The sequence below is a fragment of the Dunckerocampus dactyliophorus genome, chromosome 18, assembly GCF_027744805.1.
Source record: "Dunckerocampus dactyliophorus isolate RoL2022-P2 chromosome 18, RoL_Ddac_1.1, whole genome shotgun sequence".
Lineage (NCBI taxonomy): Eukaryota > Metazoa > Chordata > Actinopteri > Syngnathiformes > Syngnathidae > Dunckerocampus > Dunckerocampus dactyliophorus.
In genome coordinates, this window is record NC_072836.1 from 15,558,127 (window position 1) to 15,678,188 (window position 120,062).

Sequence of the window (120,062 nt, forward strand, 5' to 3'; positions counted from 1 at the left end):
TTTTGTTCTCGGCACTGGCTGCTTATCTTACAGTTGTTTCAAACTTTCACTTTTTATATCACAAGGGAATGCGAACCAAGGGAATTCGAGCCATTATGCTCGAAAAAGACACATACAAAATAAGTAAAGAGGACATTTTTAAGCTTAGCACAGATGTGAAAATGAAGGTATCTGTGGTACTGGGTAAGTGTAAATGACACTTGTTCAGTCAGTTTTTATCTTAACAGTTTGAACTGGAAAGCCAGGCCTTGCTTGTGTCATTCGTCTCATCATTCATGACATACGCTGGTCTCGGACTGTTGCTTATTTTGCTCCATTTCCGGGATTGTGGTTTGAATTGTCTTCTGGTTACGTGAACATGTGTTTGTTGACTTTGACCAACTATAATAGCAACACAGACACTCAGGACGACAGGTGGGCGGATTCATCCTAATATGGATCCACAGCAGCATGATGAGATCAATATTTTTCAGTTCTCTTCTGTTTATTTTGACAGATATCTGCATGTTTTTGGTGTGTTGTTCAAATACGTTGTATGTATTTTCATTTTGTTCACAGGCTCAGGGAACCTGTTACACTGCTATTCTTACTATTCCGTGAGCATTTATGACACTTAACTCAACGCAACTCATTCATCCACTCATTTGAAGTCTGTTGCTTTTAAAAAAAAAAAAAATACATAACTAAATTAAAAACAAGCAATTTTTCTTGTGGATCAAAAAAGTCTGTCTCAGCCTAAAAGCTGTGTGTTCTCTCTAAGGAAGTCAACGAAAAGCCCGCTTGTAAATTCTTGTGGGACATGTTTTTCAGTTGAGACAACATTCTGTCTGCAGGTTTATCTTACTTCCTTCCCCCCCCCCAGGTCAAGGTCAACTGTTCCATAAGGCCCTCGGTTAGAATGTCAAGAATTTGAGCTTGAACTTGTTGAACCTGTGGACTCACTTGAGGTTGTTTTCCCATCGAGTTAACGGACTGAGGAGAGTCCCCGCTGACCTGTTATTTCTTGAATTGATGCATTGGGGGGGAAAACTAGATAAAAATGCACAGAAAAGTGGGACTTTCTATGTTATCTTATAGTACTAACCTCTTTTGCAAATCATAACTGATTAAAACTATGTCCCCAAATGGTGTTAGATATTGACGCGGATTAGCGAATGACATTTGAAAGGGAGTATTTCGACATCCTTTTCTAAAGAAGCCTGATGCAAGCCACTTTCATAAGTAGACGTGTTACATTCATTTCGTAAGGCAGCCAGTGCTATGATGTCATTTTCTTCCTGTTGTGTAAACCAAACAGTCACTATGATCATCTAGAAGTCTTTATTTGTGAGAAGCCGTTCAACAGTTGGATTGGTTAAACACGCAAATAATACATCTGAGCTGAGAAGTTGGCGTTTCAGTAAAGACGGCCAATTTGCATTTTTGTTTTATACTATTTTGGTTTTCCCTGAGCCTGATCAGCCTTTAGATTAAAAATGAAACATAGAGATTTACCCTCATATAACAATTCTCCAAATACATACATACAAGTATGTGATATTATCAGTGATACCTGTAAGATTAAACAAAAAACAGACAATTAGTCATCTACTAATTAGTCATCTTAGTATTTTCCTTTTATTTGTGGGAAAACCACAAATTGCTTGGTTCTAATCTCCATAATTTACCCGTTAATTGGTATAAAAGCCATCTCATTTGCCCAACATCGGTACAGCTTGAGTGGCACGGAAAGTCATCAGAACCTCAACCTGCCTGAGAAGTTTGCACATAAATAAACATGCAGCAACTCTTGTGCACATAACAGGTCATCTCGATAAGCTTACAACAGCTGAACACGACAAAACCTCTCGAAGTGGCCTTACTTGGTCTTATGCACAAAAGTATTGAAGCTGAATTGGGGGTTCAGGCAAGTAAATAAATATTTTGTCATTTCCTGTTGCCACTAGGTGGCGCTGTGACTAAGCCATCATTTACGTCTATTATGATGAAGATCTGACCTTGTGCGGCCGAGTTATTAACATTTTTGTGACGAATCGTCAGACTGACCATACAGTTTTGCCACCAACCCCTCCAGTTCCCACATCCTATGACGTTGGCTACAACTCTTTGCAGTTTGCTGTCGTCCATCTGTCTGGAATCTGTGGTTTTCATTTGGCCTCATTTGGTCAAAGTCCCGAGCACATCCCGTTTGTCAAAATACAACCCCTGATTTTGGCTTAAAATGGCCGGTCCAAACCAAAACCTGACTTTTGTTTGTTTGCGAACATGTATTCCTGGGACTTTTTTTGTGCGTCCTGTCATGACAGATGTCTCCACCAAATTTGGTGACAATCGGTAAAACTGGTAGTAGGGGCTAATTTTTACACAATTTCTCAGGGGCGCTACTGAATGGTTTTCGGGGGGGGGGGGGGGGGGGGGGGGGGGGGGTTCATGTTCTGGACCCCTGAAATATAACATTTTTCACCAGGTCAGTTGTGCTTCCAAACTTTGGTGAGGTTTCATGCATGCTAAAGCCTGTAAAAATGCAAGAAAATAATAAATAGGGCTGGGCATCGTTGGAATTAGAACAAATCCGGTTCTGATTGATTGATTTTGATTCAGGTTCCTAACGATTCCGATACTTTTTAGAGGCAGGGTGATAAAACTTTCCACAGTTTAAATGAGGGCGCTAACCGGAGTTCTTTTTAGATAAAATGTCTGAACTTCTGAATGTCTGAAACGTCAACTTTACTATGACTTTCTTACAGGCTATTTTCAACCAGTATATACTGTAAATATCAAACCATTCAACTTGAATAGAAATGTTTCTCTTTACAGGATTACACTTCCACAAAAGATGTTTACTTTTGAAAAGTAGAATACTTTGCTGCCTCCGTGTTGGTTTAAGGTACGTTTTTATGGAACCCTTTTTTTGTGAACACAAGTAAACAGGATATAGCCAAAACTGCTCTTATTTTGAAAGCCGGAAGTGTGTTGTGTGAGTTGAGAAGGTCCCTTGACTGTTGGTAACAGAGACTTCGTGTACAAATGAATCAACTTTCCGTAGCCCTCATCATTTATTGACACCCAACTTCCACATCAACTGGCATCCTGAAACCCTACGTTACATTGGCATGAGACAGACGTCATTTATTCTTTGACTTCCCTGGTTCTGACTGCTCAGAGGAAGTCTGACGTTGCGTATCAAAGACGAGGTATTGTATTATTTCTACACCATGAATGTGTGAGCATTAATCATGTTGATCGTGCCCTCCTTTGCGTGATATCATTGTGTTACAAATGTTGCACTCAGCCGACCGCTCTTTTTTAAGAAGTTAATCCAAACTTTTTAGCCACTTCTTATTCTCTGATACCCGCCGCTTCTTCCTCGTTGGTGTTCAAGGCTATTTTTTTCCGGTCGGCCAGCATCTCTCGGAATTGAAATAAAATATTTTGAACGATCCCAGGAGAATCGGAATGCTAGTCTCGGTTCCCATCGATGCTCGAGACTCGATGCCCAACCCTAATAATAAACATAGCAGATCTGATAGGGCCTTTGTACCACTCGCTGCTCAGACCCTAGTAACCACTCTGACTCTGAACAAACATTGTGTGTTACTTACTTTACTATTATTTACCCCATTCATCCATTTTCTTCTGCTTATCCAGGTCCGGTTTGCTGTCGCAGTAGGGACGTCCAGGCTTAGTCTCTGGGCACCTCTTCCAATTTCCAACCACAGAACATCAAGGTGTTCCCAGGCCAGCTGTGAGACATGATCACGGCTGCCTGTGACTATTTTTTACTGTTATTACCTACTATACTATTATTGTGTGAAATTGTAAGTCCATGTAAAGTATAGGTTCTATCTTACGATTGCAGTGAAGAGCAAAACACACAATCATTTTCCTAATTGACTGCAGTCTCCTGTGTCCTTTCGTGGAAGTATATTTGACAGAATGATCTTTAACTCTTGCCCAAAAAGCACATGATGAATTATTTCCAAGGCTGTCATTATTTAACAGCTCTACAGTACGTCTCTCATCTCCCATGTCTCCATAAGATGCAACTGCGGCGTCAGACAGAATGCTTTCTGTGAGCCGTTTTACAAGCGGAAAATTCCCGTATAACTGACTTATTTGGAGGAGCTCCTGCACAGTGACTGTAAAGCCATCGGCCTCGGTCTCTATCAAGAAAGCAACGTGGCCAAACAGTGAGGGGGGGAAAAGGCTAAAAGTGTATCTCACTATAAACTTAAAGCATGTTTGCTCGGGCGGTTTACATATGTGATATGATACTGTCTGCGGAGTTCACTGTCTCCTGAGAGCATACAAAGCAGATCACTGTAAAACAGGTTAGTTGAGGCCGTACCTCTGATTGCACTCGGGAACTAATAAAAAAGTTTTTGGTGCCTTAGATTCATTTCATTCATTCATTTCTTCTACTGTTTTGGATAATGTACTTATCAATAAATGTACCTCTCAACATGTCCCAGTGTGTGTTTCCGTGTAGCAGCACCGTGTCTAGTGTTGGATGACATGATTGCAGGCGAACTAACTTCATTATTAAGTAAAATCTAATGGATTCCAATACAATACATTGTTGCTTCACAACAGTAATAACGCTCAGAGTCATAAATTCCAGCGGTGTACAACCGCACTGAGAGGTGCTTCTACTTGTAATTGCTCGATTACCTTATCATTCGTGCTTTGCAGTGTGGGTGTCGGTTGCACAATAACAGACAGGCCAGACAAGAACAATTCCTTGCAATTGAGACATCATCATAGAATAGAGCTTCATTGGAAGGGCAATCAAGTGCGTTTTATGATCATAAAAGCGTTTTGTTGAAATGCTACAACAGTGGTTCTCAACCTTTTTTCAAGTACCCCCTAATCAGAGAAAAACACTTATGGTGGAAGCGAGATGAAAGACACAGTCCTTGTGCTGGTCTTTAGTGTTGTTGTTCCTTATTTCTTGTTTTGGGCTTTTATTTTATTTTCAGTGTTTGGCAATTTCCTTTCTTTAGCCTATCTTCCTGGTTCTTTGGACCGCTTTGCTATCTGAGAAGTAGTCAATGATCACACAATTTCCAAGGTTTTCAAATTGTATTCAAAAATAAGAGCAATATATTTGCTTACTTGTGCACAACCTCAAGTTAATTCATGCTTGCAAATAGCGACTTATTGTATAGTCTCTCCCCAGGCTTGTACTTGTAATTGAGTGCTTTTAAATTGATGTTGTTCTTGTTTTAGTTTAAAATAATACCTAAGATATGATCAAATAGATCGCTATAATGTACGCTTTGCTGCTATTTACATCCATTCTCATCTTCAGTCACAGTAAGATACGGTGGATGCGTGATGATTCTTTCGCCGGCAGCCCAGGCTCTCACGTTGCTTAAGAGACGGACTGTCAACCGGTTGCTAGTCTTGCGATACCGGGTGCATGTCTCCACAATCGATTAATCTAATGGTTTTATGGCCAACTCTTATCGATTCAGCAGGCTTATACCGGTGCAACCATCGCATCGGTTTATCGTTCACAACCCTCGTGTCAAGTGTGTATCTCGTATCTTGTTTATGCGAGTTTCCCTCTTTCTTATTTTGCACTTTGTGTTTTTGTGTGTGGCTTTGCTCTGTGTGAGCTTTATTAAAGAGGCTTTTTCTGAACGTCACATCAGTTTCTGTATCGCGGGGTCCCGCCCATAACAGATTGTGACACATATCTTTGCAAGGGGGTAAACTTGGGATGAAATACATATTTAAAAAAAAACAACCATCAAGTACGCCCTGTTGTGTGTTCAAGTACCTCTGCTTGTGAACCACTGGTGTATACTATGTGAGATGTGTGGTATAACTGCTGGATTATTTACGTATCATGATGATGACTCATGTCCTGTGACCCGACAATGACGACATGCGGTATAGAAAATTGGTATTTATTGAAAGTATAACATTTAGTTTGTTGTATTTTTATTAAAGTGGGGCAGTGAAAACATAGTTAGGAACTTATTTTAATGTATATCCCGGTGCATCTCAATAAATCGGAGAAGTTATTTGATTTCAGGAGTTAAATTCAGATCACTTAAGTGCTCAGGATGCTTTTGCACCGTTTTGCCTGTTTTTCAGGTGCGTAGATGCTGAACTCAACTATAATAATCATTCAAATTAAAGAAATTAAGAAATACGTTCATCCATAGAATAGAAGAGTTTCACTTCTTGAATTGAACTGCTGGAATAAATTCACTTTTCAAAAGATATTCTAATGATTAAGGTGCACCTGTACAGTATATTGTGTCATGTTTTGTGAGTATTAGGTTAAGTTGTAATAAAAATAGATTCATGTCTGCACACACACACTATATATATATATATATATAGGATATTCTATACATAAAATTAAAGTTGAAACATTATGAAGGAGGATTAGAGCCTAGTTTTCTAAAAAAAAATAGAAAAAGTAAAATAAGATATCCCACATTGAACTATTTTGAACAGCGTAGCATATCTTGACCTGAGTGGTGTTTTGTGTGTTCAATAAACAATAATAGATTTTTTCTCTGTCTGTGTGGTAAAGTTTAGCCTCCTCTGCTTTAGAGGTTATACAGTACAGCTTCTGTATTGTAGTGGCGTAACGTTGCTTCACCATTATGACTTTCCCAAGAGGGGGCGGGGCCACATGAGGTCCGATGACGACGGCAGTGTGACGCGTTTGTCCATCCTTTGCACTGGGCGGGGGACTGAATGGGAGGACGGTGGGGTTACTTTTAGGAGGCCGTCCCGGTGCTTCACTTGTGCACACAAACGGGGGCCCAGCTAGTTCAAGCGAGGATAGAGACCGTCCCGAACTGAACTCCGCGTTACAAATAAGAGGCGTGCTTTTCCAAATGGAGCAGAGTGGAGAACAGCACCGGTGATAATATTAAGTAAAACAACAGACAGCATCTGCAGACTCACTGGACCGGCACCGGAATTTCACCATTCACTGCAGGTAGGACTATTTTTGTTTGCATTTAGCTCATCCATATAGTAGATTTCTATGATGCCTATTTTATTATTATTTATAAATGTATTTTCTTACTGTTATTTTTACTCTAAAATACAAATCGGAAATTATATGGGTTGGTACAAATGTCCTGACATTAAATAAAATAGTAAATTCCCATCAGCGTGTTCCTGTCAGAAGTGGGTCGCTCCTGATGAGGCTGACCGGAATTTAAAAGCAGGGATAAAATATTGAGAATACTCTTCTTGGGTTAGACAAAATAAAAATGTAGGTCAAAATGCAGCCCCGATTTGCAATAAGATAGAACATGAAAAGTGTTACGCCATCGCACCAGCTTAGTGCTTGGCCCATATTGGACGCATAATATGGTACAAGTCGTTCCAGTTTGACTGCAGAAGTGTAATAGGGTTGCATAATATTGTGTTGTAATGACGCTTGCGTAACCATTAAATCCTTCATCTCCCGCCATTGTGTCTTTTTCGCCAGTAGGTGGCACTCTTGCTGCACTTCAACACAGCCAGAGATTGTAGCGGTCTGTCAGCACCACTCCGTGGTCATTCTCAACCTCTGACTGCGAGCACCTCAATGTTTGACGAGGAGTCCAAGGAGATGAGGGTACAGCATGATGGAGTTGTGCTCCACACGCTGGAGTCCCCCGCTGGAGGAGGAGGAGCAGCGCCTGTGTCCTTCCCAGATGAAACCATGTCCGTCTTGACCTCCAGCAGCCTGTTGGCGCGCTCCCTGCTGGGCCACACCGCCGCCATCAAACGCAAGGAAAGCCCATCGTCCAGCATCAGACGTAAGCGCGAATTCATCCCGCTTGACAAGAAGGATGAAGGCTACTGGGATAAGAGGAGGAAGAACAACGAGGCAGCGAAGCGGTCTCGTGAAAAGCGACGCGTGAACGATATGGTTCTGGAGAGCCGCGTGCTGGCGCTGCTGGAGGAAAACGCTCGTCTCCGGGCCGAGCTTTTGGCTCTGAAGTTCCGGTTTGGTTTAGTGAAAGACCCATCCAATGCCTCCATCCTGCCCCTGTCTGCCGCTCCTCAACACGCCGCTCCAAGTGTGACCCCTCACTATTATCTCCTCAACTCCTCATCCTCGCACACCAACAACCTGGCAGGTCAGTCGAGTGGGCGGAGCTCCAGGGATGCTGGCAACCTTTCAGAAGACTCAGGTTTCTCCACTCCAGGTGGTTCCAGCGTGGGCAGCCCCATCTTCTTTGAAGACAGGCTGAGCGACCATGGCAAATCATCACCTCTCAGAGCGGAGGAGATGACCTTTGACATGTACCCTTCTGATGTCCACCACACTGCAGCCAAGGTGGACCAGGCTGAGGCGATGAAGAACCTCCCTCATAAGCTGCGTTTCAAGACGCCCGGCAATAGCGAGGGGGGTGATGCTGCCGGGGATCCCAGCAGCACCAGACGCAGCCCTGCGCCCCCCGCAGCAGAGGGTCAGCGCGAGACCGTGAACGGTCAAGGACTGAGCGGGGGCGACACTGGAGACGGGCACTCGACTCCCTGGCTCCCCCTGCAGGGCGATGAAGGCAGGAGGGGGAGACAGTCTCCGCAGACCACAGAGGTCAAGTATCAGCATGAAAACAACTACCTGAAGTCTCAGCTCAACTGTCTGAGCAAAGAAGTGGCTCAGCTAAAGAAACTTTTCACAGAGCAGCTCATGGCCAACGCCAACTGAGAGCACTCGTACACAATAAAAAGGACTGAAACCTCCAACAATGTGATGATTTGATTCAAATACTGTATTTTTTTTTGTAATAAATGTCTATAAATAACCTACTGTTTAGGTTTAACGCCTAATCTCTCAGGCATGGAGCTTCCTACTTGTGTACAATAATTTATGTATTTCGATGCACTGTGACGATAAGTACGAATTGCACACGCGACACACGCTTGCAACATTTTGCGTGTTTGCAGTTCTGACTAGAGACTGATTTCACAAGTCAGAATATAACCAGAGAAGGTAGCATGCACGCAGAATCAAATGTAGAGGCAGAATAAAGTCAACTTTTTTCAAAACTCCAGACTCCTAATCTTTGTTTCCTCTCAGTTTCCTTCAATCGGACGCATACTTAAGTGTTCATTTCTTGCTAGTAGTCTTCTTTAGAGCACTGTAACTGTTGTTTTTCACATATCTGGTCATGTTCATATATTTTTATTTTGGGAAAAATAAACTCATTTCGACGATGACCATCACGACTCAGACTTCAAAGACGGTTTGTGGCGTCAGTGTGGTTTGTGTTTGGCCTCGTGACAAGAAAGCCTTGGGTTTGATCGTGTGGATCTTGCACGTTCGCGCTGTGCTTCCGTGCATATCTCCAAACACAGATATAATCCAAAACCGAAAACACACAAACAACATGACACAAATGGGAGGGGAAAATACTGCAAATTAAAAATGCTGCAGTCATAAACACTAAGAAACACACACACAACCCCCTAAAACAACTGCAGGAGAGAAATACTGCAAGTTCGCAAATAAAACAGAATAAGGGAGGCTACGAGGGTCACTAGGCCTGAGAGATATCCGTATTTGTGATGAAAATGGCCTGGTTTTCAATGGCCATTAATTTGACCGGAATTACGGCACTCTGTAATCCATGAGAGGCTGCTGTGTTTTAAAAAAATTATTATTGTTGGCAAAAAGCCAAAGAAAAAGCAATACATATTCCTCCTCTGACACATACTGAGTACCTCCACCCAAAACCATGGAATTAGGCCCTAACTGGCCTAACTGGTTGACACATTGGCTGCTTTGACCGGTCGAAACTCCAACGAAGACGTTGGAAAAGTTAAAAAAAAACGGTGGTTACAATCATGGCAAAAATCCCGACCAAAGTCCAACGCTGGCAGTTCAGACGGTACCACTATTTCAGAGACTGCCACAGTTTAATGTTGATATCTGTTTGCAGTTCTTCAGCAATCTGTTGGTCAGGCTCATCACGCATGCAGCACCCAATCGTACTGGCCAGCAGGGGGCAGCAAAGACAATCTCATTGCCAGGCTGCTGTCTTTTCATTCTGTGAGCGTGTTGTATCCATCATCCAAATCATCATGTCAGAGCTGAGCCCCGAGGGGTGGGTTTAGTAACATTTTTCATTGCACCCTCATGGGCTTCATCAATTAATGCGTAATTTGACAAGCCTTTATCAAGACCAGTTATCTGGCTCACTTTCTTTTCCTTTTCTAAGTCTGCAGGATACTTTCTTGTTACAGTATACTGTATCCATTTGGAAATGAGTTATGTAACATCCACATATTGCAGGGGTGGCCCGCTGCTGTTTTTTTATCGGCCAGCGGCACATTCTAAAAATACAATTTAACAAGAACAATTTAACAACAACAATTAAGTAAAAATGAAAAAAAATCTGCAGTAATTTAACAAGAATAAAGTCAAAATATTGAGCAAAATGTTGCAATCTAACGAGAAAAAAAAGTCATTTTGCAAGAATAATGTCATAATATTTTGAGAAAAAGGAGCATAAAGTTGAAATAAATATATATTTTTTTAAATAGTCATACAATGATTATGAGAAACAAACAACACAACGCAGGAAGTTGTAATTTTTGAGACATGAGGTTCTAATGTTATGAAAATAAAGTTACAATATTATGGGAATAGGGCCACATTTATCATTTAAAATGCGTTTAATAGGTGTGAGGAATCTTGAAGCGAGAAGGAAAGGATGCTGGAGCTGAATCTTAAGGGCTCTCAAGGTTGTAAACAGGTTTTCGATGCTCTCACTTCAAAAATATTCCATTTATAATAAGGGATAAATAAGGGATCCTACTTTGGAAATTCACTTATCACGGCTGGGAACCAATTACTGCAATAAACGAGGGACTGTATTTGCTGATTTTTGCCATTCGCTCATGGTCCTGGAAGGTTAGAAACCTTTTAGTGTACAATCTCTCCAGCTCCTCTAAAATAGACCTAACAACATCCAAGCATCAGTGAAAAATCGGCTGGAGCAAGTTAGTTGGCATGGTGATACGTTAAATTCAACATCTGTGCACATCTATTTTTGTGTGTTTGCTGGTGTTTATCCACGTGAGCGAAGGTCAGCTGAACGACGCACAGATGCACACCAATTGGTGGTCCTTTTCGAATGAATGCAAGGAAGGAATGCATCATATGTCATCTACTTATGCATTAAAAAAAATCATGCTTTTCATCCCCATTTATGAGAGTAAAAATAAAAAGTATACATAGTGTGCACATTAAAAAATGGTATGCATTTAAAAAAAAATTGAGTGCAAGCATGCAAGCAGATGGTGCAGGTGTGCAGCAGGATGGAGGAAGGTGTGCGGTTTAATGAATCCACTGCAACATGCTACTGCTCACATCTACGGAACCCCTGCAACCCTCTCTTTCCCCCAATCTGTTGCCCCCACCACCACCCTTTTTCCAGTGAAAGGATAAAGCCTGTTGCTAGGCAGTCAGTGCGACAGTTGCCATGGGAACGCGTGCAGACAGGGCAGGGTGGGGGGTGGGGGGTGCTTTGGTAGGGATAAGGATGGGGTGCAAAAAGAGAGAGAACGATGCAGAGACAGAGAGACAATGTGTGTTTTCATGGGGGAGGGGGAATCCATGTTCACGGCCAATGCCTTGGCTCCTTCGGTGCTATTTGTCTCCTCCATCCATGGAGGGGAAACAAAGAGTGGAGCCTAAAATGCTGCTTTTTTCCCCCCGTAACTTCACAATTTGAAGATACGCATTTTGAGGCATATTGAGCAGTAATGTCTGCAGCAGCAAGCGGGGAAAGAGGCGTAGACTCCCTGTCACAATCACAACTACACATTTATCTCCCTTGCAAATTGCTGACGTCCTCGATCAGCAAATGCTGAGATGCCCAAAGCTAGAATGTACCATTAATCTCATCATTAACTATTCATAGAGGGTACATACTGCCATGTAAACACTCCAGTCCAAACCACAAAACCTGGTCAGTTTGGTCTCATCCCAACACACTAAACTGATCCCTCCTGCAATGTCGTCATGTTTGATAACTCGTCAACCATATTGAATACCCTTAAAGTAGAATTCCTCATTTACACATAGTGGTTGCTCCAAAGGTGTGAGATTAACAGAATAGTTTAACACTCGTTCTCTTTGGGTGAGGGGTTTCCACACTTCAAGCCTGCCAGCATGTTGCACGTTCCTGCTTGTAACAAGTGCTTCGATAGCAGCCAGGGTTTTTCCACACAATGTGGAGGAAGATGAACACAAAGGCAAGAAGAGAATGTGTCATTTCACGATTCTGCAGTGAATATGGGTCCACTTGGTTCGCAGGCAAACGTATGGTTCCAATATGTCTTCAGCAGTCTTCCTTCTGCGCTCAGTGTCCTCATTTGCATGCCTTAACTTGCGCTTGACAGCATGCACAGTATATTACTAATGAAGGATGCAAGCTTTGTGTCCTACTGCACTGTGCAACACTGTAGAAATGACCGCTGATTATATATCGATGGACTATTGATTAGAGAGTAGTGTGCCACTGCAAAATACAGCCATAATATTATAATATTGGTCACTTAATACCTTTCTGGCAGTGTTTGACATCTATAGTGGATTCATAACAGTTCATTCTGTTCATTCACTGAGACGCCCAGAAAAATGTCTATTTTTGACACACGGCTCGCCTCGCCCCCAAACCAAAAACTAAACCTCCAGCTAGCTTGCAACTGACGTTCTCCTCCAATTTCGGATCAACATTTGCAATAAAAGTGACTTATTAGATTAGATTCATCTCTAGAACCCTCCTCACAATCAACATTTTAAGACCAGTTGAAAAGGTTTGAACATTTTGCACTTTTGGATCTTAAGGAGGTTCTCATGAGAAAATGTGGAACCTGGTGAGTGTATCATGATCTGCGGTGCGTTTTTTCTTCAATGGAACAATGGAGGTTCAGGTTGTGCAGGGCCGTCAAATGGCAGGTGGCTATGTGGAGATGTTGCAGGGGGCATCCCTCATGTCATGACCGGGACAACTCTGCAGTATGCCCGTCTGAGAAAGGACTTCTTCCGAGGAATAACCTCACTCTTTTGGACCATCCTACGTGTTCCCCGGATCGAAATCCAATTGAGAACATTTCAGAATGGATGTCAAAGGGACGTTTACAAAAATGGGAATAAGTTCCAGACAGCGGATGCCGTTCGTGAAGCCATCTTCACCACCTGGAGCATCCTTCCACTAGCCTCCTGGAAACACTGGCATCAAGCATACCCAAATTAATGTTAATAAAATAACATTTTATTTCTACTGTATTTTATTTTTTTAGCAACCGTCTAAAACCATTGCTCAGCTTATGAACAGCGAATGTCAGTTTAATGGTTGTTTGCGGTAAATTGCTTCCTCTAATTTGTAGACATTTAAGTTGAGCTCATGAAAAATGGGAGCATTCCGGCTGGACCGGAGCAGGAGGGGACAGAGAAGAAGAGAACAGAGACAAGGAAAACAGCAGCAACAACAATTTCGACAACAAGAACAGAACAACAGAAACATGCAGGACTACATCAGCAAATGTCTGTGATGACTAAAAAGACCCTGACGGAAAGGACAAAATAATATCAACAACTGCAATGACAATACTGCATTGAAACAGTCACGCATAATAGTAGTGTGATAGTAAACAGAATGACAATAACTGTAATGCACATCATTGTGAAAACTATGATCATATTGCTGACATCACCGTCGCTGGAATAAAACCAACAACACAATAACACAATAACACCCTGGTTAACTCAGTGAGTAATGTGGGGAAGTACACACAGTATGTACTGTGAGTGTGCATATGTACGTGTGTACAGGTAGCTCTGTATGTGTGCAAGCCTTCATATATATAAAGGTGCAAGAATGTGTGGAGCAAAAAAAAAGTGTTGTGTTCATATTTTTGTCGAGTGTGGTTTCACTTTTGCGCCTCACAGCAACTATGGTATTTATAAATTCTTACCGGCCTACGGTGAATGAGATGTGTCTTCGATATTGTGTAAAAAAATCTGCGTATTTATGAGGCCGGTCACGGTTGAGGGAGTGTACACTGTGTGTTGACTCTTGGATTATTTTGAGTATTTCTATTTCTTCTTATTATGGAATGTGTAGTTATAATGAAGAAGGAGCGGTCGCATTAAAGTCATTCTATGACGTGCGTGCATGTAATCCTGTTGTTCCCTGGCCCACTGTGGATTATTTCCAGCCTTATTTTTTAGTCATTCTGATTATTTATTTTGTCTTATGTTTATTTATTTTTTATCAGACGAATGTAGTCAAGGGTGAGCATGTACGATTTCACTTTTGGACTATTTCGAGTCTTTCTGTTTCTTTTATGAACTGTGTCGGTTATTAAAACGGAGCGGTCACATCACTGTCACGCTACGATGATGATAATCGTGTCGTTCCCCGGCCCACCGTGGATTATTTCCAACCTCAGTCGTTTGGATTGTGCCTGGCAGCGGCCGTCATTATTTGAGCGATCACATTTATCACATGACAAGTCTCACCCGGCCTGGATAGGAAAGGATTGACATGTTGATAGCTCTTTTTTTCTGTTTATCACGCAGACTAGTGTCTTTTTGGTGGAGCGAGTGCACTGTGGGATTAGATTTTGGATTATTTGGAGTCTTTCTATTTCTTATAACAAATGTGCAAGTTACCATCAAGAAGAAGCACAGTCATTCTTGCCAAAGGAGGGGAATTGTGCAGAACCTGAGCATGGATCAGTGCGCTCACACTAGCCAAAAGTGCTGGACTTCAGTGTGTGAAGGGGGCCCAAGCACGCTACCATTAGCCTAGTGTGGGTACACCCTAAAGTTTGATGATTTTTATACAGATTGTAGTCATCGAAGAGGGGCTGAAGTGGGGGTCAAATGGCCAACATGCTGCGTCTTCATTGCTGCACTCAGTTAGTTCATGCTCCCTGTTAACGATTGCTGGAGTTGCACGAGGTCAATGGAGGAAGTGCAATGAGGGATGTTGACACACATTGCTCCCATTATGCTACTTTCTTACACTTGCACACTTTTTATACACTTGTTTTCCGGTTCAGAGGCGGGTTTGATGTCCCTAGCCGTACTATGGCTATCATAAGCGCTCAACTGACAGCATGTGACCAAGCCCCTTCCATCCGTCGCTCCACCCCTTCACTCCGTTCTCCCGCAACAGGATTCGAAGGCTCTGAAAGAGGGGAGGGGGCAGAGCTTGGAGAGAAACAAAAAACGTGACTAGGCACCCAAAGCGTCCTGTTATGCAACAACTGACCTACTAACATACATTTAGAGACTGAGAGAGAAGAGGAAATAGAGAGAGGGAGGAATTGGCGCAAACATGACACGAGGAGCGCACTAAAAACAAGATCCACTGTGTGTTCGCACTCCTTCTGTATACGCGCACTCATCGAGGCGAGCTGGAGTTTTGCAAAGTGGTCGACGGTGTGTGCGTGTGCGTGTGTGTGCCCGTGTGTTTATGAGTGAATGTGAGGGTAGAAGACACCACACGGATTGATGCCCACTGTGGATTCTATAAACTACACAACCAGGTGAGTGCGTAGTCATTTTTTTTAAATTCCCACATTAATATCTTACACAAGAAATCATCAGAAAAATATTCTACTGTAAGTGTTATTTTGCCTTTAATAAAAAAAAAAAAAACATAATCTCGTCACCATTGGATGCTTTTTGAAGTGGAGCAGTTTCATCATTTCCCTTCTTCTGAGGCATGTGCTGTTTTATTTTTGGATCCTCTTTATCTTACATACTTATATATGTGGTGGTGGGCATTATTTTTACAATAACCGTACGTGCACAACAATAATACAAAAAAGTGATATTAATCATTTTAATTTTAGAATATTATATTATTATAATAATAGCCACTGTCTGTGCATAATAATAATAACAAATATTTTTAAAATCCTGTTATGATTAGGATAATTATAATATTTTTAAATCAAATCTTCAAATTGTTGTTATACATATTAATATTTAAAAATGAAGATGTTTTATGGTGCAGAGTGTTTGAGCAGCGACCTATTTGGGCGTGTTGTGGGTTAGTAGGCTATAGTCCACGCAGACAAGTGGAGCAGTCCCGTGTCGGCTCCGTGGACACACTTCTCCGTGTCACGTGTAGCTGCTCTTTGTAAAGGTTAACGCGGCTGTGCGGTCCTCCGGCTGCGTTAACCCTTCCGTCGCCGCCTGAGAAGCGTGCCAATAAGACATGACCGAGCCGCGACTGCGTCCTTTGCGCATTTGGATACTCATATTTTTCTATTTTAAGACGATGGTGACGCTTATAGAATGGTCACGTTCACCCGCTGTGGATGTCGCAAGGTGAGGTGCGGAGCATCTGGAAGAAATGTGGGTCATACGGGGGTCAGTGTAATAGCTGATCGCATTGAGATATGTTGGTGTTTTTGATGGAATTTGGTGACACGATTTGCATGCATGCGCAGCTGCCTTGAATGACTGGGGGTTCCATTCAATTATGCATGAATGCGATTTGTCAGAGAGTACAACAAAGAAGCCACGCGGGGTGAAATATTCACACATCACCTACCACGAAGGATGGAGAAAGGCAAAATTCAATATTCAAATTGCATATCGCAAAATGATTATTTCCAATGACACTGAACTGGCATGGGTTACCCCACGTGCCCTTGCAGCTTTTCAGTAATGGCATGCTGAAGTCATCCTCCAGTGTTATTTTCATCATTCACACTTCTATTCGCTGTGAAAGGCGGCTTCATGAGCACTGCGACGTGAGCTTGTACTTTTAAATTCACCCCCCAAAAACTTGAATTCGTCAATATATTCAAATATGTATTTAAAAAGGGCTGGCTTATTATGCAATCGGCGGAAACCGACAGTCTGTATTGTCTGCGGAGACGTTGCTGCCAGTTGGTTGGCGCACGCACTGCTGGTCTCCATGCCAGCTATAAATGTAGGTCACATTGCTACTGTGGGAGGGGGGTGAGGTGAGCCACATCAGAACCACACCAAAATAAAATCCTCACCAACTATAACTGTACAGGCAGCAGCGGTGCAGAAATGGATATAAAAAGCCTCATAGTACTCTCATGTTAAAGGTCAAAACTAGAAGTGAATAAAAGTAAATAAAACACAATGAGTAGCATCAGTAGGGAACGGCAGCTCAGAAGGTGCAAGGCACGTTGTCAGGATGGCTTTATGACTTCTCTGGGTTGTGAGATGATAAAAGATGTGCCTTGTTGTTGTGCTGTGGTTGTTGCAGCAAGCACAGGCGAATGACAGCCTTTAGTAGGCCAAGGGAGCACATGTGACTGGCGAAACACATGGACTGAGTCACTCAGCTTTTTTCCCTTTTCCAGAGAGAGGGGCGATATGGCTGAGTGTTCTTGGAACAAGGATCCAGTTTCGATAGGACTCCACCTTGCTGGCATGCTTTCAGCTTTTTTTTAACCCCCACCCCCTTACCTCCATGCTTTAGTTCTTTTTTGTTTTTTTTGGAGTGGATCAAGTCTGCACCCAGATTTGGAATTCACACAGACCCCACCCAATGCCAGCCACCCCCAACCTCGCACCACGTGCCATGTATTCACCCCCACCCCTATTACCCCCCCGCCCCTTGTTTCATCATTCCCCTTCTTTTGAGGCATGTGCCTTTTATTTTAAGCCTGCTCCTATTTCCTGAAATGCTGTACAGGAACACGTGCAGCGCTTGAACTCAATCCACTGTTTCCAATGCGCATTACCACATTTAAACGCTTGCGGTTTTGGGGCCCCGTGGTTGTGTAAACGAGTGCAACTTGGATTCTTTTACTGTGCTATCATTCCACAAGTGCCATAGAGACCCGGCCATGACACGTGAGGAGTATGATGAATTGGAAAGAGTAATCTAGGTCATGGAAATCTATGCCGATCCGGTTTGCTTGCTTGAGCTTACTTTATTTGTATATTTGAGCCATAAATGTCGGCTACTCATGCAAATGAAATATGGCTGCTTTTAATTTGCTTGCTCACGTGAGTCACAAAAGAGGGTGGGAGAGAGAAAAACAAAGAACGAGCACGTGCGTCCATTCTGAGACAATAAAATGAGCTCATCCAAGGAGGGGTAAACAAAATACACAATCAGCGACGTCAGCCGCTGGCCTTTTATTGCAGAATATACACAAATGATCCGCTCTTGATCATACCACGCCAGGTAGATTTGGAGGAGGGGGGTATGTAATGTGATTGCCCGCCGCCTTTACTTCTGCTGTTTTGTTGCTTTGGGTGATACATTATTTCTGTTGATGCAATACCAACATTTTCACAATCGCCGGTATCCCCCTATCTAGATACAATCTCACCCTTTGTTGCAACCCTCACTCTTTGATTCACTTCTTTGTCTGCGCTCACTTGCTCCCTCGTCTGTGTTACCGCTCTAATTCAGCACCCTCCCTCTATCCCTCGCTTAAAAAAAAAAAAAAATTCTATCACTTTTGGCTTTTTCCGATCTCTGGCGTGTTTTGCAGGGCTTCACCTCGCTGCAGTTCTGCTGACCTAGATTCCAGCTAACCGTACAGTGGAGGGACATAGACTTGTATTTACAGAGTCAGTCGGCCGGTCCCCAGTTTCTGGGTCAGTGGGGCACGCCGCGAAATGTTCCCTTTCCATTCTGTGTCACTCCTGCCACATGTCGAAGGCTCACGAGGATCAAATCTTTAGGCTACGCAAAAGACAGAAAAATTCCATTCCTAACCAGGAAGAAATGGGAGTGGATTCAGCAGTTCTCACCAGGGTTTAGCTGGCTATTATAGACACTTTAGGCCACGGGTGTCCAACATCCTGCCTGGGGTCCATTTGCAGCTCATTTTTATTGACCCGTACTAAATATTGATTGTAGAAAAAAAAGGCACAATGTAAAGCAAAAAAGCTGAAATGTTGATACTAATTAATAATAACACAAAGTGTTGTCTTTTTTTTAGCCTTTTTACAAAATGAAAAAAATAAAATAAAAACATCAAAGTGGCCCCAGGCATCCTTGAATTTGTCAGTAAAAAGTTTGGAAACCCCTGATTTAGACCAAATAATGATATTTTAAATAATAAGAAATATGTGTGAAATAATTCTGATGTTGCATCATGGCATCGGGTCACTCGACGGAACAGTTGAAATACTTAGCGAAATAATGAGATTACTTATGCAGACAGTGTCATACTAATGCAGTGTAACCCGGAATACCAGATGTGGACTGACATGCGTAACAGCTGGGCAAATAGATGTGCGCAACCTAACACAAATACATAATGGTACACTTGTCTGTTGTGCAGCTCACACCACAACTTAATGATATTTATTTGTTTACAACATGTTCTTTTATTTATGATGGTCATTATTATATTTATTTGTATTTATGTATTTGTATTGTACTTTGTATTCGGAGTGTTGTGGTTTACCTCCGATGCACACATGATTTTTACGAGACTGACCGCCCCTGTGTTGTAGTCAGTGTTATCAAGCTGCGTTAGTCTTGCGTCTGCCCCTCCTCCTTTCCTTTCAGAGGCCCTTGACCTATATTTATCAATGCCCAACCTCCCAGCACAACACACACACACACACATGTACACCTCTGCCTCTTTATCCTTGACCCTACACCGGCTGCTTGCCTTTGTCTGCCTTATCTCCTCACTCTGCATCATTGATTTGGCATTGAGTTGTTTTGGCAAAGAATGCTGCCACATTCCTCTGTGGCTGAACGCATTTGGGGGGCGGGGGTAGCAGTATTTCAGCACTGATTACACATGGGGATTCTCTGGAAGGCTGGAAGTCTCCAATTGACTCACCCTTTGACCCACGTACACCTTCAATTTGAGTCTCAGCATGTTGCAGTCGCTGCGGCTTACGCTTTTAAATTCTCGCCCTTGTCTCAGGTTCTCAGGTTGCGTCTTACAAAAGCTCACAGTGACAAGATAGAGCACGACCATCAACCGAGCAATGAACCATGTGACCGTGTTACATCACAAAAGTCAACATGCCGGCTAAGAGTCAAGGGTCACAGGCTGCAGACAGAGCAGATCAATAGCAGGGCGTAGAGGTCAGACAGTGTGGTCAGACGACTTGTCACCGGTTGCTATGGGACGCAGACAGACATTCTGAAGCACAAGCGGCTTCAGTCACTATACAAACTGAACAGAATAACAGGAGGAAGGACGTTACATGACATGATTTCACCTTTTTTATGCAAAGCAGTTCACCAAGATGATCATATCTTATTTCCTGCTTTTCTATCTCTTACAGCTTTTAATCTTGACATCAGCAGCGGAAAGAACAGAGGGAGAGCGAGCGAGCAAACATTCCCCAAGAGACTGACACGCTGAGGTAGACAGGCCGACCTACATGCTGCAGTTTGCATGCAGATCTGGGACACCTCCGTACCAGCTTAGCTTAGTATGCCACGTTTCTGCCAACTAGACAATTAGAAGTAGAAAAGTACTTAAAAACCGTAATTAGCTTCATCCACTCCACTTGTCATTAAAACACATTCTCTTCTGTTTAATTCCAGAGTCATTGACTGCAATACGTGAATCGACGCTGAGCCCAAAGCTACAAGTGAATAAATGAGGGTTGCAAATGCTGAGCTCCAACTCTTCTTGATCTTCGTGGCTAACTTGGACACCGGAGTTCCCGACTAGCAATAAACAGACGGCTCAAGACCCCGAAGAACACCTGAAAAGTGTTCTTCACCCTAATCTCTGACTTGTTGTTTTGTCCAGTCAACATTTCAAACTGGCTACCACAAGAAAAGAATGGAAAATCTAACGTCAGCCCTCAAAAACTCAGGAAGTAACATAAACTGCCTTGAGACCTTCAGCGGTTATGAAGAGTCTCTGCCCCCTCTCCAAGGGACTCCGACTCGCCTGGGCCGCATCATCAAGCCCAAACCCAATGCAACCTGCAGGCGAAAGCGGGAGTTCATTTCGGATGAGAAGAAAGACGCTTCCTATTGGGAGAAACGGCGAAAGAACAACGAGGCAGCCAAGCGCTCCCGTGAGAAGAGGCGTCTCAATGACATGGTTTTGGAGAACCGTGTCATTGCACTGAACGATGAGAATGTCAGGCTCAAGACAGAGCTGCTCCAGTTGAAGCTACGCTTTGGCCTTATAAGCACTGCCTCTTACATTGAAAAGAGCCAGCAGATCGGGGCAACAGGCAATAGCACAGGAAACGGAGGGTCCTCCTCTTCATCATCGTCCTCCACTCAGTACTACTCCAGCGGGTATTCCAGCAGCTCTCAGGTGATGATGAACTCTGACTCCTCTGAAACCGAGCAGTCCGGGCGCAGCGACGGCCACAGGCAGTTGGTGAAGTACTCCCCACGTGGTTCCCTGTCTGACATGTCTGACGGCTCCTCCAGAGACAGCCCAGAGCCAGTTCCCTTTGAGATCAAGCAAGAAGGCGACAGGCTGGAGATGGATATTACCAATGGCACCACTACTCAGATCATGTTTAACATCCATCGCGGTCTGGCTTCGGTACCCACTCATCACCACCTCCAACAGCATTCTCAGGAGATGGAGGCTGCTTACCACAGCCAGCAACAGCAGCACCATCTTCACCATCAGCAGCAACATCAGGAGCCTGTTCCCTCTATCACGAACCAGCCTGCTCCTCAACCACCTGCTGCACAGAGGAGTGTCATTCTCTATGGCTCAAGCAGTGCCTCCTACGCCGTGGACAGCTTGACAAGGTCCCAGGATACTGATGTGCAAAAGCAGAGCAGCAGTAGCAGCCAGGCGTGTGTCAGCCAACAACCCCACTCCTTTGCCGAGAGCTCCACAGAGACTCTCACAGAGGTGACAAAACAGCTGGAGAGGAAAACATTAGACTCCCCTCCATATGAGCTCGCAGGCAGCCATAATGAGGCTGGAGAGAGACAAGTATACAAAGTTTGTCAGCAGACTCTGCGGGAGCATCAAGAGACCGTTTTGTCCGCGGAGGTTATCCACAGACAAGTGGAGGAAGTCAGCCATCCCCACCTCTATCACCACCAGCCTCATCCTTCATACCTCAGTGCCCAAGACGAGGAGCCACCTGTTCTTGCCTATGAGGGCGAGCTTCCTAATGAGGCTTACTACCAAGGCCAATCAAGTTCCTCTGGTAAAGACACCTCATCTAGTGATGGGGATCCAAGGAGCTCTGACAAAGAGGCCTCTACTGATGATGAGGAGTCCCCCTCCTCGTCCTGCTCAGATCTCGGCAACTACCCCAACCGACATCTCAGCAGCACCCACCAGCCGGGCTCCCCTCAACCATCATCCCAGAGCTGCTCTCAGGCCCACGGCCGGGACCCCCAGGGAGAGGTGAAGGGCACAGCATTACCCCACAAACTCAGACTCAAACACCGGGCCATGAGCTCCGGAAGCACTGGAGGCCATTGCTCCGGCCAAGAGTCCCCAACAACCCCTCCCTCTGCCACCCCACCACCCCTCCCTCAGCATCCTTATTTATCCCTGTCGCCACAGCAGAACATTAAGGGCCTGAGCCCAGGAGTGGCCTCGATACTGGCAGCATCAGAGGGGGAGGGCAAGAGGAGAGAGAACGGAAAAAAGGAGACAGGTGGACGACGGAACAAGAGGCGAGATTAGGTGATATGGAATTCGGTGACGGCTGCGTATTCTCCAGTGCTCTTTAAAGTAAAGACAATTGCTCCTCTGTCACTGTCCTGCCGTAATGCCTTTGCCCTGTGATCCACCTCTTGTTGGCGGGACACAAAGCTGAGCTTTTCTACACCCTGAACCTCAACGTCACCAAAAAGGCTGAACTTCTTGTCCTGTAGGACTGTATCATACCTGTAAATATTGTACAGATTTGTCATTTCTTACATCCTCCCCATACTTACAAAAGCACTTTTGTTTATGTGATGAGAGGAGGAATGGAACTACCTACTTTTCTACTTACGCCATTAATGCCACACCATAAAGCGTCAGAGTCAAAGCACATTTTGACCAAAAAGAATGTAGAAAATCAGTGTCACGCTTTATCCGTACTTTAAATTTGTTGCATATCTGGCTGGAGACAAGAACGCATGGCTGAACATGCCTTAATTCAAATCAAACGCAAGCATACTCTTGCAACGTTCCCTCAACCAAAGAAGCTCTAACACCACCAATACTACAAATTTCCAGTTCCATACCTCTTCCCAGACCCTACCTCTATGACCCCCTTATTTCACAAAAGATTTGCATCACCTTTATTTTTTAAGCACTTGCTTTGTATATTAATGTGAGATATGAATATATGTATCTATTCTAAATATATATTTTACAAGGAAATTTGAATACAAATGCAACAAGGATTTTTGAAATGACCATCCTTTAAGGAATCTGAATGAAATTACAGTGGAACCTCAGTTTTCGTCGTGATTCTGTTCCAAAAGGAAAACCCGAAACCTACGAAAAACGAATACATTTTTCCCAGAAGTATTGTAAATCCATCCGGACACCCAAAAATATGAACGCAACACACATTTTACACAGAATAATTTCTGAAAAAAATGTATTTTATGTGTCTTTGTCAAACCTGTGTTAAAGGTATTTTCGTTTACATCACAATCCTATCGTACAGTCATTTTTCTCGCCTTCTTTACCAAAGTTCTGGCACTTGCAACTTTTTTTGTAGCTGTATTTTTTTGTTTTTTTTAAAAAGCGCTGCTTCTTCGAACACTCAGAAATACACAGTGCGCTTGAACGGATCATCAGCGAACAGCACACTGTAGTAGGTGTGAGAAAGGCAATAGATATGAGTTGTTCATTGTTCTGTGTGTGTTCTATGAACAAATAAACCACCCCCGCACACGTAATGAAGATGATTGAAGGATTCCCTGGAATCTGTCTATAGTGTCCCAAATCTGAAGGAACCACTACCCATTCTTCTCCAACATGTGGATGTTTGGCGGTACAAAAACACATATTTTGTTCGAAAACCAAATCCTACGAAAACACGGGTTTCTGAAAACCGAGGTTCCACTGTACTGTACAGCCACATTGTCTGCTGTTGCTACAGGACCCACTCAAATCAAAACGCCTCTCTTGATTGTTACGCTTTTGCATTAATCCTTTGTTAATGCCCTGTTTACACAGAAGTGGCTGTCCAGTTCGGAGAGCCCACAGCACTGAATGGAGAACATTTTGTTTCCTGGGGCGAGTGCCTCATTAATGAAAATGTTTGGATTTTTTTAACCTTTAAACCAGCCTTTAAAAATGTGGTGGAAGTCACCAGCTGCAGGTTATAATAAGCCTTTAGTTTATTTGAGCTTTATCGACCATATCTGTTGTCACCATTCACTGGCCCGATGTATTTATTTCCCTCTTCTCCACTTGCCCATCACTGTATAAAAAAGCCCACAGGAACATAGACAGAATGTGTACATACCTACTAAGATCTGCAGCTTGGAGTTTGAACTGTGATGTAGGCATTCGACGCTTGGGGCTAAATGTAGTATAAGCTGCTAGGCTGTCATGTAAAAATGTACAATTACTACACACTTATTGACAAGTTGTAGTGATCATTGCGATTCACTTTGGATAGCAGATAAGATTGCCCCAATTGCCTCCGTTATCCGGTTCTCACTGCAGTGCTGCTGCACAGTGATGTGTAGCCCGCACTGGATCCAAGTGAAACAGAAGTATATGTACCATGTTTGGCTTTTTGGCACTTGTGTATAAATGTAAAGTCCCCTTACCCTCGAACAACACTGTAATGTTTATTTCATTGTTTTTATATCCTCTTTTTCGTCAAGGTGTTGTTCAGTTTCCCGCTATACTGTGTCTTTTTTCCTATTGACCGTGATGACATGTATTTGCCTCATAGCGCCCCCGACGCCCGCTCCCTCCCTCTTTTCAGTGTGTATTAATCAGTAACGTTTGTGGTTTTGCTGATGGTTTTATGAAAAAGACAAGTGGACGAAAAATAATCAACAGGCACAGGTAATGTGGTGTTTGAGATGGGTATCGAGGTTGGTCCGGCTGGTCATTGCCATCGCTTCCTTTTGACATGAACATGTATGTAATGACGCTAATGTGGATGATGGGAGCATTTCAAGACCGAAAAAGAAATAAAAAGAATGTTGACCCAATTGAAAAGTCTTAAATTATTTGATTGCGTGAAATAAGTATTTGATCCCCTGCCCCTACCAACCTGGAAGAATTCTGACCCCCACAGACAGGCTACGTGCCAGCGCAGCACAGAAAGGAGTCCTGCTCCTAGAGCAAGAAGATGGGTGAGAACGGGACTCCCTCAAATCTTCCTTGCCTCAGCGAGAACACTAAAGATGGGTCGTGGATGTTTCTGATAGCCATGTGCGGCCCGCAGCACATTTTGAAAAAATAAAATGAAAATATTAAGAAAAAAAATTGTTTAGTAACAAGGAAAATACTGTAATTTTATGAGAATAAACTCATAATATAAAATAAAGTCAAAACATTAAGCGAAAAAAATTGTTTTGTAACAAGGAAAATACTGTAATTTTATGAGAATAAACTCTTAATATAAAATAAAGTCAAAATATTAAGAGAAAAAATGTTTTGTAACAAGGAAAATATTGTAATTTTATGACAATAAACTCTTAATATAAAATAAAGTCAAAACATTAAGCGAAAAAAATTGTTTTGTAACAAGGAAAATACTGTCATTTTATGAGAATAAACTCTTAATTTAAAATAAAGTCAAAAATATTAAGAGAAAAAAAATTGTTTAGTAACAAGGAAAATATTGTAATTTTATGAGAATAAACTCTTAATTTAAAATAAAGTCAAAAATATTAAGAGAAAAAAATGTTTAGTAACAAGGAAAATACTGCAATTTTATGAGAATAAACTCTTAATATAAAATAAAGTCAAAACATTAAGACAAAAATTAATTGTTTTGTAACACGGAAAATACTGTAATTTTATGACAATAAACTCTTAATATAAAATAAAGTCAAAATAATAAGAGAAACAAAAATGTTTAGTAACAAGGAAAATACTGTAATTTTATGAGAATAAACTCTTAATATAAAATAAAGTCAAAATATTAAGAGAAAAAAATGTTTTGTAACACGGAAAATACTGTAATTTTATGACAATAAACTCTTAATATAAAATAAAGTCAAAACATTAAGCGAAAAAAAATGTTTTGTAACAAGGAAAATACTGTCATTTTATGAGAATAAACTCTTTATTTAAAATAAAGTCAAAAATATTAAGAAAAAAAAATGTTTTGTAACAAGGAAAATACTGCAATTTTATGACAATAAACTCTTAATTTAAAATAAAGTCAAAAATATTAAGAGAAAAATTAATTGTTTTGTAACAAGGAAAATACTGTAATTTTATGACAATAAACTCTTAATATCATGTGGGAAAATGATGTCATTTTAGTAGTTTAAAAGTTGAAATATGAAGGAAAAAAAACGGTATTTTTTTCAAAACAAAAGTTTTATTTTGTTGTATTAGATTGGGGGAAAAGTTGTAATACTATGGGAATATTACGAGAAGAAAATTTATGAAGCTCATTTCAGAAGAGAGTTTAAATATTTGGAATGAAAAAAACAACAGCAAAAATGGGAAAAACAGATCAAAGACCAAAGTTCATACTAATAATACACTTTTTCCCCTTTATCACAAAGCTGAGATGCAGTTTTTTCTCAAACTACTGTATATATCACCTCTTAGCATAGCTACCTGTGTTGGTTTCCAAAACATCACTGCGACCCTGCATTCTTTCATTATTCAGTAGAGTTTGGACACTCCTGCTCTAGCATAACCATCACCCCAAACATGCAGCCAAGACAACAAAGGAGTGACTCAAGAGGAAGCACATTAAGGTGTTGGAGTGGCCTACCCGGTCTCTGGACCTTACACCCCCCGAAGGGGATCTGAAACTTGGAGTCGCCAAGCAACAGCCTCAAAACATTGAAGATTTGAAAAGGAGTGGGCCAAAAGATGCTGATTAACAGCGAATGTCTGACCGACTGAGCCATATTTTACGACATATAGTATATTACGATACCATTTAACTCAGTCAAATGCACATTTTGTTGATATTCTGACTATCTACCGTCTTCAAGGGTGTTTCATGTGCAAATGTCAAAGAAAGGGAAGGAGATCACACATGCATATTTTTCCCAGACCCAGCAAACAGAGCGAGCCTCGAAGAGAAGTGAGCAGCCAGTTGGATCTACTCAAGGCTCTTCGGCGTCAGACACTAGTGACAGCCAATGACAGCCAAGCTCGTCATGATGATCTAGAAACCTCAACCTCTGGTTGGGTAACACAACGCTCTCCGCCTTGTCTAACAATGACTCATCATCAAAAAACAAGGAAAAAGTGGGACACATCAGGGCAATAGAGAATCATAACTGCGAGTCGTTGGTTACTTTTGGTCAGGATGAACGCAGCCATACTAGTCATCTCTCCCATTTGCTCCGGAAACAACCGTATTTCGTCCTTCTTTCCTGGCGCTCTCTTATTTTAATCGTTTACCGTATTTTTGCCGTATTTTAACTTTCTTAAAAAAAAAAAAAAATCCACTCCGGTACTGCCTGAGTTTTCCAAAGTTTTCCAAATTTTTCTTCATTTTTTTTCTTATTTTACGAAAAATTTGGGTATAGACCTAGCATGCACGAGGAAGGAGAACCACAACATTTCTCCCCAAAGCACTAATAATATATTTAAAAAATGTCTAAAAATGTTCGTATTTATTGTAATTAAATATGAATATATTATTACTATTATTATGATTATAAATATACGATAATATATTATGATTAGAAATGATTTTCCTAAATCTATTGTCATATGTTACATAGTGTCCACATATAACACATATTTTTTTACACAAGACTCTCAAGCACTTGTCATTGCCGTTGAATAGCCTCATAATGATTTCATCATTACAGTGACACACTGACACACTTTTCCCGACAGGCCCAGCAAGCTCCCTAGCATGTCTGATGTAACACCCTAACCCACTTCCTTGAATCAACATAAGCCAAATATGTGATCACGCTTTCAAAATATTGGTCTCATCAATGTTGGTCTATTATGCTGCTCTCATGTCTGCACGTCATATGTAAACACGAAAAGGCAGCCGCGCACAAGTTGAACAGGTGCTCCCCTCAAAACATATTTTGAGCAGACGTAACATAACTAGAGCGGGTTTCAAGCAAAACACCCTATAACTGAAGGGGGTGAGTCATCGCTGTGGGATGTGCACAAAGCCGGGCAGCGCCAGACTGAGCTCCTGGCTGCTGTTGCCAACGTCCAGGCCAAGTGGGAGTCTTTGTGTTAACACAAAAAGGCCCACGCTTTTTAGTATTGTTATAATTATCTCTCGTGGATGCTGCAGTTTGTGTAATGAATAGATGATATACTCATCGGTCACACAAGTAGCAGAAGTACCCATGCCACAATGCGCCAAAACGGGAGGAGCAGCTGACGGACGGAGAGAGAGTGGGAGGACGGGATGCAGGAGGGGAGGGAAGTGACCACTAACTCCATCTAAGCCTGCAACAAAGCACCTCTTTGAGGCTGACGCATCAGTGCCCTTCGTAACGCTCTCAGTCACATGCAACAAAACACAGAAATCCTTCGTATGTCCAAAAGCAAACTGCGGGATTGTAGCTTTTGGAGACTCAGTAAACTAGCTCATATGGCACTGACCTTTAGCGCAAGAAGATCCTTTAGTTTCCTGACTTGAACTACAGGAGCTTGCATAAACAGGTCAGGAGGAAAGTAGGTCAGGGAGACGAGAGGTAAAGGAGAGCTAAAGAGAGAGAAGGGAAGCGTGCTGATGGATGGATCGATGGAGGTCGACTCCATCCGTGACATTCTTGTTTGTCTCTTGCGGCAAAGATGCTCTTGGCAAACAGAGCGAGAAACGTGGCTCTCACGTTACCTGGCTCCTCTCTGCGGGGGGGGGGGGCTAGTGTATAATATGGTCAAGACGGACAGAGAAAGCCCGAATTGCATTATGTAGCGCTGTGGTGCAATGCTAGGGAGGTTCTAGAATTCCTGCAAAGCGAGACCACGTTCCCGAAGGATCCCCCCCTCCCCTTTTCTGCACAGTGTAAAGAACTTTAAAAGCCGTGTCACATGGCTCAAATACACAATGATCAGCAACGAAATAGCAAGCAGGGCAGGAGTTGAAATGATCTCATCTCGTTTTTACAAGTACATATTAAAACTGGTGCTTCTGAGAAAACACACCTGTGGTGCACAGGTGCACGAAAGCACATGTGAAGGCAAACACGCATGCTGTTGACGTGACCCAGTTGTCTGTTAACTCAGAGATAACCTATACTGTGTGTCAGCTTTGAAACGGCATTAATTCATTAATTCTTTTTCATTCGCGCGGGTATGCTGGAGCCTATCCCAGGCTGGTTACACCCTGGACTGGTCGCCAGCCAATCGTAGGGCACATCTATACAAACAATTCACACTCACATTCATACTTATGGACAATTTAGAGCCACCAGTTAACCTAACATGCATGTTTTTGGAAACCCACGCACGCGCAGGGAGAACATGCAAACTCCACACAGAGATGCCCAACGGAGATTCAAACCCAGATCTCCCCGATCTCCTGACTGTGTGGCCAACATGCTAACCACTAGGCCACCAGGTGGCTATTATGATCATTTTTATTTGATAATATATATTTGAAATTAATTACAGCAGAGGGGATTTGAACACTGTACACCAGGGGTGTCCAAAGTGCGGCCCGAGGGCCATTTTCGGCCTATAGCTCATTTTTTATTGGACCGATATTGGCATAAAAATGTAATATTGGTCAATATTGGTATTGGGTTTTTTCCCTATGATGAAAATTTATTTTAAAAAATACTTGATATAAGTCAGAGGGCTCCCATATTTTCCGGTGCGCAAATAATGACCTCATCAAAGCGCGTCTTAAGCGTGTTAACAACACTGGTCCACGGGTTTGGTGGACAACGGGTCCACCAAACGCCTTGCCATGCCCAATCGCAAGTATTTCAGTTGTACGATGTTGTTTACAGCCACGTCGAGAAGCTACTTGCTGATGCTGTATCCATTTGCTTCACAGCAGATACGTGATAATTCCACGATAGGAGATATGTGATGTCACACATATCGGTATCGGTTGATATCGGAATCAGAAATTGAGTCGGACAATATCGGCTTATCGGGTATCGGCAAAAAAGCCAATATCGGACATCCCTACTAAAAGTTCCACCCATTCTAAAAATAGACTATAGGCTTTTCCTAGACTAGATAGGACAGCTTTACTCTTATCCTATCTAGTCTTGGACTAGAAAGGATGAGCTTTGTTATCACAGGCGAGCTATATTATTTGATATTGACATATTATTGACATATTGCTATGTCACCTGTAACACAAAGCTAAAGTGTGGATGTTGTGTTCATACATTTAGCATATGTTGACTTACATTGGGTTTTAGCATATTTAATGTGCAAAATATGTCAATGTGGCCCCCTCATCCTTTACAAACATGAAAATAAGTCACGTTTACACTAATGCAATAAAAGCCCAATGGCGTTAATGTAACATTCGAGGCTGGTATTAGTCAGATATCAAAAAGATAAGTTAGTTAGCACTTTGTCAAATAAACAGCTTGAAATGGGAACAGCTTTTTTCCCTCACACATGCTCTCGCGCACTTCAGCCACAAACTGGTCTGAAGCGGCCAGCAGTGTGAATACTGCCGGAACAGGGAGGGGTCTGGCCCACATATAACCATACACCCCTACCCTGCAGTACCCCCGCCCCCCATACCTCCGCCAATCTCGCACTCATTCACGCAGCCTCTCCGGGGTGAGGCATGGAAGTAAACTCACATAAACACGTATGAGCACAGAAGCCCTTGTTGACCCGCGGCTTGGAACATGCTTTTGAAAGTGATGTAAGAGGTCCAGTCATGTCTTATGAACAGAGTTTTTTGCTTTTTCTGTGTTTCTCCATTTAAAAAGGTGGAGAAAGCTCGGGCAAAACTCACCAGTATCCATGTTTTTTAATTATGTGGAAATTGCAATACCTTCTAAAGTTTGCATGTGAATGTGCATGAAGTGCTGTGGCCGAGCTAACATCTACAGTAAATAAATACATCACGGCATATCATATTGCCTCATTGCCCTTATTTTCATATGCAAATGTTGACAGGTATGCTTTAAATAGCGTCTTTATTATAAGGTAACAGCACCGCCGGGGCTGGTGAAACGCTACAGACAGGTGCACGTGCCTGAATCTGCAAAGCGAGACAGTCTGAGAGAGAATGAGTAATGATGGAAGCCCAGAGGGCACAAAGACTATGAGTGGGAAAACAAAGAGACAACTGTTTCGTTCACCCAGTGGCCTTCCTTCCTGTTGAGACACAATGCCATTGGCTAACAGCAGCCTGCAAAAAAAGGGAAGAATTTGCTAAGCATGCAGCTCCACCCCAACACACACACACACACACACACACATTCACACACACATAACCATCTCCACCTACACCTGCCTTCCCTAACAAGGATGTCTGAACCCACAGAGTTGATGCAAGGGGTAAGGTATCTCAACACAGCACGGATAGCAGCACCAGGTGGACACTTCTAAGGAGGCCTTTACTTATATTCTATTGTACTCATTGTACACTGTGCACACGTACTGTATATTCCAGTTATACAAAGCATGACTCCACAGTAGCCATATTCTGTTTATGGAAGCCATTCATGCAATAATCCAGAAATGAAATAAATTCCAAAAATGTTCCAGGACCATTCACCAAATTACACAACTGCCATTGCATAAAATAATAAGGATGTGGACAAAACAAGTCTCAGTGCAGTAAAGAGCAATGCTTGGTATTGTTGAATTAATCATCTGCTAAACATTTTTAGGCCACGATATTATTTATTATAGGAATGTAGGTATAGGAACTGAATAAAATGTTTAAAACAAACATTGTACGAGTATGATTGATTCATACTGTGATGAAAATAATTGCCAAAATATTGTGGTTCTTTTTTCCCTATTATTATTACGATTATTATTGTTATTATTAGTGTTGTGATTCACTCACTGCTGTGATCCCTGACAGGCAAAGTCAAAACATTAATAATTACGATGTTAATAATAATAATTAGTATTATTTTTAAGATTGTAAAAGGGGCGTTAACATGCCGAAACTCACCAGTTTACAAGCCATCAGGCCCTGTAAAATGTTTTGTATTTTATCATTATTATTATATTATATTCAGATGATTTCATGATCATGATAACATATCATTGTTATATCCTTTCGCTATTATGATCATATCATCCACGTTTCCATTTTTGAGCATGCATGGAAACTATTATTTATGTAAAATCCAAACTATTATTATTATCATCCCCATTATAATTATCATTATTGTTATTAACTTTATTTTATTAGAATATATCGAGATGATGTTTGAAAAAATAACTAAATAGCCTCCCACCAGCATTGAAGATGAAGTCACCAAAACGATACAATTTTGTAATGTACTAATAATTTACTGTACTGTAGCTACTTTTGGAAAGCAGGTGTAAAAATAACAATATGAAGCATAAAAGAAAGGTTTTATGACATATCGTAATAAACTATATCCTGGCACTGAGCAATCAACGTTATGATAGCATGGAAGTAAACAGGACCACGTGCAAACAGATAATTATTTGTCCCTAGTTAGTGGTAAAAGGCTCCCATAGGCTCCCTCTCACGTTAGAATAATACATGACAGAAAGGCCGCATGTTGTCTGTGGGAAAAGCTCACTATGGCTTGGTTTTAATGTGTGATTTGCCTTGCGTGGCGTGCATGCTTTAAGTGGTAAGGGGTCTGTGGTGTAAGCTGGAAAGCATGTTGCAGGTATTACACAATAACCTGCCTGCTGTGCTGCCTGTAGTTCAAAGTTGAGTAACACACTGTGGCTGCATGTGCTACCCTGAATCGGGACTAGCTGAGGGTAGAATGTTTGTTTTGATTCGACAAGGGGCCCAGGAAGGTGTAATGTGCGTGTGCGTGTGCGTGTGCGTGTGTGTGTGCTGTGTATGCATACATACTTGTGAGGACGTTTCACTCATGGCAAATTAGCCTCACTAGCCCGTGTTTTTTTGTTTTCAATTCCTCGTCCACGGCTGAAAATGAGGTCAGCAGTCACATGTTGTGTGTTTTAGCCAGAGCGGAGACGGAAAAAAAAACGTATTTTCAAAGACATTTTTATTGTAGCCCATAATTCATCTTATAACTTCATGGAACAAAAACCTTTATCGGTCAAGTCGGTAGACTTTTGGAAGGCAAATACATATGACCCAATACGAAATGTCCTTTTATTGCCCCCAGCTCCGTGGAAATGGCAGTTGTCCACGCGCTGCACTTACTGTTGACTTTGGAAGCACGCCAGCCTCAGTGACCTTGTGGAAAGTCGCAGTCATAAGTGTTATTGGTGCATACAGTGTGTGTGTGTGTGCATGTGTGTGCATACGCTGTCTATTATGGTTTGAAGAATCAGCCGGAGTGGCCGGCAATAGCAATTAAACAGCAAATATTGTGGCATGGTGATAAAGCATCCAGCCGGACGTCTGAAATGCATTCATGCTGTTTATGTTGATTGATTTGGTTTTAAAATCAGTGTGCGAAGGAATGTCTTTACACACACACACACACACACACACACACACACACACACACGCACCAACAGAGAGCAAATAACGTCACAAATGAGGCCAGAATTAGTAGACTTATACAAGCATTTGGGGTAATTTGCAATCCACCGGGGAATTTGATTCAACAATGTCAACAATGAGATCCAAATCTGTTTTTGAGGCTGTCCCTTGGCAACTGCAAGGTTCAGCTCTCTCCGCTGCAGGATCCTAATGTGCTTCTTCGTGAGACACTCCTTTGTTGTCTTGGCTGTAAGTTTTTGGTCATTGTCATGCTGGAAAACCACATTTATGACCCACCTGGAAATCTTCCTGTACCCTGAGCAGAGGAACAGCCCCAAAGCAGGATGTTTACACCTCCGGGTTTGACAGTCGGGATGGTGCTGTTGGGGTCATACCCAGGATTTGTCTGCCTCAAAACATAGCTGGACAAGTGGATGCCAAAGAGCTAGATTTTGGTTGCATAGAACCATATCACATTCTCCCAAGCCTTCTCTGAATCATTCAGGTGCTTCTTCTTGAGCCACTCCTTTGTTGTTTTGACCGAATGTTTTGGGTCACTGTCATGCTGGAAGAACCAACCACGACTCATTTAGTGGTCTGGCTGAGGCCAAGAGGTTCTCATCCAAGACTGTACTGTTCATGGCCCCGTTCATCAGTTTCTCAATGAGAAACATAGAAACAGCAAAAAAAGCAGGATGTTGGTGTTGTTGGGGCCATAGTGACAATTTGTCTCCCTCCAAAAATAGCAGGACGATGCCAAAAAGCTCCATTTCAGTCTCATCTGGCCACATCACCTTCTCTGAATCATTCAGGCACTTCTTCTCTAGCCACTCCTTTGTTGTCTTGGCCGTATGTTTTGGGTGTCATGCTGGGAAACGTATCCACGGTAGCTCGGACTGCCATCATACGTGACGTCACGTTTCATGTCAGTGTGTGGCGTGACGAGACATCATTTCAGTGGGCATTTAAGGACTAACTATGAGTTTTTCAGTCAGGCTTCATGCAGTCAGCTATGACAGTTGTCTGGTTGCACGGGCCGTGAACTGACAGGACTACAAGAGATTCGGATCTATGTAAGTGGTCTGTCAGTGCTCTACTCGTCACAATTCTAAACCGATATTCTTCAAACATTCTGGGACTGCTGTCACCAGACAACACAGTAAGCTTGACAGGAAGTCAAAGGTCAGCTATCAGGGCGAATGTTCCGTGTCAGTTTTCCAAATGCAAACGCCCATTGTCCAAATACACGCTTGCACAATGTATTCCGGAGGGAACCTACAATGTTTTGTTTATAGTTCAGACAATATCAGCAACGTTCCATAACTGACAGCCTACAAGAGCTCCACCCCATCTTGGCACAGGGAGATGATGAACACTTTGAACTTCTTTCAAACTGTCTTCTCTTACCGCTACAGTATTTCTGTTCGTTCTCTTCGTCTCAATATCGCAACCCAACAAGTCCTTTCAGATGACAGTTGACAAAAAAGTTCCTTTTCTGTTCAAGTATTTCTCAAAGAGACGTTGTTGTTGTCTCCATCACCTACAGTAAGTGCTCCAAATCTTCTATCAAGCGAGCTCATTTTAAAAGGTATTGCTTAATTCACATTTCTAACTCAAAAGTTCTACATTACGGCTGAAGGAAAGTTGGTGGTTGTTCAAAGGTACTTAATTGATCCTCAAGCAAACGTTTCTTGTTGTTGGTCACCAGGGTTGCGCACATTTCAGGAAAGTTGTTGGTCTCCAAAATGTCACTTTACTTCTCCACTGTTCAGCGCCCTCCAATCCGGGACTTTCCGCTCCGGGATCTTAATGTGCCAGTCACTCCTTTGTTGTTTTGAGTGAATGCCATGCCGGAAGAACCACCCACGACCCAAAACATGCACAGTCCATAATTGTTATGGTAGGTCTATTTTAGCAGACAGAGACAGAATACCAACAAAAATCCAGAAAAAAAACATTCAACGAAATTTTTTAATTAATTTGTATTTGGTTGATGGAATTAAGTAATTGATTCTCAAGCAAATAGCTCTTGTTGGTCACCAGGAGGCATTTTGGCCCACTCCTATTTGCAGACTCGTTAATGGTTTTGAGGCTGTCACTTGGTATCTCTACAGCTGCACTCCCTCCACAGGTTTTTTATGGGATGAAGGTCCAGGAATGTTTCGTCCAAGGGAGTATTGTGCTTCTTCTTGAGCCACTCCTTTGTTGCCTCAGGTGATTGTCATTACGAAAGAAGCATACGCGCCCTCAGACATGTACAGTACATAATTGTTACGGTAGATTTATTTCAGCAGACACAGGCAGAATATCAAAAACATGTCTTATTGTTGGTTACCAGGAGGGAGTTTGGTCCACTCCTCTTTAAAGATACTTTGAAATGGTTTTGAGGCTGTCACTTGCGCTCCGTCCACAGATTTTCTGTGGAAGAATTAAGGTCCAGGACTCTCTGGTCCAGGATTCTAATGTGCTTCTTCTTAAGTCACTCCTTTGTTGTCATGCTGGAAGACTCATACACAACCTGTCCTCTGTGTTCTGGCTGAGGCCAGGAGGTTGTCATCCAAGATTCCGTTGTTCCTCCCAAGCAGTTCTGAGCGGAGCCCTCAAAGTTCTCAGAATCATCCGTCCCCCACGGGGAGAAATCTTCCATTGAGTTCCAGAGCGCCGGCAATTGGCTGTTTTGTTTTTTTTTCAATTCTGTTTTTTAATTATCTTGCCAACAGTGATTTCTCTTTCAGCACGTTTTTTTTTTTTGCCAAAGGGACAGGACTAATTTGTATAACCGGTTTATGGGGTCAGAATTCTTGCTGGTTCGTAGGCTTTCCAATACCGGAGTGACACTGAAATATTCCAGTTATTCAAGCTCAAAAGTAAACCCACTCCCTTGTGTATACATACAGTGGTGGTTCTCTAAGTGCTAGCCTTTTTTGGGCAATTCCAAGATGTTCCAAAAATCACACATGAAACATACTGACTGCACTAATGGCCCAGTTGCATGCTGTTTTGTTTCAAATCAAAACATGTAACACTCAATGAACGCTTTGTGGGTTTCCACATTGCACCAAATCCCGCATGCAGGAAGCAGCAGGCAAAATGTAGGTCAGCTCCACCCAGTTTCTTCAATAAAGGTCCCGCCTTTTGTGTCACTGTTCCATAAAATAACTTTTAACGCTCCAGAGCCTTGAGTGAACCCACCCACAAAAGAAAAACAGCTGCTTGTGGGGTAACAGGGAAAAGAGGTGCAGTGGGTGTAGCTCATCTGGGGCAACACGAGGCTGCGGCAATGAAGGCTAAATGTTCAAATATGGCCCTCCTACATGGATATGTGTCCTGGATGTCCTCCTCCCCTCCTGTTTTTTTTTGTTTTTTTTTCCGCCCTGATGGACTTGAGAGGAAATCTGCTCTCAGCTCCAAGAATCCTGACCATATACAGCCGCCAGCGGGATCACAAAGCAGCAGACTTCACTGCAGTCACGTGTCCCTGCTCGGCTTTGATTCCAACAGCCGACAGCAGGAATGTCATGTCGTTGTGGTGACCTCTCTTCAGAGCAGCCGTTATCAATCAACAGGTTGTGTTTTCCCCTGTGTTGTGCAGCGCCCTTACAGAAACAAGGTCGCCTTTAAAGGAGGTGCAAACAAACGGCTGGGATTTGGGGGTCTGGCGCAGCAGACAAATGAAATGAGCTACTCAGGGAGGAAAGGATGATGGCATGAGTTTTATTTTCTACCCAGACTGGAATGTAAGCAGGGGTTGATCTTCGGGGGGGGGGGGCCCTCGCAGCAGCTGAGTGTGCCACCATTGGCGGTTGGGTGACTGCAACGTTCCGTCATGAAGGCAGGGCAGTCAGGGCACGCTGGGTTTGAATGTTTTTAAGGCTTAAAAAATGCTTGAATTTTGGATTAGGTGGTCTAAAGCCCATCAAATTATTCCTTTCACAACAAATAGCCGTCTGACGAAATGGATTTTTTTCCCCGAAGGGACAATTTTATTTGCAGTTTCAGCAGTTAACACGAAATGCACAAAAGCCTAAAGACATATGTTATAGACACAGTACCCTCAATTGTGGATTACGTAATAATATATGAACCCTAATTTCCCACCCTCTTCTCTCCATCGGCCCCCCCGTAAACCAAGCGGTCGTAAGCAATGCTGTTGTTGTTGTTGCTATTTTCTGTTGTTGTTTTTATTCTCTGCTGTCTATCTCTACGACCTCTGAAATTAGGCATCCGCAGGTTCACCAGCCTGGTCCCGACAACTACTGTATCAATCGATGCTGCGGTTGTTTTTTCTCCTTGTTCCTTGACCAGGCACCTGCATCTGTTATCAACGCTGTCATCTATTCCCGCCCCTCCTTTTTTCTCTGTTTCTTCCTCTCTACTCGCTCAGTCTGTCCCCTCTCAAAAACAAGTGCATGAGAGACAAAGCACATGATAGTCTGAGAGCTTGTTGGCACCATAACACGGGTCCACATGGAGACCTGTTAGGAATCTAGGCCCGTGGCCCAGTCCTTTGTCGTGGCAGGAATCCATCACCACTATGGGATTGGGTTGGGTCTGGGGGTGGGGGGGCTGAATCAAAACCTGCAACATACCAGTCAACAAGGGAGTGCCTGCGTCTGTATCCATTATGTTTGCATTCCGACACTCGCAGTGCCGTCTGTCTTCATCAATACACTTTCAGAAGAGTTTTCCCGTAGTAAATAATGGAAATAGAAATGACCTAAGTTTTTAACACATGCGTCCCAAGCAGGCCACTTTTTCGGGCCACATTTCCTCTTTTCATTTCTTTTCAACGGCTCAAACTCAACACCCATCAGCTCAAAATTCCATCTCACCATTCCTATGACAACAACTCGAAATGGGGGCGTCTACTGATGATGCAATCACGCTGCGTTTACAGCGGTGCCAATGTACCGGAGGTTTCCTTGCACGATGTTCACTAAGCATTCACTAAATTGATTGTTTGGGTGTCCAAACTGTTTCCAGCGAGGGACGCATACAGAAAAATTAAAAGACGGAAGGCCACTTTGATACATTTTTTGCATGAAAGACGCTAAAATGAATCTGATGCAGGTCAATATCTGAACAAAACATCCACAACTTAGCGTTGTGTTATCAGTGACAATGCAGGTTCATGTAACATCCAATGACATGCATGGCTGGTGAGGTATGTTAATACATTTTGGATAACAAGACACCTTTTATTCCTGTCCCTCTCCAGGAAAGGTGCTGATACTTTGTTGTAAAAGTCTGATCACCTTACGGTGAGCTTGTGTAGATAGTCTTCCATCTTGGCCGTCAAATTCCTCCATTCAAAATATCTTTCAATGCATTTGACTTACCGCCCTCCAGCTGGTGCTGCTGCTGTCAAAAAAAGAAGCTCACGCACGCCCCACCCTTTCAGGATGAGGCGAGTACTGCAGGACTTCCCGCATGACATTTCTGTCTATTTTGTCATCCGCTTAGCAATAAAAAAGATGCAGCATTTAGATGAATCTGCAACAGAGGGTGCACCGGGCTTACGCACTACAACCAAGTAGAGATGCTCATCTTGGGTTTCTGACCAATGCCTTTTTGCTTTTGTGTATTTGTTTAGCACTATTTACTTTGTTTTGCTCAGTGAGTGGAATAAGTTTCAGCATTTGTTGATATCGTTACGTTGTCTTCTATTGTCTATTTTGCTACATTTCCCCCCCCCCAAAAAAATACAATTTCTCAACCTCAACCTCAGCAAAAATGACTAATTCAGTGAATCATTCATTGAACAATAAAAATTGGGATCGGTACCACTCTGGGTGATACTGAGCACCGTACTGTGGTATCATATCCATCAAAATGTGCAGTATCACACACTTTTATTGTCATCTTATAGGACTGCACACATTGTAGCGTCTGGATGGGGCGTAAGACGGCCTCCACACACTAAACCAAACAGTGTTAGATTAAGAATGGTTGTGTTTTTCTGAGTCTGTCGGCTGCTCCCGTGCAACTTCGACCTCTAAACTTTTTAGGAAACAGCTTCATGTTTTCCTTCTGAAACCTGAAGCCAGACCCTGTCTTGCACAAGCTGGACTGGGATGTCAACGTCCTCTCAGGTCTCGCCCCCCTGAGTCTTGCGTCCCGGCTTGCTATGTGACCCAACTGGCTAGAACCGGATAAGAAAGTGGAACCGTGTGGCTTCATGAGGAAGCATCGGTTACACGGTGACGCTCTCGTGGGTGTGTTGGAGTTTGAACACACGTGAGGCACGGAAACAGAGCCAGACGTGAGCTGATGACGTACGGTGTGCTTATGTCGACGCATGGAATACCAAAACGTGGAAAGCTCCCAGCAGCCGTCCAGAAGTAGAACCTCTGCATGTACAACCTTTCACACACGAAACAAACAACTTTTCAGTTTTGGAATTCTCACCTGACTTTTCTCTGCAAAAGGCCAATGTGGATTCTGTGCTGTCAGTCAAACTCAAAAGGTTCTTTTTGCCCCATGTTGCTCAACAAACCACTAAATACGGTTACGCCTCTCGCATTTCACATCACCTTTTGGTTCCCCTCTCTCAATCTGTTAGCTTTATCTTACGTAAACCTCGGCTCCTGCCTCCTGTGCGCTCTGGTTTTGAGGTGGTGCAGACCTTCAGGATGCAAATTAGGTTTAAAAGACACTCGGAATGAAATGGCGAATGGAGTCCGGTTAGTGATTTCCGGTGATGCGGCTAATTTGCGGTCGCGTTCTGGTCTCGCGACATCTTCGGAGCAGCCATTTGCGCACGTGCCCTGATCATTAGTGATGTTCGATACCACTGATTTCTTTTCCGATGCGGAGTAAAAAAAGAGGGAGAGAGACTGGCGGTGTGTGTGGCGAGGGAATTGCGGGGCTGTTGTTACTTTTGACATCATGAAGGAAAAACTTCCTTCCTCATGGGTATGAGGCTCAGTGAATAGCTGCTATTGGAGGTATTGATATTTCAGTATCGATCCGCACATCACTACTCGTCACGGAGAACACGAGGAGAGATGCATGTGATGCGGCTTTCAGGTTGAAGGCGATGGATCTAGCGGCTTTTGCTCGGGTCTGCCGGTGGATCTTGGCAGCGTGGAATTCGGGGATTTCGGGGGGGCGGGACTGTTGCATGCTCGGGGGCTGATTTGGCTCAGGGTGGGGGTTGACGCTGGTAGCGGCCAACGAAAGAAGGAGCGAGACGGGTGACGTGTGTGCTGAGGGAATTGTGGGGCTGATTGGGTCCAACAGTGACGAGGATGACTTTGGTGGTTTTAGTTCCCAGGAGGAGGATGAGGACAGCTATGAATTACTTTTCTGGTAGAAAAAAATCATTTATTGCATTAAAAGTTAAAAATCTTCCTGTTTGACATCTTTCTGTGTACGAAACATCCCATGTTATGACGTGGGCACCTGCGGCTTATAGACCAGTGCGGCCTCTGTCCACATTTCGCTATTTCAGATGCTGTGGCATGACCTTTAAAAGGCGCTTCATGCTGGAAAACCCTCCAATGTGGCTGAATTACAACAATTCTGCAAAGATGAGTGGGCCAAAATTCCTCCACAGCGCTGTAAGAGACTCATTGCAAGTTTCAAACGCTTGATTGCAGTTGTTGCTGCTAAGGGGGGCCCAGCCAGTTATTAGGTTTAGGGCAGGGGTCTCAAACTCAATTTCACTGGGGGCCAGTGGAGGTAGAGTCTGGGTGAGTATTGGGAGTAAATGTCAGGGCACCGCACGATACGATACAATTCCCAATACATGCGTGTGATAACACCACTGTTAGTTCAGGGTTGGTGTGTACTTGCCCCTGTGAGTATGTTAGTAACACTGAGCTTGCTTGATGTTGCGGGCTGCAGTTACACTACTCTTTGATGTCCAGTCGCGGGCCGCAAGATGCGATTTGGTGGGCCCCAAATGGCCCACGGGCGGCGAGTTTGAGACCCCTGGTTTAGGGGGCAATCGCTTTTCCACACAGGGCCATGTAGGTTTGGATTTTTTTTTCTCCCTTAATAATAAAAAGTTTCATTTAAAAACTGCATTTTGTGTTCAGTTGTGTTGCCACGGACTAATATTCAGATTTCTTTGATGATCTGAAACATTGAAGTGTGACAAACATGCAAAAAAAATCAGAAATCAAGAAGGGGGCAATCACTTTTTCACACCACCGTATATCAAAACACATCGTAGCTCACCCGAGCAACAGGTACACAAACTGCAGCAGTACACACACACACACACACACACACACACAATATGTTATGATCCCCTAAGCTTCTGGGAAAGAAACACGGAATGTGTGTGTGTGTTTGCTTTGGTGCCACGTGAGTTGCTGGTTAAGTAGGTCAGTCAGCAAGTCAGGAGTGGCAGGGAAGGAGTGCACAAACACAAGCTAACTCCATTACCTCATACTGTGGATTAGTGTCAACAGGCCCATCCATCTGTCTCGCACTGGCCTGGTTCGAGTGACTGTAAGGGGAGCAGCTTGTGTTCTGGTCCATCTATTGGCCCGTAAAGTTGAATTCACACGGAACCGTGTGGGCCATGCTCAGGGACATGACAAGGTGCGTCGACAGTACAAAGTCGGGCATGTAAGAATACACACATAGTCCTCGGTACTGATATGCCGTAGTGCAAACAGCCATTACAAAAAAGGTGCGCTTCCTGTATCTTGCAATGTGTCGCTGAAAGGCAAAAGACAAAGATGATGGTGTCCTGGAGCGGTGAGAGCATAATAAGTGTACAGTGGGGCACTGCAGCGGGTTCACTTTAATAAAACACTTCATGAATCTCAAGTTGCTGCCTGGAATATTGGAATATTGGAGAATCTGCCGTCAAACGATCCTTTGCTGTCCGTGAAGTGGCGCAGGGATTGTGAGGGAGGTCTTTAGCGCCCCCAAAACCAAAAAAATCGACCTCACCTGCCTTACTTCGGTTTAGCTACACAATTCGTACATGTCAAACTGAAACGTCACGCGGATGAAGTGAGGCCGATAAACGGGGGGTGTCCTAACTTTTTCCAGTGAGGGACACACATACTTTTCCAATATTATCGTAATATTAGGACTTTTTTCGCATAATATTTTGACTTTATTCCCATTATATGTGAATTTTTTCAAATTGTTTTTTAAATTAGAACTTTATTTTGTTTTGTTTATATTATGACTTAAAAAATAAAAGATTTTCTTTAATATTTCAACTGTATGCTACTAAAATTACATTATTTTTCCTCATAACATTACAATATTCTCATTTGATTAAAACTTTTTCCTTTTAATAATTTGACTTTGCTGTTTTAAAATGACTACTGATGTTCCATTTTTGCCGTAGTTGTCTTTTTTTTTGTTTTCTTTTAAGATTGTCTTTTTAGAATGCGCATAAAAAGGCAGCCTCTTATTCTCGTAAAATTGCAATCTTTTATCTCATCAGACTACGACTTTTTTCCTCTCAATATTTTGACGATATTCTCGTAAAATGACAGCTTTTTTTCCATTTCCGCTGTTGTTGTTTTTTATTTACAACTACTCCCATCGTAGTTTGACAACTTTATTTATTGTTTTGCTTGTTTCCCATAATATTATGACTGAAAATTGATGCCTTAACTTTACGCGACTAAAATGATGTTATTGTTCCTCACAATATTACGACGTAATTACTGCTTTTTCTCTTTTTTTCTCTTCATGATTTAACTTTGTTCTTGTAAAATGATATGATTATATTTTTAGAATGGGCCGCAGGCTAATAAAAAAAAAAAAAAAAAAAAAACAGCAGCCACCAGGCAGCACTTTGGACACCCCTGTGATAAGCGGAAGTGAAAATAAAACAAATATGAAGCTGGAGTGGGCAGCTAAGGAAGTTCACGGTACCCTCCGCCCCTCCTCCTCCTGCCCGCCACTCAATCCTTCCTCCTCTAATCCAAACACCTGAAGGGGGGAGGAAGGAGGGTGAGCCGCAGGCCCCATGTGAGTCGTTGCTCACATGCAGCCGGCGCGCAACGTGTTACTGTAACGCCCTCACTGCCTAGCTCCTGAAGGGCCGGTTACATAAAGCACAGCGTTTACGCGGACACACCGCACCGAGCGCGCAGTACGGCGACGGGGCATTTATGATACCACCTGTTGTTTGTGTTTGCTGTGTACCGGCATGCAACTAAAAGCTCGTGCATTGTTAATAGGACATAAAAATATCCCTGTGGTTTAAAGGGTTGTGCTCAATGGTTAAATAGACCGTGATTGTCATGGCGACAAAGAGGTTGCATTTATACAGCTACCTAGTAACAGATTTGATCTTTCTGCAATTTTGAACGGACGCTAACCGGGGTGTACGCTAACCCAGGTTCCCCCGTAACGCGTAAAAATGCTTTTAATAAGTGTGTGAGGCATATTTACGGTCGAAACCTGGATTGTGTTGCGCTTAAACACTGGCAATTGAAGAGAGAGGGGGGAGGATCTAATGTAAGGAGTACAAAAGTCAATTTATCGCAAATGTTAATCCGAAATCGGAGAAGAACATCAACGTCAAGCTAGCAGGAGGGGGGGGGCGTGAGCCGTGTGTGAAAAATAGACATTTCTATGGCCGTTGCTCACAATTGCTGACGATTTTTGGACATTCGCTGGCGGTCGTGCGGACGTTTATGCGCTCAGTTGTGGCCTCTGTGGGAAGGCCGTGTGTCCTTACGCACGCCAGAAAATGATAAGTCGCCTTTTATTGTGCACGTATGGAAGTAACTTGTCAAACTGTCAACAAAGGCGCGGCTTTAAAAGGCAATTACACTTTAGAATAGGTCGGTGAAAGGTACGTCAACTACAGCATGAACCCTGGAGCCATAATAAAGAAAAGCAATTAGTTCTTACAGCTGCTCGAAGGAACAAACGGCAGGCACGTGGAGGGATTTTGAGCCGAGGTTTTGAGTCTATGTTGTAATTGTGTCACAGCGTTGCGCGCTTGTCTCATGAAGTCAGACACAAAACCGAGACAGGTGAAGAGCGACTGGACGACTGAACCTGTAAAAAAAACGCATCTCACAAACTTCATTGGGGTTGAGCGACGCCGCAGATTTTGGCATCAATTCGATGCCGATGCCTTTTACCTGAAACGATACATAAATATGACAATATCGATAATGTAAGCATGTGAATGATCACTATTTGAATATTTGGAATAAATATGTTGAAAATGAGAGGCGGTTGCGAGCATGCGTTGGAGATATCATGTGTGTGAGCTCGGGGGCACAAATCTAAATTTAATGTGACCTTCATGCTGGTCCTGACTCATCAGCTATTCCAAGAAGCGCTCCTAATATTCCATAAGCCCCCCCCCCCCACAACATTTTATTTTTCTAATTTTGCAATCGAAACTTCTTATTAACTCACAACCACTTCAGTCCCGCCCGTTTTAGACCATTTTGGCTGATCTTTCGAGGCACACAGAATATCGTGTATATAAACATGGACCCAAAGAAAGATTAGACTCCCGTCTTTTCAGCAAAAAAAACAAAAAAAAAGCAGTGGAACATCAGTAAGTTTCAGGAAAATATCAGTTCCTCACTAAAAAAAAAAAAAACAGCTTTTTGTCACTCGTGGCATAACTTTCACTTTAACACAAATGTTTTTGCTTTTGTGACGGATCAAATATCTGAACAGCTACACAACAACATAAACAACACAAAGAAGTTTTATTTTTGCATCAAAAACAAAACTATTTACAAATCGAACACCGTGCCGCACGGTGGCCGAGTGGTTAGCATGTTGGCCACACAGTCAGGAGATCGGGAAGACCCGGAACTCCGGTTTCCTCCCACTTGTCGTGATCCGGATCACCCCCAAAATGTAGTCAGTTCTCCCACATCCAATGTCCAACAATTCCTGAAAATTTCACCCAAATCCATTCAGAGCTGTCCAGGTTATTTTGATCCCAAACAAACAGACAGACAAACAAATAGACAAACATGTGCTTGCGCTTGGCGGAGGTAATAATGCATGCACAGGAAGCAACACATGTCAAAGCCGTCATCGAGGAGCACTTTAATTAACGGTGACATGGTTTGTGCAGCTGTAGGCAGGGGCTGAGGTGATGGGTTGTTTCTTGGAAAAAAGACAGAAAAATAGGAATGCGCGTGAGAGAGAGAGAGAGAGAGAGAGAGAGAAGAGGTGAGAGGAAGGAGGAAGGAGGAAGCTCAGCACGTGAAGGCAGGGAGTGTGTTGTCCAAGAGCCATGTGCCGGAGCCAGGCGTGTGAGTGACACAGGCGGTTCACGTCACGCTATGACTCACGCTGGGAAAGGCTCCCTCCCTCAGACACACACACACACACACACACACACACACACACACACACACACACCGCAAAAATCCAACCATAAAGATAATGTGAACAGGACCGCCCACTCGGCTAAAATTACACGAGCGCACTTCAAACGGACAAAGAACAGAAACACACATTTAAAGTCAACCGTTCAAGAGCACAGCACACAGACGGATGCGGAAATTGCTTTTTTGTCACCGGCGTAATAGAGAATGTGCTGGAGCACTGCGGGTATTTTTATACAGTTTTATGCAGGTATCATTTATACAGATGTGCCTCGGCGTACGAGTGTCCCAACGAGTTTTTTAAAAAATTTGGGCTACGAGCTGATAGTTACCGGCAGGCAAAGCCGAAGACAGCTATCGGGAGGGCTTGTGTCACCTGTGAGCGAGCACACACGGCAGCAAGATGGCAGTAAAGGCTCGCTAGGAAATGTATTAGCGTTATTGTGAAAGAAAAAAAAACGTGCATGTTGTGTCATACTTCCACGCTGTTGAAGTGACCAAACCACGAAAAGGGTGATAGTGTGTGTAAAAGAGTGTGAGTCTACATTATGTCTTATTTTCTCCTATTAGATTTGCTATATTGGGTAATAGGAGTGTAAATGTGATTATAGGGGTGTTAGTTCCTGTCTAGAGGGCTCCAATAATGTTAAAACCCATATTTAGAAGGTCGTGAACAGGTTTTCTATGCCAAAACTGAGGGATTACTGTACTTTATGAGGGATTACTGTACAGTCACATCACATCACGTCACATCTCGACTGAGATTATCAGAACAAATGTCCTTTTACTGTCCGTTAGAGGTGGGTGGATCGATACAAATAGCATTATTACTGATACCAGGCAAGTATTGGTATTGGATCGATACCAGCGAGACGAGATTGATATTTTGGAGTATTTTTGAGTGTGTGTTTTTTGTTGTGTTGTTCAAATATATTGTATGCTGTATTGTTTACAACCTTGCGTTTGGAAACAGGCAAAAGAACCCCCAAAGGAACAAAGGAGTTTGTGTTTGTTGGTGGTTTTTTTTATGATTTCTGAAACCTTGTGCGAATGCGTGTACGTGAAAACAAGTGTGACAGTCCACATCCTCTTCTAAGAATAAGGAAGAGGGCTGTGTTTATCGAAACAGGGCTCTGACCTGCTTTAGAGGCAAATTTTACAACCAGCGGGCACAAGTGAAATATCTATAACGAGGTTTTAAAGAAAGAACGGAGCCGCCTCTTCACTGTAAAAGCAGCTGGAGGTCATTCTGGGGGGTGAGACGGAGGGCGGCTGTCTGTGCTGAGTTTGACAAGACAAGAGCGTGGACCAGCATGTATTTATATGAACTAAATGACGGACAATCGAGGGCCACATACTGAAAAATGAAAGGATGCAAGGGCCATTACATTTCTAAGGGTCATTAGAAATGTGCTAGAACGATTTCCTGGACGAATCCAGACAAGACCTTGAAGGGCTCGCAGGTTCTGCAGGGCCCGCCAGCTCAAACACACACACATGCAGTACACACGCTAGCGCAGCGGTTGCACATCACACACATGTATAATACATGAGAAAGTATGAGATGAGGGGAGTGTCCTGTTTCTCCTCCAGAACTGCTGACCTGCACATCCCCTCTAAATAATCTCACATACTGGATGTAAACGCCTGCCCTGCCTTTAAGTGGAAAATACATTTTCCACTTAAATTAATGACCTTCATTTCCAATCAACGTTGCGTTGAGTTTTGATGCTGAAGCTCGTGCGCCTTGGAAAAAGTAGGGCATCGCACTAATGTCACATGTCATGGTCATTATGTGACCAAATTCAAGGCTGAGCAACTGTTGTTGCCCCCTAATGGCCACTAGCTGCTATTGCAGTTCAATGCTCGCGCTTTAAAAAAAAAAGCAATGTCCTACCGCCATCTAGTGGTCACTGACATAACAGCAATTCAGCTTCACTTTCGTGGACTGGCCACCGGGAGGTTTACTGGTGGGCCGATTTACGGCCATTTTTTAAATGGATTTACTTATTTGCTGCACCATGCCTTTGTAACGACGGTAAATAATTCCACAACAAAGTACAACACGACATAACACAGGAGTGGAGTTGTTAGGTGACATCATCGTCTAGTTAGCATAATTGGCCATGACTCACGCGCATGTCTCTTTTAAGGACAAAATGCGGGAGACAAAAAGTGAGCAATAAACACAAGCAAAACAAAAAAAAAACATTTTGAAACACAAATGAACGTTCTTTTGTCTCTTGTTACTGAAAAATGAAGATGTGAGGGCCACTTTATTTTCTGAAGGTATGCTAAGATGTTATATATACGGTATATTTCAAGAAAAAACAAATTCAGCTTGTGTAAAAGTGCATTATTAGTCAAACCTCCGTGTTTGTTCTTTTTTCCCCTATTTTTTCTGATGTTTGTTTTCAAATGTTCCAAATATTTCACATTTCTTGTTAATCATAATTTTTTTCTGAATATTGCTACTTTCTTCCCATAATTTTAATTTTTTTTAAATGTCTGTAATATAATACTAAAATGTCATTTTTCCTCATAACATACGTTATTCTCATTGAATTACGACTTTTTCTCGTAAGATTAAAACTTTTTGTCTTAATATTTAGACTTAATTATTGTCAAATTATTGCCGAAGTTCCATTTTTTGTGGTTTTTTTTAAATTCCCATATTTGACTGAAGTCTTGTAACATTGTAAACCTAACTCAGCAAAAAAATTTTGCTTGTTTTTCCTATCACGGCCGTTAAAAAAAAAAAAAGCACTTTTGTACTATTTAAATGTTGTGCAACAAAAATGACATTAATATATTATTCCTGTAAAACATACATTTTTCTCAGTAGATACGTCTGTCTTAATATTTTGTTATTTTTGGAGAAACCACCAAAAACAAAACAATTAACCAGAAATGTCCAAATGAAGGCGCTGAGCTTGTGAACCCAACTGCTCCTTAACTGAAGCCAGCTGTTACACACCGCTGGAGTAAAGCTATGGCACCTAACACTGGGCAGGGAATACAAATTAAAAGCGCAGACCAGGAAGTGACAAATCCTGTCCTGCAGAGGATGACAGTAGCAGGCAGGCGAACACATTTTCAATGATTCTAACATGGGCGTAATGGTAATACACAAGTCTTTTTCATACACAGTTTATTTGTTTCTTCCAATAGAGTATTTGTGTTTATGCATTCAATTCTACATGCTCTGCACTGGCTCTATCTTTGTACCAACATGATGCGAGTCTCGTACAAGCAGTACCATATCCTCCCACGTCTTACAAGATAAATACTGTCGGCATCACGCTGACGCCACTGAAATGATAACGTCTACAACCATAGAACTACCTGAACCACTTGTTTAAATACATCTGTTAAGCAACTTTTTTCCAGCATTATTAAATAATGTCAGTGATATCAGAAAACAGTAACAAACATCACTCAAATTAGGCACCCAATTTCAGTTTTCTTTAGGTACAAGCAGGACGTTGTCACAATAATGTGCAATGAAGAGCAGGATCCAAGTGAAGCACATGGGAGTAAAAGCATACAACTCATGTACATACAACAACAAGTGGCATAATGTGCATCAAAGTCCGTGCTGCTGCCATGGGTACCGGGCTGGGGAATGCCAACCTTCCTGTCAGGGCTGTGAGCCAGTTTCACAGCAACAAGAGGTGCGGTGAAAGGAACACGGTGCTCCCTGGTAGGAACACCACCGCCCACTTGTCAGCTGGCATGGGCGCACCTCGAAAGGCTTAGAACACGATGTCGCTCCCCTGGAGTTCCTTTTATGCTCTTCTGACCTCCATTCCCTTCTTTTTTTTTCTTTTTACAGGTTGTTACTGGCCCCATGCAGTTTGTACATCACATATACGATACTTGAATTCCACATTAGATGAAGGGGATTCCTACCAGAACACGACAGTCTCTGCTATAAAGTGCTTTTCTGCTACCATAAGCGCGTCGCCATATCTCCTTTACACGACAAATGAGGAGGAACATAATATCATATACAGCGGTGGGACCTCAGTTTTTGTTCCAAAAGGTTCGACACCAAAAACCGAGAATGTTTCCCATAGGAAATAATGTCAATTCAATTAATCTGTTCCAGAAACCCCAAAATATGAACAAAAAATACATTTTTACAGAGAATGGGTATTGTTTTACATGCAGTAAATAAAGTACATAAATATGATGAATGGATGGAACTTATTGTTGATGCAGACTTCCCGTCCACATTCCATAGTGTTTCTCACCTTCTTTATCAAATTGCTGGCACTCGCAACTTTCTTTGGCCCCATGGCGGGTTATATAGCAGTCGCACTCAGTAAAAAATGCACACGGATGGTGAGTCGTACAAGACGGATACGTGCAATACTGTGCGGAAACAAAATTTGGGTAAAAAAATGTTGACGAAAACAAAAATCGGAGGTTTGTCCGTACTATTATGAAAAAAAAACGCTTATGTGGTGCTACTTTGTGTACCGGCCAAGACTTGACGTGGCTCTCAGTGGTTTCTTCTGGCCTTTGTGGAACCAACGCAGGACAAAATCAAAGTTGGCAGTGGTGGACATGGCGTAGAAGACGTTTGCTTTGTCTGGTATGAGCAACTCTGAAAGCAAACAAAAAAGAGATTCACTGATCAGAAAGAACAAAGGCGGTGAGACACTTCAGTATCTACAACCAGTGTTGGACAAAAAAGCCCTAAACTGTAGTTACTGGTTACTTTCCCAAAGAAGTAAACGCCTTCAAAAAGGTAGTGAGTGACCAGGAAAAGGAATAATTTCCTTTTTTTTTTTTTAAAAACTTCAAAAATGTCAAATAATTTGGATTTAGCTTTGTAGTGGCTGTGTTGTTGTCATTGTAGCCAAGACATACTATGAAATATTCATTATTTTTATAATGTATTACTATAATTAATGTCATTCGATCGCCTGTTACTGGAAAACAATAATAGCCTTATTAATGCCGTTATTTTTAATGCTATTACTTAATGCTACTAATGTTACTTCCAAAACGGTGTACGAATGCACACACAAAACAGAGCAATATCAGAAATGACACTTTCAGCAAGTGTCTTCATCTAATTTAACTCATTCAATACCAAAAATGTATTTATAGGGTTTTTTTAAACCCGGTTTTTGGCGCGAGAGGCAAAAAGAAGCGACGACACAAGTGCACGATAAAACAGGACAAGTTTCATGCAGTTTTAGGCCATAAAAACGGCCACAAGGTGGCAGAGGTGCATTTGATAAGAGCTCGGCAGGGAGCTTCTGCATGTATGAACACGCTCCACAGCAAGGAGGAAGTGAGAGAGCCTGGAGGAGTGCAGCGTGCAGAAGGTTACACGTTGTGGGGAAATTTTGACGCATTTACACGCAATTTAGTTCTAAATGTGAAAATTTGTTTATTTGTTATTTTAATGTAAAACAATCCTTTTTTGTGTTATGTCGGTATAGTTGTTTAGATATTTGCGCTATCACAAAAGCAAAAAAAAAATTGTGTCAAAGTGAAAGTTATGCTTGAAATGTATCTTTTCACAAAAAGCTCTTTTTCTCCCTTTTCTAGTTTCAGGAACTGATATTTTCCTGAAACTTACCTAAGAACGAGAAAAAAAAGAAACAATTTTTTTTTTCCTGATGACAGACGAGAGCCTAATCTTTCTTTTGGTAGGTTCCATGTTTATATAGTTTATTGAAAAATCAGTCAAAATCGTCTAAAATGGCCAGCACTGAAGGGGTTCAAGTTTAAAAAATGGCTGGGATTGAACGAGTTCGTAACCAAAATATGAGACACAGCTGTCGGTGCGATGCGGCATACTCAAGTCAAAACTGAATGTGCCTGAATGTGTCTTGACCGAAGCGTCCTGACCTCTCTCTTGTGAGATGACCTGTGTCAAAGTGAAGTCCTGCCAGTCCATGTGCTCCAGGTGGTGCTTGTCCAACGCCCGCTGTATCACGTGTGCAGTTTTGTCCTGGCTGGTCAACTGAGACATGCAAAGAAGCGCACACAAGTTACAATTCCAAAGCACACGTTTGTGCACTCAAACCATCAAACATGCATGAAGTCTCAAAGAAGAACGCACAAGACCTCGGACTGGCTGACTTGACGTTGCCTTGAGTGGTTGTCGACATAACTGAAAGCGAAACTAGCAATTGCTTGCACATTTAGTTGTACATTTCATTGTATGTCTTGGCTACAATGACAATAAAGCTTTCGTAGATGCAGAATTGACTAACAATCAAAAAATATTACGAACTGGGTGCATTTTGTTAGTTGCTGTGGTAGAATCAAGGTTATTAGTGCCTTGCCTTTTACTTTGAAGCTCAATTTGCCCTGAACAGGAAGTCACTGTGTGTGTGCATGTTTTCATGTGAAGTACTGTAGTGTTGTTTAATGATAATGACTACAACACATTGACTTAAATGGGCCAATTTTTCATAGTAAAAGTGGTTCTTAACTTTTTTGTCCACAGAAGCGGAATCGAGTTAAGTGAGCATCTTTAATTTGTGTATGTTAGACATTTATTTTGTGTTTTCACTGTTCTTGCTATCCCATTTGCATCTCTGCAACCAGTTTTCCTGTTTCCTGGATTTTTTTTCTCTTCTGTGTGAGTTTTCCACCTCCCATGGTGAGTTTTACGTAGCACCTAGCTGTGCTTCCTAGCCTGCATTATTTTGCTACTTCACGCTTTTGTGTGTGATGCCGCTCTTTGTGAGCTTATCTTTTGCTTCGTAAAAGACTTTGCTGATTGCACCGGCAACCATATCCTTGCATCCTGAGGTAACGCTACACAAAGTCACAGCAAAACAAAACCACAATCGTAGTTTTACACTCGCCTTAAATTTTTGCGGTCATCAGAAAACGTTTATTTACAGATAAACAATACTCTTTATAAACCATCATCTCACCAGGATGCTCTTGTACATGTTGCCGTTGTTACGGCCCAGGTCCACACTGACCCTCACAACGCAGGAGTCAGCACCCTGGCGGTTGTAAATGGGTAGGGATGTCATGGACACGGAGCGTCTGTGGTGGGGGGTGGAGGTGGCCGAAGCGGTAGCGCAGGATGTGGCCGGGGAGCAAAGGGAATCCGAGGACGAGCCTGAAGGGGTTGGGGAATCTGGAGAGGAGGCGGCCGAAGAGCAGGGAGACGAGGAGGAGGAAGAAAAGACCTCTGACACGTTGTTGCATGAGCTGTGGAACGACTGTGGGACGGAAAAGTAGAAAGAAGAGTAAAATTTTATATCATTTGCTGGGAAAAAATGGCAACGGTAACGAAAAGAATGCAAGTAATTGAGAAGCCCATAAAAACATCTCCTTTTGACCCTCTAATCAAGCCTGGGTGATGTGTATGGTGCAACTGTACGTGTGTTGTTTTGTGGTGTGTGAGGAAGGGTGTAAACATGAAGCTGATGAAGTTAAACTTGCTGTGTAACGCCAGCTTTACCAATGTAGGGCAAATTAGATGGGTTTTCCCCCAATAAACGACCTATGGAGATTATAATCACAGCAAAAAAAACGATCATTTGATCAAAAAATCTGCAAATTTGCCTGATTCCGGTACAGTACAAGTACAGTAATCCCTCATTTATCGTTTCCACACGCAACAGTGGTAAGTGAATTTCCACAAAGTAGCATTCCTTTTTTTTTTTTTGCAAACATTGAGTGTGTATTTACAACAGTGATGGACATATAGAGTGCGTATGTACGTGTGGTGGTTATAAAACGCAATACACAAGACATAGGACAGGTAAGAAATGGAAGGGAGGTTTTGTGCGATGTCGAGAGATTTGAGAGAATGCGAAGTGGGCTGTATACTAACAAAAGACTTAATAAATATAAGAGGGGTGGGGGAAAACATAATGATACATAGTAGTCAAGTAGTTGTGCTGTATTGGAGAGAGGAAGAGAGAAAAAAAATGCACTTACGTGTATAATATTTAAAAAAAAGGATAAATTCAAATAGTATTTTATTAAAAATGTAAGTTAATTAAATGAAAGTAGTATTCCTTATTTATAAATCAAATATTTTTGTAGTTAGAGCATAGAAAATATGTTTACGACCTTTTAAAATACAGTTTTCAACATTATGTAAGTCAAGGTCATATAACCACAACTAAATTAAATGGGTTTTCCATGTTAAATTAAAAGTTGTGCATGTATAATACCTGTTCATAGTGTAGGAATATTGTAAAGACAACACACAAAAGACAAAACGCTCCAGATAAGAAATAATAAACTAGTGAGCCCAAAGCCCCGATGAATAACAACCTTGGTGGCGTACGAACTGAAGATGTCGTAGAAGTTTAAAAGTGTCATTGACTAAAAGGGTCACTTGGTTTATTGTAATTGTCACTGGAAGTGTTTGTGAAGTACAAATGAGGGCTTTGTTCAGAGGACAAAGAGCCATTAACAGCAGAGACGTCATGGCAGCGTACAACAAAGACACCACTGATGAGGATGCAACCTCAGGAAAAGGACAGACTGTACGAAGATGTGCCACATTCATGCACATGTCTGTTTACCTGTAGTCTGATGGAACAGGCAGCGTTTGGGGAGGACAGATCTTCCAACTCTGAACCACTGGATCCGGAAGATGAAACACTGATCTGGTCTGCTGGGGGCTTTTTGGATCCTTCACTCATTGTCAAGATACTAAAAAAAAAAAGACCCTATTTCTGTTTACCAGAAGCCTTACATGAATAATATAGTATTTATGTGAATATGACACGGTGCATGACACTCACGAGGACAGTTTCTTGGTGAGTGTTCGATGGCTCCAGGCAGTTGGTGAACAAACGTCCACAGGAGGCTCCAACTGTCTCGACAGTTCATAGCTGGAATTTGAATTTCACAAAAAAAGTACCTGTAATCCTTCGCTAAGGACATTTTTGTAGCATCCTGTTAATTCATCAGCAAAATTATTACTTAACACTGGAGGGGTGTGGCCATCTAGGATTGTTTACCATTTCTAGAACACTCAGGGTTGGATGCATCCCTGGACACGAATAAAACCTGTCGTGCTATGACGAGGGCATCATGGGCTTCTCAGTGATGTGTACTTGTTGGGGGTTTAGAAAATGTTTCTTCCCAATAAAATGGCTGCCATACCAACCGGCATGTTTTTTTTATTATTATTGTGATTTATTATTATTTTGAAGATACTGAAAACAACCACGGTGGACATGAGGACTACTATTCCTACTACTGCTGATATACTTAACTAATACAACAGTAGAAAAAAGTATTGACTAGATACCGCTGTATTGCAAAGGGCAATTGCATTAAAAAAAAAACACACATTTTCTGACCTAAAAAAATATTTTCCAATACAGTGGCTTCCAGCATACTTGCAACTCTGCATTTGCAGATTTTGAAAAAAAGAGCACTATACTGTATACACCGTAAATTCTGGACGCGCCGGCGTTTAAGCTTCACCCACTACATTTAGAGAGAAAAACAGATTTGTACATACAATATACTGTATAAGCCGCACCAGACTATAAGCCGCACATGTCCACGTCATAAAATGGCATGTTGTGGTGTCAGTGAGACCAGGTAGCTCTTTATTTAAAAGGAGCCAATCATGAGCTATGAGAAAACTTACAACAAGCTTAGCGACCCATCGGAAATTGCAAATGCGAGGTCATTACTCAATATACCCGTCTGTCATCTTAGAATGCTAAAATCATCACATGGCAACTTAACACTCAAATTCATTCAGCAGCTGAATGAATCATTGCAGTGCCCCGGCAGCCATGGCCAATGAAATGCTTCGCTGGGAAGAAATGCATGATGGGAAGCCGTTAAAATAGTTTTTTTATTCTAAACCTGTATTGGTACTTGCCTTCTTGCTTTGTGATGATTTTAGCGATCTAAGATGACACCGTGAGTCAGATTGACTAATGACCTCCAGCGATTTCCCATGGGTTGACCAGCTCATCGTGAGGTCACTTATAGCTGGTGATTGGCTCCTGACAAAAAAGTGCTACCTCACTGACTTGCGGGCGGCACAGTAGGCTACCAGTAGTAGTTCGGAAGTAAAGGAGATGTCATGAGATGAAAACACGGCCCTAAATCAGCCGCACAGCTGTATAAGCCGCAGAGTTCAAAATTTAAGAAAAAAGTAACGGCTTATACACCGGTAATTATAGTATGTTTTTGTTTTTGTGGGAAAACTCACCTTTTTGTACATTGAATATTACTGCGCAAGCTTTAATTACATGGAAAGTAGCCAGGTAAAACTCAACAAAGCATGCTGGAAAGCTCACCTGCACACGTCCCCAAGAGATAGTTACCCAGCATGTCTTGCGGGTTGTAAATTAGCATACAATAGTATAGTTTAGCATGTATATTAGAATGCAAGCATTTATTTCGATATCCACATAGTTCGTATAGTGCAGTTATATTGTGTTTTCCACATGAGTTACTTTATTTTCAGCTGCGCCATGAGTGAGGCAGGGTGTAAACATCAAGATGATTCATTGCATATAAAGAGTACTTTCTGAGGAAAATTAATGTTAGTACCTGGATGCAGCAAAAATAGACACTACTATATGCGTCTCAGTTACATGCGTCTCAGTTGCATGCGTTTTTTTTTTTTTATGTGGGAATCAACTGTATTGTATTCCACCTGAACAATTATTTAATGCAAAAAAAAATTGCAACATCAGCTGACATAGGAGTTTGTTGAGGCGTGAGTTTAAAAAAGTAAAAAACCAAACATGTTTTTTCTTATTCTAAATGATTGTATGTGACTTTGTGAGCTTTCTCACTGCGAGTGATGGAAACTACAGTTATGTTATTTAGTATTCAGCACACCTTTCTTGGTCAGTGAGTAGTTTATGTCCTTGCATCCAATCAGCAATTCTGGGATGGTGAGGCAGGCTGAACTGGGAACAGGACGACTGCAGTACACAGATTTGCGACAGAACCTCAAACTCCTGCAAGAAGGGAAATTAACATGTAAAACTGAATAAAAATGCTAGATATTAAGAAAATGTCTACATCTAAAGCAGATTATCATGTGGACAACTTTTTATTTGGCTGCAACAAGATGACAAGGGAGAAAGAAAAAGGAAAACAAAGATATCACCAAGGGAAACTACTCACCCTCCTCCTCTTCTCAAAGTTTATGAGTCCACCCTGTCAAAGAAGTGAATTGTTACAAGGGTATGTATTTATAGCATTCATTAGTCAATATATAACTTCCTTTAACTCAAGCAGCAATAAATAAATACGATGAAAAATTAAAGGCATATAAAGGCATATTTTTTTTTAAATAAAGGCACCACATGCAAATGTTGTTTTTTGTCCTTCATAATTGAGCTTTTGGGAAGAGAGTGGACATTTTCGAAACTCCAGCTCAGCGTTTCGGCGTTGACGGTTGCAACAGAGCTTTTTGGTTTTTATCACAAGAAACGTGCGTCACTAGCAAACCTTATTTAACCGCACAACGTGAAGTTATTGACTTACAGGTGTTGACTCATTTCAAGCAGTGGTAAATACGTGCTTATTAAGACACACACAATGGCGATTAAAAAAAAAAAAAGATGTCTCTTGGGCTCTCATACCTCACTATATTAATGAACAGATGCGTTCATAATAATACACAACCAAGTCAAATGTGAATGCTTTTTCAAAATGAGCATGACATCCGGTGCATGTATTTTTATGTGGTGTATATGAGGTATGTTACGAGTTACAACGCTATCTACTGTACGGAGCTGAACAGCAAGCTACAGAGATAGTCCCGCTATAACATGCTTATGAGCAAGGACAAACATGCGCCAAATCTACAAAAAATGTAAAGCGGTAACGCCAGCCCAATTTACGAAGTTACGAAGTTAATGTATGGGAAAGATTGAAGTAGATTTTGAAAATCTTCCTAGAACAGAATATGTTTTGATGAAATATAAAAAGCAGGATGGGAAATAGTTCATTGTGTATTTTTTGTTTTGTTTTATCATCACCGACTGTGTCAGAAACTGTCACTTGGCAATAATATCTTTAAATCATTTCCTTCCTCCATGTAATGGAGTACAAAATAAATCAAGTGGTAACAGTGATAACAGGACTGTAATTTATTATATATACTCAGTTCCTTTAAAGGCCCTTTATTTATTAGTGAACATAGCAACTGTTTGTCAGGATGCATGACAAACCTCCACAGTGTCTGGAAGGGCTGTGTCCAGCATGGTGAGGACAGTTAAATATGTACCCAGGTAAGGCACCGCTCCACTGGAGGTACTCTGCAGAAAGACAAGACATTCCCAATTAGCCTTTTGTAACTGTTTAATATGTGCTGTAGTCAGATATTGGTGTATTTTTCGTCCACGCTTTCTTTAATGGCATTCAAAGTGCCCTACTTTCATGCAACGTAGGTCTCGGTTAGCAGCATTGCTGGCTCCTGTTTCAGCCCGGGAGACTTTGCAGATGACTCCGAAAACACTCCGCTGTCGTCTATTATTACTGGCCTATAATCCTGGTGGTCTGAGGCCACTTGAAACCTGTTTAGTACCGAGTGAGGCCAAAGATAGGTTGTGTCTCTGCCACACTCAAGACGCTCCGCTATGTACGTCAAATGGAATCATGTCTCTTTCGTGGAACTGTATAACTGTATAATGTTTTTTTTTTGTCATCTTGAAAACTGATTGTGCCTCCTTTAAAAACAACATAACACATCTCATAATGTTTTACTTGGAGAGTTCTTTCTCTCTCTCCCTGAGGCATAGCTGAATATTAAACACTGGATAACATTTCTCCCAAAATATCCACAGATGTTTGAGCTCCGTCCCATTTAAAAGAAGGTCAGAAGTAGCTACAGTATGTGCTTACTTCAATTGTAGGTTAATAAGTGTTTGTCAAATTTACACCTCAACTATGAAGCATTTTAGAGAGTAAAAACTGCCTTGTGGTGAATTGCTTTTATGTAAGAGCGAGGAAGGCCACGTTCAACCTTTTCTTTGAATGCAAAACCAGGCTTTGAACTCAAGTCATTCGTTCTTTTCGACTGTTCAATCCTACCACAGCTTACGGGGAGAGAGGCGGTGTACACCCTGGACTGGTCATCAGTCAACCACAGGGCACATACCCGTGGTCCTAGGGAGTTACGCGTTTCGGTGTGAGTCAGAGCTTAAGCCTAAATGATGTATTATATACTGTATAATTATATTAATTAAGTCACATGACAAAATACAAGAATTAAATCAAACTGTAATGAACACTCCTCACTTTTATCCCTGTGGTTGTCTTGCAGGCCTACCGTCTTAAAATATTGTCCTAGGCTCGTCTGCAACGATAACCTCCTCTTCCCCTCCCAGATTTCCTTGTAACAGCACACGGAATCCATGACCCCCCTCTAGCATTTATTAGCCTTCAGTTACCTTTATCCTTAATGATCGGGACGGTTTGGACCAACAAGCGTATTTTTATGATGTTTATTTTTACTTCCATGGTGATGGCTTTCCTTTTCTTTAGCACACCGCTGCTCGAGAGACATACAGTAATGAAGGCAAAAAAGTTACTACGGTAATAAGTAATGTTATTCTTTCTCAGTCTGGCTGATCAGACACAGACTGTATACTTCCGCCGGCGTTTTATTCATTTATGGGAGTGCGTTGATAACCAGGAAATGTAACACAGAACACCGTAAACCGAGGATCACCTGCATAGACAAACCACGATTCCCGCTCACATTCACACACGTGGAGTGTTCGCTTAGCCCAGCATGCATGTTTTTATACTATGTGGGAAGAAACCTGAACATGCAGACTCCACTCAGAGAAGGACAAACAATTCAAACTCAGTGAGGCACCATCGTGCTGTCCCCTTGTAACATTTTTGTAATTTCCCAGCAATACTATTCAAAAAAGAACATAGAGTACAACTTTTAATAATTACAGTAGAAACATCTAGAAAGGTGTCTCCTTCAATCCTTTACATATTTCACTTAACATACTGTAAGATTAGTGCTGCATTGTATCAGATGTTAAAAGATAGGATATGCTATCTGGTGTAATGATTTATTACGCCCTCGGGTCAGATCACTGAAAGCACTCAAACTCAAGGGTTGACTTTCACAGATACATTAACTTTTAAAAAATGTAGGTAGGTCAAACAACAAAGACTGCCTTTTTTATTCATACTTTTTCACTCACTATTTGTAGCAATAAAAAAACGATTACCAACATTAACAAGCATTTACATTTACTGTATGTGATTTACAAATGTCCCAATAGCGTTGCAGTATTTTAGTCTCTCAATATGGATACAAAAATAATGCAACTGATTTTTTTCATTAGTTACAGTAACATCTTTTTCCGCAATTACCACATGCACATCAACCCACACCTCTCTGTTATGGCGGGACATCAACAGCTGTGCAATTCCAGCACCATATACGTATCTCCATTTCACAAGCATGTCTCTCCGTTCAACCTCGGAACAAAACAACATCCTCATTCCCACCACACGACTACGAGGTGCAATCACAGACACTCCGAAATCCCAATCGTCACAATGACATCATTATTATGTGGGGTCCAAATAAACACAAAGACAAAGAATTTAAGCATGCTCGGAAATCCCAGAAAATACACTCAAAACTTGAATTCAACTTGCGCTACGTGGTGTCTTTGAATGCATCTCACAGCACACCACCACACAAAATGTCCCAAAAGGTATATACAGTACACAGATGAATTATGTACCATCTACAGTGGCCGAAGAGGGCAAACCTGCAAGCACTCCAAACAAAGAAATTATCCACAATCAAAAACACACAAACACCATAAAACAAAGGCAAAGGACTCAGTGGTTAGGAATCACTGCCCTAGGGTGCATATTTGCATGGCTCCAGCTTGACAACATCTTTCAGCATTCACGCGCCCTCACTCGTAGGGGAGCTCCAATCGATTCCGGCTGATACCAATCATATGCATTAAATGTCAATTTTTCGATTTATTTATGATGAGTTGTATTGCCCAGCGGCGCCATTTAGGGGGGAAAAGTTAGGACAATAAAGGGCCCCTGACAAGGTAATTATTACAAAATACAAAGGAGGGGGCCAACATCATTTTGTTTTCATGGGGCCCAGAATTTTTGTCTGCACCTCTGCTATTGGCTATATGATCTGAAAAAAACGAACCATAAAAATAGCCTTAATTTACACAAAAACATATTTAACTTTTTCAAGAGCGACTTCCAGGTAGCACACAGCGAGGCTTCCGCCGCTGAGAAAGGCTTATCATTTAGTGCGATTAATTCTATTACTTTGGGCCTTCTGACTGTCACGCACATACGGACGAGTGCTACCGAGCATTGGCTACGTTAACTGCCGTTTGACTGTTTTGGTCTCACCTCCATCAGGAGTGCTCTGTTGGTGAGAAGACGGTTTTCATCAGGGAAGGTTTCACAGAGGTTATCAAATGTAGCCATGCTGTCCCTGGAAAAAAAACATCAACAGAGATGAGTATATGATATATATAGTATGGAGCTGCTTAGCTTCATACTGGATATTTGATATAATGATTAACTAGTGTCTTTTATAATAGTTGGGACAACTTTGTCCACAGCAGGTGTTATGTCACAGAGAAAACCCTATTAAGTTTTGTCTTTGTGATCCTTGGCATTTTACTAGCTTACTGCAACATTCAAGGCCCGCCCTGTAATGTGGGTCAGCCAAGAGCGGGTAATTTGCTGACATTGCTCTTGACGAAGGTTCAAGGCCCACATTAAAAGTCAGCTACGATACACAACATAAAACCTAACTTTGGATGGAATCAAGAGTTTTGCAGGAATGATCGTCTGTGTTTACCTGCTGACTGCAGCCCAGGTCTTTCTCAGTCTGTAGACTGCATTGGACTGAAGGGCAGACAGGATCGCCCTGAGTGAGGAGAAGTTCTTCAAATTGTGACATTCCTGCAGAGATACAGTATACACGTGTTAATATTTTGTAACAATAGTGTATGTGGGGCATATCAGCGGTGTGTCATCAGGGCCAGCTGGCCTAAATACTATCAGAAGCACTGACCTACAGTACATTTACACCTTAAATTCTAGTATTTGTTTCATGAAATTGTCTTAATTTGTCCCAAACACGATTCCGTGGTACCGATATATCATTGACCAGTCTATTACATGTACTCACATTGCAGATGAAATTGCTCTTTCTTCATTGTTTCATTTGGTCACCTAAAGACTGATGCTCATTCAACAAGCAGACAAGTCTGGAGTGAAAAGAGCAGCACCCACCTGTGCTACTCCGATCCACTTCTCTATGATGCGAGCTCGATACGGTGGAGCAGTGGGAGGCAAGCGACAGGAAGTTGGACTGGAGCTGCCACATGCAGGGCGGCAGAGCAGCGACACGATAACCAGGTTGGTAACAGCATTAAACTGGGCCACGGTGGCCCTGATCGTGGGGGACATGTTCTCCTTCTTGTCTCTTTGTGACCAGATGCAGCCCAAACATTGGTAAGGTGCCACTTTGACGAATAAAGCCTGAGAAGAAATAAGAATGACCCCCGTTAAAACAATAGAAAAAGTTACCAAATATAAAAAGAGCTGCAATAAATGACGTATTTTGACCACATATTGGAGCAAAAATTCTTAATATACAGTCAAACCCTGCTTTTTGTAGCTTTTTGTACCTTTTTGTACGATTCGGTTTTTGTATGGCCAAACATTGTGTGAAACAAACTAGTCCGTCCACATTGATGACTCAGTCTCTGTGCTATTTTTATTGAGTCCAACAGCTAAATAAACCACAATGGGGCAAAAGAAAGTTGCGAGTGCCTGCACATATACAAAAATGCCGGATGTGTGGCCAATCGTGGCTGTACTGGAAGTCATCAATGATCCTCCCGCTCCTTGCCATCTTCCACACACCACCACCAAAGTCATGTTAAATGTTCATTTATCTGTTTAACTCATTTTGCATTGTTTTCTGTATGTAAAATAATACTCATTCTCTATAAAAGGTATATTTTTTAAAATGTCTGGACCGTTTTAATTGGATTTACATTATTTCTTATGAGAAAAATTTCTTTGGTTTTCAAACATTTGGGTTTTTGCCTTCAAATATTTTGGTTTTTGTCTCCCTTTTTGGAATAATAAAAAATGAAAAGTGAGATACCAATGTATTTTATTATTTTATCTCTATAAAAAAGGCAGTTTCCTGCAGAAAACACATCTCATTCACCATAAGTTTGTAATAATTTACAAATATCTGATAATACAGGTCAAATGTACAGCATACATGTACCATTAAAAAAAATGTTTTTTCTTGTTTATATCTTTATGATAACATTTTTTCATCAAGTGTTGAGATTTTGCACCTGTTTTGTAGGTCCTTCAACATACCATAATTACGTTTTTTGTTTCGTTCGTTCTCCATTCAACGAAAACCGAGGTCTGACTGCAGTCCCATTTGGTCAAAATAGCAAACACAGCATGTAAACAGTACAGTTTGAATTTCACACATTTTCAATGATTTCTGCCAATGCTAAGAACCCGCCCATTAGTTTGTAAGGTTCTCTCACGTACAGAATCAATGCGAGTGAGTTGTTCTGCGATGGCTCCAGCTGAGAAATCCAAAATGTCACCTTGATCCTGGGAGTTTTTACATCCTGAATACTCATCACCTGAAAGCTGCTTGCGTTGTTCCACATCTGCCTGCGCAGTTCTCACTGCTTCTGAAGAAGCAGCACGAAGATAAAATCAGCGTAGGTGCTTAAAACAGAAGCAATGATATACAGTAGGACTCCTGGCCCATTTTAATTTTGCACATTTCATACAAGTCTTATAACGACTACATTGGATTACCTTCTTTCTGGAACCTCTTCAGCAGGTTTTCAGCTTGCCCAGCCAGCGAGCACAAGTTGGGCTGGCAGTGTAGTTGGTCATGCACAGCAGAGCTGATCCTGAGGTGATCCAAAAGGAGACGGAGCCCTGGGTGCAGTGGAGGATCCCTGAAGTCCTCACTGTATTCATCCAACCATGTCTGGACAAACGCCAATGGAGGACTAGTGGGAAACGACAGTGAGAAAATCATTACCTTAATTATGGACCAGCAAAGTCGGAAAAGGATGGATTGCTCCCTCCGGGTTGGGAGTGAGGTCTTGCGCCAGATGGAGGAGTTCAAGTACTGGACTTGAACTCTTGCTCACGAGTGAGGTCGGATTGGCAGATCGACGCAGCATCTGCAATAATGCGGTCGCTGGACCGGACCGTCGTAACAAATGCAGGACAAACCATGCATAGAACCCCCACACAAGTTACAGTATATCATTGGAGAGGTCATTATGGTGGTGTAGTGTGCCTACAGACATTTTATTAAAAATTCAGTCTTCAGGCCACACCTTGCATATACACTAACATGCAAGAAACCTGCAAAGTTACTATGCAGGGCCAGAGGTGAGCTACAGGCAGGCCTATTCAAAATGTGCGCAGACATTTTTCTAGTTATTAAGTTATAAATAATTTTAACAACAGTTGTAGCCAGCAAAGTTGACATGCGCATGTGTGTGAGTAATTCTAAACAATGACTGGATGATAAAACACAAACTGCACACAATCAAGCATAGAAACCATCCACCTACCTCAAGTTGTTGTCCAATTCTGATGCTGCACCGTCTCTGTAGGATGACAAATACAGCAATAATAAATCTATGCAATTACATTTTTCTTGAACATGCAGTATTTTTAAAGAGTATTCGCCCTTACTCTGGAGTGACCAAAGACTCATGCCGAGCTCAGCCCCTTTGTACATAATTGTTGTTGTTGTCGAGTGCATCCTGCTAATGAGTACCTGCAAGCTGCTTATTACTTCAAAGCGAGCTTTCTAAAATGATTCAGAAGCAACAAGACAAGTGTGCAAGGAGAGAAGCTTGATGTTGTGTTGCTTAACATCACACGCCACCAGGTACACCTATCCAGTCTAGTGAGATCCAAGTACAAGAAATTGATCAAAAAGTGTGCCTTTCCAACTAAGATAGCGGGATAGAAGATAATAGCATAAAATATGTACTGTAATACAGTGCAACACAAGTATTACGGTCGTCCTTTGTTTATCATGGTTAATTGGTTCCAGACCCGACTGCAAAGTAGGATTCAATATTAATAAATGAAATATTTTCATAGTTAGCGCATAGAAAACTATGCTTTATGACTTTATAAATATGTTTCTTACCATTATTGGAGCCCTGTACACATAAAATAATGCCTCTATAGTCATCTTTACGCTCCTACTATTCTTTGTTTACACCACATTGCTAATGCGCAGGCTACGGGATAACTGCAAGGACACGAGAGACGGCCACAGTTGCATAGCATGCTAGCTAGCTCACTAGGTAGCAGTTATTTATTCTATCCTTAAGAAAGGGTTGCAAACGGAGTGGGGGAGAAAGACAAAGTAAGAAGCCAAAAAGCAGAATTTTCAGAAACAAGAACGCTTAGTTAGTGGTGTCATATTTCGTATTACAGTTTGGACTTTTGGCTTGGTTTGCTTTTTCTCCTGTTTCTGCCATTACTTCTATGATATTAATTTGTTTTGGTTTATTTCCTGTTTGTTATAAAGCTGGGGAGCGCACCTGTGTATGATTTGTAATTAGGGTTGAAAGTGTTTCCTTGGACTATGGTTACCTGTGTGTTTGATGCCTGCCGTTGCATCGCCTTTGGGTGTTTTCCTCTTTCCTTATTATTCTCCTTTTCTTGTGCATTCCTGTTTTCCATCTCCAATGGGGAGTTTTTTTGTTTTCCTTAGTTGCACCTCCTACAATTCTTTGTCATTTTGGTACTTAAGACTGTTGATTAATGACTTTGTTGAACCAGCCTGCCACCGTGCCCTTGCATCCGGGGGTATACGCAAAACAACACAAAATAATAGCAAAACGTGACAACTGAACCATAAGTCTTTGTAAGTTATGTGATATTTGGGACAAACCAATTGTAATTGGCTGTAGCACTGTTATTATTGCACAGCCATGAGACACTCTCTGAGGTGACTGAGGTGCAGTGTGAAGAAATGTGGAATTATACCGATGAAAGATGAGCTCCAGAAGCTTTGCCGTGGTGGTGAAAGTTCTATATGTGGAGAGGAAGATCCTGCTGTAGTCCTGCTGCTCCAGACAGGCGGGGTCCAGGAGGTGACTCACAAGCATTTGCAGACTGGCCGCCTTCAGACGCCGCACTTTGATGGTTCGGTACTGGACGAAAGCGCAGGATGGATTTGCACTGCTGGGGTCAGGCGAGGAAGGGACAGGCACCCGATGCAGGGTGATCCCGTAAACTGCACCATCCTCAAATTCTTCACCCCACTCCTGCACTGGGTTCTGTGGGTTGCAAGGAGAAAAAAAAGCATTGGATGATATCAGATTTACAGACGTGGGCATGCGCTGAAGCTTTACGTTCCTGAGTGCCTTCTCCAGGATTACTTTTATGTTTTACAATACATGATGCAACAGTTTAACTCATAGGAGTCTTTTGAACTTGTGGAAAATGCAGGTGGAGCATAATCAGTGGTTAGCAGCATGATGCTCCCTTCGAAAACATAGACTTCAACCTGCCCACGAGTCTTTAAATGGTGAAAATCGGTCAAGTAAAAGTTTTAGAATCATTAACTCATTCAATCCCAGCCATTTTTCAAAGACAACCCCTTCAGTACTGGCCATTTTAGACGATTTTGACCAATTTTTCAAGGCACACAGAGCACTGTGTTCTATGGCTACAGTATATAAACATGGACCCTACCAAAAGAAAAGATTAAACTCTCATCTTTCATCAGAAAAAAAATGTTTGTTTTTCCCTTTTGCCATTCTTTAGTAATCGGCAAAAGAGCATAGGTAGGTTTCAGGAAAATACAGTATCAGTTCCCAACAAAAAAAAGGGAGGAAAACAGCTTTTCATTTTCAAGCAGTTTTCCTTGCTTTTGTGACAGATCAAATATCTAAACAACTATCCCACAACATAAATAAAAAAAGGGTTGCTTTACATAAAAATTATGTATTTACAAATATAACACCATGAACTATTAACAATATTCACATTTAGAACAAAACTGTGTGCGTGAGCGCGCGTGTGCATTTGCATGCGCTAAAATTTCACTGCAATGCGTAACCTTCTGCACGCTACACTCCTCCATGCTCTTCCACTTCCTCCTCGATGTCAAGTGTGCTTTCACATGCAAAAGATCCATGCCGAGCTCTCATCAAATGCATTTCTGCCACCTTGTTGCCGTTTTTATGACTTAAAACTGCTCTAAAAGGGACTTATTTTAGCCTGCAGTTGAATTGAATGGGTTAATATTCACCATGATTTTGTCATTGGTGTCGTCATTGCACATTTGGCAGCGCTTTCGGCGCAGGAAGGAAGCTGCTTTTAAAGCAAAAGTAAAGCAGCGAGGAAACATGACACCACCTTCCTATTGGTGGAAAAAAGTAGGAGTGCACGATAAATATGAGGAATTGTGATTTCATACGGATGAATCCGATAACAAAAAAAAATAGCTCAGACAACGGACAAAAAAAACGCTCCAATGAGGCAAGGTCACCCGTACTGTGCTGTAGGTGGGGGTGTGCAAATTAAGTGCTTCTTTTCTCCCATGCGTGACGGGCCGTCAAGACGCATTGTAAGCAAGCATGGTGTCGATCGTGTGGTGTGGGACCTTCCCACTGCCTCAGACACCTCCTTGCGCGCTGGCTGGCTGAAAGACTTTGAGACAAGATAAAAAAACATCGACCCTCAACACATCAAACCCCACCAGGCACCCGAAAAGCCAGCATTGCCACAAGAGCGCCCTGAAAGCCCACAAATATGCCCGCTCTGCCAAAGAGGCTGCCCTAAAAGGCCCAGGGCCCGGTCCTATCATTCACCATTGCCAGCAAACCACTCCGACCCAGGGTTTGTACTTCTGAGTCGCCATCATATTTGTGGTGATGTTGTGATACAAGTACAAATCCTGAGTCGTTCTTATGTTCAGGTGTGCAAAAACTACAGTTAAATCTGAATTTTAAAAATCGGTTATCGGTATTGGTCTTGAAAAATAGATATTGTGCACCCCTAGAAAAAAGATTGCCATCAATCAACCAAAGCATGAACAGCCCTTTGGTTGCAGCACGTCATGACTTTGTAAGCCTGACTTTGTCCTCTGGATGATCAAGGATGTTATATTCAGCCTTCTTGAGGTGACCATGAGGTGGACAAAAACATTTTTTGAATGGGACACTATTTATTGTGTACATACAAGTAGTTTGCAAGTAGTAACTGCCTGAGGCATGTACATTGTACTAAGCAGGGGTCATTACACTTTTCTTTATTAATTTTATTTTGTTGGGTGATATTAGCGCCCAATGTGTTAATACATTATATCAAAACAAAAAAACATGACACACGTGAGGCTGTACTAGGAAAAAAAGGGACCCAATCGAGGCACGATAGTTTATAGAGTATAGAGGTAAGCATAATAAGCACGTGCTGTAAAAACCCTAAAAACCACCCTGTACTTCTTGTCTTTTTCCAATCCTTTTTCTCATCCACGACACACAAATCCTTTTTTTTTTTTGCAGTTCTGTACAAGCATAACAAGTTGGCGTGTCCTTTTAAAAAGTGTTGCATAACCCTGGCGTCAGTAACAATGCCTGCATGACTCCAAACTAATCCATTTGGTGTCCACACAAAAGCCTTACAAATCTATACAGCAACAAGTAGACATGCAATGTTATTTACTACTACGCTCCGCACCGTATTGACCCTTTTTTTTTTACTGCAGCTGAAAGAAGCTGACAGTGCCAAAGACCTTGTTACAACCAATCACACACATACACACACACACACATTGTCTCTCGTAGAAACTACTGTTTGCTGTACAGACAGAAAACATTGTGCTCCCCTTGCACCCATGCTAGCACAAAGCACGACTATCAGTCCAATGTAAATACAGCTCCATTCATGGGTTTCTTGCTAATTATCAAAACTAAAAAAACGGCCATTTATATTCCCGGGCGTGCTTCTTTTTTTTTTTTTTTTTTTGGAGGTACAATCTGAGATCTTAAAGTGATTAAACAAGCAAATAACAACCAAACCACGGACTCATATGGGCGAATATGTGTTTAGAATCAAGGTATGTGTCTTTATTAAGATTACCGCTTGTAGGGGTGGGCAATATTGCAAACAGTGGTGCCGATGCCAAGTAAATACAAGGCCTATTGCCGATACCGATACACTTTACTTGAAATTCCTCAAGCTATTTGTTCATCTTGATTTCAATCAGATTAAACAAAGGACAAATGTCCTTTGTTTAATCTGATTCAAATCAAGATGGCAAAGCAAAATTAAATTTTTTTTTTTATTTTGTAGAAACACAAAAAAACGTTATCCCGTATATTGGCGGCGTAACAATACCTGTATCTGTATCGAACCATTCAATACGCATGCGTACTGAACCGTGACCCCTGTGTCGAACGATACGCAGTTTCATATTTATTTTATCAACTTCTGACGGCGCTCTGTGCTGAAAGCTCAGTGTATTTGCGATCAACTACTCTGGCTTAGGTTGCATGGTCAAGCACAGAGCCACTGAGCTCCGCCTCCCACATTCATACCATGCCATGTTGAAAAATGTGTGATGAAAAAATATCAAACCGTAACACAAACGTCACGAACTGACTCGAACTGTGAATTTTGTGTATCGTTGCACCCCTACTGTATATATATATATATATATACAGTGTATAACCCATTTTTGCTGTTAGTTCTACACTGTCCCGCGGGCCAATCAAAAATGAGCCGCAGCTTGGACACCCCTGACTTACTCCCTCAGATGACTTTTTGTTTGTAAACGATATGTCAATATTTCAATATCCGCAACACAACAATATAAACGCCACAACAGAAAACAGATATTTGGGAAAATAAGAGACCTGAAAAAAATCGATCTCATCATGCTTGTGTGGATCCGATACTGGTACCACCGTTGGCGTCCATATTATCAACATATGAACCACCTCTAATTTACATTACTGTGCATGTGAACACGTGTGATTTTTGATTTTTGCCTGCAGAATGCCGTATCCTCTTTTATTTGTATACATGTAATATATGGGGAATATATGACTTGCAGCTTCACAATTACATTAAGCTTTCCAGTTAGTCAAAAGAATGCGAAAGGCATTTTTATGTACGGAAGATATGATTGGCTATCACACACAGTAGTCATTGTATCTTACAAACAAAGCTCACAGACTCTCATTTATAATTGACAAGAAAGAAAATGAAAAAATAAACACCTTACCATCGTTAGCTCCCATTTTCCCATGTCGTTTTCCTAAGGAGAATGAGCTTCCATTTTGGCTGGCTTTTAAGTCAACTTTGCAGTCACTTTTAAGGCTCCATGTTTGCTGACGTTAAAACTAGCTTTGTTAGCAAAAAAAATAATTAAATTCTGCTACATTTTGTAATATTTAGCATACACGGCGCGGATGGGACCAACCGATACCAGCAAAAATGTTCTTCAATGACTGAGACTGAGTGTGTGTGGACACACCGGCTATAGAGTCATACTTCCAAGCCTTTGTAGTGGGAGGGGCTGTCTTTGAGCGTGTGTTTGCGTCGTTGTGCGTGGGTTAAAGGGACTGTACGCAACTCGCTGCAAATGACATTTTGTGAAACCAAACAATATGAGAACACCACCACCATGTTACCTATAGTGGCTGAAAAGAATAGACTGTATAACAGAAATGTCAATATTTTTCACAATTGCGAATTAAACTGCAAAAACATTGACAACGAACATAACTATTGCACGTGCGTGTGTGTTACGTCGGGCGTACCTTACGTACTCAAAGCAGTAAGACGACGGGATATAGTTGAGGAAGCCATTGCATACTGTCATTTTTAGTATGTTTTACAAAAGCAAACTGCTGCCTTTTATAAGAATACTGTTCACTTTTGATTGACACTGTCAGTAATGTGTCAGTAAAACTGTATTACAGGATGGAAATGTCGGCTCCTTATAGAGATCCGGTTCTTTTGGATCGGTTCACAAAAAGAGCCGACTCTTTCGGCTCCCAAGTGGGTCCTCAGATTTTTTTTTTGTTGCCTTAATTTATTACCAAATTATGTGTATTATATTTGTGTTTTAGTTCATTTAGCTATTTTTATTCTTAAAAATGCTTAATTTAGGGAAAAATATGTAAAATTTGCTCAAAAATGCAAATGTTTTAACTAATAATAGGCTGTATTCAACCACAAAACAGCATGATGTTGTAATTCATATATTTTGGAAAAACCGTGATAGTGGGAAGCCGCAAAATTCGAACCACGAAGTGGCGGGGTACGGTCGTATTTCATACCTCTCAGTGTTTGTATTTGAAAACAAGTGAAATTTTCCAGAAAATAAGGAAAATTCCCCAAGCGGTTAAATATACAACGGGTGATATTTTGTGGCATTTTAAGTAATGAGATGATAGGAAGCGTTAGGAATGATGACATCAGACACTGTGGTTTGGCGCTCTTTATGCTTTGCCAACAACACCTGCTTGTACTTTTTCAACTGCCTCATATTCCCACAGAAGGCTTTCTCTGCTGTCCGTGTGTACAAATGTTTTAAGTTCAATTGTATGTAGCACAAAAAAATTACTTGGTAACATGCTGCTTAGTTTGTGTAATGAGTAATATGGAAAGCACAGAGAGCACCATTTCCATCTCCCTCGGTAAAAGAAAAAAAAAATTAGTTTCCTGATTTCAACACATGTTGGTTATAGATTAGATTTTCAGAGAGGAGAACATGCTGGTCTCAGTGAGTCCTGTCAATGTTTCTCCTCCACAATGCTAACTTGGACCGGACATGAACCATGCAGACGTTTACCTCCGCCAGTGCTCATAATTGTTTAAACGTGCCTGACTGAGAAAGGCTGCTCAAAGACACCCCAACGACAAGAAGTCCCGCTCTAACAAGAGGATAGGCAACTTAGACATTGTTTGCAATTAAACAATGCAAAGAAAATAGCTTTAAATCATATGATTTAACATGCATGTACAGTGTACCAGGTGCTTGTGTAAACCGCGGTATGCAAGAATGGACGACATTTTAACGCAGGATGGGTGCGCAAAGGTCACAGCAATGTCAAAGAATGCAGACAAACTCTTTATCAGCACAGAACAAGAAATGCTTTTCATAAAGTCGGAGCATTCATATGACTTGGCAAAAAAACAACAATCAAGCATGTCAGGGACTGCTACTATCTGGATGTGACACAATGTTTAATTTGATGTTCAATGACACTCGGAGTAGTTCACACATTAATCAGTAGTTCCACCTCATTTATTAACAATAAACGTCTCTAGAAGAAATGTATTCATTATTTGATTGATTGGATTTATTTATTATTACTATTTCATCTGTTTATTTTATAAGCCATCCATCGAATATACGGTGGCCAACAGGGGCAAAAACCAAAAACAACTGCATGAGAGGAATGTGTTTTGTTAATATTTTTGGGTGACTTCATTGGATTTCCAATTTCTTAAGGAATAAATTGCTTCCGTTTTTGATACTTTCTGTAAAGAATGACTTACTGTATTTCTTTTTTTTTTTTTTGCCTAAAATCTTAAAATTACGAAATCATTGAAGGATCTTGAAAAATTGTAATTAAAAGTATTGATATTGGCATGAATGGTCCTGTCCTCTCATGGCATTGGATCGATCGCATCTGTTCTTAAAATACGCCTTTCATCTGAGCAGGCTTCATCAGTTCATGCTCAAAAAAGGTAGGACAGCTCTAGTCTGACTAGATAGGACAGCTCTAGAAGGCTACATCAGTTCAGAAACTACTACTAGACAGGACAGCTATACAGTACAGTAGAGGGCTTCACCAGTTCATTCCCAAAGACTAGGTAGGGCAGCTCGAGAAGGCTACATTAATTCAAGCTAAAAATTGTAGGACAGCTCTAGTCAGACTGGATAGAACAGCTGTAGAAGGTTACATAAGTTCATGCTAAAATACTAGGTAGGACACCTCTAACCAGACTAGATAGGACAGCTCTAGAAGACTACATCAGTTCATGCTAAAAGACTACGTAAGACAGCTCTATAAGGCTACATCAGTTTGTGACAAAAGACCAGGTAGGACAGCTATGGTCAGACTAGATAGGACAAGTCTAGAAGGCTACATCAATTCATGCTAAAAGACCAGGTAAGACATCTCTAGTCAGACTAGATAGGACAGCTCTAAAAGACTGCATCAGTTCATGCTAAAAGACCAGGTAGGACCACTCTAGAAGGCTACATCAGTTCATCCTCAAAATACTACATAGGACAGCTACTGGATATAGTACAAGGCTTCATCAGATCATGCTCAAGGCCTGGGTAGGACAGCCCTGGTGTGACTAGGTAGGACATCACTAGAAGGCTACATCAGTTCGCCCTAGAAACAAGTTAATTTTACCCCACTGATGTGTGGTTTTGTAACAGCCCTACCTCTAGTCCTAGAGCTGTCCTACCTAGTGTTTACAGTTCAGTTGTTTCAAGGACCTGAGAATTACCTGGATGAATGAGAACATTCACAGGCCTGGTATTGGATCGATACCAACATTTTTCAGTATTGTTCCAACACTACCCTCCAGTCCACGTTTGCACACCATTTAAAGAGCAAGACAGTTTGATTGTAGCTTTTTTCAAGCTCATGTTTCACGTCTAGAAGCGGGCATTGTCTCCTCTCAGGTGTTCCACTTGAGAGAAAAAAAAAAAAACAGCCTTTATTATCGACCTTTGATATTTAAATATTGACATGGAAACATCCCCACACATACGGTATATTACCCACATGCTGTTTATCATGTTTGGAGTTGCCAAGGCCACGGAGGTTGCTATCAAGTGCATACCAGCCAGTGTTAAGGGCTCCACTCAGGCTGCTCAGGTGTTCTCCATGGAGACGGGAGCGAAAGCCACCCCTCACTGCCCAGCAGGCTTTGTTAATCACTCAAGACCGATGACGCACAAACGCTGAGAAAACAACCTTTTGTGGTGCGACTCCTGAATTATCAGTGCAAACAAAAACCCAAATGGAGTTATACAGTATGCCCCGAAGCAAACGAGGCGCATGATCATGAGCTTGCAACCCTGAATGGGCTTTGTGCTGTGGATTATTACATAAAATGCATTACAGTTACACAGCATTTAGAAGAAACGTTGTACCGTGGACTGGTCCAGTCCCGGGTATACCCCGCCTCTCGCCCGAAGTCATCTGGGATAGGGTCCAGCATACCCCCGTGACCCTAGTGAGGATAAGCGGCATAGAAAATATAAGCACACACTGCCATCAAGAGGCCAACTGATGTAAAGGTACACAACTCCCAACATGGATGAGTATGGAAGCATTTAGAGTTAAATAACAGCACATACACACAAAGTACAAAACAATGTTTTATTTCAAAAACATTTAACTCCAAAAACATGAAATGGGGATAAAAAATGACCTGAAAAGTATTACAAAAACACATTAAATGCGACATGCAGTGTGCACCTCAAATTGGCGGTACAATGGCTTTGGTACACAAAGCAAAGAGATATCTTTACATTATATATATATCTATATGTTATACATTTTCAAGGAAAAACTCCAAGGAAAACTGTTACTTTTAAGTTAATAGTCATGTACCTTAAATATGACAAATATAGAAAACTGTGCTCTTAAATGAAAATTTGACTGCACCGCAAATGTACAATCTGCTTAGATGTTTTAAAATCCACCAAGCTTCATATTAAATATCTGATATGGCGACGATCGTTTAGGCCGTTTCCCCGTCCTCTTCTCCGCACGATGACTTCAAGCTACCAACTTAAACACAGTAACGCTGCCACTGGTAGCACAGAGGAAGCGCTCTAAGACGCTCGGGCGTTCTTCTTGTTCAGGACTTGGCGGAGGCTCTCAGGCATGAGGTATGGCCTCTCTGGGCTGCCGTCGTTCCTCTCCAGATCCTCCACTAGAGAGATTCAAACAAGACATGTCATGATTACACGTGAAGATTAGATTCTCACCACTGCCAGCATTGTTTTGTGTGCAGATATTGGAATAGCACCAAAACAAACCATTTTGCAATTAACAGATTAACATTAAAGTTTAGATTCCTCATTTTTTTTGTTACTCGTCAGTAATTCTGCTTTATTAGAGCAAGTACATTGAGAAATGTGTTCTTAATTGCCATCAAACTGTTGATTTACAGTAAAAACAAGCATTTTAAGGCAATTCAAGGTGCAACAAGGTTATTTATACAGTGGATCCCCAATTTCGCAGCAGTTACAACCTGAGACCAACTGTTTCTGGTCAGCATTTGCAATAGAAGCGGCGGTTGTGTCACTCAGCTCCAGATCCCTCCCCTTCCCTCAATTGCCGTTGAAAACGTACAGGTACGCACCACTGATGAATGATTTGAGGCCAGATTTTGGCACTAAGGTGCGTTAAAGCACCGCCGGCCAAACAACACTGACGCATATGACAAACGTACAAATTGTGGGCTTTCTAGCAGTGGTACAACTTTTTCACTTCCGATACAATACCAGTCCAATATCGGCAAGAATCATACGTACTGACTTGTGACTTTTTCCTGTAGCATGGAATGGCTTGATGAAGTGATACTACTCAGAACAACAGTCAACACTCACCGCCGACAGGGGCTGGCTCTTTTCTGAGACAGTTTGTGGGAATTTCTCATGCTTTGCACACGTTTTGGACGCCGAAGGCTGTTTGACGGAACCAAAAGGTTTGTTTCTTCTCATCCAGGGCCGTGCAAAAATTAGTGGTGTGTGATAATTATGATGTTGGACCTGTACCAATAAATCCAAGGGTTATCGTGAGAAGCATGACCTGTACATCCTGTAAACATGTGTTGTAAACAAACAAGGCGTCAATCGTATGGGACGTCCCCACTAACGCTTCATGACGCCCGAAACACCGATATCGCCACGACGGCACACCAAAGTCCACAAAGACACCCACACTGCGAAAGAAGCCACCCTACAGCCAGCAGTGGGGCCCACTGCCATCTGAGTCACTGCTATTTTTTTTTTTTAAGAAATTTATCGGTATCGGCTCCGAAAATAAATTTAGCGTGCATCCCTGGCGAAAATCCTCATGCCGTTTTGAGGTTGGTCTATTTCAACTTCCCCGCTTCTCTTTCATCACGAGAAACGCGTGCATGACAAGTTTTGTACTCCGCTGCAACGTCTGCCGACATCACTCCTGCTCCTTGCCTACTTCCTTAGCACGTTAGCACAGGCTGTTGTGATCACGCGGTCTGTGCATGCGAGAGCGGAGTCTGGAATGGGCCGCTTGTAGAGAGGAGATTTTAGATGCAGACCCATTCACATTACTTTTTGCCGATTTCGGACCGATCTTGCAATGTCACATTTTTATTTTCAGGTGAGTGACCCTGTTCATGTTACCGGTATCTTTATAAATGATTTTCGACTTATGATGGGTGAGATTTCTGCGCAAAAACTGCCCCCCAAGGAGAAAAAAAAAATTGATCAAGAACAATTTGCTGAATCGCGAACGTGAGGGGATCCACTGTATTCATCATTGGTACAGATCAAATTTGGTTTACGTTCCATAGGAGGCATGGGAGGAAATTAGGCACATTGTGACTTGAAATGGCCAATAAATGACTACCAGTCACATTTCCCAACACCGAATTCCAACATGTTTTCCGACACACTTGACAATGCAACAAAATGGGAGACCATGCAATTGTGAAGACCATCATGAAACATATCACAGTAGAAGAAAACATCCCTGTGGTGCATGTTTGCCACCTGTAAGCGTGCTACACTATCTACAGTAAGCCCCATGACAAGAGGTTCAAAAGAGACACTTTTCCTAATCTACAGAAGCGTTTTTGTCGACAGAACTCTCGTCTACTAAGATTATGTCCTCCTCCTTAGCTTGTTGTTGCTGCAGAGTGATGTCATCTTCATCCTGAGAAGCTGATGGATCCTCCGTCTTGTCAGCCTTGTTCTTCAACAGAATCTCAGCCAAAGTAGGGGATATGTAATAAGGCCTCGAGGGTGAACCGTCATTGCGCTCCAGGTCTTCACCTTAATTCGTGTGTGTGTGTGTTTGTGTATGCGTGGGTCAATGGGTGAGACAATTAGTATTGGTGGGCGGGGGGGGGAAAAAAAGGTGTTAAAAGAAGGAAAGCATAGGTGAGTGCGTTGTGAGGAATGAGTGAAAGGAGGGGAAAAAAAGACAAAGAGAGAAAGTCAACCAGCAGGTAAGCAAGGAAAAAGTTCCCACACATCAAGACAAATACATTCTCACTCCGTAAGACACACCGAGTTCTAATTTTAAAAATGCCAGTTTCATTAAGACACTCAGTCATGCGGTTTAAATTTCGTGGCAGCCCGACACCAAAAGCAAAGCAGTTATTGAACGATCCGGTCCTCGAAAACACTTTGTGCGAAACATAACGTCAGAGTGCCTGGAAGAAAGTGACCGAGGAGGCGGCTTTACTTACAGAAGCAGAGGAAAAGTGTGTCCACGCACATGGAATACACGCTGAAAAATCCATGGGCGATGAGGAAGGAGCCAACCATCGCAGTCTAGTGAGGACACAAGCATTAAACATACACGACTTACAATATAGAGCAATCCCATGTGGAATCGTGGTTGCACAGAAAACCCATTTATGACTTTCTCATAGACATTAGAGCCCTCTAGGCATTAAATAACACCCCTATAGTCATGCTCATATTCCAAAATATAGTAGACAAAAACCTTTAAAGACACACAAGAATCATACTCGTGTGTGTTGCTGTAAATGTGTTCTAGTGCTAGGGGAGCTAATTGGGGGAGGGCAGACAGGAAGTGACGTCGGGGGTGCAGGGATGTTTTGGCTTGGTGCGGGTTACGGCCGCAAATGGTAGCCCGTGTTATGGATTATTGTGCCTGTCGTGAGATAATTCAAACCTACAATAAAAGCCAATAAAAGTCCGGCAATCAAGGCTATGTCCACATATATGTGGATTTTTTTTTTTATTTTTTTTTTTTTTAAACGCACATTTTTCTATGCGTTTTGGCCTTTCTTCCACACACAAACATAGGTTTTTGTCCTTGGAAAACTCTAGCCAGGGTCAAGATTTAGGAAAACTCCGTCTTCTGCGTATGGACGGTGAAGACTGAGCTTTTGGTTTGTTGCCGACAGATGATGTAACAATCATGCGCCGTCATTTCCACACTAGCCAAGTATAATGTGTGCAATGGTAAACATTACATTGCTGGTTTTAAGCATAATGAAATGAATTTCACTTTGTTGACGAACAAAGAGGCCATTATGGGCTTCCGAGGATGACGCTGCTGTTTTGCTGGCTAAAACTAACAACTACGACGTTCCGGCCAACGACAGCTATTTAGGACAAGACCCCATCGGACCTCTAGCTGGTGGGACAACTTTGACAAGCATGTCATTTTGGAAGAATGGCGTGAGAATGTTCGCATTGCAAGGACATCCATCGTTTGACTGAGCTGCTTCGCCCACACATTGAAAGCTTCCCAGTTATTTATGTCTGCCTTGTGCTACCTAACTGTCGTGGAGGCAATTAAGCACCGACAATTTGCCAGACACACACACACACACACACACAATTATTTCCGCAATGACGGGGTCACAGCCGATGGGAGTTCCGTCTTGCATGATTATGAATTGTGATAATCATCTGCAGCATTTAGGAAAGAAAAGGTTTCATTTTCAGTTTTATATTTTGCTGACAAATGTGAAATAAACGACTGAAAAGTAATGCTGCTTCACTAGCAGCACACATTCATCTTATCCTGCGAATCGCCATATTTGTTATTGTGCCGCCGCCTACAGAAATGACGTCTGACGTTTGGCTAAAATTGCCTTAACATTCCGTGGCTGTTTTATTCTTCTTTATTCTCTGGCAGTTTTTTCCTGCAGAAAACAGATTCCAAGTCGGTCATAATTCTACAATACAGTAAACGGTACTACTAGTAAAAAGGTAAAACGTACAGCATGTATCTACTGTTGGAAAGCTCACCATTTGTACACGTCTTCACTGACAAGGTTTTTTTTGTCACACTTTGTTCGGCAGTCCTTGAATGCACCATAGTTGTGCACCGTGGGATACCAACATTTCGCTGGCTGCGTAAATATTACTCGCATTTTTTGGCCATTTGCTCGCGGCCCTGGAAGCTAACTCTGATGAGAAACGTCCCAGATCAATTATCTTCTATTGATGAAGTTTCTTAAAAAGAAATAACTCACCACGATGGACACCCAGTAATAGTGGAGATTGGGTGCTGTGTCCTCAAAGGCCTTCACTCTCCCCGAGAAGAAGAAAAAAGCAAAGACTCCTGAAAAACAATAATTTATGTGAATACAGTACGTACAGTCACCATACTCTGGTTTTAAAGAGGGGGAAAAAAAGCCCAAAGCCAGCAAACGCTCACCCACAAGTCCGACAACGAGCAGTTTGCCCAACAGCAAGAGAAAATCTGTCACTTTGTTCAACACAGCCACCCTATGAATGAAAAGAAAGCACTTTGCAATGAACCTTATTTGAAGAAAAAAAAAAACAAAAAAAACAAGCATTTGCTCTAGTAGAAACACTAACCTGACAATATTCCTCATGAGAAGGAAGAAGGCATCCCTGGCAGAAGTGCAGAAGTTTTTGCCATATATTGCCACCTAAGGGCCAAAAGTGAAAAGTACAAAAATCACACACACACACACACACACACACACGTCTAATCTGAGCTCTGACAGGAAGTTAACACCGGACCCAACGCACCATAATGTATGCATTTCTATTGAGGAACTTGATGAATTTCTCCAGGCACCAGAAGCAGCACTTCAGACAACACAAGAGGAACTTGGTGAACTTATTTTGGGTTCCTAGGAGGGAAAGCGTTTCAAAGAGATATGCCATTAAGATCATTTTAAAGACAAAAGTGCACGTCCTAAGCTCCCATTATCTTTTTATGTTTTCACAGCAATCATTTTGACATTCTTTCTCATCTGTGGGCAGTTTAAAAAGGGCCCTATCCTCATTTAAGGGGCTTTTAAAATTATATTGGATCCTACCGGGGAACTATACAAAGTTTCTTTGAATAAACTACTCCATATATCTCAAGTTGGGTACAGGGTAAATCTGCATTCTTCTCCTCTTGGCCAAAACGCTCCATTCGGCAACCTGTTGCAATTGGTCAGAGGTCAATGGCTCGAGCCCCCGCCACCAGTCAGCGCGTAGAGACACGCCCCCCCTCAACTGGTTATGTGATGATGGCTATCGGCAAACGGTAAAAAATTGGATATAATGAGGGAATCTAGTGTTGAACTGTGCATGAAGTAGGGAGAGCTGAGGAGCAGGGACCGTGAGTGAGGTCTTTAGCTCCCCGGGAAACAAAAAAATATTTACAGTGCTGCCTTGCTCACAGAATTCTTCCAGCCGAAAAAAAAAAATGCCTTCTGGCTGCCATTTTTAAGAAAAAGCGACAACACAGAGCAGCGGCCATACGTCAAGTGGTTCTCAATATTTTCTGTCACACCCCCACTGAGGGACAGAAATGTTTTCTAGTATTTATCAACGACAAGTGAAAGGAATAAATCAACATTTAAGGTTAGTTTATCTTCAATTAAGCCGCGACTGTTCCCAAAGACACGATGTGGCAGCAAGATCAGCACCTTCCTGTTTTGTCATCAGCAATTTCTTGAATTCCAGTGTTTTTCACCTTCTTTCCCAAAATGCTGGCACATGCAACTTTCTATGGCTGTACTTTGAGTTATTGAGGCGAGAAACACTGTTGAAGACGAGAAATAACTAAACAGGAAGGTGTTTTTAGGAATATTCGCATCAAAAATCGCATCTTGAATGAAGGTCAAGTAACCTTTAAATGTTCATTTATCCTTTTCATTCGTTATTTGCGTGTATTTATATATCGCTATATACATTCTCATATGGTTTTCTGCATGTTAAACTATAAAAATGTGTCTTGCGTCGACATTTTAAGCTTTCTAGAACAAATTCATTGAATTCACTGGACAATCCACCTTGTGGACAGGGTTTTTTTTTTTTGTGTGTGCGCGCGTGAGTCTGTCTCCAGGCAACCGAAAAGTCATAATTTCATGACATGCTTGGACATGCACACTTACTCAACAAGACACCGTAGACCACGCGTGTCAAAAAACTCCAACCAGTTTCTTCAGCAGGTGATTTAATTGATGACCTCCTTCCCTCAAACTGAAGGTGTTGATCATTAAAATCACCTGCTTTAGTGACTGGCTGGAAAGAAAACCTGCAGTGTCTCGGCCCTCCATGGCACGAGTTTGACATCCCTGCCGTAGACAAAGATGCAGACGGATGTAAATTAAGCCAAGTCGACTTTTTAAGTTATAGCGGGCCCTCGCTTTGGGAAAAATGAAACTACCACCACCTCTTTAATGCAAAAGTTATTTTCAAGACAAAATAGTATATTGATGAGGATATTTATTATATTCGATATGTACTGTATTGCACTTGGCTTTATAAAACCTGAAGTGAACAGTATTTTTGCTGCGTGTGCAAATAAAACAAATCAGTGTGACCAACCTTTAAGTTTATGGTCCAGATACTCCAGCAGAACCCTGATGACCTGGACTATTGCAAGGATCAGAGAGCCAAAAGCCAGAGTTCCTGTGTGGTACCTAAAATTAAAAAAAAGTGAATAAAAACAGGTAGTTTAGGCCAATCCAAAAATGATACGCTACCCACAAAAACACACACCTGAGAGCTCTCCCGAGGGCCGAAAAGATTGGGAAGGCAGGTATGTCGTCTGGCTTGACAAAAGCCCAGTAGTAGGAGGCAAATGCTCCCGCCAATGTCATCTGTCCAAGCGCTATCACAAAGTTGACACACCAAAAGAGGAGGAAGACGTTGTAGAACTGCAGGCCGATCAGGTATTTGTGGTAAACCGTGTCTCCGCCGTAGTAGGCAAAAAGGCACTCCGAGAAAGGGCACTCCTTAAACATGTCCGTTGTATTGTAGTTCTGTGCGCAGACAGGTCAGATAAAAACATGATGTTCAAGCATTTTACAGCCTCGTCATTCAAGGAGGGAAGCACCTTAAAAAGGTTCATGTGTGGAAGCTCCAAAATAATATGGACAACTCACATCTGGATTGCATGTTGTCATGGAGTGCGTGCACGCCGTCTTGTTGACTACTTTGTAGACGGGCTCATTTGAGGTAGACAGGAAACTGAACAGCCATGTCAAGGACTACAATAAAGTGGTTCACGTCTGAAAAATTCCAAAGTGATCACTCCCTTTCCCCCCCCAGGGTCATTGTGGGATGGTCTGGCCACTCCACGACAGCGCTGTCGCTGGTCTTTGTGGCTCCATCTCATGTTGAGGAACAAGATAAACAAGGATACACAGCAGTCACTGCCCAGTAGGCGATGACCACGGCCAGAAGCAGGAAAGTGAAGAGTGGGTAGAAAAGCGAACACATCACATATCCAATTGCCCTGGGAACACATCAACACATATTGAGCCCATGTAAAATATAACATTACCAGTGCTTCCCACAGGACTGCAATCTATCTGTGGCATTGTAATGAAAAGCTACAGATGTGTTTATGAGTGAGAGTGAACATGTAGCGCCAATGTTTTTTTTGTTTTTTTTTTCCAGTAGCACCAATATATCTGTGGTGGTCGTGTGGGAAACACTGATTACTTCAAATGTGGACTCTACTAACTTGCTGGCTTCTTTAATGAGTGCTATGGCAATTAGGATCCTTTTCCTGAGGAAGATGAGCAGTAGGATGATTATGACCTCCACGATAGCAAGGATGATCACTAGTAGGAGAAGGTGGCATTAGGAGGGGACATCTAAAGCCATATTGATGCCTCACAGTACAGTTCAGTATGCTGGTAAGCTTTGTAAAAAGTGTCACATTACATCAGTAAAAATGAGGAGCAGCATGTAGATCAGGATTCTTTGGTGACGCATTAACAGCCCTCCACCCGACCACTGCGGTTGACACCCAAATGAAAGGATACCAAACCAAACTGTACTGCTTGGTGGACCAGTGCATAACATCTGTAGGCTTTATGTGCAACTTACTGAAGGCCAGCCAGGTCTGTCTGATCTGAAAGTAGATAGTGAAGTCTGCCTGCAAGCCAAGCTCCTGTAGAGTCACATCAGCACCAGCCTGTCCCTCCCGGCGAGCGTACTCCATGTAGCAGTGAAAGATACCTACATAAACACATACATTTCTACTGCCGTACTCAAATGGTCACTTGTAATAATGTCTCAAGCGTTTTTGTAATGGCAGAATGTTCAATAAAGCCCTTGCATTGGATATCAGTGAGCTGTGCACGTGTGCCTCATAAAATGTCCGCTGCCAGTATGTGGGTTATTAAGGAAAATTGTCATATTTTTTCATAAGATACGAATGTTAATGTTCTGCACAACAGGTCACATAACTTTTGCCTAATTTTGAGTGCTCTATACATTTTTGTGGCATCCTGTTAAGTCTGTGATTCTTAAATGGTGCGTGGAGAGTCCTAAATGGGTTTTTTGCTGGCGCTTATCCTGCACTACCTGAAATAAAAGGATAGAGCAATTTGAGTTCAAACATTTTTGCAATTTAGCTCGCCGCTTGTCTTTAAGGGGTGATCCCGGCAGCCAAACCACTGTAACACTACTGTATTAAGGACATGTCTCACTTCCTGTTTACAGCATAGAACCAGGACATTTGAATTGAGTCTTACCATATCCTATGACGAGTATCAACAAGGCAATCATGACCCAGACCATGATCCCTGCGAGGAAGCGCAGTACGATGATGAAGACCAGACTGAGGACCGTTGCCATAACTAAACATCTGCAGATAGTGAAGACAGTGAACAAGCAAAACAGTTAGTCTCGGAAACCCCAAGTAGCAGCTGTCAAAGTGTGGAATGGCAGCTTACAACAGGATCCAGTACCAGGACTGTGTGTAATCCTCAAAGATCTTCATGAACACCTGACGAGATTCAAGAACCATAGACGCATTCCTGTTTGTGGGGAAGGTGTGGAGGTATCACTTGTATTATTTGTATCATTTCTGTGAAAAGACGGATGTTTCCTTACTTCACTGCAGGTACAAGATCTTCGGCGTTTATGTCTTTTTCATTTTCATCTTTAAAAGTATTTTTGTCTCCCACCGTTATCTGTCCGTTTTTTTTGGCCAAAGTTGGGAGGCATCTACGAAAGACTACAAAAAAAAAATAAGAATCACTTTTCTGGATCTTTAAAATCATCCAATGCTTTTTTTACAAATATGGCGTTATAGGAATTTGACATGCTGTATGACATCCCCATTAGCCATGGACTACATAAACATACCTCCTCCTTTCTATTTGTGTGTATGTGATGAAGACAAGACATGAGACCCAGCAACTAAGGAAGAACTACGTTCCTCATCACGGATCTCCGATCAGAGCGGACTCACGGGACCAAATGGGGGGGGTAAGTCACTGTTGATATAGTCCAGTGCTGATGGGGATGTCATAATTTCATGTCAAAAAATCCGAACTATCCCTTGTTGGAAAAACTGTCCTGTGAAAGAATGAGATCTGATGGAATTAAGTGGAGATGGTTGCTGGCACATATAAAACATTGATGAGTAATAGCGGAGTTGCTTTGCAGGCTCACGAAACTATTTGTGCAGAACACAAGACATTAGAAATGTTGCTTCTCCCACAGCGGCTGGGACCGGAACTACAGTGGCCAACAGGGGCACACATGCCAAGTCCAGGCACGTAGTGATTTAACAGCGGGAACCCGGCAACACCAGGAAACTAATGCTAATTGGAAAATGCTGCAATTTCACATTAGAATGTTTGCGCCCGTCGACCACCATACGAAAAGTGAGTAATCATTTTTCCTTTTGAATTTTTTTTTTTTTTTTTACACATTATAAAAAGGCAAAATTGAGTAACAACCACTTGTATCTCCTGAAACATACAAAACTGCACATAAAGAAAGTAGAGAGCTTGGATCATTTGGGAAGCAAAATTTAACAAAAGATGCGGAGATTGAACTCACCAGGTGTGCTGGGGATCAAAATGCCAGGACAGACACCTGATTTGAGGAGTTCTACTGGAGTGGCCTGAGATACATAAAAACTGTTAAAATGCTGTGTGTGTGTTTTTGTGTGTTTGGGGGGGAGTCATCAAAGTAAGACACATGCCAGTTGCGTGATATCCAAGCTTTCCTTGCAGAAGGGCCGATAGTCGTCGAACTCCGAAGTGAAGGCGCTGGTCAGCGTCATAAACTTGGTAGGGCATTTCTCCACACATATCTAACAGGGAAGAAGTTGTAGGATTGCATCAGCACAGGAAACACATACTCATCAGTAAGCCGCGGCCTGAAAAGCTCCTATATACTGCAAAGGAAACAGAAGCATGCTTATGATGCTTAGTATGAGCTGCGTGGTGCTGCCACCTGTGTGGTCGGACACTGGAACGCCAGCAGAACCATGGGACTGGCACACTTCATGATGTTGAAGTAAAACAGCAGCGTCTTGTTCCTTTTGAAAGCACAAAAAAAATGCACACAAGTCACATACGAAGTTAAACAAAATGGAAAAATCCATTCTTCCTTTGAGCAAATTTAATGAGAAATAAACTGAAAGTAATTAGCTATTAGGCTACTTAACATCCATTTTAAATTATGGCTACTTGTTCAATAACGCTTTTGTTTCTTTATTCATATTCATTCATCACTTATGATTTGTCCCGTAACTTTTTTTTTTTTAAATAAATTGTATTGAATACGTTTACTATAACTGTCTCTCTAGATCAGGGGTGTCCAAAGTACAGCCGGGGGGGGGGGGCATGTCATGGCCTATTAGTCAAAAAAATGCTGAAAGACAAGTCATATGTAGTATTCTGATCACTACTATGCATCATTGATGAGACATTACTTGCATGAACTCCGCCCTGGAGGGAATAGTGGGGAAATAGTGGGGAAAAAAATTCTCCTCCCATTCCGTGTGGAAGTGGTACATTTTTGGCTTCTTTGTCCATCCGCACACATTTTGAAACATTCTTAAGTTTAGAATAAATAAAGCGAAGGCTAACTAGTTAGCTTGTAGTGCTATTGTTAAAGTGGCAGCAGTCTTGTGTGACTTCAGAGATCGCATAGCTTGCGCAGAAGCGGTGCGCAGTGTGGAGTAAACAAAGCTAGCAGTAGTGTCAGAGTGTACGTCTAAACACAAACAACACAGTTAAATTTGTAATATGAGGAAAAATAACATCATTCTATTAGGATAAAGTTGAAATATTAAAGAAAAAAATGTTTTTTTTTTCCAAAGTCATAATGTGTTGAGAAACAAAAAGTAATTTTGGGAAAATTAGGTCGGGGCAAATGTGATGCAACTATAGTCATAATATTACAAATAGAAAATGTACCAATTTTTTTTTAATGAGTTAAAATTTAATTTTTTAAATTTTTTTATATAAATACAGCCAAATTTACAAAGCTGAGATCCAGTTTTTTCTTGAAATATATAAAACCTCTTAACAAATAATTAATATCAACGTGGATTTTGCATCATTTCCTTTTTCAGTATGTGGCCGTTGGTGGAAAAAGGTTTGGACACCCCTGGTCTGGATTGGAAAGCTGCAAATCAATTGTGCATTGACATGAATAATGTGTGATTATAAATTAGATCCACATTCTTTTGCTCTGTTATGGCACCATACCAAATAGTGCAAAGATGATTTGTCTTAAGATGCAATAAGGGGGGAAAAAAAAAAAAAAAAAAAACTTTGCGGTTGCCAGACGTTGCGAAAGGGACTTTTCTGAGCACAGCTGCTTGTGGCGGGTGAAAAGTAGAGCAGGGAGAGTACCCCAAAACCACTTCTCTGTCAGTCATCTGGATGAGAACTCACTGTGAGCACATTGACAAGACTTTATGTTCTCTTGATTTGAGTCGAAATAGTAGTAGTCGAAGTAGTACAGTCACCACTTCGAGCTTCAAATTTTGAGGCTTCACTCAAGACTTTTCAAAAATATATTCATAAATCATGCAGTTTTGTAGCTGAATATGGCAAAATGTCAAACATGTGCATATTTAATCATATCTTACATATTTTTGCCAAATTTAAGCATTTTCAAGCATAAAATGAACTAAAATAGAGTGTTCCCTCGCTACATCACGGTTCACCTTTCGCAGCTTCGCTGATTTTTTGTGTGCAATTTTAGTTGGGTTTTTTGAGGGGTTTCTTTACGGCAAATGAATGCTCATTGTGTTCTGTGCCCTGATTGGCTAAGGAAGAACCCGACAATTTGTGTTTTGTGTCCCGATTAGCTGTAGACGTTTGTCAGTCATTCTCCTTCGTGCCGCACTGCCGAGTCTCCTGTTGTGTTCATCGTTAGCAAACTCCTTCTCCCTGACAAAACCCACAATGTTCTGCAACCAAAAGGCAGAGGAAGATGCTAACCATCGCACAAAAAGCTGGACTTCTGCTGAAGGATGGTAACAGTCATGCAGCTGTAGGGCGCCATTACGGAATACTATAAATGAATAGTCGGTTCGTTCGATAAAGGACGCCGAAAATAGAACGACTGCAGCAATGTGTTTTAACAAGGATCCAAAAACGCTACAGTGGAGCGGCGCCCGGACGAAGAGGCACGGTCAGAGGAGTGAAATACACGCGAGTCACTATTAATTTCTTGTGTTCAACCCCGTAGGTTGAGAATTCAAATTCAAATGAAGGTTTGAGCTTTGAGAGTGTTTAAGCAAGTGAGAAATGTGAGAAAATATTATTGCCTGTCTGAGAAAAGTATAACGTGTATGGTGAGGGGTTTTACAGCCTTAAAACAAATAATTGTAAAAAAAATAAAATAATGCTGACGACTTTGAGGATTTCACTTATTGCGGGCTATTTTGGGAAGCTAACCCCCGCAATAAACGAGGGAACACTGTAAGGTATTTAGGGCTAATTTAAATTTTTTCAAGCACAAAATTCCTAAATGAACTAAAAAACAAATATCAAGCATTCAGAAGACGCATTTGAGGACGTTATGCTATGTAGTATTCTACACTGGTCACTAGGTGTCAGTAATGTTACTGTAATGTTCCGGTGAGACAAGCACCAGCCTTCATCGCCGGAACAACAGCCTTTTATTGCAGGTTTGGATTATCTCACAACAGGCACAATAATCCCTAACACAGGCTATTGTAACCAAGCTAAAACTCAACTCTGAACCTCCAACGTCACTTCCTGTCCCCTCGTGCCGGAACCCAGCAACACACACAAGTATGAGTCTTATTTATGTTTTAAATGGAATATTTTCCATTGACTATATTGGGTTATACAAGTGTAAAGGAGACTATAGGTGTGTTATTTCATGTCTAGAGGGTTCTAATAATGTTAAAAACAGTTTTCTGTGGTGTAACACAAAAATATTCCATTTCTAAGACTCCTACTTGGTGGAAATTCAGTTATCACAACCACAATCAACGAGGGTTTACCACACATTAATTGATCTAAATTATATTTCTATGTATTGTATTCTATTGATTTTTTGATTGAAAGCAAACTTTGTCATGGCATGTTGCGTTTTGGGTATTCATGATCTGATTTGTTTAAGCATCCCAGAGGGGAAAAAAAGGAGCTGCTTCAGAATGGACTGAAAGTGATGGCCTGCTGTTGGCTTTCTGTGAATGTCCCCTTAGGAGACCAGCAGAGTGGAAATAACAATTACTTCTAAATAATGGGACAGGAAAAGAAAAACTCACTTAAGTTTGCCCTGCCCACAGAACTGGCCTTCGCTGTCTGTGGGATAGATCACCTTCCTGGGGTCACCCTGCGACCAAGCTGGGCCATGAATAAAAAAAGTTATGGAAGATACAACACATTTTAACATGTAAACAAAAACAACAGTTGCCTTACCAAGTATTCCCACTGCAATATAAGCCAGTATGGCAAGAATGAAGATGATGCAGCACACAATATCTGTGCAGCCCCTGGAAACAAGTTTGGAGGCTTAGTTCCAGCCCCAACAATACTTCCACAGTCAAACCCATCAAACCCACTCACCTGTTGTGGATCGGGCCCTTGAACGTGGGATCATACTTTCTGGGCTCGCCTGTATAACAAAGAGGTGTATTTTAAATCTTAGACATCTTCACACGTCTCCCCCACACTGACACATGACGGACAGTGAAGGCTTCTTAGCAAGGAAAAAACACTATTAGGGTAAAATTTCCATGTGCTCCCATCTTCCTACCATTCTCCCTGCCGGCAGACACGCCTGGCAACCAAACAGATTCCTCCCTGGTGACTCAGCACAATGCAAGCCAAACCATGAGAAAGAATGAGTGCATTAAAGCCGCTGGAGGGAACGCAGTCGTTTCCTGTGCTACATTTACCCTGAATAGCATTGTTTTTCCATTTGTGATGAAAGCAAAGTGAAAGTGGTGTGGAGTGGTGAAAACAAGATCTCACGAGGATATCCGTCAAGGCGTTACGAATGCAGTTATTATTTTCCAGTAACGGGTAATCTAATTCAGAAGTGCATAGTAATTAAAGGAATGATGACGTCATACCGATAAATCTGCTAACATTGAAAAATAGATCAGATAATAAACCCTCCAGTGAGGGAAGATTACCCGTTCTATGCTGTAAGGTGACCAAATCAAACCCTCCTTTTCTGTGATGTGCTGCAAACGGCCTATCGTAACTTCCCCGGGTGGGTATACTGCGAAGCGGGTTTACTGTGTTAGCGAGGTCTGTTTTCTAAAGCCGGACTTGCCTGTACAACGAAGGTGGTCTTCTTTTAAAAGTGGCTGTATCACCATGGTAACTTAGGCTAAACTCATAACCATGTGGGTGTAGCAGAGTAATATTTAACATACAAAAGCGCCGCCGCGTCAACGTTATAACTCATTTGGAGATGCCGTCACCATTTATTGAGAACCCTGTGAGCATGGGAGCAAAGAAGTGGGAGTGGCTACTCTGAAAGCACACCAATTGGCGAGCATTCCCTGACGAAATTCAGCCGAGGGGACACAGTAGATTTGCTCACTTTTTCAGGACAACATGAGGAATAAAACGCAATATGAAAATATTATTTCGGCAAATGTTAGCAGACGTGTATGTCACAGCAGTTCCTGCGTGAGAAGAAAAGTCGCCGCAACAACACAGCCACCTAGTGGTCACTACGAGGTACAGCATTTTACAGCCGTAAAATATGAGTTTTTGCACGGAAGCAGAATAATATGACGCCTTTTATTTGAATGCGCACCGAGCGCAAAGCCGAGAAACGGGCTTGACAAAGTAAGTTGATAACCATCATTGCAGTACCGTACTTTGTTGAGCTGCATCTGGAGCACAAAGCCCGGGTTTGTTGAGCCATTTTTGTGATTTCATCATGGATAGACGCAGAATGACCAGCCCTTTACCATCGTTGGAAGATATCGCCTTTTGTCGGCTATTAAAACCATCGGCCCTTATACGTTTCGTTGGTGGGATAGTATGGATGTCATGATATTTGGTCAGGACTAATACACAGCTACTTTCTCAAATCCAGTTTGTTTACTCAATTCAGTATCAGCATCAGTCTTGAGAAGCAGGCTGTATCGCTTGAAAGAACTAACTTGTACATCCCTAATTAAAATACTATTTCAAACATTACAAGGACATTACCGTTACAGTGAAAGGTTTCACTCTATTATGCACAGTCGGCCACATCTACTACTACTACTACTACTACTACTACTAAACAGGAAACGAAATAGCTGGTCAAGGAGAGTTGCTGTTGCTCACACTCTGCAAAGCCCTGCCTGACCGCTAGTGTTTTGGTAGGGTAGAGATTTACAAGTCACACGCTCAGTTGTCAGCCTCATGTCACGAAACATATTTCCACAGCACACGCCACTACTCTGCTAAATTTGAACTGGTTTACATCTTTGAAGGTTATACTTTCCTTGGTCACCGGTTACATTTAGGAGGAGTAATTAACTGAATTTTACCCGAAACCGTTGACAGCACACACAGGATTAGGCATGGGCATATAAAAAGCAAATATTTGGATAGGGTTTTGATTCCGACAGTTAGAAAATGATAGGATTTCTTTCAGCTATTTATTATTTCATATCTCTGGATTTTCACATGTATAGTAAGAAGAAATGGAGTCAGTCTAGACATGAGAGTATTCAGTGGCGTCTTTGCGTTTCAATTATGGATGCTTTTAGGGGGGTAATGCTGTAGCAAGCATTTACCAAAGTACCTCTTAGAGACATCACAGCTTCCGGTGAGAAACATTGCTGGTGTTGTATTGGCGGTCCATGCTGCGATGCCATATTGTTTCGGTTCATTGGCAGGAAGACTGCCAGGCCTGACACAGGTCATTTTGGTGATTTTTGTGAAGAAGCGTTAAATCGGTTTTAAGATGAGACGCTGCTTCTTCACTGGTTTGCTAAAAATGGCATAGGGACTCATGTTCAAACAAATAAAAAATCACCAGCTGCATGTTTCCTCCTGCATAATCACAGCACACACCCAAACATTTCCCACAAAGCCGACACAACTGCTCCAGTTTCACGCTAAACAATTCACCAAAAAGGCAGCATGGAGCTTTAGATTTAGTCAGGAGGCACAACAAACATGAAACAGGAAGGGTAGTTACCATGCTTTCCATAATATTGGCCTTCCTCCGGCATCTTGAATTCCTTTCTGTGGTTAACGTTGAAATGTGCCTTGAACTCTTTTCTTTTCCTCAAAAAGACACGCTATTTGGCACTCTCTTGCCGCTGCTGTAGCTTTTCTAAAGCAGGTATCATGTGGGGCAAAACCTGTCTAACCTGTCCCTGAGCGCCTGGGCCAGCTAACAACGCTCCACCTTCATCGCCGCAACCCCCGCACCTCCACCTTGTTTATCCTGAAACAAATGCCTCCTCCCAATCTGTGTTCCACCTGTGTATTCCCCTAAGTCTCCTCCCACTTGCAAAAAAAAATAAAAGGACACCTCTCTTTCTCTTTCTGGTTTCTTGTTGTCTGCGGAGATCGGCAGCGAGGAGTAAACTGGCGGAGAGGGACACGAGAGGCGTGGCTGTGTGAAAGAATGGGTGAGAATTGTGGGCGCATACGAAGAAAATAAAGTAAAGTCATGTTGTTCTTATTGGAAACATGTGTTTTCTGAAAACAAACTGGGGGAAATCTGGCCTCTGTTGGGTGTTTTGTGGAGCTTTTACGTGAGATTTGCCCAATGTCTTTCCATTCATTACACTAAAACAAGGGTGTGGCCCGTGGGGCAGTGCAGCCCACGTGTCAGCAGTAATTTTACAAGAATAAAGTTCAAATACAAGTAATAATTTGATGAAAATACCATATCATGAGGACAAATAACATCATTTTAGTAGCATAAAGTTACCTTTTTCCTTAAGACATTTTTTTAATAATTTTTTTGAAGTCATAATATGAGGAACAAAACAATTTTTTTTTTGTAATTTGCTTGGAAAAAAAGTTCTAAAGGGTGAAAATATTATGGAAATAAAGTCATAATATGAGAAGAAAATTTACAAGGTGAAATAGTTGGAAAATAAAAATAAAAATGGGAAAAAAACCTGTAATTAGATATAAATAAAGTTGTATTCTAACGAGAAAAAGTCACTATTTTACAAGATTAAACTTGTATCATGAGGTAAAATAATGCCATTTTAGTAGAATAAAGTTAAAATATTTTTAAACATTTTTAAGTCATAATATTATGAGAAACAAAACAAAATAGTTGTTGGAGAAAAAAGTTATAATAATATGTGATACGGTCACAATATCATGGGAATGAAGTCATTATGAGAAGAAAAATGTACAAGAACAAAGTTCATATAGTTGAAAAATGTAAAAAACAGCAGAAGAAATGGAAAAAACAGTAGTAATTTTAACGTTGAAATTTTTAAAGATAAAAAATAATCATGAAGAGATGGCGTGAAGTAGTGGAAGTGGAATCCTGGTAGAATGGTTCGTGCAGGGGTGTCAAACTCGTGCCATGGAGGGCCGAGACAGTGCAGGTTTTCTTTCCAGCCAGTCACTAAAGCAGGTGATTTTAATGATCAACACCTTCAGTTTGAGGGAAGGAGCTCATCAATTAAATCACCTGCTGAAGAAACTGGTTGAAGAGAAAACCTGCAGCGTCTCGGCCCTCCAGGGCACGAGTCTGACACATGTGGGTTAGTGTTAGGGATCGGATGGCTTGTTTGCGCAAGTCAAAAACTCTTGTTATGGAGAAACATAACATTTTAGAGACATACAGTAGATTTGCTTGTTTTTTGGGGGTTTTATTTACTATTTTGTAAAAGGCCTAATATTTGAAACAAAAAAAACAAATATGTCATAATATTAAGAGTAGAAAATGGACAGATTTTTTTTTTTTATGTAAAAAGACTACAGCCAAAATTACAAAGCTGAGATGCCGTTTTTTCTTGAAACCCTTTCATTTCGGTGCAAACACCCCTGAGCGAACGTGAATACATTTCAAAACTGTGCTAACTGCAATTAAAATGCAACGTAATGGTGACTTTATGGGAATGAACGCCTACATTTTCGTCTCAGTGGTGTCCACCTTGACACCTGTGGCAGAAGTGATATGAAAGGCAAACAGTATTTTTGTGATGTCGCGTCTGCGGTCAGTGTCTGTAATCGGCGGGCGAGGCAGAGAGATACGCTGCATGAACAAAGCTGTAAAAAATGAACAACGAGCCCACAGAGAGGAAATGCCAAGAATATTTATAACAGAAGCAAAACATGACCACACGTTTCCATCCATTTTGTTTGCACTGCGCATGAGAAGACCCACTTCCGAATTTGGCTGTGCACCAAACGCACAATACGCATTACAGGGACCATCCACGATGCCAAAACAGGTTTGAGTGGTAAATTATGAAATGCTAATAAATAACAATGTATTCAGTGATGCAGGGTGTGGCATTTTAATCAGTTAAAAGCTCTCCCAGAGGACCTAATCCAATTCCAAGGTTCTAACACGCTGCGACCAGACAACTATTTAATTTGATCATCGGGCATGTAAATTAGATTTCCAACCTGGTTAAGCTAATGCTTATCTTATTTAAAACCGGTTTTAGAAAAGAACTGGACAGTGAGGCTAATCTGTTCAGTTTGCTAGGCAGCATAAAGACTGGGACTGCTCGGGTGCAAGGGCACGTCAGGATACGAGCAGATGCCAGGTGGCGCAGCTGTGCGAGAGCACTCTGGCAATTCTCACTCCCTGACACCTTAAGAGTTGCGCTGGACAGCGAGTTCACGCTCGCCTGGCGCTCTGGACTCTCATTCTGTGGACCCTGGTTAGGTGGGTTACGCTCAAGGCTTTTAGCCCAGGGGTGTGTTATTGGCGCACAGCACATTCTAAAAATATAACTAAAAAAAAGCAAAAATATAAAAACTAGCAGTAATTTTACAAAAAATAAAGTCAAAATATTAAGAGAAAAAAGTTGTATAATTTAGTTGGATAGTTGGATAATTTATATGGGTGAACACCCCCCCGAGTAGGGCATATAGTGAGGCAGTTAAACCAGGGGTGTCCAAAGTGCAGCCCGGGTGCCATTTACAGCCCGGCGCTGTTTTTTTATTGGCCCTCAAACGTTCAAAAAATACAATTAAACAAGAAAACTACCAAAAAAACACAGCAAAACTGAAAAAAGAGCAGTCATTTTACAAAAAGGACCAAATATTACGAGAGTAAAGTTGTAATATTGACCCAAAAAAATGCAAGACATTGAAAAATTAAAAGGAGAAAACTCATAATATGAGAAACAAAAACACATTTTGGGGAAATTAAGTCGGGAAATAATATTACAATGATAACGTCCAAATATAAAGTAAAAAGAAAAATGTAAAGGCACATTGTGAAAAAAAAAATGTACAAGACAGTTGAAATATTTGTGCACATAAAACAACAGCAAAAAAACAGAAAGTACAATGTAAGGAGAAAAATGTCGTACTAAGATAATACACGTTGTCACTGATACGTTTTCTTTAAATATAAAAAACGGCTCAGCATATCGACATGGGTTGGTTGGCCCCCGCATCCCTTGATTTTTCGGTATGTGGCCCTTGCTGGAAAAAAGTCTGGACACCTCCGGTTTATACCATCCTGAGGGCGCAGCTGTTGCCATGCCAGTGTTCCACGTGTCTTATTACAGGGTGTGGGGAGTACACTTAAGGTGCCTCCCCCAAAAGAAACACGAGCATGATGACCAAAACGTCCATTACAACTCACTTGGATTCTCTTTAATTTGCTTTTACTGTCAAAATGTGTCCACAAAACGCTCATATTAATTAAGTGTGCCCCCTCTCAGTCAAACGGTTTGGTAAGACTTGTGTTGCCCGGACTGCATTGATTGATTTTCATTGAAATGTCCCCCACTAAACACCTCAACTACAACAAGTCTAAAACTCAGGCTGAAATCACAAAACTGTAGCATGCTAACTTTCCCTGACCTTAATAGAGCGTAAGCGTTGTGTCAGCCCTTTGTTTTTCTGGCAGTTGGCGAGAACCCCAGTTAGCAGACTCACATGATTCTGTCTGGGTTATTAAGAGCACGTACAACGGAGGATTAAAGTCAAAACAGCTGGCTGCAATTATGAAGAAGTCGACTGCGACCGGCGGGTAAAAAAAACCTGGTAGTCGCAGCAAAAAAACAACAAACGTAGGTCAGAATCTGAAGCTTCGACAAACGTCAGCGAGGGTGTGAATCGTGTTTCAAAGCACTCTTCTAAATATGGCTTCTAATTACAGCTCATCTGCGGCAGGGCATGGCTGCTTCAGATCCTGTCATGGGGGAGGGTTTTTTTTGGTGTGTGTATGTTAAAACTCGGCCTGAAATTACTCCATCATGTGAAGCCCACAACTTGGAAGCAATGACAGGTTTTCTTCCATGGAAACCTGCAGCTTTGTTCCAACACTGGAGAGAGTGTGTTTCGTAAGTTTTCAATCTGAGTGCAAGAACTGACTTTTCAGACTCTTACCAAAGACAGTCTCAAACAAGAGAATCTGCCTAAAATTTGACCTGTGCAAATGTTCTTAGGGATTTAGATATGTCATGTGATGTTCAAAGTGTCAAATACTGTCATTTCATTGGTCACACTTTACCGTAAGGTACACAAAAATACAGTAGTTATTGAGGAACTAATGAACTAATGAGAAACTAATGCAGATCTGACAAGGAACTAATGACCAAGGTACATAAATTTTGACTAGATACTGAGTAGAGTAGTTAATGAGGAACTAAGGCACATACAGTACATTTAGAGTAGTCACTGAAGAACTAATGAGTAACTAAGGAGTAGTTGTTTCTGTTACGTAGCTTTGTTCCTCATTAACTGCTGTCATTTTGTGTACCTTACTGTAAAGTGTTACCATTTCATTAACTGTCCATGACCTGTTTACTGGAATGACTAAATTGGACCATATTGCGAGAGTGGGGTTTCACACAAGTTGCTGACACAATGTTGCAGCCTTTGTCTCACAGGTCCATGAACAGTTGTTACTAGGTTGCCAACTGTCTCAAGCAGGCACACATTTCCTTGGTAAAGGTCTTTCTAATTCATGCCTATTGTGTTTATCGTTCATTTAGAATCACAATCAGCTTTATTGCCAAGTGTGCTTACACAAACAAGGACTGGTTAAATTAGCTCTCAATGTACATGATACAAAGGGATAATACTATAACAGTGCATTTCAAGTTGGATGTTGTGATTAAAAGAACAGGACGTTATCTGCATTCAAAAAACAGTATATACATTTTTTCTTCCAAAACAAGATTTATATGTATATTTATATATATACCCTTAACCTAATTAGGGTCTTTGGAGTCAACTCTCCATCCAAAATGTCAATTATTTCTTCGAACACAATGAATATAACTACAGTGTTTCCTGTATAGTCGTCCCTCGCCACATCTCACTTCAAATTTCTTGGCTCACTATCACAGTTTTTCAAAATATTTTAATAAATCATATCTGTTTCTTAGTTGACTGTAGCCTATTAGTAAAAAAAATGCAGATCTGAGTCTTTTTGGCCTAAATTAAGCACTTCCAAAAATGGCTAAGTGAACTAAAATACAAATCTAAGTCATTCAGAAAACTCATTAAAAGAGATATGTTGTGCTATGTAGTACTCTACACTGTCCACTAGGTGTCAGTAATGTTCCATTATGTTACATTGATGAAACAACCAACGCAGTTAAATGCTGGCGACCAAAAACCAGATTGGGAGTCTTTCTTATTTTCTATAATTATGTTAATAATTGGTTAGCATGTTGGCCACACAGGCACAGTCTGGAGATCGGGAAGGCCTGGGTCCGATTCTCCCCTGGCCACTTCTGTTTGGAGTTTGCATGTTCTCCCCGTGTATGCGTGCGTTTTCTCCGGGTACTCCGGTTTCCTCCCACGTTCCAAAAACATGCATGTTAGGTTAATTGGAGACTCTAAATTGTCCATAGGTGAGTGTGAATGGTTGGTTGTCTATATGTGCCCTGCGATTAGCTAGCGACCAGTCCAGGGTGTACCCCGCCTGTCGCCCGAAGTCAGCTGGGATAGGCTCCAGCATACCCCCGTGACCCTAATGAGGAGAAGCGGTATAAGAAAATGGGTGTATGGATGGATGTTTACTATACTAGGTAATACCTACAATAATATAGATCGTAAAGGTAATACCTACAATAATATAGATCGTAAAGGTGACTATAGGGGTGTTATTTCATGTCTAGAGAGCTCTAATGTTAAAAACCGTATTTAGAAGGTCGTAAAGAGCTTCACTTATCACGGTCGGGTTTGGAATCGATTAACCGCAATAAATGCGGTATTACTGTACATTCACTTATTTGTGGTGGCAAATTGATAGATTTGGCGCAGCCTGTTAAGAATTTTCCATGTTTATGCACATACAGTATATGCCGACATTCTTGTCCCTTGCGTTTCCAGGTTTGCTTACGTTATGGTCAGTGGATGCCATTCTCTCCGCTGATGTGAGTTTTCTACTGCTGTAAGACAGGGGGTGCCATGGAGGTTGCAGGTTTTCTCTCCAACCAGTTTCCCTAGCAGGCAACTTAACTGATGAGCTCCTGCCCACGAATTGAAGGATTTGTTGATCACCTGCTTTATGTGACTGGTTGTAAAAAAAAACAAAAAAAACTGCAGCGTCTCGGCCCTCCATGGCACGAGTTCGACACCCCTGCTTTCAGATATGACTTAACCTAAGTGTGTGTGATGTTTTTTGGTGTTCTGATAACATAGTGAGAATGACATCAGTTTTTATTTAGTAACAAGTGATATCATAGTGAGAGTGACATCAATGTTCATTTAGTCACGAGTGATATCATAGTGAGAGTGACATCAATGTTCATTTAGTAACGAGTGCTATCATAGTGAGAGTGACATCAATGTTCATTTAGTAACGAGTGATATCATAGTGAGAATGACATCAATGTTTATTTGGTAACAAGCATATTTGCTGCCATTCTTTATATATGTCGTCGTCCCTACTACTTTGCGGTTCGAACATCGCATTCAAAAAGTAATGATCCCTATTTCGTGGTGGAATGTAGCCTATGATTCTTGACCTAAATTAGTCATAAAATTATCAAAATTAATATATAAATACAAGGCAGAAGCGTTCTAATTGCAAATGTAGTATTCTACATTGGCCACTAGGTGTCAATGTTCGGTGAGGCAAGGGCCAGAAGAGGCTTTTTTTGCAAGTTTAAATTATCTCACAACGGCCACAATAATAGTAATAATCATAATAATAACTCGGACTACTGCTGGGGCCATAACCCCACGACAAGCTAAAACTCAACTCTGAACCTCCGAGCACGAGTTTTATTTGTTAATAAAAGTGTAAAGCCATTTAAAGCTGCCAATACAATACATTGATGAGACAATAACCACCGCAAGATGTACACTGTCCAGAAAAAAACACCAAATTGCTAACGTATGAGTTTATGTTGTCATATTCATGTCAAATATGTTCATACTTTACTCATTAGATCTACTATAATATGTAATACAAATGCAAAGATGACTATATGGGTGTTGGTTCATGTCTAGAGGGCTCTAATAATGTTAAAAGCCAAATTTAGAAGATCGCAAACAGGTTTTCTACGCCATAACTGTAAAAATTTTCCATTTATCAATATTAAATCCTACTCTGGGAAAAGTCATTTATAGCGGTTGAGTCTGGAACCACCAATTAACTGGGATAAGACTGTATATTTGTATTGGTCAACCCACTGCCATAGATAGATTGCAGTCCTGTGGGAAACACTAGCGTAGTGCGCAACTCTTATTAGAAAGATGATGGCTTACATTTTTAGCTGGCTTATCTTGTTAAATGTGTTGCGCCGCATTATTTTCAAGGATGTCTCATACCACTGTCATTTCTTCAAGGAATTCGCAGACAGGTCACTACTGATAATAACATTATTCTCTCCCTGAAACACACACACACACACACACACACAAACTGCCCCGCCTTCCAGCAAAAAGACAAAGCCACGGGTATGCTGTTAGCATGGCACTGAACCCTAACCAGAGCTGTAGCATCTGACAAAACACTGCTGTACTGTAGTGGTCTTGTTTGCAACATTCGGGAATTAAAATGCATATAAAACAACACCCACATACACATAACACTTGTCTCTCGGAACACAAGAAGAGCTGTACCCTCTGCAAAGCTGGACGTCACCCTAAAATGCAATCGCCTCCTGCCATACCCATGTGAGGAATGTGGCGGCAACTGGACAAGCTATATACAAGATATATTGGGACACAGAGCTGCACAACACCAACATACTTGACAGCTTTGTGTTTCTGCGGCTTAATGTGAGGCGGGGACGTCTGAAATGAGTTACCTAATCACATTCATTTGGGAGCAGCAACTGCAAAACCCCTATCAAGTTAAATGCAGGACCGCAGGAAGCCAAACAAAGCACTTGTTTTCAAAGACAACAAGAAAGGGATATAGAAGACGACGTCTGGACAACAAGGAATAAAAGACAACTCGAGCCTTGATGCACCTGATGTCATCAACAATTAGCAATATTTTCTAACCTATTATGTCAAATTCGACAATATTATGGTTACTGCTTAATTTAGATACACAGACATTACTCTTTTCTTATTACTTTTTAAATTACGGGATTCAGTCAAAAATATCTCCCACTTCCTTCTTCTTAACACTGCGCAAACTATATACCGTCATTGTTTTCATCCCTATTTGCTTTCATTCAAGTTTCATTATTTCAACGCCTTTTCTTCACACAGGAAGTTAAGACAATTGACATTACAGAATCTAAACAAAGAAAATATTCTCAGTGTCGATATGAAAAAGATATGACTTGTCTGAATTATACGTAAACGATACGGATTAAAGATGATATGTGTCGTATCAGCTAATATAAGAATCGGCAGCTAAGTTCCAAGCTAATAGTTAACTATATATCAATGCATATGCACTGGATGGCATAAGTGAAAGTGGTCCACTCGTTCGGGTATCAGCTAGCTAACAAAACGTCAACACATGACTTCACATTCCGCTAGAAACGCGTTCGTGTGGATAATAACGTCATTTCTACAGTAGCTGACATGAAAAGACGCTTAGTATTGGCTATCAGAACATGCACATCTGCGTATTACATGTATAAATTACCGAATTTGGGTTTCTCCTCCAGTTCCATGATGTCGGGCCGTTTCTTCCAACATAAAACTGCTCAATAGGGGGACGGTTCGAGTCTATTTCCAGCCTTTAAGTCTTATCTTCAAGGACTTGTGTCCATGTGAACGCAGGGTAAAAGTCCACTCCAAAATCTTCACTGCCCTACTACCGTTTAAAGGGGCATTCCTCTGATGAGAATAATGACGAATCGAAACGTAGCGTATACTGATTGATACAACGTTCAACGAATGAATGACAAGGGGCGGGCCTTAATGATGTTTTGCTTCTTCCTAACAGTACCGTTACGCGACAGAAGCACGAATGGTCGGAGCTACTGTGTTATAAATTAAAGGCGTCAAAAACACAAAGTTGATGCTCAGGCACGAACACTTTTTTTAATCACAAAGGCTGTCAATACTTGTAATTAAGTAATCAATTGTACAGGGCTAGTATTTCAGATACTGATATTGCTATCAATACCTTTTACTTGAAAATGTTCAAGCATAATCAGAATAAAACGCAAGACGATGATGGGCAACAAAACAAATATCGAAAGAGTTAAAATACGAACAATTTACGGGAAACGTGATATAGCGACGGGAAACAAGAAAAAAATATTGGTAGGTATGTTAATGATGCTAGTATCGATCCGATACTGTGATTACTCTTGGTGTTGATGCAATCAATATTTGGAGAGATCCGCCCACCCCTACTAATCACATAAGCGAAGCCATATTTGAATTGCATGGTCTAACAACTACTGAGCTGCACAAAAAACACACATATTGATTGGAATCAGTTATGATGAATCAACAAACAATCCACCGCCCAAATAAAATATGATTCCACCTCCACCGTTTAATGACACGGCATACATTTTTTGGCCCACGATGAAATCCCAAACATCATTAATTATGAATACAAGGAATACATTTGTAATGTAGCCGCAGGCCTACCATTGGTTGGCTTTTTTTTCTGTACTCCCAGCCCACAGAGGCAGAAGAGCTTTTCAGTTGTCCTACTTAAGCTAAATGGAGAAAACCACTTTGTAGCTACTTGGGTACAAGTTAAGAATTCTAACTGTAGCTAATAGCACTTATTTTTGGTGCTCATGCATTGTATTATATTGTATTGTATTGTATTGTATTGTATTGTACTTTATTAATCCCACAGCAGGGAAATTAACTTGTTACAGCAGTAAGCAAGATACGCAAGTAAAGAATACATATTGACACATGGTTCAGGTGGTGCAGGTGTTGTAGAGCCTGACAGCGGTCGGTATGAAGGACCTGCGGAACCTCTCCTCTTACACCGTGGGTGTAACAGTCTGCTGCTGAAGGAGCTGCTAAGGGAACCCACAGTGTCATGTAGCGGGTGAGAGGTGTTGTCCATGATGGATGTCAGCTTAGCCAACATCCTTCTCTCCCCCACTACCTCCACAGAGTCCAGAGGACTGTCCAGGACAGAGCTCGCTCTCCTGATAAGTCTATTAATCCTGCTCCTGTCCCTGTCCGTGCTGCCCGCTCTCCAGCAGCCCACAGCATAGAAGATGGCTGAGGCCACCACAGAGTCATAAAAGGTCCGTAAGAGAGTCCTGCACACACCAAAGGACCTCAGTCTCCTCAGCAGGTGGAGGCGACTCTGGCCCTTCTTGTAGAGGGCGTGGGTGTTGACGGACCAGTCCAGTTTGTTGTTAAGGTGAACACCCAGGAATTTGTAGCTGTCTACCAACTCTATGTCCGCTTCCTGGATGTTCACCGGTGTGAAGTGAGATGTTTTCCTCTGGAAGTTAATGATCATCTCCTTTGTCTTGCTGGTGTTGAGTTGCAGCTGGTTAAGCTCACTCCAGCTGACAAAATCCCTGATGACTGTCCTGTATTCCAGATCATTCCCCTCTGAAACACAACCAACAATGGCTGTGTCGTCGGAGAACTTCTGGAGGTGACACTGTGTGGAGTTGTGTGTGAAGTCCGAGGTGTAGCGGGTGAAGAGGAAAGGGGAGCGCACCGTACCCTGAGGGGCACTTGTGCTGCAGAGTACCATGTCAGACACACAGTGACGGAGCCTCACATACTGTGGTCTGCTGGTGAGGTAGTCTATAACCCATGCAGTCAGGTGTTGGTCTACTCCCACACTCTCCATCTTCACTCGGACGGCTGGATGGTGTTAAAGGCACTGGAGAAGTCAAAAAACATGACTCTCACGGCGCTCCCACTGTCCTCCAGGTGTAGCAGTGATCTGTGCAGCAGGTAGATCACTGCGTTGTCCACTCCGATCCCAGGCCGGTAAGCAAACTGCAGGGGGTCCAGCTGAGTGCCCACCAGGTGTCGCAGGTGCTGCAGGATAATCCTCTCCATGGCCTTCATCAGGTGAGAGGTCAAGGCAACAGGCCTGAAGTGGTTAGGCTCCTTGGGACGCGGTGTCTTTGGTATCGGGACCACACAGGAGGTCTTCCACAGGGCCGGGACTTTCTCCAGGCTCAGGCTGAGATTGAACAAGTGCCTGAAAACTCCACAGAGCTGGTCAGCACAGTCCTTGAGGATTCTAGGGCTGATGCCGTCTGGTCCCGGGGCCTTCCTTGCCTTGATCTTCTTTAGTTGACTCCTCACCTGATCATCAGTTATGGAGAGGGGGGTAGAAGATGGCTGGGATGGGGATGTGGGGGTGAAGAGTGGTGAGAGTTTCGGGGGGGTTGAGAGGGGAGTGGTGAAGTGGTGAGGGGGGGAGGAGTGGGCTGGTGGGGGTTGGGTGTTGAGGGTGGCAGGCTGAAGAGTGGATGGGGAGGGGGGGCTGTCCCGGGAAGGTGTGAAGAGGGGGCAGGGTGGGTAGGGGAGGAAGGGGGTGCAGATGCAAATCTGTTGAAAAACAGATTGAGTTCATCTGCCTAGATCTTTTCCCCACTGGCTTGGTCTGTCCCCACTCTTTTACCATGGCCTGTGATGGTCTGTATCACTGTAGTAATATGATTTTGTAACTTAATGGTTGTTTAATTTCTATTGTAGAATCATCTTTTACACCAACAAACCTGTCCGACACTATATTATATATATGTAAGTATTGTACTGGACATCCAGCCATGTCTGTAAGTATTGTGCTCCTTAGGGCCAAACAACCACTCACACATTCATACATATTGACAGTTTAGTGTCCAATGCCTCGCATGCATGTTTTTGGGACGTGGGAGGAAGCCAGCGAGAACTGAAAAATTGCAATTGCTGTAGAAACAGCATGTTGTTGACGAAGGCCACAGACAGCCAGGAATTTAGGTGCACAATGCTGGTCATTACATCGCTGCATATTTTAGCAAACCCCGGAAACCATGGCCTTAGAGGCATGGTTTTGTGTGTGTTGTCTGTCCATGTGCTCATCATTGATGTTTGAGGAGTAGTTTGTTCTGTACAGAAAAAAAACAACAAAGAAAACACTTGTGACAAAGTGCTACTGCTTTGGTTGAGAGTCCGCTTATGTAACGTATTACTTTAGTTTACTTTATTATGCTATGCTACACTGTACTACGTTTTTGAACATCAGTATGTGGAGTAAAACTAAGGAACGGCTTGCGTAAGGAAATCAAACAATGTACCAATATGAGTACGTTTATGAGTACAGGTATATGGTGTTGACAAGGTACATGGAAGAAGCAGGATGCTGAGAGTCACATCTGACATCATTTATCCTGAATCCATTCATTTATTATCATTTATATATAATGCATACCACAGTAATATCATTGTTGACCTGAACGTATTATTCTTTGTTGAAAAGAACTCCAGATGCCTTTCTTGACACAACCAAAGCTGGGAATCGAGCCCATGCCCTCTACCATGAAAAAGGAAGAGTTTACCATTACACCACCAAGGATCAGGTGAGGTCATTTTTTTTTATTTTTTACGGCACTCCACAGAGTCTGATATAATTTCCCTGAATGAAATCATGTATTTATTATTATTATTTAATGCATTCCACTGTGTCTGATATCATTTTCCTCTGAATTCATTCATTTATTATCGTATTTAATTCATTTCATAGAGTCTGATATCATTTATCCTGAATTCATCCATCCATCCATCCATCTTCTATGCCGCTTATCCTCACCAGGGTCGCGGGTATGCTGGAGCCTCCTGAATTCATTCATTTATTAATATTATTATTTAATGCATTCCACAGTGTCTGATATGGAAACCAGTTTCTGCCACGGAAAGAAACAAAATATGCGAATGGTATGTCATGATTCTGAGATTTAAAAAAGTCACAGTTATGAGATTAAAAAGTCGACATTACGAGATAAGTTATAAATATGAGATAGGAAAGTCATAATTATGATATAAAAAGTCGAAATGATTAGATACAATCTGCGCATGTGCAGAATGCTCCCGTCAAAAGGACGGCGCCTGCACAGTCTCTATCTCATTATTTTGATATTTTACCGCATAATCATGACTTACCATTGATTTATTTGTTTCTTTCAGTGGCGGAAACGGGCTTCCACGCTATGATATTATTTCCCCCTGAATTCATTTCTTTATCGTTGTTTTTTTTTTATCGCAGATCATGTGCTGCATTTATTTCCTTACTCAATGTTTTTGTCAGTTTGATCTATTACATTGTTCTGTATTTATTTACTCATCATACAATTTGGTCAGTTGTATTACTCCTGTGTTTATTCATAATTTATTCCTGATTGTTTTCTCATCAATGTAATAATTATTCTGTTGATATTTGTCTGTTATACCGTTTTTATCTACTTGTGCATCCATACAGTGTATTATTGGGTGGTGATAAATGAGGAAGCACATACACTTGTGGGTGTTTACTTCCTACTGAGGTTCACGCCCCGCTGATGAGCCAATCGCGATCAGCTGCAGTCGCTGAAGTAGCCGTTAAATTTTCTTTTCTTACCAATAAAGGTATTAAACACATCGAGTTATCTGTTAACTACTATGTACCTGGTAAAAGGTAAAACCAAAGCGCAAAACGCGTTCTTGTCGCGCCACGGCAACACGCTGTGACAGTCCTGTACGCGATGACGTCACTGGCTACGCTTTCGTAACCAAAGCAGAGCAGAGAAGGGGATCCAGGACAAGCGTATCTAAAGACAGGTACTTACAGCCAAACCAGAAGTTTGTTTTTAATAGATAACTTACTCATATATTATAATATATGATATATAAAATACACTCCTTCTTTCTAGCAAAGCTACAAACTAGCGTTGTTAGCTGGTAGCTAATAAGTTGGACATATGTTAGCTGAGTTAGCCTAGCTTGTTGTCATGTGGTCTTGTCACTTCATTTCAGAATCCGACATTCCAGTGTATAAAATGCATAAATATACTCTATATAATGTATAAAACTTGTCCTTTAACAGCCACTGGAGTTTGTGTAAACACTGTATCCTCATATAGCTAACCGGTGTCAACACACTTTGAAGGTTATGCCACCAAGTTCCCTTTACATACTGTATGTTGTCTTCTCCAGGTCTCCTTGTTCTGATTTCCTAGACGAATCTCCATCATGGCATTAAGGAACGTGTGTCGCCTCTTGGCTCAACCTCAGAGATGTAACATCCTTTCAATAGCTAGAGCTCAGGGCACTGCAGCAGCTGCCAGATGGGGTAAGTCATTAATGATAAGAATAAATAGCAGAAACTGCAAGTAAATGCCCTGCAAACGTTCAGTGGAAATTCACAACACATGCTCATAGTTCGATGTGGAACAAGTTTAGAGCCACACTGAATGGAAGAGTGTAGTTAATTGCAGAGAGAGACAACAGTAAGAGGGTTGCACAATAATGCAATAAATGTCAATCACAATTTTTTTTTGCTTAGAATTGAAATCGCAGGGACGATTCTCCCACACACACCGTTCAAGGCCATGTGCTAGTGCATTTTAAATAAATCGTGTTTTTCGTGTTTTTTTTTAATCATTAATATTAGATGCCTCATTGTCTGGTTGCAATGGTCTGCCGCTCTTGATGGGAGCTGCTGATGGAAGACTTTTTTTTTTTGATAGAAATAAATACAAATAGAAAATAATCCATCAAGTCAAGTGCATTGCTTGCTCACGCCACAACATATTCTTGCATGTGATCAAGACAAGTCTAAAAAAAACATAAAATAGAGAGGCTTTGCCTCTAAAATTGTATGTATTTTATTGGTTGGTGTTCAGCAGTGAATGACGGTAGACATGTTTCTCTCTTATTTCCTCAGATGCAGAGAAGACTGAGAAATCAAAAGCACGTGCGTGTTTGAAAATGTTTTTGGGATTGAAAAATTATTTTTAACAATTCAAGGTTGATTGATTGATTGATCTCTGTGCGGTCCAAACTGAAATGCCAACAGCTAAAGTCCAGTTCAACTGGCGTGATGCTCTGGACCTGGAGGGCCTACTGACAGAGGAGGAGGTCATGATCAGAGACTCTTTCAGAACCTACTGCCAAGACAAACTGATGCCTCGCATCCTTTTAGCAAACAGAAATGAAGGTAAATGGCGCACACAGTCCTTAAATGTTGTGTATTTCATTAAGTCACTACAGTCACGGCTAGGGATGCGTTTCGATACTCAGTACCTTAATGGCAACCGGTGGCGATGTGAATAGTAACCAGAGCAAAAAACAATGTAGACATAAAATATAGTTGCTGCAGAGTCGTAACGTAAGTGTCGTAACAGCGGCACACTTGACGTTTTCGCCGGTTCGGGGTGTTATGGCAGTTTTTTCGAATCAATGAATATTGTCCACCGAAACAAGTTGTCTTTTGTGTATTTTATTATGAAAGCTTCGAGTGGCCACTGAATAGAGGGCAGTCCCTCCAAAAGCGCCGTCTGTCCAGAAGTGCAAGGAACAAAGACGCAAACATGTCAGTGTGGGAAGGTACAGGAGTGGGGAACTTTTCTTTCCTCCTTCTTTAAGGAGTGGACACTCCCGCTATTGAATAGAAGCCAGCTGTGCGATAGCACGGACCGGCCGACCTGAACACATGTAGCTAGTTCAAAGGACCAGTGAAAGGTGAAAAATTACCACAAAAATAATTGCATCCAAACATGGTAAAAGTTCATACAGTGAATATATTGATTTTGCCAATGCAGGGGTGAAACGCTCAAAAGTTTGCTTATACTTTATCTCAATCTATGCAAAGTCAGCCACCTGCAGCAAGCGCTTGTCATTCTCCAAAATTCCCCAACATCACCAGAAAAAACCCAGTAGGTTTTTCTAGTGGCGTCTGAACGCTTGCTGAACATTGCAACAAAGTTGTGAAGTTGGCAACACTGATTCCTGATCCCTTATTCTTTGGCAGACCATGTATGCAGTACGGAATTGTAACGACAAGCTACATTCACAGACAGTCCTGTTATAATGTGCTTATGAGTGAGGCCAAACGATAACTCGAAATCTATTTGTCGTGGGCCACCACAAATGAACGTATTGGAAAACACTGGGTTTTCTACATTGAGGACTCAAAAGTCTTAGTATAGAATATTATATCAACTACTACTAAATATAATCATTTTTTGCTATTGAAACATCACATAACTTGAGGTATTTGCTTTCAGTGTTTCACAGAGAAATTGTGCCGGAAATGGGGGAGATGGGGGTCCTGGGTCCAACCATTAAAGGTCAGTGTGAACATGTCTCACTTGATTCCACCAAAACAATGGTCTGCAGTTGCTCAGTCAAGCATTTTATCAGTTTTTCACCACATTCATTTTGCCTGGCGTTAACTTTTTGAATATTTTTTAAATGAAATCAACACCATTGCTTTAGTGTTTAGGCTTACCATTGACAATAACAGCCTGTGTATGTTGTAAAGGGTACGGCTGTGCCGGGACAAGCTATGTGGCCTACGGTTTGATTGCCAGGGAAGTAGAAAGAGTGGACAGCGGCTATCGTTCAGTGATGAGTGTGCAGTCATCACTCGTCATGCATCCCATCAATGCCTACGGCACCGAGGAGCAGAAACAGAAGTACCTGCCCAAGTTGGGTAAGTAGAAACAGCCCAGCTCCTCGAGAAAGTATTGCTTATTGACAGAGACGTCAGGGAAGGCTTTTGTCTTAGTATCCATGATTTTAAACTCCTATGTGGTGAATACGCCTGTTTCTTCCTTAGCTCGTGGAGAGATCCTGGGTTGTTTTGGTCTGACAGAGCCAAATCATGGCAGCGACCCAAGCGGCATGGAGACCAGAGCCAAGTACAACCCGTCCAGTCGCACCTACTCCCTCACAGGCTCCAAGACCTGGTGAGTGCTGAGTGTGTGTCTATACAGCAAACACCTCCAGTACAATTGATGACAATCCTGCTTTTTAAAAGCATGACAATGCTTGGTTCTGATTGACTCCCTAAGAGAAGCACTCATTTAAGCATGTTTTCTTTCTCTGTGATTTTTATATTTTGATGACTCAGCACCACGAGAGGAAAAGATATTCAGGGATCAGTTCTACGGCTGTGTTAATGTTTAAAGTTAAATTGATACTGTATTTTCAATTTTTGCAAAGTGCCTTAAACTGTAACACACAATGTAAAGATTAAAAAAAATATATAATGCTCTTTCAATGAACATTTCAAAGTAAAATGTACCGTTTCACATACATTCATAACCATATAGATTTGGGGCTGCGTGTTCGCATTATGGGGTCGTCCTTGTAGCTTGTCATTCCAACTTCGTACAGTAGATGGCATCGTAAGGCTGCTTCTTAACACATCTCATACGCTACCAGTGAGACATTAGTACTACATTTTACAATGACTGTACATTATCTTTAAAATCAGCCCATACTTACATGGAGGCAGGATTTTATTACTTTTTTTTTAGTCGTCAAAACGTGTTATATGGCGCACACGTGTACCACTGAGTCAATACTTCATGTTCTGTTGTTAAATAAGGTTTAAAAACATGAGACACGCGCACGAAAAAGCTCAGTTTTACCCGTCTGCACACAAACACTGAGCTGTAGTTTGTGAAAATCTCCATTCTGGCTGGAGATTGGCAGCATGACCAATTATGTAAATTAGACGATGACATCAGCTATATATATTTATATTTGTAAACAGTAGTAGATATTTGTATAAATAGGTACCACAGGTGTAAAGTCATGGATCAGCTTGTAAAAGTACAGTACTTGAAAATGACTTTTGAAAAGGAGTTTTAACCCCTAAATATGAGAAATGTCAGTATGATACATACCAAAACTACAAACACAATAAAAAGGGATTAAGTTAATACCTCTGTGTCAGATAAATAAAACAAGATAAAATACATACATACATACCTATTTTCTAAAAAGGACTTTAAGTGTGAGGCGGAAGCCAGAAGTCTTCAATGGGAGGCACAGCAGCTGGAGAAAAATACAGAAAAACATTTTTTTCAAACCTGTTAAGATAACTCAGGTGATGTCTAAGGCAAAATGAATTGATTTTTCGTTCCTAGATTGAGCGAAATAACCGAAAACTCCACAACAGTGCTCTAAAAGGGCAGTAGGAGAGGATTATTCTTGTATTTGTATTATTTTCTCCAAGGGGAGGCTTATTATTATTTCCTATTTTTTTCTTGAAAGGTAATTTTGTTGCATAGTAGTGAAATGTTATCAAGCAGCCACAGGGTGCAGCCCTTTACACTTAAAATAATACATGAAATCCACATCTTTTCTGCTGATTGAACATTATATGATGACAATGACATCTAAGTACGTTTTATCTACTGAAGATCTTAAGTGAATACACTTGAAGCTGTAGTTGCTGCCACCTGCAGGATCACCAACTCCCCGGTGGCAGACATTGCGGTGGTGTGGGCCAAGTGTGACGACGGGAGAATTCGCGGTTTCATCCTGGAGCGTGGCATGAAGGGCTTGTCGACTCCGAAGATTGAGGGAAAGTTCTCTCTGAGAGCGTCTTCCACTGGCATGATCCTCATGGATGAGGTGGAGGTTCCAGAGGAGAACCTGCTGCCTAATGTGTCCGGCCTTGGGGTGAGTATGTGCTGGAAGATTAACATCCTTCTTTTTGTGCACTTGCTTTTTTGTGTGTGTGTATACATGTTTTGGAAATTCCTGCCAGGGTCCATTTGGCTGCCTGAACAACGCTCGTTACGGCATAGCATGGGGGGCTCTAGGGGCCGCAGAGTTCTGTTTCCATGCAGCTCGGCAGTACACACTAGACAGGTAATCACTGTCTGTGCGTGTATATTTTAAGCAGCCTTATGAGTTCTTCTTCTCTAAACCAGGATTCAGTTCGGCGTGCCGCTTGCAAGGAATCAGCTGATGCAGAAAAAGATGGCCGACATGTTGACGGAGATCACCGTCGGCCTGCAGTCCTGTCTGCAGCTGGGAAGACTCATTGATGAGAAAAAGTGAGAACACGCGTAGTGTGTCAACAACTCTTCCTTTGATCATGATATTTCATTGACATTCTCAGGGAGGCTTCCCGCAAGGCATGCTGGGAAGTCCACACGTACACTTCCCCAACAGAAAGTATCCTCACGGTTTATTAGTATAAAATAATATTGTTTTGCATGCATATTAGTGTTGAACCGCATAGCCTGTGTGGTGCAGTTACATTGTGTCTTCCGCATTGGTTACTTGTTATTTTTGGTTGAAACAATCGTGAGCAAGGGAGGTGTTTGGTTTGACTGCGGTTTTGTCACCAGAGCGGCCCCAGAGATGATCTCCATGCTGAAGAGGAACAGCTGCGGTAAAGCCCTGGATATCGCCAGGCAGGCCCGAGACATGCTGGGAGGAAACGGCATCGCAGACGAGTACCACATCATTCGCCACGTCATGAACCTGGAGGCTGTCAACACATATGAAGGTGAGGCGTGTCACAGAATCAGTGTATTTCATTTAATGCATGTATATCTTATACATATGCGCACCATCTTCCCCTCCTCAGGTACCCATGATATCCACGCCTTGATCCTGGGCAGAGCCATCACTGGGCTGCAGTCCTTCACTGTGGACAAGTAGACCCAAATTCTTAGTGCTGCTTTCCACCAAGCTGGAGTCTGCTCTCTGATACATTTGCCTGTGCAGACTGTCATGCATATTTAACACCTAAAGAGATATTTTTGTAATTTCACAGCAATGCGGTGATTTGTGTTTGATGTTTCATTTTGTATCAAGACAATTCTTGAATTAAGGACAGTTCTTAAGGTCAACAATCAGATTTGGTTACTGATGTCTAAGATAATTAAGATAAAGATAACATTAATAACATGATCTCAACTGTTTTTCTTTTACGTCCAAGGGATGGTTGTCTGACAAGACTCATTATGATGATGATGCTTCTTCATGCACTTTATTGGTTCTTTCTCTAATATGATCATGACTTTGCATGGTTTGCCAGAGGTCAACGTTTTGCATCAGTGCTTTTAATAAAATGTATTTAATAGTTCATGTTTTACAAAAGTATTTTTGGGCTGTTTGTATTCTGTTTAGATCAGGGATGTCCAAAGTGCAGCATGGGGGCCATTTGCAGACCACGGCTATTTGTTTTTTAGTGGCCCACAGCCCATTTAAACAATATAGACAAATCTGCAGTAATTTTACAAGACTAAAGTCAAAATAGAAAAAAGGTGTATTCTAATGGGACAATGTTGTAATATTCTGAGAATAATGTAATAATCCGAGGAAAAATAACGTCATTTTTGTAGGAATAGAATTTAACAAGAAAACTAAAAACAGCAACAACAAAAATGGAAAAACAAGTAATTTTACAACAATACAGTAAAGTTAAAATATTAAGAGAAAATAGTTGTAATCTAATGACAAAGTCGTCATTTTATGAAAATAACAATACTATGAGAAAACGTAACATCATTTTAGTAGCATAAAGTTGAAACATGAAAAAAGAAACTTTTTTTTAAGTTGTAATATGAGAAAATGAGTAAGTAATTTTTGGAAAATAAGGTTAAGGAAAAAGTTATAATTTTATGAGTATGAAGTCATAATTATGAGAAAATGTACAAGAAGAGTTGAAAAAACAATATGGAGAAAACTTAAGAAAAATTAAAATAAACATAAAATAATTTCCTAAGAAGTCCAAATACTAAGAAAAAAAAATTGTAACGTGAAAACAACTTGCAGTTTTATAAGAAAACTTGTAATATGATTGTAGAAGCACAGAGTTGAAATATTTTAAAAAATGTTAATTTAAAAAAATTGTAACATAAGAAAAAGTAAAATTCGGTTGGGGAAAAGTTATACAATGGGATTAAAGTCAAAATATGGGAATAATATACTGTATACTCTTAACAATATGAAAAAAAATGTACAAAGATTAAAAAACAGCAAAAATGCAAAACCCGCGGTTCATACCAATAATATGCTTTTTTTTATATCACAAAGATGAGATGCAGTTTTTTCTTGAAATATATAACTTCTTAGAATTTCTACAAAATATCACAGTGGCCCTTGCATCCTTTTATTTTTCAGTATGTGGTCCTCGGTGGGAAACGTTGGGACACCCCTGATTTCGATGGTGTTCCATTCCTCTGTTTTCTATACTGCTTGTCACCATTAGGGTCATGCACATCCAGAAAACCAGTAAGTTAAAGCAAAAAATGTTAGAATCTATCCATAAATCTTCTATGCCGATTATTCTCACTAGGTTCACGGGACTATGCTGGAGCCTATCCCAGCTGACTTTGGGCAAGAAGCGGGGTACATCCTGTACTGGTCACCAGCCAATCGCAGGGCACATATAGACAAGCAATCACTCAGACTCACATTCATACCTATGGACAATTTAGAGTGGCCAATTAACCAAACATGCAAAGCGGTATTCAAACGCTGCCCATGAAAAGCAGGAGATCACATGGTGCAATTCATGTGTAAGACGTACACAGACGCAGATGGCGGTTACATAAGTGCGGAGGTCACACACGCCAGTGTTGTCCATCCTCTGGGATGCTCACGTTCACGTTCATCCTGTCCCTCACGAGGGGAAGAGTCACCACACCTGTTGACCTCAAGTTCACAGGATTAACACGAACACAGCCTTTTATGTTCATACATTCTGAATCCTATACACTATACGTTAGAAGAATAACATACATTTCACTTAATAGCCTGACATATGTAATATGTTTCACAATGCAGCTCCTCTGTGATGGAAAAGCGCAGATTTTAAAGCGGGATGCACTCTTCCCCAGACGGGGGGCAGAAGACTTGTGGCAGGTGCAGCAGCATCTCAATACAATTTCTAACAAGGCTGCTATTAAAATGGTTTACATACGATGTTGTGCTATAATTAGTTATGAGTAACATTAAAGCGTGCCTTCTTAAAAATAACAATTTGAAAAAGTGTGCCATTTTGCTCTTTTTTGTTGTTGTTTACTTTTAATGTTAATACTTTCAACGGCCACTCCTGGCATAAGCGGTTGGAACATCATTTTGTCATAAACAATAAACATTACACAGCCTGCCTGATTTAAAAGTCTTCTGCACTCAACTTCATCCTTTGTCTTAGTGTATTTGGGTGCTAAAAATAGACCAACATACTCTACTCCCGATTATAATAATCTGATCATATGGATTTTAATAATAAGTCTTGAAATGTGCTTCACTTCCAAGGTGTATTCCTCACCTCAGTAGCAAAGTTCACAGGTAACTCAGCAGCAGTGAAGCCTACGACATACAGTATTTCTCGTGTTCAGTGAATACATGAAGGCATGAGGGCCGTGGGGGTGGGCTTGCACAAAAAGACCTCCATCCCCTCCAGCTTTATCGCATGTCTGCCTTTGCCACTTTGAAGTGAAAGGAATTAAAAGAGCTGCAAATCCCTGGCTGTGCACGTCCTGCACGCCTCTTACATAAGGAAATTACTTTCGCAAGGTTTTTTGCCCCCGCCCGCCTCTTTTGGACCAATGGCTTTTCATCTTTTGGGCGTGTGTAGATGTGAGTCACTGTGACTAATTGTGGCCCCAACTGTGTGTCCTTTCGGACGGGGATGATGATGGTGATGATGGCGGCTGGCGTGATGGCTCGCTTGTGACGTGAAACCAAGTGAAGTGAGGGGAAATAAAAAGAGCTGTCATCTCTCGCCTCCGTGCTCGTTTTCGCTCATGCGGTCTGATGTGGCAGACTAATACTGGGATACTTAGGATGAGAGAATGAATCATCCCGGATAAGAAGCTCAGTGGGACTCATAATTGCCAATCAAGAGGAAATCCCCTCCTCACACTGACAGCGAGCCTAATTTGGGTCTTATTTTACCATACATCATCAGCACCAAAGAAAATCATCCTTGCCCGGATAAATTGGGCAGGTCTCCAGAAACCTGGGGTGTCCAAACTTTATCCAGTGAGGGCCACATAGTGAAAAATGAAAGGACGCAAGGGCCACTTTGATATTTTGTAAACCAACACATAGACATATGCTAAGAAGCTATAAGTAGCTCAAAAAAACGCGTTTCACCTTTGTAAAATACGTGAAATGCTACTAAAAACGACGTATTTTCCATAATAATACGAGTTTATTCTTGTAAAATTGCAATTTTTGTTCTTCATTCGATTATGACTTTTTTTTTCTTAATATCTTGACTTTATTCTCATAAAAATACAGCTGTTTTTTTTTTTATTTCTGCTGTTTTTTTAATTTTACAACTATTTCATTTCAGCTTTCCTCTTGTAAATTTTCTTCCCGTAATTATAACTTAATAATGGATTTTTTCTTTATTTCAATATTGTTACTATATATATTGTTACTGATGTTTTTCCTCATTTTACAAGTTTATTCTCATAAAATTGCAACTGTTCTATTTTTTCTCTTAACATTTTGACTTTACTCTGGTAAAAATTCTGCAGTTGTTTTTTGTTTTTTTTTGTATAATTTTCGAAGTATTTAAACTTTCTTCTCCTAATATTTTCACTTTATTCCTATGTTATAAATTTGCACCCAAAAATTACAACTTTGTTCAATGTTTTTGACTTTTTAAAAAATCTTTAATATTTCAACTTCATGCTGCTAAAATAACATTTTTCCTCATACTATTACTTTATTCTTGTGAATGAATGACTTTTTTTCCTTGCTAGATGACAACTCTTCTCTTAATATTATTACTTTTGATTGATTTTTTTAAATTTTATTTATTTATTAAATTTTCTTGTTAAATTACATCTTTAGACTGTGCTGCGGGACGATAAAATCACAGCCGCGGGCCGCACTTTGGACACCCCTGCCATAAACGGTTTGATGAAACCAACTTGAGGCCCCAGTTTGCGGTGGAAAAACCACCAGAAGAACACCTTAGCCCCAGTGAAGCATGGTAGTGCTTTGGGATTCTAATTCTTCTACTGAAACTGTAGCTTTGAGTTTCCCCAACCTGTCCACATCTGCTGTGGGGGGTGCTCCGGGAGTACAGGGTCGGTGGCGAGCGACCGCGTGGCATTCGGTCCTTGTACAACCAAAGCAGAAGCCTGGTCCGCATTGCCAGCAGTAAGTCAATCCTGTTCCCAAGCAAAGGCCCTTTGTCGCAGGTTCTGTTCTGTTTTTGGACAGAATTTCTGAGTGCAGCCAAGGTGTTGAGGAGGTACAGTTTGGGGGGCCTTCGGATCTCATCTCTGCTATTCGCAGATGTGGTCGTGATGGCATCATCAAGCTGTGACATTCAGCATTTACTGGGGAGGTTCATAGCCGAGTACGATGAGACGCCAGGGTTCTCAGTCGGAAAAGGGTGGATTGTACCCTTCGGGTCGGGAGTGAGGCCTTGCCCCTGGTGGAAGAGTTTAAATATCTCTGGGTCTTGTTCACAGATAGTGAAGGCCGGAGCGTGAGGCAGGCGGATTGGCGCCGGCGTCTGCAGTAATGCGGTCCTTGTACCGTACTGTGGTAGTGAAGACAGAGCTGAGCCGAAAGTCAAAGCTCTCCATTTTACTACAGCCGCAACAATAGCCCATGTTATTATTATGCTTATGTTATTATTGTTGTGGCTGTGACCATTCAAACCTGCAATAAAAGCCTGCTGTTCCGGCGATCAAGTCTTGTGCTTGTCTCACTTAACAGTTACTGAATGCTGCAGTCACATTTTGAACGCGTCTTCTTAATGCCTTGTATTTGTATTTCAATTCATTTTGCCATTATGCTTGAAAATGATTGAACAATTTGGGCAAAAAATAAGCAACATTTGCTTAAATATGCATGCACATTTTTTTAATAATAGGCCGTATTCAACCACGCAACAACATGATTTAATGAATGAATATACGCTTGAAAAACTGTGATCATGTGAAGCCACTAAATTCGACCCGTGATGTGGCGAGGGATGACTATATTTTGTTATTTTGTTCAGTCTGTTACTTTAATAACTAATGGTAACATATGCTAGCCGGTGGTGTTTATTATACAGTCTATGTTATTATACATAATATACAATTTTTTTGGTTTAAAAAAAATTATAGGGGTTATTGGTCACTTTAGGATCTGGAAAAAATAAATGAAATAATTTAGTCCAATCTACTTTTATCTGTTACTGTTGTATTTATTTGTTAATGCAGTTTATTTTCTGTTTATGTAATCATTTATTCTTTTTCATTAATTTTACCTATTATTATTAGCTTATTTATTTTGAACTTTTTCCCCTTTCTTTACTGCACAAATCATCTACCTATTGTTACACGCTCTTTGTTCTTTTCCCTCCCTGTTAGAAAATGGTAACATTTAAACACAGGAATAAAACAAAAAAAGAGCAGTCATTACTGAGATGCGGCGAAGTGGTGCTTCTTCCTACTCCTTTCTGGACATGTTGAACTGTGCAAATGTTAATGTCATTTGTTTGAAATGTACTTTATTTGGCAACGTTTTGTTTACTTTCTACATCTACTATAGGTGCAATAGTGTTTTTTTTATTTTCAGGAGGGAAGGGGTTAAAACGTCTAGCTCCAAACAGAAAAGGCAGCTTCTGGCTAACTTGAGGGAATTAAGGGCAACATAAGCCCGTGGTGAGCAGAGGCGTGCTGACGACATGAGGAGAGAGCCGATCACTCAGTGCCTCTGCTGGCTTGAGCAGCACCGACCTCCTCAGCGGACCTCGAACAGAAGGTGAGCTGTCTTTTGTGAATTATTCACATTTCTAACCTAATGACATTTTAACACCTGCTTTGTATTTGCAGTGCCACTTCATGAACAGTGACTGGAATGCCTGCGGGACTTTCACATGGAAGGAGCATCGATTCTTTAGGAGAATGGTCCATAACTGAGTGACCAATACAAATAAAAAGAAAAAAATCTTTCCACAGCGGCCATGAATGGATTTAATTTCACCGTGTGGAACTCCACTGACGAAGCCCATGCGTATCCCTATTCCACCGCCATAGAGGACCCACTCTACAAGCAGTACAAGCCCGTTGCGAAAGACCTGATCCCCTTGCCCAAGGCGGTGCTCTACCTGCTCATGGCGGCCTTGGTGGTGGTCGGAGTTGCCTATGCCATCATTGGACATCTCATCAAGGACCTTGCCATTGACATAGCAGGTGAGATTCTTCTTTAAACTAGTCAAAAGAAAGTCAAACATTTAGTGAATAACCACAATTGACAATTTAAATGTTAAGTATTTTGACATATTCTTTATAGGAACGGGTACAATAGCTGCTATTGTGAAATAGAATGGAGGAATTGATTGTTGATTAATCGCATGCTGACGCAGGTGGGCTGCACTACCTCGCTTCATCCAGCAGAGGCGCTGTTTAGTCTCAAGTAGTTTGTGGTTTAAAGTAGTTTCCCATTTGTTTATTATGAAGGCATTCAGAAAACGCATTCAAAGCGTTGTCATATGTAGTATTCTACACTGGTCCCTTGGCATCAGTAATGTTACATTGACGAGCCGCCTCAAGTACTTTGCAGCAACAGGAAGTATCACTAATATGAGTGTAAAGATGAAGATCGGTGTGTTACTTAATGTCTATAGAGCTCTAATAATGTCAACTAGAAAATCTGCCATGAAAACTTTGCCCGGCATTTGCTCGAATGCTATTAGCATTTCTATATTGGCATCATGTCATATTTACATTAGCACTCTGAAATGAGTAAACTAGCTAAAATGCGATCATGCTAACAGTTAGCATGCTAAGTTGTGACAGTTCTGGTGTCCCCACATCATGCCATGTATTTACATTTAAACACAAGTGAAATAGGCAAAATACTAGGTTAGTATGCTAGCACCTAGCAAGATGAAGAAAAAAAAATGTCACACTGATATTTATTTTATAAAATCAGACACCAAGAACAGACGTTTCATCTTGAAAGGCAAGTGATAGTAATAAAATGGAGAACAACAGGCTATAGTCATCTGATTTCCTTTTGGGGGGCATTTCTGTGCCTCCCACACTCCAAAAACATGCATGTTAGGACTCTAAATTGTCCATAGGTGAGTGTGAATGGTTGTTTGTCTCTATGTGCCCTGCGATTGGCTGGCGACCAGTCCAGGGTGTACCCCGCCTGTCGCCCAAAGTCAGCTGGGATAGGCTCCAGCATGCCCCCGCGACCCTAATGAGGAGAAGGGGCATAGAAAATGGATGGATGTGTTGCGTCTTTCTCAGTTGTCTTTACAAGTTGATGTTTACATTGCAAGCTTTCAGTGGTACAGGAGTGACAGCAGATATTGGCACACAGGCCTCGAGCGCCCTCTCGTGGCTGTCAGTGTGGAAAAAAATCACATCAGTCGCTCATACTCGCTCGAGTATGAGTCGCAGGATCAGCCAGACCATGAAAAAAGAAATGTATGAAAAATACGGTATGGATATTTATAGTCATATATATTGACAGTTACAAGTGCAGCCACAATGTAAACGAGCTTGACACCCCCTGATGTAGAGTTACATCGACTTCAAATGTATGCCAAGGTTTACTGAAGCTGTCCTAGTTAACACTTAAAAGCCTCTTTAACGCAGAGATCCCGCATTGGCAACATTGGAGGCACAGTAGATCTTTCCGTCAAACTGTATTGGTCGATTCACGGATGGCAGAAACGCCCATAAGTCCAATATCCCTAACCCGCCGCTGCTAATGTGCTAACATTATTCACATTCATTTGAATTAATTCGTGGCGGACTGCCACCAAAAAATGGGAAACTCTGGGGTTAAAGCTGGCTTTTAAGGGCAGTTAAGTATCCCATGGTCAACTCCTATCCTTTCACACTTTTCTCATATTAAATCAATATACCTCATGTTCAGATTGCATGCTGGGTCCACTTGGCAACGAGGACAAGAACCGGAACAACACACAGCCCACGGCCAGTCACCCACCGCACCCCTTTGCCCACAACGCCTTCCACGTGTGGGACCAGGACGACGTGGTCATCCCTCTACCACCCGAAGACAGCCCCCAGACCAGCCCACTATTGCTGGCCGCCATTCCCTACATCCCCTCTTTTTTCCCGCACAGCCCGACCAGTCATCACAACTCG

At 41.6% G+C, this 120,062-nt stretch overlaps 5 protein-coding genes across 12 annotated transcripts; 3 read left to right on the forward strand and 2 right to left on the reverse strand.

Moving 5' to 3' along the window:
• The first annotated feature begins 6,706 nt into the window (after positions 1–6,706).
• On the forward strand, positions 6,707–9,021 carry nfil3-6 (nuclear factor, interleukin 3 regulated, member 6). Of its 2 annotated transcripts, none has more exons than XM_054759587.1 (2): positions 6,707–6,967; positions 7,469–9,021. In XM_054759587.1, the coding sequence occupies exon 2, from the start codon at positions 7,568–7,570 to the stop codon at positions 8,678–8,680; it is 1,113 nt and encodes a 370-aa protein (XP_054615562.1). In that variant the 5' UTR covers positions 6,707–6,967; positions 7,469–7,567; the 3' UTR covers positions 8,681–9,021. The 2 variants fall into 2 exon arrangements, with proteins under 2 accessions (XP_054615562.1, XP_054615563.1); XM_054759588.1 differs by having other exon boundaries at positions 7,472–9,021.
• A 6,211-nt stretch (positions 9,022–15,232) lies between these two features.
• Positions 15,233–25,110, forward strand: nfil3-2 (nuclear factor, interleukin 3 regulated, member 2). Of its 3 annotated transcripts, none has more exons than XM_054760341.1 (3): positions 15,233–15,540; positions 20,258–20,407; positions 20,523–25,110. In XM_054760341.1, the coding sequence occupies exon 3, from the start codon at positions 20,767–20,769 to the stop codon at positions 22,603–22,605; it is 1,839 nt and encodes a 612-aa protein (XP_054616316.1). In that variant the 5' UTR covers positions 15,233–15,540; positions 20,258–20,407; positions 20,523–20,766; the 3' UTR covers positions 22,606–25,110. The 3 variants fall into 3 exon arrangements, with proteins under 3 accessions (XP_054616316.1, XP_054616317.1, XP_054616318.1); XM_054760342.1 differs by having other exon boundaries at positions 20,258–20,338; XM_054760343.1 differs by lacking the exon at positions 20,258–20,407.
• Positions 25,111–49,096: 23,986 nt separating this feature from the next.
• LOC129170942 (ral guanine nucleotide dissociation stimulator-like) lies at positions 49,097–70,871 on the reverse strand. Of its 3 annotated transcripts, none has more exons than XM_054759110.1 (16): positions 70,791–70,871; positions 66,004–66,296; positions 64,566–64,601; positions 63,790–63,989; positions 63,511–63,659; positions 62,218–62,466; positions 61,781–61,884; positions 61,324–61,408; positions 58,128–58,214; positions 57,076–57,108; positions 56,785–56,906; positions 54,711–54,800; positions 54,489–54,618; positions 52,872–53,168; positions 51,832–51,946; positions 49,097–50,572 (listed from the first exon to the last, which is right to left on the reverse strand). In XM_054759110.1, the coding sequence occupies exons 2-16, from the start codon at positions 66,123–66,125 to the stop codon at positions 50,433–50,435; spliced, it is 1,959 nt and encodes a 652-aa protein (XP_054615085.1). In that variant the 5' UTR covers positions 66,126–66,296; positions 70,791–70,871; the 3' UTR covers positions 49,097–50,432. The 3 variants fall into 3 exon arrangements, with proteins under 3 accessions (XP_054615085.1, XP_054615084.1, XP_054615083.1); XM_054759109.1 differs by lacking the exon at positions 70,791–70,871 and adding an exon at positions 70,253–70,536 and having other exon boundaries at positions 63,511–63,656; XM_054759108.1 differs by lacking the exon at positions 70,791–70,871 and adding an exon at positions 70,253–70,534.
• Positions 70,872–74,370: 3,499 nt separating this feature from the next.
• LOC129170941 (choline transporter-like protein 2) lies at positions 74,371–100,854 on the reverse strand. 3 transcript variants are annotated; one of them, XM_054759106.1, is made up of 22 exons: positions 100,673–100,854; positions 89,047–89,095; positions 88,900–88,973; positions 88,746–88,824; positions 85,442–85,526; positions 85,188–85,298; positions 85,043–85,106; positions 84,086–84,209; positions 83,926–84,009; positions 83,725–83,837; positions 83,075–83,206; positions 82,707–82,806; positions 82,383–82,475; positions 82,123–82,207; positions 81,737–81,999; positions 81,563–81,657; positions 79,766–79,869; positions 79,589–79,662; positions 79,425–79,495; positions 79,240–79,328; positions 77,473–77,557; positions 74,371–77,053 (listed from the first exon to the last, which is right to left on the reverse strand). In XM_054759106.1, exons 1-22 carry the CDS (start codon positions 100,698–100,700, stop codon positions 76,836–76,838), a joined length of 2,220 nt encoding a protein of 739 aa, XP_054615081.1. In that variant the 5' UTR covers positions 100,701–100,854; the 3' UTR covers positions 74,371–76,835. The 3 variants fall into 3 exon arrangements, with proteins under 3 accessions (XP_054615081.1, XP_054615080.1, XP_054615082.1); XM_054759105.1 differs by lacking the exon at positions 100,673–100,854 and adding an exon at positions 91,637–92,362; XM_054759107.1 differs by lacking the exon at positions 100,673–100,854 and adding an exon at positions 91,637–92,356 and having other exon boundaries at positions 74,371–74,943.
• A 4,760-nt stretch (positions 100,855–105,614) lies between these two features.
• Positions 105,615–112,071, forward strand: gcdhb (glutaryl-CoA dehydrogenase b). The gene is made up of 12 exons (XM_054760722.1): positions 105,615–105,777; positions 106,153–106,288; positions 106,883–106,912; positions 107,015–107,155; positions 108,225–108,287; positions 108,482–108,652; positions 108,779–108,908; positions 110,418–110,634; positions 110,723–110,826; positions 110,889–111,014; positions 111,312–111,472; positions 111,554–112,071. The coding sequence occupies exons 2-12, from the start codon at positions 106,189–106,191 to the stop codon at positions 111,625–111,627; spliced, it is 1,317 nt and encodes a 438-aa protein (XP_054616697.1). The 5' UTR covers positions 105,615–105,777; positions 106,153–106,188; the 3' UTR covers positions 111,628–112,071.
• The last annotated feature ends 7,991 nt before the right edge of the window (positions 112,072–120,062 follow it).

Bases quoted from the DNA above. Each gene is read 5' to 3' on its own strand.
- nfil3-2 (XM_054760341.1), top strand. From the start codon at position 20,767: ATGGAAAATCTAACGTCAGCCCTCAAAAACTCAGGAAGTAACATAAAC.
- nfil3-6 (XM_054759587.1), top strand. From the start codon at position 7,568: ATGTTTGACGAGGAGTCCAAGGAGATGAGGGTACAGCATGATGGAGTT.
- gcdhb (XM_054760722.1), top strand. From the start codon at position 106,189: ATGGCATTAAGGAACGTGTGTCGCCTCTTGGCTCAACCTCAGAGATGT. The intron at 106,289-106,882 runs GTAAGTCATTAA...TTATTTCCTCAG, and splicing joins TGCAGCAGCTGCCAGATGGG to ATGCAGAGAAGACTGAGAAA. The intron at 108,653-108,778 runs GTAAGTAGAAAC...TTTCTTCCTTAG, and splicing joins GAAGTACCTGCCCAAGTTGG to CTCGTGGAGAGATCCTGGGT.
- LOC129170941 (XM_054759105.1), bottom strand. From the start codon at position 91,670: ATGCCGGAGGAAGGCCAATATTATGGAAAGCATG. The intron at 89,096-91,636 runs GTAACTACCCTT...TTTGTTATACAG, and splicing joins CCAATATTATGGAAAGCATG to GCGAGCCCAGAAAGTATGAT. The intron at 79,870-81,562 runs GTTGGTCACACT...TTTCCCTCCTAG, and splicing joins TCTGGACCATAAACTTAAAG to GAACCCAAAATAAGTTCACC.
- LOC129170942 (XM_054759108.1), bottom strand. From the start codon at position 70,276: ATGGGAAAATGGGAGCTAACGATG. The intron at 63,990-64,565 runs GTAGGTGGATGG...GTTTCCCACTAG, and splicing joins GAATTGGACAACAACTTGAG to TCCTCCATTGGCGTTTGTCC. The intron at 54,619-54,710 runs GTGAGTGTCATG...TTTTTTTTTTAG, and splicing joins CTCACCAAGAAACTGTCCTC to TATCTTGACAATGAGTGAAG.